The sequence below is a fragment of the Barbus barbus genome (assembly GCF_936440315.1).
Source record: "Barbus barbus genome assembly, chromosome: 7".
In the NCBI taxonomy this organism is placed as follows: Eukaryota; Metazoa; Chordata; class Actinopteri; order Cypriniformes; family Cyprinidae; genus Barbus; species Barbus barbus.
In genome coordinates, this window is record NC_136735.1 from 22,842,552 (window position 1) to 22,980,675 (window position 138,124).

Genomic DNA, 138,124 nt, shown 5'->3' on the forward strand with positions numbered 1-138,124 from the left:
AGCCCTCATGGACTACACCATTCCATAGAATTTAAAATTTGAGCATACAGAAGAAACCGTTTAATTTGTCGGCTATGAAAGGACATCTGTTTTTAGTGTTCTTGTTTCCAAAAATTTAATTCTAAGTAAATAAATGTTAACAATTGAGAGAGCACTTAAAAGATATACAAATCTGCAGAGGCATGTGCTTTTAGCCACGTGATAGATAACCTGCTTGAGGAGGTGGGGCTAATAACTCTTCAGGTGGTTTGTTCCTTGGTTAACACAGCCAGTTATTGACTGCTCACTTATCTCTTCAACGTTACAAAGACTACCATCAAATAAGGCTGTTTATGTGAGTGCTTCCATTTTTTTTAACTTGGTACTGCAAGAATTGCTTAGAATTTAGGGCATCACATGACATTCCAGATGAAACGCAAAGGAACTGATATTTCTGGTTGGGGATTTTAAGGTCTGCATTATGACTGGTATTTTTTCACCAGAATATTTCCAGCAAGCAAAGAACACTTGTTGCACAAGACAAAGAACCAAGTGAACCAAAACCGTGACAGTCAGACTATCGTGATCTCCAAGCTGTGCTACCGTTGTGAGTCATTCTAACTAGAGTCATGCCTGTGGTTAAAGTGGAGAGCGATTCTCCCTCTGAATCCACTCTTCCAGTGAATGACAGTCACAGAGAAGAGCCACAAAGAGGACGCCGGAGGAAGAGGCCCCTTCAGCGAGGCAAGCCACCATACAGCTACATCGCCCTGATCTCGATGGCCATCGCCAACTCGCCCGACCGCAAACTCACTCTGGGAGGGATTTACAAGTTCATCACAGAGAGATTTCCTTTCTATCGAGACAACTCCAAGAAATGGCAGAATTCCATCCGCCATAATTTGACGCTGAACGACTGTTTCATCAAGATCCCCCGAGAGCCCGGTAGACCCGGAAAAGGCAACTATTGGGCACTGGACCCCAATGCCGAAGACATGTTTGAGAGCGGAAGCTTTCTGCGACGGCGAAAACGGTTCAAACGCAGCGACTTCACTACGTATTCATCGTACGTTCACGAGTCTCCCGTCTTCTCGCCAGTCCAGATTGCACGCTCAGCCTACGCCAACTCGGTCTACTCCAACATGGCCGTGAGTCCTCCATATGCACAACAGCTGCCTTCTGCCTACTACCAGTCCTCCTCTCCTAACTTCAGTGCTGGTCAGTCCAGGGTCTTCAGAATGAACTCTCTCATTGGGTCACCTGGCAGAATGGGCCAAAGTGCAGAGATGATGCCTCAGCAGTCTTGCCGCAGTTTCAGTCCTGAGAGTGGCTCCTGCAATTTGGGAGGACCGGGCTTCCAGCATCAGCCCTGCAGCAGGGAGACGGTGCTGTCGTGTTGCTCAAGCTCCTCAAACAACATGGCCTTTGCCTACTCCAGCCCAGGACATGGACAGACTCAGGTATCATATCCACAAGGCAGCACCCAGGCCTATGGGCCAACAGGGAGGGTGGCTATCTCCAGTTTGTCTCCCATTGCTGGTGATGCTGTGGGGGACCCCTATGGTAGAACCTCCCCTGCACAGCTGGGCTCTTTTGTTCAGTACAATAACTCTGGTCCAGTAGGAAGCTCAGGAGACTATATCAGGCATCCGGCTTTCTCAGGTAACATGGACAGGTTTGTGACTGCCAACTAAACATGTTCATGGATGATTATTTTCCATTGCAAGAACGCAGACGCACAAGAACCTTTGGAGAGACTATTTTAGTGAATATGAAAAACAACTGTGATATTTAAACTGATGTTATTGCTTGATTGTGATTGCATCAGTTGAGTAAATGGAAATGTTAATCTCAATTTACGCATGTACAGCCTTTTCCTATTACAACATGGTAAAAACAAGTTAAAAAGAAAGATCAAACTTTTTTTCCCCTTTTTTTAATTGAGTGAAATGTGTTCATATACTTTGTATATGCTTTTCTTATAATTGTCATCTATGGTAAAAGAGTAAATGCTTCGATTTACTTTTCATTGAAAGAACGTACTGCATTTACTTAATTCAGTGATATAAAAATGTTTCTACAAGAGGCTGTGTCGCTATATCCTTTAGAGAATGAGGAGTTCTGAGAAATCATTTAATATTTTTATGTAATGGCGAATATATAAAGAAAACTAGGTTCTCAAGCAAGAATCCATTTCAGCAGAACCCTAAATTTACAGAAATGTTAACTGATTTCCCTTATTTTAATTACACTTATTTCTGAAAGAGGTCAAGCTAAATAATATTTATCTTTTCTCTTATTAAAAATACATATTACAAATTAATATGTTGTACTTTGTAAGAACAATCAGCCTTTATCTAGCACTAAAATAATGAAAGCTGACATTTATTTTAAAAATTAGTTAAGATATTGATGTATACATTCTTTTGTGGCAAGCTGTCAAATAGGTAAAACAATATTTTAGCATGCAGTTAGACGCAACTGATCAGTCATCCATGCTATTTTTAAGTTTACACTGTGCATATTTAATTGACAAAATGGTCAGAAGCGCGAAAAGGATTACAAGACAGGTAATTAATTTTGAAAACGCCCCTTATTTTTGCTGAGCTTTATTAGACTAAGTCTTCCAGTTCCGCACAATAGCGTGTTATTCGATGGCACTCTCCACCTTTTTAAAAAGGGTGATTTTAAATAGAGATTTACGCTTACTAATATAGACCAGATGTGTGGTGTGACAGGAAAAGAAAACAATAGTGATGTCAATATTGCTAAATAATTTAGTGTTGGTTATGATAAATGATTACAACTAACAGGTTATAAAGAAATATAAAGCTACTTTAAACTCACTTGGCAGTATCCAAACAAGGATCTGAAACCCACCAACAAAACTGAAGGGATGCAGAGGTATTTAATATAAGGCAATTATATTAATAATTCTCATATATATATATATATATATTTTTTTTTTTGACAGTCTTATGAAGTGGCCAGTGTTTGTGATAAAATTAAAATGAAAATTTTCAACATATTTGTCTTGCTGTATTAGTCATGAATTCAATGAATCTGCATTTATTCAACAAAAGGCAAAAAGAGACTGTTGAAAGCCCTAATATGGTGAGAAGGGAAAGTTTAGCAGTCAACTGCAGAGATGGAGGTATTGAGTATCAGTGAAGCAGAAGAACACATCAGTGAACATTGTGCTTGAATGGGTGGATTAAAACATCACATCGTTCACCAGGTTTTCACAAGCACTGGCATGATTAGAATAACTATGATTAATTACTGGACTATCTGCTCATCAATCAGCCTTATATATATATATATATATATATATATATATATATATATATATATATATATGATTCAGACTGAGTAAACAAAAAAATTCAATCAAGAGTGTGTTTAAATCCAATCTGTAATACAAGAATTTTAAACGCTGAAACACATTACTGATATTCTAATAACAATTCTAAGTCTAATACATGTACAGAACTTTAAATTAAGACAACTACTTTTTTAAACAAAGCATATCCATACACTAATTTATCACTTCTAACATCTAATCTAACAAAATGAGCTGATTGGCCTACAACTTCACCAGACAGAATGTGTGAAGATTATTCTTTAGTTTAAATGAGAACATATTTGAGAAGAAATAAAAAAAACTGTTTATTTAACAGTTATGCATTTAAAAACTAAACTGACATTTCTGAATTTTCAGTAACTCATTCAAGAAATTCTACAAGATTTTGTAATTCAGGACAGCTTTTGACAAGATCAGGAATAGAAGACAATGTCTGTGAACAGAAGAAAACAGTAAATTTGTTAATATTTCTCTAATACTTGCAGTATATTAAACAGATTTTTTTTTTTTTAATTGTTCCTCTCACCTGTCTTACTCTTTCAATCATATCATCAAGCAGATGTAGTTCTCGCTCCAGTTTACTCTGGTTCATGGCATGGACTCTTTGCTACAGAACCATATTTCATTTAATACAAAGTTAAATTAGCATCAAAATACTACACCGTGATATTAAATGTACACAAGTATTTTGTCTTTGTTTGTTTGTTTGGTTTTTTTTTTTTCACAACTGACTCTTCGCAAAGACCCGCCCTCCTTAGTTACTGTTGCTATGTCCAACAAGCCATAACACTCTCACGTCTCTCAGTTTAAGCAGCATGTGAATCGATCATCTTTTCATATTTACTACTTAAAGCACGAAATAAACATTAATGAACATCAGAAGGTATTTTATTTCAACCATGGAAAGATGTCAGTACACACCATTTTTTAAGTTTAAGTCCACCGAAGTTAATCTACTCTCCTGTCTGATTTGTTTGTCAGACAAAATGACAGATTCGGAGTAATGATTGGTCAGATCACCTGTCAATCAAGCTCCTTGCGAAGGGTCAATTGCTAAAGGAAAACTATGTCTGCACAATTATAACAATAATAATAATGCAGGCAAGACTTACATGTCGTTTTGCCCTCTCCAAGACCTTGGCACGATTTTCCTCGGTTTCCATTAAATTTGCCTTGAGCTTCTGAACCTAAGAACCGAATGCAGGGGTTAAAAAAAAAATAAAAAATATCCTAAGACTGAATTGTTTTTCTGGGGTTGGGGTAATGGGGCAGCACATGCAATGACTGTGACAACTTTAACATTTGAAAGGTACTATGGGAAAGTTTTTGCTTTCCTTATTCAAACTGATTTTTTTTCATGAACATATGGTTGACCTGAAGAATGAAAGCTATATCATACACTTGGAAAATTATGAGCTATATCACTACTTATTGACACTAGGTGTCTGACAGTACACTTAGCTCACGAGATGAGACAAAATACAGATACTTGGTTCACTAGAAAGAGACAATATTTTAATACTATTTTTAAGAAACTTTCAATGACAAAATATTTGTCTTTTAATTACAAAAAAATAATAAAATGCAGCTGTATTTAGAAATATTTTAACTAGGGCTGTAACTAACGATTTTGGTTTTTATTTTGGTCATCAAGTAATCTACTGATTATTTTGGCAATTGAGTGATCTGATATTTTTTAGTAACAGACAAATCTAAGTGAAAACCAGGCTTTAGTATGACTATTTATATATAAACTATATGATATATATTTATATATGGTTTCATGCCAGTTACAGAGAAAAAAAAAAACGGACAGACTGCCATACCTCTCTGTGCAGTTTGATTTTTTCATCTAATTCTTTGGCCCCGGCTGCTGATTGGACACCTGTTCGGCTAAGCTCTTCCCTCAAGACCTGAGCCTCCACCTGTGCCTGCTGTTCCAGCCGACGCAAATCAGCAACTTCTCGACGCAACTCCTGTTTCACACAACAGAGCAAAGGCTAGTTGGTTATTATACAACAATCTAACAATAGCATCGACAACCACAGAAATGTATCCATCAATGATCCATCAGTCTAAAAACATGTATGAAAATATAGTCAGCATTATGTCTGTGGGCAGTGATTGCACTGTGAAAGGATACTTACACTATTCTCTGCTCTGCATTTGTGTGCCGCCTCCAAATTTTCCTCCATCTCACTGCACAGTTTCCTCAAGTTTCTTTCATCCTTAAAAATGACAGACAAATGACTTGTGTAATTATATATTTAATCCTCTTATGCTCCAAATCCTTGAGAGCTAAATTAAAGAGTTTTGCCATTGGGAAACTGATCGTGAAAATTTCTTTGAAATATGGATTATAAACAGAAAGTTGAACATTTACCTGGGCTTTTTGCTGCAGGACCACAGCATCCTTCTCCACCTGAGCCTGCAGGCGGTCTACATTCTGCCTCAGCTCTAAGACCTCCAGTTTGTGTCTCTGAGACTCTTCCTGCAGCGCCTCCTGCAGGGCACATCTGAAACAGCAGGTTGTCAGAAAATATGGAATGGTTCAGGGTAAAACAAAATAGGCTGGGTGAGGCAATAGCATAATGAATTTGTGTGAATACTACACTTTGCTTCTCAGATAATGTTGTTTTGTTGTTACAAATATAAAATCATTTTCTGCAACAAAATCTGTGTGACATGACATTAACAATGATTAATTTAAAACCTAAATTAAATGTTGTATACCAGTAAAAGTGGTTTGGGTAAAAGCATACAATGAAAGTTAAAAAGGCTGCTTTTTTTTTTTGGTTAATGTTCTTCAAAATGTCTTTTGTGTTTTGGAGAAGAAAACGTCATATAAAAGTTTCAGAATGACATGAGGAGGAGTACATTTAAATTTTTGGTTCAACTATACCTTTAAGTTAAGCAAAAACCAAGAGAACAAACTACAAATAGTTCAGCTAGCTGATTGGACAATACTGAATTTTAATGTGACTTTACATCTACTGTTAAACTATTTAATGCATTTTGAATGTTATATATTTATAGACATGATCGATATTAAAACAACATTAACACATGTTTAGGCCATATACAACTGAAAACTCAGTTCAAACCCAGCTGTTCTGTTCTATTGCAAATGAGCATTACTGAGTATACCTGAGTTTGAGTAACTCACATGGTCTGCTTCAGAGTCTGCTGCTCCATGTCTTTCTGGATTCTCAATTGGTCTAAGGAGAGCTGAAGATCTGAGATGGTCTCACCAAAATCAGACAACAGCTCCAACATACGGCTCCGTCTTTCCACTGAGTACACAAGAGAGTATCTTCATAACCATCTAACTATCTATTTATATGGATTAATTATATTATTACACTCACATATAGACACAAACACAGAAATAACACGCACACATATACATATCTGAGATTGAATCTATTATAAGTACAAACATATGAATGCGTTATCATCCTGTAAGGAATGTACCTGTCACTTCTGTGTGTGTAGTTGGTGGTATTCGGGTAAAAGCACTGGTTTCACTGCCAATGCCATCTTGTTGCACCTCCCTCTCCTCTGCAAAACATTACACAATATAGAGGGCTGCACAGTTATGATGAATACATCTCTATACAATTTTCCTTTGATGTAAGTGATCATTAAAAGATTTTTGGCTTTCCCAGACGAAAGACTGATATCGTGAAACAATCGTGGTGATTTCTGTGATCATGGCTCCTAAACTCTTTCACCGCTTCCACCTTTTTTCAGCACACATTAAAAAATATAACTGCTAAACTGTGATTTATCATGCACTTTTTTTTTTTTTTTTATACCACTAGAGCATGCTAATGAGGTTTTATTCTTCTGTAGAAACATGCTTAGCATACAAGTCAATAGGTGTCATCATCGTACAGTCTACACACACATCGAAGCGAAGTTTATTAGATCCATGTCGCACAGTGTGACATGCAGTGATCTTATAGGATTGCTAAAATCGTGCAGTGTTTTGGGTTCAAGACCTTGTGGATCACCACTACATTCTCACACACAAACATGTCTGTGATTATTTACAAGTTTTGCAAGTAACCAGAAACCTTTGACACTACAGGAAAAGATCCTCAACAAATTATGCAGGATTAGAAGTGCTTTCCAGAAAACACAAGCACCAAACACTAACGCACCTGAACCCTTAGGAGACTCCGTCTCAGGTTCCTGGGTCTTCATCATGGCCACCATAATAGAATCTACAAAAGAGCTGGAGGGATGTCGATGAGACTGCAATGTGTTATCAGAGTTCTCTGACTCCTGAGAAATGCAAAACAATGTTATTAATTCAGGAAAAAAGAACCTTGAATAAATATAGCATACACAATAAAACAAAACTATAACTATTAGACTGGAGTGATGTCAATTAACAAGTAATTTGTACAACTAACAACTATTCTATATCAAGTTTTTCCACTTAACAAAACCTAGAAATAAGTAAACCCAACAAAATTTACTTGTTATACTTTAAGAGGTTGATTTAGAAAACTAAATGAACAAAAACAATTGTACTAAAAATACCTATAAGCACATTTCAGATTTTAAACTTTGTGTAATTGACCAAAGCTTCCACTGTAAGTGCAAACTGCAAACCAGTGTTTTTACTGTTGACTAAAACTATTAAAAATTATTTTATTAAAATAAGGCTAAAAAAATTAAATATTCAATTTAAACAAATTAGAAATGTTGCAATGACAGCTAATTAAAAATTATTAAAAATACATTTAAAAAATATGTATATTTAAAAAAATATTAAATATTTAAAAATAATAATATAAAAAGAACAACTAATATAAATGAGAAAAACAACAATTTTACGTTTAAATTTTAAAACAAAATTAAAATTGAAAAAAATTAAACCTTCAGTAATTCACGGCACGTAAATTATGACAAGTGTAGTAAAGCATAGGGACCTTGGAGGCTAGGGACTCCTTTAAGATGCTCGCGAGACAGCAAACTCTGTGGTTTAGAAGCATGACATCATTAGATGCCTGAGCCATCTGCTCTCCTTGTTCCAGCAGCATGCTGCGGGCTTTGTCTCGTGTACTGTCCAGCTCTTCCTGAAGGGACTCTTTCTCAAGCCTTAGAGAAGAGATTTCATCAGAAAAGACTTCCATTCATTCTGATTTGTTCTGACATTTGTTCTAAAAAGTAACAGTGAGTAGACAAGAATATTCTGTACCGCAATTGTTCTAGCGCTAGTTTGAGGTCTTCACACTCCAAGTTTCTCTCTCTCAGGCCCTGTAAGTGGCACCGCAGTAATCGCTCACTTTCCTCCATCTGTTCCCGTGCCATTTCATTTTCTGCCTGCAAGAACTGATAGAACAAAACATTTCTGTTATAATGGGAGCAACTGGTATATCTGAAGTATTGTGAATGTTAAGTAATGTTTTGGTGTAAAGTCTAATATCTCATCACCTCACTCATTTCTTTAGCACTGGAAAGTTCAGTCTTCAGTTGAGCCAGTTGACCGAGCTGGTGGCGATGAATCTCAGCTTCAGCATGGAGCTCTTTAATCAGGCTCTCTCTCTGCAACAGTGCGTCCTCATATACCTCTAGCTGCTTCCTGGAAGTCTCCAGTGCTTCCTCAAGCCTGCCGAACGCATACATATACATATATACACACACACACATAATATATATATATATATAATAAAGGAAATTTTGTACATTTATTAATACAATAAACAAAAGAAGAGATTTTAAAATGTGAAGATATACCGGTTCGCTCTCTCTGTAGCTTGCTGTGCATCACACATTGACTGCTGCAACCTAAAGTAGAAAAATAAAATAATATAGAATTGCACCCTATATGTTGCTCCAATGCTATATGATTTTTTTTTTTTTATTGTTCATACAGTAGGTCAGTGTGATCCAATGTTGTTCACTGCACTGGCAAAACAGTTAAATATTTTGCTAAATATCTTTTTATATGCCCTGCAGAGAAAAAAATAAATAAATAAATAAAATAAAAATAGTTTATAGCATTACAAGGTACGTAAATTACATTTTTGGGTGAACTATCCCTTTTAATCACTATCGATTTTAGAAGGTTTCCATGTAGTTGTCAACATTTAGAAAATTGTGTAATATCAATACAAGTTAAGGTCCTCTTTCTGTGGTTTTATAGTTTAACAAGTTCACAGGATTTTTTATTTTATATTTTCTGTCCCAACCATCATATCAACTATTTTCCATAAATAATTAGCTAATAATTAGGTCTCCATTCATTTGCCTGGTTTGAAATGTATTAAACAATTATACATCTGGTATAATAGAGACGTACAGATAAGGTCTAACACCACACGGATGCTCTGTTAAAAATAAATCATCCACCCGACACCCACCAGAACCAATGATTAATGTAGATATATAAACTAATTTTCAGTGTTAAGCGGTATGATATGGCAGGATAGCGCGGGGTGCTTTGGGGATTGGGGACTCGAGCCCCTACCCCTTTTCAAAATTCTCAAGGACCCTAAATGTCCACAACAACAAATATTGTCAGGAAGTCGTGGCCTAATGGTTAGAGAATTGGACTCGTAATCGAAAGGTACTGTACTTGGGGGGAGTGAATGTCCAGCGCTCTCTCCACCCTCAATACCACGACTGAGGTGCCCTTGAGCAAGGCACCGAACCCACAACTGCTCCCCGGGCGCCGCAGCATAAATGGCTGCCCACTGCTCCGGGTGTGTGTTCACGGTGTGTGTGTGCATTTGTTCACTACTCACTGCTGTGTGTGTGCACTTGGATGGGTTAAACGCAGAGCACCAATTTCGAGTATGGGTCACCATACTTGACAATACGTCACTACTTTAATTACTTTAACTTTATTCCAAGGCCCTATGACAGTTTTTTTTTGACTTACTGGATAAGTATTAAAAATAAGGATTTAAAAAAGTTTTGCTTACAATTTCTTCCAAATAAATTATTTTAGAATGTGGCACAGCTAGAAAAAAGTATATTCATTATAAAAAATGTCCATAGAGTTATAAGATTTTATGACTTAAATGACTCTAGAAACGAGCCCTGCAGAGTTTAGCTTCAACTCTAATTACCTGATACAGCTAATCAAGTCTTTCAGGGGCCTGTTCTTCATACTGCTCTTCACGTGCATTTTACCGTTTCATTTGAGTAAAACCGGCGTCATATCATAGCCACACACAGAAATTTAAAGGTATTCATGGCAACCCGTCAAAATAAAAATTTCTTAAAGACATTGTGGCAGAAAATATATTAATATTATTTAGTAGAATGTATGTGAGATACTATTACTATTGTTGAAAAAAATGGATAAATCTTTATTTTTAAAGAAATAATCACACAATATTTCTTCCATATTTTAATTTTAATAGAAAATCCCCTTTATTTACCAAAACAATAAAGTGTTTAAATTTCATTAATTAAAAGACAAATTAAATTTGGGTGAAACTTGTTTACTGTTTTTCATACTTTATTACTTGCGGAAAAACTTGAAACACAATTTTAAATAAGTATAAAGAATGGCATTAATTTTTGTTTGAATTTATTAATAAATATAGTGTGTTTTTTTAAATAGTTTTGCTTTGGTACCGAGAACCATGGATTATCACTTGTATCGGTACCAAATACAAAAATGTTGCTACCGTGACAACACTAATTAATTAATTATTCATTCATATATTCATATATAATTAATTAGTGTACGATATATATATACACATACACACACATTATGTACAGTTTAACTGAGCCGTGCATTAATTTGAACAGTGTACTTTTATGCATGTGACTGATGAATCCACTTCTCAAATCTCAAAATGCTTTTATGATGCACAATTCATTTAAACAGTCAGTTCCGTCTTAAGACGGATCTTATGGATTAAGAAATTTGAATTAATGCCGTCATGTATAACAAATCTGCTTCAAAATTAAATGAACTGCTAATTACAACTCTTGACATTGAAAAATGCAAAGCCTGTACAAATACTATTATGGTGAAAAATAACTGGGGATCATTAAAAATATATATATTCTCAATTACATGTCATGACATTGCTATCTTTCTGCCAGCCAATCACTGCTTCGAGTATCGATATATTTGAAAACTACATTAAATGTCTGTTGAAGCAGGCTTGGAACCCAGAAACTGAGTTTTATACCCTGCTCTAGAATCACACTTCTTTTAAAATTAGGCTCTTTCATACAATATATCCAGGTTTTTCAAGATAGTGGGAACTCTGGATCTTCAATGGATCTTGATGAGGGAATAACGATGAGAAATATCTTTGGTCAAACTTTATTTTGGAGACCTATTCTCACTGTTACCTAACTATTAAATAACTACTAACCTATTAACTATGGCTTTTTGGTTGTTAAGTTTAGGTATGGGTTAGGATTAAGGAATATAAAATATGATCAGGCAGAATAAGGCATTAATATGTGCTTTATTTTAAGTACTAATAAATAGCCAATACACCAGTAATATGCATGTTAGTAAGCAACTTTTTAATAGTGATAATTAGTCCCTAAACTGAAATGTTACCATATGTTCATTTTGAGTTGTTTTTTATTATTTTAATGCGTGTTTTGGCTTATTTTAAATCATTTACAGTTTTCTTGAGGCACTGGTACCCTGGTTGAGAACCACTGTTAGATACTCGTGCAAATAAATAGCATAGAAATGATTCTAGGTCGAAACTCTAAATTGGTGTATCCCTAAATTAATGGATGTAATTCAGTCATCCAAAAAGTAATATGAAATTAATTGATTTACAAAAAGCAAATTCCACAAGTGGATTTCTGCATACTTGCTGGTCTCAGAGGCGAGGGTCTGTTCTAGGAAAGCGTAAGAGGCCAACGTAGATGTGACAGTGGCTGAGAGCTCAGTGCTCCTCCTCTGCAGCTGAAAGCGCTCCTCTTCTGCCTGATTCAGCTGCTCCCTCAGCACTGACATCTCTGAACAAACACACAGCAGAATCAAGTAAAAGCTCTCCTTTGACTACACAGGGAATAAGTCAATTCAAAGTAAATCAGTCACACCTGAAGTCATAATGGTCTGCTGCATGTTCAAGTCTGAAATCTGTTGACTGGCATCTTGCAAGCTTGATCTCATGTGCTCTAGTTCATTTTCCATCTGAGGATTAATAGAAACAGCGATTAAAAAGGCAGACTGTATCTAAAGTAAAAGCATAAAATAAAGAGATTAAAGGAGTCACATCATAGATTTTCCTGTCTCTTTTTTTAAGTGAATATAGATACACTTCTTTCACAGCTTTAGACAGGCAACAAAAATCCAGTATTTTTGCATATCAGTTTAAATGTCTATAGTCTGAACTTTTAAAAAATATATAACAATAATAGATTCCTGCAAACCCAATCCAAGGCATTTAAATATTTGGTTTGAAAATGCCACAAATGGATAGATCACCCAAATATGAAAATTACTCCATGATGGCACCCCCAAGCCATCCTAGGTGTATATGACTTTCTTCTTTCAGATGAATACAAAGTGTTATTTTTAAAAATGTCCTGGCTCTTCCAAGCTTTATAATGGCAGTGAATGGCTGTTGATAATGACATTCAACAGTGCAACAGAAGTCCAATAAGGTGCATCCATAACAAAAAAAATAAAAAATACGAAAAGTGATGAACACGGAAGAGCAGAGAGAACAAAACAAAACACCAGTCATGAATTAGAAATACTAATTTTCATTTTTGGGTGAACTATCACTTTAAATGTAACGTCTTAAAGTGCAGTTGCAGAAACAAAATATGATTCAATACAGCAAGATTACATTTTGCTGCACCTTTCCATGCTGACATCTTATTGTCTTTTTGCCATTGTGCTGAAATCAGTACCACATAACCTGTGAACCAGATATTGATCAAACGGTCTTTACAAACAGATCTAATTCACTTCAGTGATGAAAGACATGACAGTGTGGACAGTCAACCCTACAGAAAAACAAATTGGACTTATGTGCTGTAAGGCTGCACAACAATAATCTCTTAATATTGCAAATTACCATACGCATTTGGTCAGAAATAGGACTTTAATTCACTAATCTTTTTACAGGGTTCGTACAGAAATTGCAAAATGAACTTAAGCACAATTGTTTTGGTTTTCAAGGACTAAAATCAGAGATCTCACTTATCAAACAATACTGTTATTATCTTTCAAATTATAATACATAAACTAATAAAATAATGGTACAAATAAAGTGCAGCTCAAGCAAAGCATGCAGTTACTATGGCCACTTTAACATTTAAAACTACACTATGGCAATGTACACTCCTTTTATTTTATGGATACATGATTGACCTGAAGAATAAAAGCTATATCATGAAAATATGAGCTATATGACGCTTGTAGACGCTAGGGGTGTGACAAACTTGAAGCTCATGAGACGAGACAAAATACAGATACTTGGTTCACTAGAATGAGAGAATATTTTAATACTATTTTTAAGAATTTTTTGTCTTTTAATCACAAAACAATGCGGTTGTATTTTGAAATGTTTTAACTAATCTAGGGCCATAACTAACAATTATTTTGGTAATCAAGAAATCTACTGATTATTTTGACAATTAAATAATCTGATAATTGGTTTAAATAAAGTATCAAATACAAGTAACTACATGCTTTTATTATGGTTTTGTTCAATATGAATGTAACCAACTATTATGTATTATAACAAATTCCCGCAGAGGGCGCCAATGCTTCATTTTCAAGCGTTATTCAATGAAGTTTATATCCATTTAACAAGCAAACTCAGAGGAACTTTTATTTTGAAATCGCGATGTACAACAAATCGCATGTTTAGAAATATGTTGATGTATTCTCCTGTGTTGGCATAGGTTTGTAAATGATTTACATTACAAATCTACACAGATAACACATGTTTGCCCAGATGAACGTCAAGCAACCCAAACTCCAGCATATGCAGAGGAAGAGTTTGTGGACTGAGCTGCTGAGATAAATGATAACAGTGCAACACAAAGCGTGTTAGACTTTATATGCGTTCCCAAACGAACAGCACATGCAATAAAAGACCGAGCAATATAACGCAAGCACTAGCAAAGGGTTTACCAAGAACTCAACTTTATACTGATATCGCGAGACCGCTTTTCACCTCAAGCTGAAATATCGCGAGATCTCGTGCGCTCCCAAAAGCCGGGAGAAATGGTAATTATTTAACACACGCAGCATAGTTAATTTTGCGTGAAAATGTAGTTTTTATCGAAAACAAATATGAACACTAATTTCATATATACTGCCTTTAATTTAGTAATTGTCTTTTGGTACGTGTGCACACAAATGACAATTTTCACACGCAAAAACAACAGATTTGCTCACAGATCACACACTATGCAGTCACTTTCAGTCCAAGTATCTTTGGCCGTTTCTCAATATGCGTACTTGTCTGTACTTGTGTTCTTGTGGACTTGTGAAACGTCATCAGTCGCTGCCGAAGTACTGTTCCAATTCAAAGTTCACATCTAGCCAAGTCCAGTTCAAATCCCCGGATGTGTTCTTGATCCGCCCCTTTTACCGAGGATGCATCGAGAGGTGACTTGTGCGGACTTGATACGGGCCATAACCCAGAATTCAGTTCGTCCTTCCGTCCTCGAGAGTTCGTTCTTCCGAGTCGAACTTGGCAAGTCCAAACTCGAAAGGACGGAAGTCCAGACTCTGCGAACTTGGTATTGAGAAACGACCTTTCTCTTGGCCAAACTGACGAATCAGCATGGGGTAATCTTTTGCCCTGACATGAAATTCAGCATGAATTCCTATTAAAATTTGTTTTTTTGCCAACAATGAATGTGACCGCACTTTGACATGCAATATCTGGTCGAAATGAGACTGATTTTGATCTGATTTCAAAATCAAAAATAACATCACTAGATTGGTTTCTTATATAGCTTCAGAATCCATTATCCATTATATAACTTCAGAATAATTTTTTCTTACTGTTTTTTGTGTTCCTTTAAGGTTTGACAGACATGGAACTGAGAATTAATAAATAATGAGAGAATTAAATTTCAGTGGTAAATGTCTAACCAGGTCTCTCTCTTCCACGGCTCTGTCTCTCATTTCCAGATGCTGCTTGCTGCTCTCCACAGCGGTTGTAGTCCTCTGATGGAGCTGGTGAAGCACTGGGTTTATCCTCTGAATCAGCTCTTGAGCCTTTCTCAGCTTCCCATTGATGAAAGGGGGCAAACTGTTATTTTGCTCCATAAAGACTGAGTTAGCTAAATTTAGCATGCTATTTTCACTTCAATATCTAAACACACTGCACACTGATGGTTTTAAATATGAAGTCTTACCTCCGCTAACAAGCTCATGTGATCTTCATGCTTCCTTCTCAAATGGTCATTTGCTGCACAGATGGACTCCATGTATGACTTGTTCAGTTCAACCTTGGAGAGGTCACATAACTCACTCAGAATACAAGGACATAACAAACACAGTCAAGCAAGCCTTCACTTTCAGAGTGTCTGTGGTTACCATTAAGCTAGTGGGAAAATTATATTTTCATATAAATTGAGGTATGGATGCAAGCAATATAAGCAGACCAGAGATGGGTAAGCCAGTTTGAGGGCTGACATCAGTTCCTGTTGAGACCCAACATTATGCTCTAGTTCTGCCACCTGAACAGCATGATAGTCCCTCAACTGTTGCGTTACATTGAAGGCCTGCACGCAAAAACAAATGAACAGGATAAGAGGCAAAGACTAATAGGATATTAATAAAAAAAAAAAATCTTGTGTTCTTAAGCTTCAGAAAAAACAATAAAAATGTCTTCTAACCGCTTCCTTCTCCTCTAGAGCCTTGTCCATGCAATGTCTCATATCTTTCATCTTCTGCTCCATCCTCTGGAGCGTTTCCTTGTGCCTCCCATAAAGAGACTTCATCTGACTGACCTACATAACACAGACTTTTTATGAGATGTGATTTCTTGACAAATATCTTCTATGAAGCTTATGAAATACATTGGAAATTAAGTAGTGACTTACCTGTCTAGATAAAGTTTCCTGATCAACATTAACAGTATTTCCAATCTGTTTCATCTTGAAGATGACATCCTCTGTGCTAGACTTAAAAGAATCCTATAGAAGAATAATAACATTTTAGTCCTGTAAAACTGAAAAATGCAAGTGTAACTATAAAAATGTATAGGGCGTCTCTTACCATCCCCATCCTCATTGCTTTAATGCTGTTATATAAACTGTGAAGAACCTCCTGATCATGCTCAAGACTCTGAATTCTCTCCAGGGCAGTCTCATACAAATCTTTATATGTCCCATTCTGGGAAATAAAGACAAGATAAAGAAAATCAATACCAGACATATTCTTCAAAAAAGGGTGTCTGTGAAGCTGGGTTGTCACCTGTCTGAGCTCAGTGTGGTCTGTCTGGACGAGTTTCTCTCTGAGATCTGATGGAGAAGTGTTTTTGCTCGAATTATGAGCCCGTGCAGAAGTGAGCTGCTGGGAAAGAACCTCCACCATGATGAGCGTAGAAGTCAATCTCTGCTCCAACTCTGATCTAGACAGATGCTCCATATTTCCAGGCATCAGGCTTCAAAGAGGGAATCATACAGATATAATGTAGATCACATCAACAGAGACAACAATTCATGCTTATCTTACTTACTTCCATAGCAGAGAGTCAGTTGAGGTGCTGGCATCAGAAACATCAACCTCCTTTAAAATTTCTACCACTGCTGAAGTATTAACGCTCCGCTCCATCCGCTGAACCGGGGTGTTCCAGACACAAGCGCTACGCATCACTACTGGAGAAGTGCCCACTAAAGCACTTCTGTGATTCACTGGTGTTGGAGTAGGAACAACCATCTTCCCTGACGCAACCATCAACAATTCAGCCATCTGTCTGAGCTGTTCCTGCAGAGGCCAGTTACCCAAATTTGGAGGGGCATTTAACAACTTCTGATTGTCTGCAGAAGCCGTTTTAGGTTCCACATCCTTTGTCTTGGGTGGGTCTTGAGGAACAGGTGTATAGCTAAAAGCATTAGCCAGGGATGTGGAGTTCAACAGTGGAGGCGGCATTGGGCTCTCTGGGAGCTCAGGCCACAAATGGCTCATTGGGTTCTCAGCTGTGTGGTCATGTAAAACACTCCTGCTTAGGGTGGGCGTCTTTGGAGTGCAGGAACCTGTTAGAGCAATAGCACTAGGAAGATCCTGATTAACAGAGACAGCTTCACCAGATCTATCACAGAACCGCATAACTTCGATCTCTGGGTGGATCTCCTCATCCTTTGAACCCAGTGTCTTATCTTTGAGAATGCTGGTTTCCAAGCCAACATTTTCCACAAAGGCAACTTGAGAACAAAGATTTCCCTCAAAATATGAAACTGCCTCTTTCCTTTCTGGCAGAAACTGCTGATCACAGTATCCCTCCACATCCTTTCTAGTCATGACAGAAGAGTCATCCTTGGGCACCTTGTATTTGTCATCACTGTCGCTTAATGGTACAACATCTGAACTTTCCGTATTATTTTTACCATTCAATACTGACAAATGTTGGTTTGACTCCAGTTTAGAAACTGTCTTTGATGCTTCTGTTTCACAGCATGATTCATACATTTTCTCTGTATTGTTTCCAAGAGGTGATATTAAACTACCAACTGTATTTCCAGGCTTTTCCAAAAGACTTGCTGAGGAAAGCTGTGACTTGGAACAGACCTCATTTTCAGTGGTCAATATATTTAGGACCATTAGATTTTCCTTAGCATGGCAGTAAATATGGTCAACATGCTTCCTTCGTGGTGTCAAATCAGCAAAGCTTTGGCCATCATTTTCACTGGTGTCATTTAAACAAGACGGACTTTGTTCCTTGGCAAGATTGTCCATAAGCACTGACATTTTTGACACGTTGGATTGATCATCAATTTCTATTTCAACTCCAGAACAACACAATCCTTTAAAAGTGATTTCTCCTTCTTCGCTAGATACACCATGACATCCTTCAGAGAGATCAGCTTGATCCTGATTGTTTTGGTTCACTGTATTTTTAGGGGTACACTGAATACCTACAATGTGTGCAACATTTATCTGAGAGGCATCATCTGCATCAACTGTACTGATGGTGCTACTATCTTCACACAAAGACTTCCAATTACAGTAAGAATGGCCCAAAGGTTGACTGCTTACTGATACAGCGTCTGTGCCCACTTTAGAAATGGGAGTGTTTTTACATTGTGAGTGATTTCCTGATGCTAGATCCTTTATGAGAATGGACTCATCAGAGATGGCAGAATTATCAGAAACCTGAACCTCTCCACCTAAGCACGTGAGGGATTTGAATGTGACATTTCCCAGCTCATAGGTGGAAACTTCTCCCTCCTGACACAAAATTGATGAAGCATCTAGACCAGTAGATCTGCTCCTATAATAGTATGGATGATCAACATGCTCTTCAATGGTCTGATTATCTTCTGTGCAATCAGGTTCAGTGGTTTTATTTGGGTCACTCTGAAGTGGGTCATTATCCTCCAGTGCCAGACACCTGACGAGAACAGACTCTTCTGACATTACAGATTCATCCTCAACTACGACTTCTCCTTCAAGACACACAAAGGATTTTAATATGACATCTTGATGTTTATCAGTGGCATCCACAGCTTTCCCATCACTATGGATGTCTGTTGTGATAATGAAGCTTGATGGGTTTTCACCAGGGACAACTTCATGCTGGTGGAAAACAACATATCTCAGCTGAGGTCAAAGTAACAGCAAAATTCCTTTTATTTTTCCATATGAACTTAAAATCACAGAAAGTTCAAAAGACAAAGTAATCTGAAGTGAAGGAATGTCTCCATACCTTTGTTTTAGGGTCCCTCTCACGCATCGATGCATGCTTAAGCATTACAGTTGGACTGTCCTGCAAATTCAGCAGGTCATTCTGGACATCTCTGAGAGGAACTCTATCTGATCTGGGCTGAAAAAAGGTATACACCTCTATAATTAGAGCTCAAACTGTCAGAAAGTAGGAACTTTCTTTTTTTTCCTTGTTATAATATGCATGGATGTGGAGTACTTACATTTGACAATCCATGGACAGATGACATGTTTTTAGATTAATATCTGCAATCACACAGAGTTAAAGGAAGGGATTTTAAATATGATTGATTTACTGCAATATTATGCAACTTTAACTGGTACACTTTTCAAAACCCATCAAAATTAAGTAACATTTCATTATTTTACATCACGAATAAATCAGCATCTTCCAACTGTGATGTGGTTTTCATTTTCAAAAAGATTTTGATAAATGTATACAATGGCTCTATATTAAGTAAACAACACTAACCATAATAATAAATAGATGAAGAAAAGTTCGATATTTGTTAATAAAAAGAGAAAGGAAAATGTTGCCTGCATTCAAATACATTACTTTACAGTTAAGTTAATTGTAAAATGACATATCCATTTCGCACATTATTTCTCACACATCTGCTTACAAACTGTTGAGATCATGTCCACTTCTCCATAGAAACTAAAAGTTTACATAGTTTTGCTGCTTAATATCTTCAAAAATATATAATAACAGTAAGACATAAATGGCACTGCTTGCATCCGCTCAAGAAATGTCAACTTTGTTGGCGTCTCAACGCCCAGTCAGGTGTGTGTCTTCAGGACACTTTAGACATCACAGACACATAGAAAATGTTGCTTAAATACTGTTTAGACAGGTAAGTTAGGCAACGTGATAAGTGTTTGTTTATGGAGACTAACAAAGTAAACTGGACAACGGCATCGCCAAACCCAAAAGATTATTAATGATTTAATTTATATTAAAGCGTGTTCCTTCTTTAACTCTTACCTTTGCGTCTCATAAGCGCTTTTCTGAACGTTGCTGTTTATTTTAATCCGTACTTGAGTACTGTAAAAACAAACAATATCGACTTAACCGCCACTAGCACTTTCAAAATACAACACACAATCACCTGATTGGATAAAACCACCGCGTAACATACGGAAACACGTTGCTTCTTCTTCTCTGGTTTATTGGTGATTTGCATTTCATGTACACGGCGCCACCTAGTGAACTGTTGTGAATTTAATATTTTCCCTAAACTTCTTATTTTTTTATTCTTAATTAAATTTTTATTTTTTATGGAAGCCGTACAAGATGCAGCGATCAGTATTAACCCTCGAAGACCCAAATATATATATATATATAAAAAACTTTTACATGTTGTTGTAGGAGACATAGACGTGTATGTATATATATATATATATATGGTAGGATGCCTCTAATCCAGAAATAGTGTTTTTACCATTTTGACATTTTAGTGAGTTTTTAGGGAAATGTTGTAATAGTTGTAATAATGTTGGCCAGAGGAGAACTGGCCCCCCGACTGAGCCTGGTTTCTCCTAAGGTTTTTTTCTCCATTCTGTCACCGATGGAGTTTTGGTTCCTCTGACTTGCTTAGTTGGGGACACTTCATTTCCAGCGATATCGTCAATTTGATTTAACAGATACTATTTAAACTGAACTGAGCTGGATGATGACATCACTGAATTCAACAATGAAATGCCTTTAACTGAAAATCTTTTTTTTAATCTTTTCATTTTACATTATTGACACACTATTTTCCTTTTTTGATATTGTACAGTTGCTTTGACATAATTTACATTGTTAAAAGCGCTATATAAATAAAGGTGACTTGACTTGACTTAATAATGCAACATTGGGCCATTTGGCTAACAGAATTTCAGTAATTTTATTCACTGTTTGAAGAAATGTAGAGAACATCTAAGAGTTTATTTCTAGGGTGTACTGATTGCAGTCTATATATTTACACACAAATAATCACACAGTAATAATCAGACAAGTCATATTTGAATAAAAAAAAAAAACATGTAAAAAATATTTTTAAATTTATTTTATTTATATTGTACTTAGAAAATCTGACGACCTGAATAAAAACTTTGGAATTTACTATGTTTAGCTTTATGTTTACCATGTTCAGTTATGATAGTCCCAAAGGCAGTCCTCCTCCGAGAAGCAGAGGTGGACATTGCACTTGCTGCAAAGCCTGTTGGTGTAGCCTTTACTATCCTACAGTGTCTGCAGCGACATTTAAAGGCATTTAAAACTTGTGAATAATCAAAAACAATATGTTTCTATTCATCCATGTAATGGTTCACATGCATATTCTGCCACCTCTTTCAACCAGTGTTGTAAAATTACAGCATTTACACAAGAAGCTAAAAATATAATATTGTCAGCATATTCAGTGGTACCTTAATAATATATATATATATATATATATACTTAGTTGAATATTGATTTATCCAGTCCAGTAAAACAAGAAGATGGACTTCAAGGCATGTTCGCAGATAATGTGAGTTCATGACCAGGTGAACAGGCCTTTTTACAAAACCATCCAATTAGCATTGCAAGGCTGAACAATAGGACATATTATGTAAATGTGGTCTCAGAGAGTGATAAAACAAACAAACATGTGCAGGTTTATTTTAGTAGAGCTAAAATTAATGTTTTAATATTAAAAACAGTGAATTTTAAATTTAAAAAAGTGTGACGTACTAAGATATTTTCCTTGCACCTTACAATGCACAATTTATTAATCCTTATTTAAATTGACATTACTTAAATTGTCGATATTAAAATTGCTCAACCTTTTTTTTTTAAGAAATGTGTGTGAAAAAAAAAAAATACTATATAAGATGTTTTTTTCTATATATATATATATATATATATATATATATATATATATATATATATATATAATATGGCCCGTGTTGTTTGCACAGTGAACAGTAGGTGGCGGTATGTCACTGCGGTGCTCTATTTTCCGGTAACTTAAAGAAGATATAAAGAAGAAGTGTTGTTCTGTGAAAGTAGTTGGTCGTCCAACGTGTTCCTCTCAAAAGCTAAACACGTGCTGGTACTCCTGTGGACGCAGAGCAGCTGATGGAACAAACAAACCACTTTACCATAGCATCAAATATTCTCGAAAGTATATAAGGTTTTCAGCTATCACTAAAATGTCGCCTCCAGTATGTAGCTGTGCTGAACAAGTCAGAAAACTCACACAGCAGGCGTCAGTAATGAGAAGAGAGATAAAAAACCTCAGGTAGGTTCTTAAATCATAATGATTGGGGGATGTGAGTTAAGATTGTCCTGAAAAGAAGTTTCCTCCATTCACCGATTGGTTTGTTGATCAAACACAGACAGCAGATGGATGGAGCCATACGAGCACATAAGAAGCAGTTGTCATCACTTCAGTCCATGCTGACAGACTGTAAACATGAAGGCAGATTACAATCAGTGATCAAACGCCCTAGTGAAATCAATCAATTATTAGAGCAAGGTAAAATACATTTAATAGCATATATTGACCCACTTTCACTTTTGATTCTGCAGTCTACTTTAGTAGACCATATTTAGGTTGCTATAAATGTACCTTGTCATCATTTGAGAAAACTTTGTATGTTTAAACTAAAATGGCTGTCAGTGAAGAAGAGCCCCTCTTTGAGTCCAGATGCTATCATTGCCATGTTAACTAGTCTAACTAGGACCCCTTGGTCACATCTGGGTTTTCATGCTAAATAAACTGTATGTGTCTTGTCTTTACGGTCTCAGGACGTATTCAGACGGTACCGATTGGATACATCAGCTCATGTTTCGCAGTCAAAAATGGCACTCCACGACAACCCACCATATGCAGTTCTTCTCGGGCCAGTTTAAAGATTGAGCCCTCAGTCTTCAATAACCCTGAGCATTCTTTAGTTGGCCTGGAACAATACTCTCATATCTGGTATGTAGCAAATGGATGAAGAAACTCATTTGAGTGTGCACATCTCCTTTCCTCCTTGACTGCCTGTTAGATTTGTCAACTTTCACCACATACAGAACTCAAGAAATACATGCTGACATGATAATCTGGTCTCAGGAATAAAATAATAACAGGCCTTTGTATAAAAAAAAAAGTCCTGCACTTTTTCCTCTCCCATTGAGGTTGTTTAAAAGCAAATTACAGTTACAGACACAGTCACATTTGCAGAATTTTGATCCATTGTCAATAAGTTAATGTGTAAAGCACAGTTCAAACAGAAGTCACTTTTAAATGAAGCAGCTTCCTGTTGATCACCGTAGAGAATCTACATGACCAACTTGAACCTGATTTGATAACTGCATAGGAAAATCTTTCTCCTTTTTACTAAATTCCTGACTGAAAATGTGACCGCAGAGATCCGATTTTTGAAGGTTATGTAGCCTACCTTTTTTGCTCTTGTTTTTTCCCCCAAGTGGAAGATACAGATTTTAATTTTTTTTGAAAAGGGAATCTTACACATACTATAATTTAAAAAAATGGTTTTAAGTTGCATTTATAATGTTCAGTCAAAAAACATTGCCAAAAGTCATTGTAACTTATGTACATAGTTCTAGAACTATGTTAATGTTGTATACTGTCAAACATGATATTTTCTTAGTTGCCATACCATGAAAATCTTGGAATTTTCTACATCTAGTAGAAAAGCATAATGTTCACATGTCCGGGAAAGCGTCAGACAGTTAAGACAATAGAGAGAGATTGTTTAATTGAGATAAATAGCAATTGAGCATTTTTGACTGTTTATCATGCCAAATCAAATAAGAATGGGTTTAGCCATTACAAGAAGTAAATTTAATGGACACCTGGTAATGTTTCTAGACCGGTCTGACAAGTGAGGAGGCCTAATTAATGACAATTGAAAGTTCTGTATACATTTGTGTGAAGTGAACTCTTTTGTATGTTTCTTTCACATTCTCAGGATCATTTTCCTCTTCCATAAGAATGGGCAAATGAACTACAAAGCCAAAGTAAAGCCACCCCGTCTGAATGGCCAGAGGGTGGGGGTGTACTCCACCCGTAGCCCCCACAGGCCTAATGCTTTGGGACTGACCTTGGCTAAGCTAGAAAGAATCACAGGTACCACATATTTACAAGACTGGGTGACCTCTGGGACAGCGGTTCTCAACCAGGAGGCCGGGACCCACTAGCGGGTTTCAGAAAACTTCCGAGGGGCCAAAACGAGCATTAAAAAAATTAAATAAAAGAAGCCAAAACAACTGAAAATATAGATATTATTTTAATTAATTCAACAATTGTGCTTATTTCTTTGAAGAATCAGGGTTCCCAGTATGTTGACAAACCTGAATATATGAGGCAAGGTAGCTTAATTTTATAAGTGTGATTTCTAGAACTGGAAAAGTCATATGAGTTAAATAATAGTAATAATAATCTCAACTCCATGAAATTTTTTATAATGATTACGCATTTCAGTTATGCTTAGCTCTAAATTATTTTATCATGTGGAAATAGAGTAAAAACATTTTTAAAAACTGTTAACCTTTGTCTTTATGTAGTAAATCACCAACAGCTGGAAAAGCCATGGGATCCTTGAATATTGTTGTGGACATGGGGGGGGCCTCGGAGTCAAAAAGGTTGAGAACCACTGCTCTACTAGATGATTATTATGTGTTGTTTGCGGTGTAATTTTAACAACATTTATATATTACTGCAGTATCTATTAATATTGTGAATTAGCCTTTATTTTTATAGTAATTTTGTAAGCAATTTATATTAAATATATGTATTAACTTATAGTAACTTAAGTAATTTATATAAATTTTGCCATGTACTTTCAACACATTTTTTTGTTGTTTTTGCTGATGGTTTTTAAAAACAATTATATTAAATGTCTTTAGCTTTAAAGGGATAGTTCACTCAAAAATTTAAATTCTGTCATTAATTACTCACCCTCATATCATTCCAAACCTGTAAGACTTTTGTTCATCTTCGGAACACAAATTAAGCTATTTTTGATGCATTCCAAGAGCTCTCTGACTCTCCCTTAGACAGCAAGGATCCTAACACAATCAAGGAAAAAAAAAAAAAAAAAAGATTTTATTCACCAATTCGTCTCCACCGCATCACCCTATAGCACCATTTTGGAGAGTATCACATACGTAAATAACATATGCAATGTATGTACGTGGATAAGTTGTTTACGTTCAGATCAAAGCGTAAATGGCACATCTGTGTATGTTGCTGCTGACACAAAACAGCATGCGTAGTTTACGTATGTGATACTCACCAAAATGGTGCTATAGGGTGACACAGAGGAGACGAATTGTTGAATAAAGTCGTTATTTTTGTTTTTGCGCACACAGTGTTCTCATAGCTTCGTAAAATTACGGTTGAACAACTGATGTCACATGGACTATTTTAACAATCTCCTTGCTACGTTTCTGAGCCTTGATCATGTAAGGATCATTCCTGTCTGTGAAAGGGACAGAGAGCTCTTGGAATGCATCAAAAATATATTTTATTTGAGTTACAAAGATGAACAAAGGTCTTGCAGGTTTGGAACGACCTGAGGGTGAGTAATTAAGTAATTATAGTGAGTTATTAAAGCTGCAGTCCATAAGTTTTGCCTCTGTCGCCATCTCTGTTTGAAAACCTGGAATTGCAGTTACTTGCGGAATTATCTTGCTTGGGTGTGTTGTGAGTTGGCAAGGCTCCAGCGCGGATGAATCTAATGTTTTGAGGAGTATGTGTGTCAGTCAGTCACTGCACCGGTGTGGATGTTTACTGTACTTCGCAATCACAGATTCTGGAATATATGAGCAATTCCATGTATTGGAATATATGACCCAAATAAGAATTTTCACCATATAGGCCTATTGCCATTTGAACAAGTATGTAACAAGTCTGCCACGTTTGTTCTGCCCAACTGAGGAAAAAAGCATTGCAATAAATGGCACTACCAATGGTGATTAAATATAACGATCGGTTAACTCATATTACATCAAACTGTGCAAATTATTATTGTTATACGTTATTCTCAAATTATTAATGTTAACAACATCAGCATTGCGTGACTAGGAGTATACTGTGTATTAATGTGTAGATTTCAATTTCTGTACAGTCTAATCTAATAGTCATGCCATTCGAATATTAAGAAATTCTTTTAACCCAAAAAGCTAATTATACTCCCTTTGAACTGGTTGTCTTTAAAATACAAATATTGTGTAATCCAGGCTATCTGTAATCAGAAGCACATTTAAAACTGGAATATAATTTCATTTTATTCACATGTATTTCATAAACACATAATCCTTTCTGGATTACAATCCGCCATCAAAATGCTACATTTAATCATTCTAGCTGCTGTGAGAAAAGGCTAAACGATCCACTAGCCGGGACAACTTCTTTATGTTTACAGACGTGACAAGATGCAATGCCATGCTCTAATTTCCAGCGAAAACGTACCTGTGCCACGCAAATTAGAAAACATTATTATAATGTAACCGCTGTGAATCGGACTAAAGTAAGGCGATAGTTTTGAACACTGGCTGGTTATGTACTTGCTCAAATATTGATTTTGGATAATTTTTAAAAAAAGTTACGGACTGCAGATTTAATGGCAGAATTTTTATTTTTGGGTAAACTATCCTTTTAATTTACTTGCCTCAATCTCAAACATCTTAACAGAACAACTAGTGTAACATCAAGTTTGTCATAGTCAGTATGATAATTTACCATATGAAAATTTATTCTTTACCGTCATAAGATCATAAAATAATTTTGAGGGAACCTATGATTTGGAAGACTCTTAACATGCTGGATATAGCAATGTTGTAATCCTTTATCATTTGATTTTCAAGGGGATACACTTCACTTGTCAGGCGTTGATATTATTGCTGGAACACCTGTGCTAGACATCAAGCCATATATCCCAGACTACGATTCTCCAAAAACAAGAAGAGATGATACCAACAGTGAATATAGACAAACATCACCATTCACAGACCCTCAGATGCCCCAAGTGATGGATCTAGACGAAAAACCAAATATCTCTGGGACATCATCTGAACCCTCCTCAGAACTCAGGGTTTGTCCAACTGGACCTTCAGGTTTCTCTCAGTCAGAAAGGTCTGGATCCAGTGATGTGACTGATGTGTTAGCAGAGGTTAAAAACTATGTCAAACAACAGCAGCTTTTCACTGAAAGTCCAGAAGACAAACAGACAGATTCTACTGAATGCACTTCATTGTCAGCCACCAGTTTAATTTCATCCAGTCTTAAATTTGGATGTGAGGACTACAGTACTATCGCTGCCTGGGTCAGGGCGCCTCCTGTCAGTAACCTAGACGTGCGGTTTACTGCGAATGCTGAGAAAGAGCTCAAAGAGTTTGTTCCCTGCGACAGTACAGGTATTAGATTTCTGATGCCTAAGGGTTTTTTTCTAATGAAGGCAGTTGTTGTAATATTTATAATTGATTTTTGATTTATAGACAGCACAAGACCAAAGTTCCAGTTCTTGAAAGGACCAGAAGAAGCAGTGGCAGCCATCAAAGGCATTCTGTCAGCTGACCCTAGATCAGTATATCGTCGCACACGTTGTCAGGACCGCCTGTTCTTCTTCACCCTGGATACAGCTGACATCACCTGCTGGTTTGGACATGGTTTTGCTGAGGTTGTGAGAGTCAAACCTATGCAGAGTTAAGAACTCACAAATGTTGTCTGAGATTTCTGTCAAATTCACGCATTTTCAAGAATAAATTCTAAGAGATAGTTCACCTAAAAATGTAAATTCTGTAAACATTTACTCACCCTCATATCATTCCAAAACCCATAAGACTTGATTTTTCTGTGGAACGTAAAAGTTTTTTTTGGGGAAATGTCCATAAAATATTTTTTTCTCTTTGTCCATATAATGGAAGTCAGTGGTCACCAAAATTGTTTGGTTAACATCATTCTCCAAAATGATGCGTGACGTCATTTTTAGGTGAATTATCCCTGCATTTGTGTTATTGATTAATGATTAACTAAATTTAGTCTGTTTGTGTGCACTAATAGCAACAGGAAATTACAAATATTGTCTCAAACTAGACTGATCCAGTATCCTCAACTAATTTACTGTTTTAAAGGGGTCATCAGATGCCCATTTTACACAAGTTGATATGATTCTTTAGGGTCTTACTGAAAAGTCTAACATACTTTGGTTAAGATATTTCAGTGGTAGTGTAAAAAACACCACCTTTACCCTGTCAAAATCAGCTCTGTTTTCAGCACACTGTTCTAGTCCATGTTGCTTTAAATGATAGTGAGCTCTACTGACTCCGCCCCTCTCTTCCGTGGAGTGACGAGCAGACCATAGATATGTCTAGATTCGCTATTCGACTGCTTCAGATACGCAGGCATCTCGCATTCACCATAATAATCAATGAATATTCAAAAATATACAAGCGTATAACTTGCTGTTGTAGATGCACAGTCAATGCTCTCAAAGATTCGCAGACCGTTCCAAAAATGGCGGATGGCTTACGTATCGTGGCCCATAGAAACAGTTGATAATGAGGCATCTAGGTATATATATCTATGGAGCATACTAAACTTCAGCCGCAAAACTGGCTAGCTAGCACATTATGAGGAAAGGCAATTTGCAAAGATTCATGAAAACCCTTATGCTCACTTCTGTAGATAAAGCTGGATCACGAATGAGTCGGGCGAATATAGATGCATTTATGTAGATCGGGGATTGGCACATTCCCTTCAAAGCAAAAATAACGTTAAACCTCTGCGTCTTCAGCGGCTCAGATGTTGGGAATTAATGAAGACTGCTATATTCATTATTAAATCCAACAACAAAACACCTCAATCGCTTAATCGGAGATGTCTTGTCTTCCCCTGCAACGGAGTCGACACAATGGCGGACAGCTCTCAGCTCACTGAGGGCAGGTCTAAGGTAAGACGGCCTTGTCAATCAGCTATCATGGGAGCGGTCTGTACAGAACTATGTCATTCTGACAGGGCTCTCAGAACAACCTGATTTGAGAAAGGGGATTTTAAAAAACCACTGGGTGGATTTTTATCATTATAGAATGGATGTGTACACACACTTCCAACACACATTTGTTCAAACAACTTTTAAAGTGAATTTTGCATCCGATAACCCCTTTTAAAAAAGATCATTTTATAACTCTCAATACAAAGCACATTAAAATATGTTTATGGTTCACAACATAGATCTAAATGTTAAATATCCTTTACAAGCAACTGTATTGCTAGAAATTCATAGTTCCAACCATTTTTTTTTTGTTTAATCTCATAGTTTGTGTATGATTATTTATTAAATTTTGATTTGTTAAATGTTTTCAGTGAAGTGCTGGGTTTATTAAAGGTGTTGTATGTATTTTTTTACATTAATAAAGCATAAAATTCCATGATATGATTGCAGATACTGTATTTAGGAAAAATGCTAAGCCCACATGTTCCTCCACAAAACAATGCTGCAGCCATTTATTGTACTTTGAAATGTCTGTTGTGTGTCAAAGTCTGGTTTAGCTCTATGACAAGAGACATAATAAAATGCGGTTAAATCAACTGCTGGGTAGTGACTGATTTACATGTAATCTTATTCCAAATAAGTACTGTTAATTAGAGTATATTATATTTTTAAAAACACAAGTTTGCAGTTACATTTTTATGGTTATTGCATATTATTTGCACAATAGCAGTACATTTTTCATAATTTATTGATGCAGTGATTCCCAAATGTTTTTCTAAGTCACACTCCGTAAAATAAAATAGTTTAGTTAATATCTAAATAATTTAACAATGCATTCACATGTAAAGTTCTCTGGTATTGGTTAATGGTTATAGTGTATCATTTATATTTTACATTTTTATTAATTTTTATATTTTACACCAGCGAAACACTGGTGTAATGTAACGTTTAATACATTTCATGATGTTAATATAAAAAAATTGTCTTTGCTTTTTATATCAATATGTTTGATGGTTAGTTTAAACTAAAGTTAGATTCAAAATACATTAGGCTGCCTACCTAAAATGAGTAACCTAGATTCCGTTACCAACTACAGTTTTCATCATGTAATCAGTAACAGACTACAATTTGTACCCAGCACCGCAGCGTGTAAAGGCTTGTTTCCTTCCATTGATAATTGCACTGGTTCCTGTCCTCAATCTGGCAACCCGCTTGAGCATTGAGTCTACTTTCTCCTATATTTTGAATTTGGAGTGCAGTAACCTTTAGCAAAATAAAATTTATTCCCATAGGAGTGTGATGGTTTTAGAATTAAGTGATGAAATGACTGTAGACAAATACAAAATATAAAACCAATTTATTTTAAAATAGTCAGTTGTACAAACTAAAAGATTATTCGTAATACAGGCTTAAGGTAAAGTTCCAGTTGCTTTAAAATCATAAAAGAATAAAAGTACTATACTGTAACAATTTCAGGTTTTTATTTTATTAACATGTCTTGAATGGTTTTTATTTGACAGAGTACTGATAAGTGGCATATATACATGGAGACATGACGAATTTGAATAAATATATATTTGTTCTTGTTTTGGGTTTAGAAATGAGATCAAATAATTTTTTCTGTAGGAGACACTCAGATGATTAAGTTCTCAGATAGACTCTCTGGTTGAGAAGGAGCAGATGCTGGAGGATACATTGGCATTGAGACTTGACTGTTCAGGTCAACACATGGCTGCTCGTCATCACCTAAAATCAATGGACATTACTCATTTGTTCTGACAAATAAAATGCGTAATTTTATAAATGAACCACACATTAATTAATGAAGACCCCTGTTGAAAACATTTCTGCAAATACCTGTGTCAATGAAAAGGCTTTTTTGAGGCATGTCTTGTTCCTCATCAGGCCCCAGATCCTCAATCAGAAACTCCTCCAGAGGTTTTTCACTAATTGTTTCCACAGGCACCGGCTCTGTTTGCGGCTCGGCTGGTACTAAAGGCACTGTCTCTGCTATTGTGGGTAATACAGGTTCTGTGATAGGAAGTGTGACAGGAGAAGGATCTGTTTCCTGAGCCAGACCGAGATCTTCTGGAATAACTACAGGAGGTTCTCTTCTTGGTCGACCTTTCCTTCCTGGGGTACCACTGGTCTTTTTCACTCTTTTAAAGCTTTGTGCCCTGCATTCAAAATTAAGAGACATGTTTTGAATGACTAATCCAAATTTGTGTATTTACATCATAATATCACAATGTCATATGAATTTAAAGACAAGTGCTCTAGGCCGTTTCCAGTGCTTTTATTGGCCTAATTCAACACTAGCTTTACCCATAAACCCACTGGTTGGTTGCCTTTTCCTCTGCCTCAGCCTTTCGTTTCTTCAACAGGTCTCTGTCTCTCAATCGCAGCCGAATTCCACCTACCAAACAAACAAATCACTCACTCTTTTGCTGCTTTGCCGGCTGCAGGTATTGCAGTTTATTTTGTAACATTAGCTAAGGTAAAACCAACCACAAGTATTCAGAATTCATGAGTGTATGAAAAGCCCCTCATTGCATGTTTCAGAAGAAATGTAGATATGTTGACACAGATAAGAATCACAGTTATGGTTGTTGCGAGCTAACAAAAATATATACTAAGAACATTTTGCTAATGTTGTCATTATGTTATAAAATCATTATTTATTGAGGTTCTCTGAACATTCAAAATGCAGGGTTTTTTTAAATGTTGAATTTTTTTTCTTGGCTATGCTAATGTTTAGGGAACATTCCATTTTGTTATTTTGCAAACATTAATTTGTAATGTCCTTAAGTATTAACATTTAAAAACATTAGTCGAGTGTCCAGCTAAAAGCTTTCCAGAAAGAAATATTCCATGAGTGCTGTATAAATAAGGTTTTTGTGCCAATGTTACTGAAAGAACTTTTGTGAGAACCTTGCCACAGTGATAAACAAACTTCTGACAATGTTCCCTGTTAGCTGGATTCCAACTTCAGCATTGTTGGAAGATCTTTTAAATATCTAATCATTGCTAATAAAAATGACAAAATTTACATAAATGTCATTTTATGAAATGCAGGGCAAATTAAAGAACTACTATTTTTTCTATTTTCTGTTTATCATTTAATAAAATGTTTCATCCAAAACTTTTTATAAAAAAAAACTCAACAGTCACTAATGGATAAACAACGAATAAATCATAATGAAAAAAATCAGGCAAGCATTCTCTTTTATAAATCATTCATTATAAAGTTTTAAATCAAAAGTCATACCTTCATTAGAATCTTTTTCTTCAGATGGCGGGATCTCTTTCTCTAATGTCTCTTCCATTTTGTTGTCTTGTCACATGAATATGAAGTACTGAAATGACAAGGCTGAAAAAATTGTGCCCATTTACTTTTCCTGCTGTTAAGAGAATAATTATCTGGTTAAACATTACCGTAGTGCTGGGAGAGTTCTTGCAGTTGTGCTCTTATCTTATTTGCAAAGGTGGAGAACTTGGCACAATACTCACAGAAGAAAGTAAAAAAGGAGGTCATAGCTCTGACAGCCTGTGCATTTATGTGACTGTTTGTCTGTCGTCATGAGAGATGACCACTATTCCTAACCTGGTCAAGGGCCATAGACAAACATAGAGCTAAATCATCATTAAAGAGCTAATACTAATACAGATTAACATTAGATTTAAATCTACTATAGATTAGCCAAGACAAAGAATGGTATCATGGTACAGTATAATAAAATAAATATGTTTTATTTAAAAATAAAATAAATGCAGTTACCCATTTGGTCTATTCACAAATGAATGAATCCTTGTTGGACTGTCTCTTTAATTGTTCATCTTTATAGTTTGAAGACACCACAGTTAAAAGCTTCCCAGCCACAATAAACTATCCCTTTTCAAAGTGATAAAAAAAAATGATGCTGACATTAAAGGTGTTTCTGCATTCAGTATTTCCATGTTATTTGAATACTCAAAAGGGCTGCAAAGTGCCTGCCCTCTCTGGCCACTCATACATAAGCATTTTATCTCTGCTGCTCACTTTCTGGGCGTTCACAATCGTGTCGAAACATATTGAGGTCTGCTCTCCTGTCATTAAGTAGATACTGTGCATCAGCAGCCTTGAACAGCTCTGTGGTCAATTAATTAAATATTACCATAGACATTCAAAATTTATCCGAAATTAAAATAATTTAACATTTATTTATAAATTTGATACACTTTTCACAACAGATTACCTTACCCTAGCAGGCATTTCATTCAAATGAAATACTTAGTTTTCTTCTCTCCGACTTTTATCATTTGGTTAACCTCCACCATTGTAACAAAATAACAGCAACACTGAACAGCATTTTAATATTGAGATGCCTACAGAACAGTTGAAGCATGTGTGGGATATTGCATTATTCTTCATGAAGACAAGCCTCCAGTTCTTTGTAGGATGAAGTACATGTTCAAAGATGTCAGTATAGTCAGAAAGGCCATGGAAGCTGTTAAGACTCTACCCTGTTAAAAAAAAATGTGTTGTTGTCATCCTGGAGCACATGGAATATCATGAGAGAATGGATAGTGTTTGCACCATATGCATTGTGTACAAGCAGCCTCATATTCTTTGGCCAGTATGCAACTGTCCAATCACTGGACTAAGATGACTTAAAATAAGATGAATTGAAATAAGATGGCTTCACAGTTACAAATCTCCTAGCAGGTTGACCAACAGTGCTGGTTAAAACTAGGTAAGGGGTTCTCATAGGTGCAAATTTGATGTACTTTTGTGCTATTTACCAACAAGTCTGGGAACTTTGAGTGTCGTAGGTGAGCTTTGAACTCTGTTCATCTTTGTCAGTTTGTTCATGACTAGCAAATGGAGTGAATATTTTCTAAATGGTTTCTCTTGAAATATTTAAGAAATGTGAAGTTTAACACATTTAGAGTTGCAGTTGACTCTATGTGGCCCCTTTGGTTCTTGCTGCCTCAAGATGCTTATAGCTCTTATTGCTAGTTTGTGTTTAAAGTAATGTGACTTTCCTTTGCATATACTTTTTTAACTGTTATAAGTTATTACTCCTTAGTTTCATATAATTTTTGCCTCTAATATTGCAGGATGAGAGAAACCTGACAATGCAGAAACAAGAAACAAAATGATGCCCTCTTCTGGCAAGTTCCTACACAGCACACAATGTTTATAACATTAACATAGGTTAAACAAATAGAAATAATATATAAAACAAATATATTTTACGTTTTGCTATATATACTGTATGCATAATTTAAATAGCATAAATTATAGAAACATTAAAAAAACAACAACAACAACAAAAAAACACTGTTTTGTGGCATAACAGTTTAGTTTCAAAGAGAGAAATGTTGTTCGTTGTTCATTTAGAATAATTTAATAATAGGTTTAAATCTGTATAAAGTGGTTTGCTTCCCAGACAGAGATTAAGCATTAACCTAATAAAATAAGTACATTAATGTATAAGCACTATAATAAAAGTCATAGTAGGGAAATGTCTTATTAAAATGAGACATCAAATCTAATATATATTTTAGATAATAATATAGTGGATGGGAAGAGAACGCTCAATTTGGCTATATGGAAAAAAAATCTGAAATTTCTTTTGTGAAACATTTAGAGTTTAAGGAATATCTTGCTGTCTATTTTTAAACATATTATTTGCATTAATCACATGTAGGCTGGCTAAGCTAGAATAACTTGTAACTTGATGTACCAAAAAAAAAAAAAAAAAAATGCAATGATGTTGCGGTTAACAAGTTTTATTGCAGATACACCATCAAATAATGACGAGACCATTTTAACCCAGACAGATAAATACAGGGTCCTGTGTCCCCCAGATGATGCATGCATTTTAAAAGCTATAATATACATTATTTATTGATTATGTAAACAATAAGTTACATAGAATTAAACATATATGGCACATTTCCAACAAATTTGACTTGAATTACAACATTTAGACAAACTTTTGGTGTCACATAGCCTACTGTAATGCAGCACTGTTTGATCTGGTGTTTGTGTGACTGCAGAGGCCGTCGTTGGCCAGAGATGGCGCTGTTGAGTATATATTTGTTTCAGTGCCGTTTCCCTCCATGGTTTCTGCTCTCCCAGAGTAACTTGGCGCTGGGCTCAGATCATTATACAGTCCCATATTCTCCCTCCATTAAGGCATCTTTCTACCTTTTGGGCTGAACAGAAATTCCTCCAGAACCCAAGAGGGAAGAGTCCAACTTTTGAGGGGCGATATGGACATGAAAAAGAGGATTCATTTGGAGCTGAGGAACAGGACACCATCTGATGTGAGTAATTTTGAGCCAAACCTTTAGTTTTGTTGCCCAGCCATGCTAGCTGTGCTACTTTCTACTTCCACTGACCTGTGTGTAGTTTAATGTTAAGCACATGGGTGTAATACCCCTGGTACAGAGTTAGACGAGAAAGTGCTGCGTGTATATTCACAGCATTAATGTTCATTCGTCTGTTTTGATATGAAATGATCCAGACTGAGTAGTTAGTTTGGAAAGCTCAAGGCATTAATGCTGCATTTTAAGCCCCCCATGCTGGATGTGTGTGTTCGTGATCTGGCTCGCTTTTCTGCTTAATATTCGCTTATTTTAACATCGGCGTGATAGATATGGATGGTTTATTTCGCCGTGGTGGCCATGTTTGTTGCTAACATGAGGCGCCCTTTATTACAGGCACTTAAAGTAATAAACCAGCTATATACTCTGAAGATAGCCATACACTAACACATTTTCTTAAATACGGTCACATTTTGGTCTCCATCACTATAAAACAGATCCTCGTTTGCTAGGATATTCTGGTATAACGTTAGTAGTAATAAGACCACCCGTTCAAAAAAATAAAAATAGAGTACGTTAAATATAACGTTATAATTTGACGAATATACTCTCGAATTATGAATTTTATTCTAATGGACATGGAGGCTTTCCGGTTAACGTTATATACATATACTGAGATTTAAAATAAATAAGTTTGCCAATTTGCTAAGAGATGCTCAAAAGTCATCTTAAACATAGTATTTATCAGATGTATTCGTAAATAAGATCGTGTTGAATTATTGTTACTCGCTGCTGCGAGGCGCTGATTCCCGCCATTACTCCCCACGCGACTCACCGATTAAACTAACGCTTATACTCAATAAATACTCGCTCTGATGATTTACAAACGCTTTTAAGATGTGATATGTAACACAACGTGTGCAAAGACGGAAGGAGAAACGGAGTAAATCGAAGCTAACGATACATGTGCTAGTTTGGTTGATCAATCCGGCGGAAATGTTTAAAATCAAGTAGTGCTAACGTTAAGTTAAACGTCGCGTAAAATATTATCCTGTGCCATGAATAACAGCATAGAGTCAGGTTTTCAAACGCAGCGTTGAGTTTTGGTTAATGTATAGAGCTTTTCTGTCCATGTAGTCTCTCTGAGGAGGCGCCATGTTGTCAAGAGAGAAAGAAACTCTCCATTTTCGTCTCACTAATTTCCGCTCAGTCTTCGTCTTTCTCAGCAGGAATACGCCATCGACACATCGCTCCCATCCTACACAAGCTCATAAATACCCTCCATTTGCAGTTTGTCACACAAAATGTCAGAAAAGACCGTGGTGTCTTTAGGATATGTCCATGTTGTCTGGCTGTCGGCGTGTAATCTGCTGTTTTCTCATTGGTGACTCTGCGACAGTCTGAGCCACAGGGCCATACAACAACAGCAGAACCGCTTAGCAAACATTATACACTGCTTTTCAGATTAGTTTCTTGACTAAACTCTTGTCGACCGCGTATGGCAACTTAAAAACATTTAAAGCCCCAAAACATTTTAAAAACAAGCTTATTTGCAAGGGTCGCTGCCTTGTTCCCCCCGTTTAGAAACTTTTTTTAACCAGCATAGTTTGTCGCCTCCATTGAGTAATGTCCATGTTGTCCAACTCCCCTGCCTGCAACAGTTTGAGGAGTTGTTCTTATGATTACGTATTGTTGTTGTTAAAACTCATTGTTAACACATTTCTTCTAGTATTTATATTTTCCTCTTATGTTGGTTGTTTCTAGGTACGAGAACTTGTCCTTGACAACTGCAGATCAAATGAAGGGAAAATTGAAGGCCTCACAGCAGAATTTGTTAATCTTGAGTTTCTAAGTTTGATAAATGTTGGTCTTCTTTCGGTCTCCAACCTCCCTAAACTCGGAAAACTTAAAAAGGTAATCAGTGTGTGTTCTAGTCTCTGTTAACAGTGTGCAATATTATCTAAGTTGTGTTCTGATATGCATTTGTTCATTTTCAGTTGGAACTCAGTGACAACAGAATCTCTGGTGGCCTTGATGCTTTAGCTGAAAAACTCCCCAATCTCACACATCTAAACCTAAGTGGCAACAAACTGAAAGACATCAGCACATTGGAACCCTTGGTTTGTACAGACTTCCTGTCTTATAAATTTGCATGTAGTTTTACACATTTGCAAGTTTACAGCTTAACACTATAAAGCCTACTGTAAAATATTATATATGCACATTTCTAATTATCAATGTGTATCAATTGTACACTTCGGGGCTTCAGTGTATTTTGTGCATTGAAATCTTATATATATATATATATATATATATATATATATATATTATAATTTTTTTTTTTTTAAATAAAGTAAGCAAAAGAAGAAATTATATGCTCTTATTAATATTTTAAGATGAATACTTACTGGACTGAAGCAACTTAGGTTTACTTGATTATCAATACATAATGTTTTAGGAAGATCATGTTAAATTTGGAGTGTTAAATACTATACAAACATTTATTTATACATTTTATTGCACTGAGCATAAAACATTTAAATATCATTATACGAAGACATTATTGGGAGATTTATAAAATGCATGTAAATATCAGTTTTCATTATAATTAATCTGCTAGATTGTTATAAAGATCTCATTGATTTACAGTACAAGCTTTTAGAAGTCTAACAAATCTAACTTTTGGTCATATAAATATTGGTATATATATAAAGGTGTTTTTTGGAGTATGGGTTCCATGTTCTTCTGTTAAACTAAATGAGCCATAAAAGCCTGATGTATGATCTATCATGTTTAAAAATAAATAGTTTGTTTTTAGATTCTTTGAAGGTTCAATAAACTTTCATTACAAAAAAAAAACTATTACTTTATATGTCAGGCTTTACAGGGTTAAAGCAGCAGGTCACCCATAAATGGAAATTACCCTCATGTCATTCCAAACCTGCAAGACTGACTTTCTCCTGCAATTTTAAGATGATATTTAAGATATCTTATGACATGCCCTCAGGTGTGCAATGAAATGTTTTAGCTGTGCTTAATTTTGATGACAGTAAAACACAATGTAATTGTGCAGTTATGTGATTCATCTGTTCACTTTGGCAGAAAAAACTTGACCATTTGAAGAGTCTTGACCTTTTCAATTGCGAAGTCACAAACTTGAACGACTATCGGGAAAGCGTCTTCAAGCTCCTTCCACACCTCACATATCTAGATGGCTACGATATGGATGACCGCGAGGCATCTGACTCTGACGGAGAAGTTGATGGAGATGGGGTCGATGATGATGATGATGAGGGTTGGTGTGGACAGCCTTTTATTTTAAGTTTCAGTGTTTGAACAACTGTCGAGTTTTTTGGGGGTTAGCAATGTTCATTAATATCACTTTAAATACAGAAGAGGAGGATGAAGATGGAGAGGAGTTTGACGAAGAGGAAGATGATGACGATGATGAAGATGAGGTTGAAGGCGAGGATGATGATGACGATGGCAGTGGAGAGGATGAGGTACAAGTAAAATTTTATGTTTCTTATTGAAACTAATAACACAGAACAGCTGATTTAATTACATGGGCTTGTTGGTTTCAGGAGGAAGACTTTGGTCAGGATGGAGAAGTCGAGGATGATGAAGATGATGACGATGACGACGATGATGAAGGTGGTGAGTTGTATTGGAATGACCACTTTTCTTTTTTTATAACTTGGTTTGCTTCCTTTGGTGTGTGAGTGTTTATGAAGTAATTGTTTCGTTTCGCTCAGAAGAAGAGCAAGGAAGCAAGGGTGACAAGAGAAAACGAGAAGTTGAAGATGAAGATGATGACGACGACGATGAGGAGGACGATTAAGAGCCAATGAACAACTGTTACCAACCCTACCTTCTCCTTCCTTTTCAACAACTTGGCTATCCCATCAACCTTTCTACCCCTCCACAACTCCCCCTTTACCCAAGCGCTAAGCTCCCTGTGGGGGCAAGACTGTACCGGACGGGTGGAGCTGTTCATATGGAGCCTACGAGCTGAATGAAAGCCTTCTGGATCGGTGGCTTACTCAGCATTCCACAAGTCCACTGTCAATCCCCTGCCTGTTTGTTTCAAAACCTCTGGGGACTTTGGGGACTGGTATTTAGTTTTGGGTCTGTGCTTTTAATATTTTGTTGAAAGTGTTTTTTTTTTCCTTTCTTTTTTTTGTTGACATTTCCTCCCCCTTTAGTTTTTGTTCCAAATTTCCAATAAGATTGCTATAGCAACTGTGTGACAAGCGGGCCATAATTTTAGTGTGGCAGCCTGTGGCACAAATCAAGGTTGTAGCTACATTTTTACTTTCTGTAAGACAAAAACTTTGTAAATAAAATAACATTTTGTGCTTTGCTCACTCTCCTATTTCTGTCCTTTGTCTAAACATTTTTTGAAGGCTGACAATGAGAGTTTGAGAGACTCTAACTCTGTCTTGAGATAATCATTGATTAGCTGCGGCTTTACTGTATCAGGCATTTTCAATTGATGCACAGTTTAGTATTGCTTGTTTTCATATTACCGTGCCTTTTCTATTTTCGTTTTATTATTTTCTAGAATACAATCAAAACAACCAAGTCGGAAGAGATCGTAATTCAAGTTAATTCTTATTTGCTGTTTTAAATTGATAAATCTATGACTTTTATTTCATATATATATATATATATATATAGGTCTTGAAGTGCTCCGGTCTAAATGGCTTTGACTAAGAATTTGTAATATAATTGAAATGCAGTGATAAACTTAGACTCTTTCTTTAAAAATAAATCACAAGTGTTCTCAGAAGATGCATGTTGGTAAATCTGTTAATGTTTGATCAAATCCAATCAAGAATCAGATGATAAATATAGTATGTAGTGTACAAAGGGAGGAACTGCTCAAATGAACTCCTTTAGTTCCACATATGGTCCTGTCATACTTTGCACATATTTCATGTGACTAGCATATTTGTAAAATTTAAAGGAGTTTGGGGCTAGTTGTACTCCAGTGGATATTCCCCAGCATAGGTTTGCTTTGATTCATTCCGTTTCTGCAGAAACCCAAACCTGAATGCCTTGAGTGAAAAGAGCTGTTGAATATTTTCACAGTTTTTTGCCCAGAAGAAAAAGATACGGTTCATTCAACCTTTTGTAACGGATGGGGTAATCTTTCATAATAGAAACCTACCATTAAATGGCTATTAAAGGCTTTATCAGCTAAATATAACAGTAAAACAGTAATGAAACCTTTTATGGAAGTTATGATGTTTAGTTTTTGTTTATTATTCAAAGTAGTTTTAAATACAAATTAATTCCAAATTACCTTCACTTTAGTTGTTACACATGAGGACACCACATCTTTTGGTAACTCACAGAAATGTGTAGTGTGTGCAGGGATCATGTAGAACAAGCAACATCTTAACATCCTACAAGAAATAATCTATGTAATATATACCCATCGTAAAATGTAAATTCTTTATATGGTTTGTTTAGAACTTATTACTGTTGTATTGCCGTTTTCATTGGGCTATAATAATTGTGGTAAGGAATCAGGACACACTTTGCAAGACTCTTATAAACAGGCAAGGCTACAAATTCTCAACCAAGGGCCTGGGACCCACTTTAGGGTGCCAGAGTAAACTTCAAAAGGGGCCAGAAGATGTCTCAAAATTATATGAAATAATTTTATGAAAATGTTGAAATCTGTTCAACATGCAACATGCAAACTGATTTGTGTTTTACACTGTGGATAAAAAAATCAGGACATGCACCTCTAGATTCTCACTCCCATAACCTTTTAATTTGCCCCCTCAACAGTATATATAATTCATACTCTGATTCTAGTAATACTTAAATATATATATCAGACTCTCTCCATATCAACACCTCTTTAGTTTTGTTGAATATGGCATTACAAGAAATGTGTTTGTGTCTGTGAATTTGAGTGTTACAATAAGATGAATTAGAAGTTTGAAGGTGTGAATGGAAATAACATGCATTTAAACAACATTTACTTAATTGAATAAATTGCATATATTTTCAACTCATTTTGACCAGTCTGTCAAAGCTGTGTGTGTTTGAGAGACAGGCATGAATATCACCCAAACTGCCTGCAAATGGATACCAGTCACAATTTATTTTGTGTGTGTGTGTTTTTTGAAAATCTAAAAATGCACAGTCTCCTGTGAGGGCTAAGTTTAGGTGTAGGGCAATAGAATATACGGTCTGTACAGTAGAAAAACCATTACGCCTATGGAAGACCCCACAAGGATAGCGAAACAAGTGTGTGTGTGTCTCCCTGTGCTCCACACATTTGCTCATTCATGGAAACGTTTTGTATAAAATGATGCACAATTGAAAATGACATACCCAGGCTTAAATCTGGATTCTTTCCAAAATACTTGACCAGTCTTAAAAGAAATTATGAAAATATATCTCAGTTAATAAAGTGGCCCATTTAAGATTAAACTAGAAGGCAGCAACCAAATTCTCTTTCATGAAATAAAATTGTTTTGTCAGCTCTTATAAAGATCATCAAGGTTTTATCCACGACACATTACTTTTAGATTTCCTATATTTTTTAATCATCGTATGTTTTTCTGTAACACAACAGCATTTATTATCTTCAACAATGTCTGTTAATAAAACAGTTGTTCATTTCTTCATGTTAGTACACAGCACAACTAATGTTACATCTTTTGATTTTAAAAATGTATAATTATTAAATGTTGAAATGAACCTAAAGATTAATAATAAATCAGAAGTCTTGTTCATTGTTAGTTCATATTAACTAATGATAACAAATGAAACCTACTGTCAAGTATAGTTGTGGCAATCATTTATTTGTAGAGAATGCCTTATTGAGTCTACAAGCCTCTTTATTTGGCTTTTTTAGCGGATAGCTCAAATGATCCTATTTATTTTAATTTAGGATTAAAAATTAAAAGACTGCAATCAAGGTTGTTTGGACAACATTTAGTGAATATTTTTAAATATTTAAGCAACAACACTTAAAATAGCATCTTTAACCTCTTACTCGATTATATATTCTGACATGTGCATATACAGATCCATATATAAACAGAACATTATTAAAATAATTTGTAAAAAAGTATGGCTTGTTCAAATTTGTGAAAGGCTCATAATGGACAACTATTTTTAAAACGGTCATTTTGAGTTAAACACGGTAAACCAATAAAATGTGGTGGTACTTTCATGCATTTTGAACAGTTTGGCAGTTCATAGCAAGCATGTTGCAGAATGGGATTTTGTCAGTGGATGGCCCATACGCTTGAAGGAATTACTGAACCTAAACCTGACTTTCCTTAGATATTGTGTGAACCCCAGCCAGTTCCCACAATGCTACCACTTCAGTGCATGCTGGGATTTGATAAACTCTTTTATCAGCATTTGAACACACAGAAAACTAAATATCTTATAACATAATGCACACGTGTAGAACTTACATTTGCAAATTTACCTCCCTTTGTTCTAAAAATTTTGCATTTGCATAATTATTATCACACTTTCATCCCACATCACTCATCCATTTGCACAGAAATTTAAATAGAAAATGAATCTAAATAAGAAATTTCATTGCAATTATATTCAAGCAAAATCTCAAATAACCCAATCTATATAACAAAACACACATATGCTCATTTACGCCATTTTTAAAAAATAGTAATAAACAAACAAACAAAACATCACAAGTCTGATCACAAGCTAAAAAAAAGTTTGCATAGTGCTAAAGTCTAATAAAAATTTCCATGAAGGTTGTACAGTATATATGTGCACAAAATGTGCATACAAGGAATGACTTTCCATAAAGACACATTAGAAATGTGGATGTAGCCCATGTGTTTCCTCAAGGCGTGGTCACATTAGCAAAATTTTGCAGGCAAAAAGGTCTATTGTGCATTGTCAGAAGTATAGAGATGCATGAAGCACAGAGTCACTTTCAATCCAAGCAGCTTTCTATTGGTCAATGGCTCAAATTCGTGTGACCAACTTGAACACAAACAAAATCTCTGAGGACTGAACTGTTTTGCCGTCAAACAAAACTCCCGATCGCAAGGATTCCTCTAGAAATGACTAGACATCTGTAAATGTGACCGCAACTTTACAGCATAATTCATGAGGCAGAACATTTTTATGTGAATGTTAGTAAAGCAGACACGACTTTTGACAGTGTGATGTACTACAGTTTCTTTTAAAGATCGGCTTGTGAGTTTCTCACATTTTTGATCTCCAGTTCCAACTGTTTAATCCGCACATCCTTCTGGTTAAGATGCTCTTTCAGCCTTCGGATCTCTTCCTGCTGCTTATAAAACATTTGTCGTAGCTATATGCAGAAACACATACATAAACACACATTAGAGGGAAGTATGAAAACTTTTTTATGCAAGTAGCCCCTTAGCTAAGGGGGATACCTGCTATAAGCTATATGTAGCATACCTCATTCTCTGTTTTTGGTGGCGAGCTGCGCGTGGAATCTAGTTGTCCATTGCTAACGTAGGTTGTAGAGCTGCTCTTATCATCTGTGGATGGGAGCAGAGAGGTAGGGGGGGATTCTTTGTGTGCGTTCCCTTCTTTGGCATCCAGCTGTTCCTGAATCAGCAGTGATAGTCCTGGCCGACTGCAAGAATGCTGTGTCTCCATCGATTCTGTTGGGTCTTTCCCTGAGCCCAGTTCCACATATGAGTCCAGTTTACTTCCGGGCCTCAGAGACATCATCACAGGACCTGCAGAACAAGTAATTAAGTTTTATTCTCTGAATCATATCTTTATCATAGTTTCCACAAAAATATTAGGCAGATATAAAATATTATATTAGTATATATTTCAGTTTTTACTGTATTTTTGACTAAATAAATGAAGCCTTGGTGAGTGTAAGAGACCCAAAACATACAATCAATAAATAAATATATAAATATTTAATTTTTATTAGACTCCAACCTTTGTCTAGACCACTGATCCACTCATCTGCTGTCATGGAAGGCTTGTTCCCAGCTGTCATGGGGTAAATGTCCTCTTGATAAGACTCTGACTGCAGAACAGAACACAATAACCTCTGTGAGACTGCTAAAGATCCTCATCAACAAGGATAGCATGGTCAAGTGAGAACTAGCTCTACATTTTATCTTATTTTTTGTATTTGGATGCATGTGTGAACAGAATTGTGTATATACCCTTCGTGGAACAATCATGGATAGAGGTTCTATGAGACTTTTGATTGTCACTAGCTTGTAGAATCTGAAGATTTCACAGGAACACACATCAAGACCTCTCTTTGGCATGACACCTGGAAGAGAACGCAAAGACTGATTTAAGTCACAATTTAAAATATATGAACTGTATATTAATATATTAAAAGTAATTTCAAATAACACAACAGATAAAATTACAATCAAGTATTTTGAATGAGCTTAATTATGTTAGCCAACACATAAAGTACGATTTTTAAAACAATGATTTGATATGTACTTTAAACTTTTCATTTGATGTTACTACAAATTGTTAAGTCTCTTTGAGTACACATAAGTGGCACATGCATTTTTCGGGGTTCATAAAGATGAAGTTGAACATTCTCTAAAAAAAAAGTGTGTATGTGTGTTAATATGTGTGTGTGTGTGTGTGTGTCTGCTCTAGCTGAAGGTAAAATATAGCACAGTACTTCTCTGACATCTAAAGTATTTAAACCATTTGCTTACTAAACCTGACAAGAGTTGTGAAGAAAAAAAGTGCAACAAGGATAAACCAGTTTCAAATGATTGTAGACGCTGATTTGTGCTGATGTTTTGCCTACTTGTGCAACGGAACGTTAAAATGGGTAATAGATTTATGATGTTGTTATGAGTATGTTTTTGTGTGTGTATACATGTAAACTATACATATAGTACTCACTCATTCCCTTCTGTGGTAGAAGAGACCGGTATTCAGTCAAATAGTGCACATATGGCTTCTCTGGGCTGATTTCATAGTATCTGATATTTCCATCACCCTAAAGATTAAAGGAGGATTGTGTTATTCATTAATAACCTATATCATCAATACAGCAGTAAAAAAAACTATTTGCCAAATCTGGTAGTTTTGGTTATATGTACTCACTTTTCCAACTATGTAAAGCATGTGTGTGTCAGGGTCATAAAACGGGAAGAGAACACCAGAGGAACCGTCCAAGTCCTCTGAACAAGATGGCTGAGAGAGGTCCTCCTGCAGAACACACACGCTCGTGATTTTGGCACTTAACATATCTAATACTGTTAGATTACAACTTTTATTATTATTATTTTTAAGCAAAACCTCCAAAAATACCAATGTAAAGTTATTACTACATTCGATCCATATTTAACTCTCAGGAATATAGATGAGTTGCATTGTAATGGTCAGTAAAATAACTGCTATGTCATGATTGTAACACTAGGGGGAAATCTAAAGTGATGATTAGCTCATTACTTATACTGCTTCTTAGGAATGTCTGTCTGAGGATGAACTTGTCAGAACAGAGCTTGTATATAGACGGCAGGTCCATACCAAACAGTCAGAAATTAACCAAGGCTTAGGGTAAAAATACCACCAAAAGTGACAAAAATGTCAGATATTTAGATGTGAACACAGATAACTCCCCCATAGTGAATTCCTCTGTTTGTGAAAAGTCCAAATTTGGAGTGTTTATCGCTAACACTAGTGCCAGTGCAACTACTAGTAAAAAATATGAAATAATATAATGAACTGTATTGCATATATATATATATATATATATATATATATATATATAGACACTACTTTTCAAATTTTTGGAGTCAGTAGGTCAGTAAGATTTTGATCAGTCAATATGCAAAAAATTATTCAAAAGTGTCAGTTAAAACATTGTTACAAAACGTTTTCTAAAATTTCAAATAAACGCTGTATTTTTAAACATTTTGTTAATCAATTATTCTAGACTGGAGAAAAAATCTTACTGGTGCCAAACTTCTGAAAAATAATGTATAATTCCTATTTAATTCCTGTTTTTTCCCTCACCAATTCCTTTGGTTATGCTTAAGTTTAATGCACCCAAGGGTTTCAGTTTCCAAAGAAAACTCTTCTGCCAGTTATAATTTTGTTGAAAATTTACTTTTTTGAACTTGTCTTATAGCTTTCATCAGATCTGCTTGAATTTAAAGGGGTCATCGGATGCCCGTTTTCCACAAGTTTATATGAATCTTTAGGGCTTTAATGAAAATTCTGTAACGTTATTTGGTTAAAATTTCTTAATGGTAGTGTAAAAAACACCCTTTTTACCTTGTTAAAATCAGCTCTTTTCACAGCAACCTGTTTTGTTGCATTTCCCTTTAAATGCTAATGAGCTCTGCTCACCCCGCCCCTCTCTTCTGTGGGGAGATGAGCCGTACTGTTTGCTGTAACCGCAGAACTTGCAGTTATTATTAGGAAGGGCGGTTTGCAAAGATTCATAAAATAACTTTATACTCACTTCTTCTGTGAGGCTGGATCACGAATTATTCGCACAAACATAGATGCATTTAGATAGATCAGGGGCGCATTCCCTTCACAAACAAACATAATCCACTGCGTTTTCAGTGGCTCAGACGTCGGGAGTAAATGTCGACTGCTATGTTCATTATTACATCCAACAACAGAACGCCTCAGTCACTTAGGAGCCATTCTTGTCTACACCTGCTCCGGCATCGAAACAATGGCGGATTGATGACAGCTCACTCAGGGCGGGTCTAAGGTAAGATGGCCGTGTCAATCCACAAACATGGGAGGGGCCTTGGTTTGTGTGACGTCACACAGCCAAGCATCTGAGAACGGCTTGATTTGAAAAAGGGGGTATTATTTATAGGGATTAAAAAAATACAACTGGGTGGACACGTTTTTATCATTATAGGGTGGATGTGTACACACACTGCCAACACACATTTATGTTCAAACATCATGTAAAAGTGAATTTTTCATCTGATGACCCCTTTAAGTAAGGAAAGCCAGCCTTCTAATAGCACTTGCCAATGTCCAAATGATCAAGATGTATAATCAAATCAAAGTAAATGGAGTTTACTCTTCACAGAAGCAATACCAGCACAAAATTGTTTTACAATAAAAATGTTAAACGACCAACACTAATATCCTGTGATGCAAACTACTTGATATTTTTATGTTTTGAAATATAAATTTCACACAAACAAATATGTTCTGGTATCATTTATGTGATTCATATAATTCCAAACTGAATGTTACAGTGTTTTTTAAATGTTTTGCGTTTTTGACATATTGGGTATATATACAAATAAGATGTGTTTTAGTATAGATACACACACATGCATGTATATATTTAAGAAAAATATGTTTATATATTAAATATATTTATATATAATATAAATTATATGAATATAAATATATACATGTAAATGCTTTCTAAACATATACTGTATGTGTGTGTTTATATATACATAATACATATAAACAGTACACACACATAAATTATGTACACAACAACTTTTATTTTGGATGCGATTAATCATTGCCCAGCATTAGTTCATATTTTAAAATATTATTTGCAAATGGTTCAAAATGATTACTTTCCTACTAGAATTAGGCCTAGTATTTCCTTTACCATTCTATTCTTTTATACTTTATACCATTATGGGAAAATGGGTCCCTAATGTTCAAGACATGGTTACGGTCTTGTTTTATAAGTGACAGGCTAGCCGTAGTTGCTCTGATCGAGAATTTATTTCGATTAATGAATGAAAAATTTGCCCTAAAAAGAAGACATGCTGTGTGTTTTTATACAAATAAAGAAAAATAAAGAAGCCTATTTTGAGAGTCACCTACCTGATCCCAAAGTGCAATCTGACGATGGTTCCAGCGTGAGTTGCCCGTGGAGAGGAGCATTTTCAGGTTCCCAAGAAATAGCACTTTATTGGCTTTGTGTGATTTGCAGTTCGTCTCCTGAAATCACACATTACGGTTCAGTGAGATTTAAAAACAAATGCACATTCTCTTTCCTAAAAAATCTACTTGGTGAAAAAAAATCAGTCAACCATGTCTTATAAAATGACATAAATCATGAACTGAAGACTTGTGTTCACCTGAGTCACATGAAGAGACACTACAGTGTGAATGTAAGACTCTGAGTTGATGCTGACCTCTGGGTAAAGGTTTTAAAGGTGTTAGTTTTGGATGTGTGGTGTCAGAGGGGCAGCCAAGGGGAAGTGCATTTCTGTGCAAGTACACATATGATATGCCGTGTGCGTCCCAGCTTATAATCAAAATTAAGTGTAGGACTAATTACTGGGTTAAAATTGAATGGAATAATAATAATATGAGCCTCAAAAACATATGCATGACAGATAGAGGAGAACATTAGCCTAAAGGCAACACACCTGTAAAAGGGTGCCAGTACGTGGGTCAATCACTCTGATCTTCTTGTCCTTACAAGAGGTGGCGAGCCTGCTGCCGTCTGTGTTGAAGGACATGGACAGAACCACATCTGAGTGCACACGGATGGACCGCACAGGGTTCTTGATCACCTGCTCAGGAACATCGAGCTTCCACACCATAACCTACTCATCAACACACAAACAAACACACTTAAGGTCAATTAAGTCACATTTCCTTTGAGCTTTCTATTCATCAAATAATTCTGTAACAATCTGTCACAGTTTTAACAAATTTTCACATTAAGCAGCACAACTGTTTAATACATTAATATAATTATAATAAGAAATGTTTCTTGAGGACTACATCAGCATATTAGAATGGAGGATTTCTGAAGGATCATGTGACACTGAAGACTGGAGTAGCCTAACGACTGCTGAAAATATAGCTTTGCCATTACAGAAAAAAATAGATTTTTAAAATATATTAAAATAGAAACTAGATATTTTAAATAATATTTACCATTTTACTGTATTATTGATTATAATAAATAGACTCTTTTCTTTCAAAAACATTCAAAATCTTACCAACCTCAAACTTCTGAATGGGTACCACTGCAAATCACATTTAAGCTGTATTTTTCTTTAAAGAAATTATTCCTCCACACAAAGTTTAGATGTCATTGATTAAAATCAGCTTAAGACTGGGGCAGAACATTTCATTCTTGAATCAGTTTTTATACACACTGACTCCTACAGTTACTGCAGAAAACGTGCAAGGAATGCGAGATACTGTGAGTGTGCATATGCGCTGTGAAGGCTGTTGCTCAACACCCACCTTCACTGCCTCAGGACAGCACAAAAAAAAAATCTCAAGCAGAAAAAAATGAGGAAAGGGCGGGGGACCATGAATAAGAAGATTGGGAAACTGTGATGCTTAAAACCGCTTTTGTTCTAAATCTGGCTGGCTGGAGGGGAATGAGCAACAAATGGAGGTGGGAAGTCGCAAATGCACAGAGTCAGCGTAAATTTATTTAGACAAGAAATCACGATTTAGAAACAATGAATCAGTCTGACTACGATCATCCAAGAAATGTACTGTAATATGGACTGAAAACACATCCAGACACAAAAATGCATCAGATGTTTAGATGAACTAAAATCTAATTTAACTTTAGATGAACCTAAACAGTTAGCTTATCTGTTTCTTGATCAAAAAGGAATCAATAACCCAGGGTCAACAACTATTTAATTATTCTGATTATATTATATCATTATACTATTACTACAGATCTGAAATAAAAGTAAATACTCCTAGGGCTGTAAAAAGGACAACAAATACAGTATAGGGTAATATTAGAGCTCAATGTTTAATATAAAAATAAGCATCTAGTATAGCTAAAATAAAAAAGGTGGTGTTGCCCCATTTTATTTCTCTTGACCAAACAAGTTTCAGTATAGAAAAACTGACTCAGGATGTAATGTTGAACACTGCATACTATGAGGCACATTCACTGCTGATACAGCTATATTAAATTTAGATACTGAGTTTAGGTTGTAAAGTTTGTAATTACATGTTTAATAAAATAAGCCATAAACAAAACTTAAGGATAAATGGAAGCTTACAGAAAAATACAAATGTACTTTCAATAAAAGTGTCATAATAAAATGTCTCACTGTTGCTTTAATATATATATATATATATTGTGACACCTGTCCCGGGAGCCTATCAGCGTCGCCCTGGCAACGGAGGAGAATCACCTGCACCTCGTCACGGCGGGCTGATCAGGTCCAGCTGCAGCGGCTTAAGAGAGCGCTACAAAAGCCGCTGGAGAGGAGAAGCTGGTGAGCAATGCCTCCTGCAAGACGGACCGCTAACGTGTGTTCTCTCTCTTACTTCCAGAAAGCCCTGACTACTGCTCAGCCCGCCACCAGCACCAGGACACTTTGCACGCCACGCTGAGGATTGAGGGACACGAGCACCAGAGGGGAAGAGGAAACCACGCACGAACGGCACTTACTTGCACCTTTTATTGTTTATCTGTGAATAAATACACCCTCCGGGGACTTCACCTCACGTTGCTCGGTAGTGTGATTCTTCAGCCCGCCACAATATATATATATATATATATATATATATATATCTTTGATTAATATTTAAATTTGTTTGATGATCTGAAACATTAAAGTGTGACAAACATGCAAAAAAATAAAAAATCAGGAAGGGGGCCAACACTTTTTCACACCACTATATATATATATATATGAGTGTTTTTGGAACACTGCTTGTCTAACTAATTGCTGTATCATTTATTTAAGAGATCCCTCAGCCTCTCTTCCAATATTAATAAGTCACTGCAGATTTTTGGGACTCTTTCAGGTTATAAATGAAACAGCTGCGGGAGAGTATTTTATTTGTTTCGCTCACACACCAAAACCATACAACTTTTTGGACTCTGGCCACTGGAAAGGAAGTTTAGGATCACAAAAGGGTGATGTGTGCTAAGAGCTTATTATCACTGTGAATATTTTAAATGTCTACCCGTGGGCCAATTCACAGAATCTTGTCTGTTTTCATTCCATGAGAAAGTATGTGTGTAGTTTAAGTACCTGGTAGTCATAGCCAGTACTGAAAAGGATGTTGTTGGCAGTGGGATGCCATTCAATGAGTCCGACACGTCGTGAATGACCCTGCAGCTCCTTCCGAGGCACTGTGATGTTCTTCAAAACACCATGTTCAGGGATATCCCAGATCTTTACCTGAACAACAAACATGGGCACAAATGATAAACTGTATACGAAGAGTTCAGATGCAAAACCCTCTAAATCCATCAGACTTCTTTTCTTTTAAATGAGCATTTTTTTTATCAGGCTCTTATGATCAGGTTCAGTAGTTTCATTTTAAAGGTAATGATAAGGTAATTAGTTAGTGAATAACATAACTTTTTTTATATATATCACTTTAGACAAACCATTGGTTTTTAATTGGTTACATTTTCTTTTGCGTCAAAACCAGCTAAATCCACTTGTGCTTTTTTTGGCAAAAACCTCTAAATCCACTTCTTTGGGGCAAGACAGTAAATAGTTGAAAAATCACTAAAGATGCAACTAGAAACCCTGTCTGAATACAGGCAAAAATCCCCCAAAAATATAAAAACAAAACAAAAAGAAAAGTTTCACACAGTATAACCACAATAGCACAAAATGGCAGCAAATTTATTTTAACAACAAAAAACAGACGTTACACAAACATTAAAAATGCATTAAAAATACATACATCTGATGGTATAACATCCATATGAGACAGAAGAATGGCATTAGTCGTTAGTGAAATAGAGCTGTTGTTTACTTCAAAGTAACGGCACTGCACGATAAACTGCTATGAGTGCATGCTACACTTGCGACCGAGCCATTTCCACTGTATCTACTTTCTTTTGCCTTATGACGGGCAGAGTTTCGCGGTAAATAACGTTTTCTTCTGATATTCAATGTCAGACAGACACATCCATTTAATCATACTCCATCTTTTATGTAAAAAATCTGAATCTGAATCTGAATCTAAAACGATTTTCACAGAAAAACCGGCTCCTCAGCGTGCCGTTATATTGAAACCGCTCGGAATCATATAATTCGATTCTCACCTTCTGATTGGTTCTCGGAACATAGCGGCTTTTGCAACCCATCTCAAGGGAAGTGCCATTTAGAGGCTTTTGCCAACAAACCAATATTTCTGAATGGGCTGACGCTGGGATTTAGAGGATTTGAAGCAAAAATATTCGTTGAACGTGTATTATTCGTGGCTTTTGCATCTGAACTCTTCATACATGTGAAAAAAATGTTAAAATGTATCAAGAACATCTGTCTGAATTCAGCTACTGATCTGAAGGTAGAAAGTGGGATATGAGATATTCAGATCCATTTTAGTCAGTGAAATGTGAACATGCACCAGTCTGAATTTGTGCTGTGAGTGTATGCACACTATATGTCCACACTTACTGTGGTGTCCTCTGAACAAGATGCTATGCAGAAGTCATTAAAGAGATTCCATTTGATGTCAAGTACATTGCCTCTGTGACCAGAAACCTTCGGATGATGAGGGTCAACCTTGCCAGTCTGAGAAGACACCAATATGTGTGTAAATATAGAGGGGACAATCATGGGGTCAAGGTTTGAAGTATATTAAGCATGGCCTAGTTAGTCTGTGCTGATAAAATAATCTACAGAGTAGAAAGCTGTAACCAGCGATTAACTTAAATGTTATAACAATGTATTTAAGTTAATAATATATTTGACTTGAATAAAACCAGTTAATTATTTAGGTTAATATTATTATCATTGTTCAAAAAAAGTTTGCAATAAAAACTTGATTTATAAAATGTACAGTTCTAAAAAAATAGGGGACAGTAAGATTAGTAAAAGAAGTTAATACTTGTATTCAGGAAAGAAAGACACATTAAATTGAGCAAGCGTGATGGAAAAGACATAATGTTATAATGTTACACAAGACTTCTGTTTCATATAATAGCTCTTCTTTTAATCTTTATATTTATGAAAGAATCCACAATGACATAAGCAATTCAGCAACATACATAATAAGAAAGTCTCTTAAGCACTGAATCAACATATTAGAATGACTCCTGAAGGATCATGTGACACTAAAGTATATAAAACATCCAGCTTTACCATTATATGTTTTCTTGTTTTGCCTGTTTTAAGTATAAATCTCACTAAATTTATATTAAAACAAGTGACAACGTTGGTGAGAACACTTATATTGAATTATACATTCAACATTCAGAAAAAGAAAACGAGCCAAAATGCTTCTCAATTGACTTTTTATACAGTTATTTAGATATTTTACAAAAAAATAAGATACAGATTAGACTGTTTGTAGTGTAGTACAAAAAAAACTAGATATAAGTCATTGCAAGCTTGACCAAGAATCATAGCATTGAAATGTGTTTGCAAAAGACACAAGTCTCAACAAGGAGAGCATCCTTTAGTAGTCAAAGAAAACAATTACGTAACACAAATGACTCAGTTAACAGGTGACAACTTGACTTTATCATTGTTCATATCTAAACTGGAAACTGTGGGCATTGGTTGTGGGTAAAGGCACTAAAATGCTGAAATGATGAAACACGCATTAACTTGTATTGTGTGGCCAGACCACTTTATTTTATATGTTGTTTGCTACAAAAGCACCTTAAATTGTGCACTTAAGTTAACAATAATGTAACACTAATTTTTTAGACGACATATAATGTTGGGGGAAAGGAGAAGAGACAGACAATACAGAAAGATGCCTGAAGGCTTTCATGTAACCTGTGCCATTCTTGAGACATGAGGTAATATCTGACTGAACATGAGAGTCAACAGACCAATAAAATCACACAGAGAGCTAAGTGTGTCAGAACAGGTAAGCGTGCAGGAGAGTGTGTGTGACAGAAAGAAAGAGTGCAAGAAGCTATTTTGGTATGTTAGGCTGTAAAATAATAGAAGCTCATAAATATGCAGATAAAAAGGTCTTCATTTGCCCTGAAGAACAAGTGAAGATACTGTAACTTATGTAACTCGCCAGGTTGTCCTTTAACCTTCCTATTATGTTAAAAACCTGGGTACAACTTTTGAGTCATGGGTCAAATAGACCTACATTTGTTTCCATCCAATTTACCAAACATTTACACTGTGAAAATAGAAATGACTTACCTAAAACAAGAAAACCTCTAGTGTAGCTTGTCAGAGAATGAAAAATACAAATTTGTGAGAAAAAAAAAGATTTGTGAACACAAAAGCTAACAAAAATTTTAGTGTATGTCGAAACTTTCCAAGTGGGTCAAAACATTTAAATGTCTGCTTCAAAATAAATTTTACAAAAGTGATTTTATATACATAGAAAGCACATTAAATGTAAACTTTTCAGGTTTCAAATATGTTCTGGGAGAATAAAATGTGGGTTCATGAACATTTTCATTCAGTGTCATTCAGTGTAACACTTACATTTATGTAAATAAATAGATATACACAGTATTATTATTTATTATGTATATATAAATATACACACATGCATGTATAGATTTAAGAAAAATATGTTATGTTATTATTTGTACATTAAATACATTTATATATAATATCAATTATGTAAATATAAACATATACATTTAAATACATGTAAATATTTTCAAAATATATACTGTATGAGTGTGTCTTTATATATACATAATAAATATACACAGTACACACACACATATATTATGTAAACAAAAACTTTTATTTTGGATGCGATAATCATTTGACAGCACTAAATATATATATATATATATATATATATATATATATATATATATATATATATATATATATATATATATATATATATATATAAAGAATAAGTGAGCATACTAAATTTTATTGCAATTTACATGATTTAAAAATATTGCTAACAAATGGCCAAAATGGAATAGAGGCAAAGTTAAAAAAATTTAAATTACAAGTAGTATTTGGGGAAAAACGAATTAGTCGTAAAATGTCAAAACTGATTCTTGTGGTAAATATGCTTGACAAGATTGTTACACTGAATGACATTTTAGTGGCTGTTTTCTGCAAATCATAAATCGTAAAAATCCATGATTTTTTTTTTTTTGCGCAGAAAAAAATATTTAATTGAACAGGACACGTTCTAAAGTACTGAAAAACAACAGTAACAATTCAAAGCAGTATTACACTTATTGTTTTGATGCTTGCACATTCATGACCCTAAATGAGAAATATTCAAAGAATTTCAAGAAGAAATAAATAGTTAAGCAGGCTGAAAATTGAATGTGGGTCTAAATTCAATTTTGCTTTTGTCACTTTTGCAAAAGCAAAAGCAAAAAGCAAAAACAAAAGCAAAAGTCAATTTTGCTTTTGTCACTTTTTTGTCACTGCTCTGGGTGTGTGTTCACGGTGTGTGTGTGTTCACTGCTGTGTATGTGCACGTTGGATGGGTTAAATGCAGAGCATTCCGAGTATGGGGCACCAATTCCGAGTATGGGTCACCATACTTGGCAGTATGTCACTTCACTTCATGCACAATAACGCAAACACAACAGGAGGGTATTAAAAGCGTTTGCAGTCCTTATATTATCAGTGCTAGTCACAGATATGAGCGTGTTTCACTCACGTGATTGATGGACAGTACCAGGAAGGCCCCACCCCCTGCACATTCAGTGATGACGGCGATAAAGCGAGGGTTGACGGTGCAGAGGTGATTGTCATGAACACTCCGGGTGATGGGGACACCATCATAGCAGTTCTCTTTTGTGGCCGGCTTCCCAAACACATGGCGATACTTGGAACTACGGTACTGAGGACGCCATGTCATCTAGATAGAAACAGAAGATGGATACACATTTGACATTACTGACAAAATTACACAAGTTTTGAAAAAGACATAAACAGGCCTATGGGGGGGAGAGAAAAAAACTTGCATCACAATTATTTAACCTCAAAAATATTCAGAAGTGGCTTCCATGAGGGCCTAAAGTTCTGTGTAAAAAGAGTATTTTTCTGGGTAAGTCTAATATTCAATGAAGATCATGAAATCAGCTCATGAAATACTGAAGATGTAACAGAACACAAACATAAAAGTTACTTGGCCTGCAACAATTAATCAGTAAATATTATGGACACAATATGACAATACTAATTTCTAATCCTCCTTTATTATGATTTAATTTATTCTTTTTCCAAAGGATCTTAAAAGAGTGAACTGGAAATGAATGTCCATGATGCAAATATAGCAGCCTCCAGGTCAGAGTGAAATATGCACATGTGTGTAAAAAAAACTGCAATAATATTGCAACAAAAACTGCAATAATTTTGACTAAAATTGCTCCATTTAATAAAACAGTTCTATTCAATTTATAGCATATCTATTCACATATATTTTATAGCCTTAAATGTCCACGTTAATCTAAAGAAGGACACTGGGCTAAATGTATTAATGTGTTTTTTTCAATAAATACAGGGAACACAGTATTGTGAAAGATGATGATCATTCAAAATAACAATTTTCTAGTTTAATATATTTAAGAAAGTTGTGCTGCTTAATATTTTTTATAAAGACATTAAACATTACACATTTTTATAAAGTAATTTTTTCAGAATTCTTTGATGAACAAAAAGTTCAAATTAATTGAAAAGAAACCCATCTTCAGATTAATCTAATTTCTTTAGACTTGTACATAATAATAACCTGCACAGAGAGCTACACAGATTTCCACAGAATTCTAATTCACATTCAAAAATATCTACACATATCCATCCCGATACATGTTTGATTGTTACATTTTATAGCTAATTTCTGATGATACTCTCAGCTACCCATAAAGATATCCACGTGGGCATAATTATCATCCACCTCTGCGGGAAACTATGAAGAAAAACCTTACTAGCCAGCTTCCAACAACTTGCCAAAACAAAATGCCTTTCAGAAATGTCTGCAACAACCCTGATGACAGTGTAGATAAATGCATTGTGAAAACAGTGCGACTGGTTTTGATTGAAGGATAAAGTTAACAGGTACTAGCTAGACAAGTAAGATCAAGCTGCAGAAAGTCTGGTGTTTCCACAACTGTATTTACATATCCGAGTTGTGCGCAGTTGAATTCTGAGTGTGGAGATACAATTCTGGAGAATATTGTGACTAAAACAGATAAGAGTTACAGATTTGATGGTTTCTAGCTGCCTGACTGGAACTGCAACTATATGCAACTAAAAATGTTCAGGTGATTCCACAGTATACCGACGTACACAAAAAACAAACGCACATATATTTCAACACACCTGAGATTAACATACTAATCTTCCCTTTAAAAGCAATGCATCCTGGATGGAAAAACAGTCTTACTTAGGCAATACAGGCCAAGGGTGGACAAACACGTATCCTAACACTATATTCTGTGTCTGAAAATTTAACATAAATACATACTAAAATATATTGAAATTAAGTAGAGAACATGAAACACTGCAACACTGTTAAATATATGAGCAAATCCTTCTGTGGCAGGGTTTGTATATGTTTGAATTGTGCAGCTTTCAAAGGCTGGTGTAATAATTAACGAAGTGATGGATTATCTAGTGTAGGTGTGGTGGTTGGTAACAATAGATATAAAAATCATGACAATACCAAAACCTTCTTATTAATGTTTGAAGCACAATTAATAGAATAACTGAAAAATTAAGGGTAGACGTCATCCAGACACGATATGGTACACGACATTTAAATCCATCTTTCCAGATGAAAGGTTTACAATTACAAGTGTCTTAATATCAATTACTGCATTATCATAACCAAAAATGTTTAAGCCTTGACATGTAGATACCATAACTATAATAGTATAGTATTCATTATAATATCTCTCCAAACTCCATCTGGCATGAAATGGACTAATGTAGTTTTTAAAGATCTGGATGGTTCATTTAAGTGAGAATGCAATATATCTGAATCACAAAGTAACATCACAATTAATTGTGGAAACTACTCACCCTGTCTGTGCTGAGCACACGAAGACCTGAGAGAACAGAGGTGAAGATGAAGATATAAAACTGGAGAAATCCCTATTTGCCACTTCCACAGGCAGAGTTATTCCATTTAAGATCTCTTGTAAAACATCACAGACAAAGAAAAGATGACAATAAAGGAAGAAAACCCTAAAGACAGTGAGAAAACAGATGTTAAACTTCTGCCCTGCAGCTTCTGTAAATGTGGACAGAATGCCAGAAGCACGTCCAGTGTTTGTGAGCGAAGCAGGTAAGAGATCATGTGTGCACACTCCCTAAATGGGCGGCGCCTCATAGCAGAAAGCGCAGGGGACGGGGAGGTGTGAAGGAAAGATAGGACAAATTCTCCACACTGATTTCCTGTACATTAATCACTAGGGCTAGGGTGTTAAAATGTCTTAATACTTCTATATTCAATAAATGTATTGACATTTGTATTTGCTTTAAGCTTGCGTTTAAAGAAATGTTTTTAATATGCCAAATAACAAACATCTACTCAAACAAGTCACACAAAGAATTCAGAGTAATCATGCACACTACTGAACCAGAATATGAATCGATTCAGTGAAACAGACAGTTCGGATTTATTCACAGGATTGAAACAATAATGGAATTTTTACTGCTTTAGTCTGAATCAGAGAAGATTACGGTATTTCTCTTAACACTCTCATACTTATGAGCTGCGAGGCAAGGAAAGATTTAAACTTCATATTCACAATTTTGCTTAATTCTGTGGGACTTTAAATAATTATTTATTCCATGGAGCTGTAGTATGACAACTTTTTTCTACATTTACCTTTCTATTTTTGCGCCAAGGACCTATATTTAGTTTGTCTGTTCTTTTGGAGGTGCGTGCATTTGTTCATTTTCTTTTCCAAAAGAATGTATTGCGAATATTTGACATATCACCCATTGTTTCTGTCTGCTGCAAGACAGACATTTCGACTGAGCCGAAGCCAAGGCTGTTTTTCTGTTACTGTACATCAAGGAAAGCTCAGGTCATTACCGAGTGTTATCTGAGTACAGCAGAGGCTTGATAGAAATATGTTTATGCTATGTAAATAAGCAGGGTAAAACAAATACACAGGAAATGAGGACTGGAGTCGTAAAAGTGGTAGAGTTACTGGATGCAACTCAATATGAGAAGCATAAACACACACAGGGACAAAGTCCAGTCCACAGGTCAGATTTAGTCTAAAAAGTGCAGACGGAAGTATCACTTCTGTCAGATGAGTTCAAGTTTCACCTAGAAGGTATGTTAGTAACTGAACACCTGCAAGGCATGAGAGGATAGGAATCACTGAAAAAACCTACTAACTGCATCTTTTTGGTGACTTGCTGCAGGCAAATGTCGATCACTAAAAAAAAAAAAAGAAGTTCACACTACCATTAGCGATGAGGTCAGGATCTTTTATCCAAGCAATTAGAGAGCAGTTTGACACAGAGCTTTCTGGAGGCCTTTAGAGCTGACTAATGTGCAGAGATTACAGACATTATGCTAATAACCAGCTACAACAGAGGAAAAGCTCTATGGGTTCAGATCTTTCAGTGTGGAAAGGTGTTTGATCTTGAATGAGGAGATCTGCATTTTGACAATACACCGCCTGGTTTCAGTTTCTGGGCCATTGAGGCCTCACTAAATCCTGACTGTGAGGATGGGGCACTGGAATTAGTATTGTGTTGGAGTATCCAGGTCACTGAACTTTGTTATGTTAATTGACCCCAAAAGTTTTGATATGATAAATGTCAGCTATGGGCTCTCTAGGAGGGTCTGGTTGAGTTTGTTTATCCTGTCTCAACCCTTCACTCTTGCAAAGAAGGTCTTTGGGTGAAGTTTGATCTGGAATAAGGATATGAGTGCACGTCCTGAATAAACAATGATAAAAGAGCAACTTTATTGCTTTATTGCACCAACACAAGATCATGAAACTGAGTCAGTAACAGTATCTGTTAACTGACACCCCTAAAGTCCAAAAATAAGCCAGTGATGTGATAGCAGTTTTAGATAGCAATAAAACCTCGATCACGTCTAGCTCTCAACACAAAATGTTACATTAAAATCTTGTTCTTAGCTGTATAAGTGTAAAGTGTAAAAAAAAATGCAGTTATTTATGTAAGAATATTAGAGTCCAAATAAACTAAAACCAGCTGTCACGATTCTGATCTGTTTTTGTTTAGTTATGTCTCTGTCTCCCTTCCTAGTTTATCCCCATGATTATTAGTTAATTAACTCCACACCTGTTTCTATTCTCCCTTGATTGTGACTTGCCTTTATAGCCTGTGTTCTCCCCTGTTCATTTGTCCGCTATTATATGTTACACCTGCCTTTGTTGTCGTGGGTAAAGCTTATTGTTTGTGATATACCTGCCTGCCATGTTTTGTGTACATCCTTGGAGTACAAACGTAACAGAATAGCGGATCTACAAAGTTTATCTAGCAGCGTTTTTCTTTTGTTTTTTGGTTTCCCTCTCCTGCTATGGATCTTCCCGCCGTCCAACTCCTGTGCCTGGAGCAGATGGACTGTTCGCTGGAGGACCACACTAGGGACTTTCTCGATCTGGCGTGCCTTAACCACTTCCCTGACCGCTCGCTCTGTGTTTTTTACATCACCAACCTGAGCGAGCGGTGTAAGGCACGCCTTCCAGCGAACGGTCCCTAAGAGAATTTCGCCGCTTGTGTGGAGTGGGTGCTGGAGAATAATGGACTGTTTTTCTCCGTCGGCCCTGCTGAGGACAGCTCCAGCCCCACTCCCAAACCAGAGCCCAGCCCACCCTCACCCTCTCGCTGCACGGAGTGTTCGCCAGAGCCCACCGCAGCTGCAGAGCCCGAGCCGGCCGCGATGGGCTCTGGGCTTCCAGAGCCCATGGGCTCTTCGGGACTTCCTGCGACCAGCTACCTCGGGGTTGGAGGAGCCCCAGTCTTCGCCTCCAGCCTTCGAGATCCGGACTCCACCTCGGCCCTCCGACCCATCGGCTCCACCTTGGCTCTTGGCTCCCTCGTCTCCACCGTGGCCCCTCATTCCACCAGCTCCGCCGGGCTCCCTCGTCCCTCCGGCTCCGCCTTGGTCAGTCGTCCCCCTGCCTACTCCACGGAACTTCACTTCTCCAGCTTCGCTTCATCCCTCCGTTCCTCTGGCTCCGTCGGGTTCCTCCCTCCCTCCGGCTCCACCTTCATCCTCGGTCACTCCGGCTCCACCGTGTCATTCTGGCTGGCCTCTGAACTGCCATCTGGCTCCTCAGGCTCCTCCCTGGTTCCTCCCACCCTCCACTCCCCCTTGGACTCATTTTTTTGGACTGTTTTTGTTTTTGCCTCCTTTTCCATTGCCCGGCTCCCTCCTACTCCATGCCCGCCTCCTGAACCCCCACCCTCCCTCCTCTGTTGGTCTGTTTTTCGGCACGAGGACACGCCGTTCCGGGAGGGGGCGAACTGTCACGATTCAGATCTGTTTTTGTTTAGTTATGCCTGTCTACCTTCCTAGTTTATCCCCATGATTATTAGTCAATTAACTCCACACCTGTTTCTGTTCTCCCTTGATTGTGACCTGCCTTTTATAGCCTATGTTCTCCCCTGTTCATTTGTCCGCTATTGTATGTGTTACACCTGCCTTTGTCGTCGTGAATAAAGCTTATTGTTTTTGATATACCTGCCTGCCGTGTTTTGTGTACCTCCTTGGAGTACAAACGTAACACCAGCCCAGGCTCAATGAAAAGCAAGATATTTCTGCACAATGAAATTTAATTTCTTCTTGCATGATTAAAGCAAAGAGCATTTGCTTTAATCGAGAAAAATAAACGTGAATCTGGCAACGTTATATTACATTGGTTGTTATACGTATTGTGGCCATTCTGAAGTGAAATGTTCTGTAAGTGGTGCTGAAAGGTTAATTTAAAAAATAACGTACCAACTTCACTAAACCCTGACCTAAGTAAACACGAGATTAAAAAGTAGTTTCTGAAGCAACCATAAAACAAAATTTCCAGGTTAGAACACATTTGTGTAAACATGTTTTGCATATGTCCCCCATATTCAGTTTTCATGCGGTTTGCTCAGCAAATACTCAAAAATCTTTATTTGGGACTGGTAGGAGGTGATCTACTTTTGGGTTTGGTGAAATCATTAAGGTGAGCAACAGTTTGTCAATGCATGTGTTGAGTAAGGAAAAATGTAAATTTATTACCAATGTGCTAAAGCTGAAGGACGTGACTCATTTGCACATGCTCTTTTTTTCTTCAAAAAGTGGGACTGTTCAATTTGACTTTCAAAGCTTACATTTGAATTTCCCTCTTAAGAGAGAAAATCTAGCTATACTGAGGCTCACCAATCTGTTGGTCCTGAAAGAGACATTTCTGGATATAAACATCTCCATTCCTCAGAGAAACAAAACAGTCTATGATTATGTATTCAGCTATTACACAACATGAATAGTAGTTTCTTGTTAAGTCAACATTGTGCAACATCACTTGAAGCTCACAAAGTGAATCCCAGGTTATAAGAATGTTTGTAATATGGGTGGAAAGTTCATATGTGTCACATGGCTTTACTCTGCTAGCAGACACATTAATTCATATAATATTGGTACTATGTTATTAAGGATCTATGGCTTCCTCGAAGACCCAGTGGTCAGTATTTTTACAGTTCATAAGTTAAGTGTTAACAACTGCTGATTCTTAAATATATGTTAACATTACCAAAATAAAATTGTAATTTCTCCCCCAAACAGATGATGAATGGGGAACTTATGTGATGTTTTAGTGTGTATTATAATATATGGCACTGTATATTATATAATAGACAATGGACACTAAATACATCCACATACAATTTGTTTATAGAAATCATGAATGTCTATTCATGATCTGTTCATCTGCCTAAATGAGTGAAACTATATATCCTAATATTGCAAACAATACAGCCATCTGCTCATCTAAACTCTATGGCATTCAGAAGAGTTTTATTAAACCTGAAACTAAATCAATATGTTTATTGACTAATACAAAGCAGGGATGTGCTGCACACACAAAATGTATAATGACTTGAGCATTACAGAGGGATGTGAAGTCAGGAAGATTCCATGCCATTCAATAACTTACTTAGGAAGAGAAGATGCTGGGAAAGGCTCCTTGATGGGTTTCAGAGTGCAGTACAGTAACTGTAATGAGAAGCTAAAAATAAAACAAACTGGTTTGTTTGGTAGATGATTAATGGATGGACAGCTCTCTCCACACACACACACACACACACACACACACACACACACACACACACACACACACACACACACACACACACACACACACACACAGATATATATATATATATATATATATATATACTGTATAGACATACAATAACCAACATGTTTGTTGATTGTTATTGAGGTTTCTGTGCTAATTGTTGAGGACCATGTACCATGTGTGCATGTGTCAAATTAACTGTGCATAAGAATTAAAAATGTCTAAGGCTTATTAAAATATTTGTGGCATTGCTAATTTATTATTTGCTCGACAACAATTATGTGCTTGTTCTGACATTAACTTTTTAGATAAATTAGATATTTTTATTTATTGAATGAACAAATTAAATTTGGACAAAAAAAGTAGCATTGAGGTATTACAATTATGTCAAGAGAACATTATTGATGTGCATATGATGACTTGTTTCTTTCCCCAACAGCTCAACAACTGAGTGCTGGACTGTCATTCTAAAAAAAAACATTGAATCAATATATGGGTGTGCATTTCCATCCACAAATGTCTAACTTCACCAAAAGCAAGACAAAATGAAAGACCCCGTCAGGTCAAAACTGAGCTAATGTGATCAATAAGAGTTGATTTTTTATGTACAATACAGAATCAGCATAGAATGATTACTGATTGATCAGAAAACAGTTATTTTAATTTTTTTATAATATTTCACAATAGTACTATTTTTACTGTATTTTTGATCAAACAAATTCTTGGTGAACCTTTTTCAAAATTAATAGTGTATTGTTTAACCTTTAATTGACTGTTCAACAATAACCGGCTAGTGCATTAGTTGACCACCATAACTCATCTATGACCTCATCAACTGAAGGTCAAAAGCTAGAAGGGAAAAGTAAAATAATCCAAGGTCTCTGAATATCAAGATCTTGATGGAACTTCTTATTTACGTTGAGTAGAAACTTCTACAGTATTTTTTTACAGTTAAAACCAAATACAAAATGTAAAATTAGAACAAATCATGGACAAATGATCTGTTCACACCAAGAGCAGAGTTCATTTTAAACAGGGCAAAACTGTATTTAATAAAAATATGTGAAGCAAAGAATGCTGATGGGGCCATAAACACCAAATGTGCTATGTACAACTTTGGCAGCTCTGGAGATGTGATTAAAAGCTTACATCATATTAGTTCATGTATTTGCTAATTGAACAATAATAATAATAATAAAAAAAAAAAAAAAATTTGAAACACTCACCAAGTCACGCTACTTGTGTGGTGACAGTGCTAGCAAACTAGATTGTAATTGTGTATCATCAATGCAGGTTCAACCAAATCTTTTCCAAGTAAGAAAGAGGGTTAAGCCTTCAAACTGGCATTTTTCTTTTCACCCTGTACAAATGCTTTCTTTTCACCCTGTACAAAAATATTTTGCTTCAGTAAGTATTCTCACCTGACTTGAAATCAAGCAACTAATCAAACACCTCAGCATAAGCTGAGAATTATCACTGAACTGTTGCAAATGTACAGACAAAAATACCATTAAAGAGTAAGAATGGACAGAAGAGCCAGTCATATGTGTCCAGATAAAGCCCCAGACTAAAGCAGCACTCATGGCTCATGGACGTCTGAACACGACCACACCTCTCTTTAACATGTTTCACCCTCAGGACTTTGACACCTGGCAACCCTTCTGAACTGTCTTTCTTTACCTGGCCTCCCCTGGGTGTCTGTCTGTCTCACTCAGCAATACAGCCAGGCCATTTCCTCCATTTAATATTAAAGAATGACAGTATTCAAGCCAATTCGACTAAACATTGGTGGTCTGGAAGACACGTGTTTTATGATAATTGATTATGATAATGATTATTTGTATATTTATTTTAAAAGAGTAATCATTTAATACATGTGCAGGTTGCTTGTTTGATAGAAATTATACATTTTATTTAGACTATCAAAACTGTGGTTATAATTGTCACAAATGGAAAATGGACACTAAATGGATAGTTCCTCCAAAACTGAAAATGATGACCGAATTTTCATTTTTGGGTGAACTAGGGCTATCTCTTTAATGAATGTGATACTATAGCTGTTCACATTTGAAACATTCTAGTCAATGTTAAAAAAATAAATAAATAAACTTTCATGCTTCATTGTAAAGATGTACAGTGATGTAAGTGTCAGTTCAGCACTAGAAGGGATCCTGAAAAAGTCTAAAAATAAACGCAATAAATCAGACATCACTTTACAATAAGTTTTAATTGGTTGACATTAGATAATAGCCTATTAGTTAACATGTACTAACAATAAAAATAGGCCTGTACCTCTAAAGCTTTTATTAATTTTAATGAACGAATCAGGCTCATAATGTAATAAATGTAGGCTATTGCTCATTTGTTAGTTATGTCAATGCATTAATTATGGGACCTTATTGCAAAGTGTTACAATCTGAAATATAAAAGAAAGCTTTCAACAGTAAATTGGTAGAATGATCAAATCTACATTTTTGATTTACAATTGATCAAAATCATTGATATTCTAAGGTCTCATGTAAAGTCGCTCAATCACCGTCAATAAAATAGCCTATAATAGCCTAATAATAAACACAGTCTGGAACCCTTGCGCAGAAAACTACAGCTAAGTGTGTATAATTACGGGTTCTTACCTTTGTGATGGTCATGCAGTATGAAGAGAACTGAGAATAACCCACGGGCTACTAGATCCGCGTCTTTTTAAACACTCACTCGCAGAAATGTGTCAGAGAGAGAGAGAGAGAGAGAGGGAGATTGTAGGATGATGCCGCAGTGTTTGAGGTGAGGTGTGAGCATCAGCTGGCATCTGTTAGTGTTCATTATGGGACCCAAACTGGTCCTCCTGAAGGGGCGCTTGGGCGCTCAGGAAGACAAACGCACCATTGACTTTCATTCAAATCCCACAACACTGTTCGTTTAATTCGATACATTTAAACACTACAATGTGTAATCGTTTAAATGTATTAATTCAGGGAACTGTTATCCGGGAAACAAATAGAAATATCGTAAAGCAATCTCTGTAAAATCATTAAATAAAAGTCTTATTCAGTAATCACAAAACTACTATGATTGGTCCAAGCTTGTACAGCGAGGCGAAAAGTAACCTACACCACGTGACACGCAGTGTGTGTGTTATGCTAGCATTTGCCTGGACAGCAATTTCCCACGATTAAGAATATTCCCGACACACTTTAATATTCATTTAGTTCAAAGGTATGGTTAAAATTGAAAACAAACCCTACTTTTTTGTACTAATTATACCTGTCCAATTAGAAATTACTTGCACGCACTAAGTCCCGCCCATTGTTATTCTGCGTGTTCCGTTCACCATCCGTCCCGTTTCTTCGACGTCTGGGTGTGAGGCGGTGCTGCGGTGGAGTAAAGGGTGGGGAGATGATATAACCCATAACCTGCGTCCGAGAACACTGCCCCCCTCCCCCCATCACAAAATCACAGGGCCAAATATGAACACAAAACATGCAAATAAATAAATGAAGTAATGTACGGGATACATGTTTAACCAAGAATAAATGCACGATAAATAATAAATCCGGTCCGGCTTTTTTTTTTTTTTTTTAATCTACGAAAAACATCTGCAACTAAGGCATGAATTAAGAGTTTTAATATTTTAATAGCTTATTAATTATTGCAATACTACATTTATTATTTTAAACGTATTTATTTACCCCTTTCTTTCTACAGTATGATAATGAGGGGGTAGTCAGTGTTGTTTTGAATAATTAAGATTTGGCTGGTCAGAATGGACCCGGTAGCTCCGACTGGTAAATGTCAGAACTACACCAGTTTGTTTCAATCTTTCAGCATTGGCAGCTATTCACAGATTTATATTAATATAGCTTAATATTTAAATTTCAAATAAATGCTGTTCTTTAAATGACAGAACCACCAAGGGTCTCTATAGTACAGCGTATTCATGTGGGAAAGGGGGCCACCCATAAAAATGTCACAGGCCCATCAATTTTAACAAGGAGTCTCTTATATACTTGTCTTCTTGTCTCTCTGCCCTGGTTGCTGAAAACACGGCTTTCCATCACAGGCAAATGTTTTAAAATATAAATATAAAAATATACTTTTTATTTGATAAAAATAAGAATATTTCAAAAAATAACATTTTTATAATATTTCAGTTTGGACTTTTGATTTTAATGCTACCTTGAACAGAAGAACAAATTGTAGTGTATAAATAGCAAATATTTATACTTATATAGTAGCAGTTTCATAACATGCAAAACATGTTATGAACTTTAATATTATTATATGCCTTCCTTTACAATTCCTTAATAATTGTTGTATAATTCATTATCAAACATGACTATGAATGCAATTCATGTCAAAATTATATTTGTGGGTATTAGCAGTGGAAAAGTCCTCAGTCAATCCTCAAATACAGCTGTATATTGAACAACACACCTATCAAGAACATGAACTAAAAACTTTAGTTTAAAACCAAAACATCAGAGACCAGCATTTATATAGTTTATTCTAAGGAGGCTTGTTTATCCATAAATTAACCAAAGCTTGAATCAAATTTTGCAAAATACCTCTCCAGTTTTTTAGGAACCTGAAAGTGTAGCATCCCAACATTTAATGGGACTTCAGAAGTGTTATACTGAAAAACACAATGCAATGCAAAGTGGGTTGAGTGTGTTTGATCATTTGTAGATATGAATGTATGGATGAACAATTCTGAAAACTGCTGACACGGAGGAACAAATGAAAGAAAAAAAAACAACAAAAGCCATTTGACCAGGCAGAAATCTAACTTTGAATGAGATATTAGAGTTCACTATGCACCTGAGCAGAAAAGGCATGTCTTACAGAATACATCCATCCATCATCAAGACACTCACAAGTTGCAAAACTGTACGGAAATGCAGACTGAACTTTCTCTGTGGCCTTGCACTATGTTTAACAAAGAAGCAAATCTTCTCTCCTCTCCATCATTAGTGCAAATAGCTCTCCAGATTCTTCTACAGGACATACGCACTGGGAATGTTGACCAAAAAGAAAGTATTCATCTGTATCTGAATAAATTCAAAGCTTCTTTAAAATGAAATGGGTCTGGTTCAATTAGTTGGATTGTTTTCCACTGCAAAATAAATTCTAAAAATTAAAATGCAGTTATGAAGAAAGTAAAGAAATATGCGATTCTTCTAAAAATCAGAAGATCAGCTCTACTGTCCAAGGCTTACAATCTCTTTCTCTAAGTGTGTAAGTGACAGGTTAATATTATCAGTCTTTCACTTCCACTATTAAGTCAATACTTTTTTTTATTCATCACACTCTTCTTCCTCCTCTTCATCATCATCATCATCATCATCATCAAACTGGTCCCTTGAATCCAAATCATCCTCATCTTCAATCTGTGGGGAAAAAGACAAATAGGAACCAAGAATAAGAAGAAATGCAAGAAGCCAAAAAGACATTTGATGAATACAAAGCCAGTGAAACTATGTTCTGCATTGTTGTGAGGAATGTACCGTCTCTCCCAAGTCCTTGAGTCTCTGTTTCAGGCTCAGAATCTTCTGGTCCTGATCAGCGAGTAGCATGAGAAGATCGTCCTGCTCCTTCTTGGACTCCTGCACCTCCTGCTGCAACTTGCTCTTCTCAGCCTGCATGATGGCAGCTGTGCTCGTGGCGGAAGCAAGTTCTTTCTCCATCAATTCCTTACTTTCCAGAAGAGTTTTAACTTCCCCCTGAAAGACAGGGTAGGACAGAAAAAAAGAGCAAGTGTTAAATGGGAAATGATGTAAAATGTATGTAAAATGCACAAAGTAAGCAAACGAGTGAATGATGAAAAAAGGTCTAGTCACCTTGAGCTTTTGTGTCTCTGCTGTCTGAGCAGAGAGCCTGCTCTCTAACTCGGCAATCTTCTCTGTGTAGACACGGTCTTCTCCTGGAACTGCAGCCTGAGAGAAAGACAATACTGAACTAATAAGCACAATCACAATCGTTCAAAAGTTTCAGGTCAGTTAGACTTTTTTTTATTTGAAAGAAATCATTGCTTTTATTCAGCAAGGGTGCATTAAAAGTGACAGTAAAGACTTTTACACTGTTATAAAATATATATTTAAAAAAAAAAAAAAATCTTTTTCATCAAATCTACGATAATCCTGAAAAAAATACTGTTTTTATAAAAACATTATAATGTATAATGTTTTCAACATTAATAATAAGAAATGTTTCTTGAGCACAAAAAAGCTTATTAGAATGATTTCTTAAGGATTATGTGACACTGAAGTACTTGAGTAATGACACTAAAAATTTAGATTTGCCATCACAGAAATGTTTCTTTAAACAGAAAATTGAATGCAATTTGAACATTTTTGTGTATTGTAGGATCCGGTACCTTATAAACAATTTAGTTTTTCTGGTGGACTCACTGTGAGATTGGTTTCCCCATTTTCAATCAAATTTCAACTCGGTATCGTACTTAATTGAAGTTTCAGGAGTTACTTAATGAAGTTAGGCTACTTAAAATTCCAGGTGGTTTTTGTCCTACCCCTTTCATTTCTGGATGATAGTATTCAATGTGACACTGCACTAGAGGTGGCACAGATGCTGCCTCTGAAGTGGCATTTAGATCTATTTACAAATTAGAGTATTGAAAAATCAAATAATATTTTAAATATGAAACTAAAACCATTAGTAGATGGTGGTAAGTTCTTGTCTTAATGAGTAAATGAATCATTGAATCATTCAAACAATCTGTTCAAAGCATATGATTCATTCAGAAATTATGAATGGGTCACTGAATTATTCAAATGATTAGTTAAAAACACAGACTCGTTCAATAACAAAACACTACTGGGTGTTGCTCAGAGATGCACAATGTTTCTGCTGTGGCTTTGTTAGAAACTATTTTCGTTGGCATTCTAACAGGCTAAATCATGCAGTGAAACCATGCCCTCTCAAGGCTTGTTTTTTGCAAAGTGAGTGACACATTTATGGTATGTTTGTAGATGATACATATCGCACATCCCTATGTACCCGACTGCTGCTCGTGCCCTGAGGTGTCCCCTCTCTAAACTGTCTGGGTGCTTGCACTGCTCTCACAGTTGCCAATTTTATTTTGTTAATTATTATTTAGAAAATCTATTTCCATAATTTGGGAAGCAATTTGAATTCTTAAAAATAGAATCACAGTGTTTCCTCTCCTCTCCTAGTGGACTGATGAAAAAAGCCTTCCCATGTTGACTCCATAAGACTGGATTTTACGATTTTGAGATTGAAAAACAGGTGTTCTGTGGGAATGCTATCTGAAGCTGAGACTACAGTGTAGTGGACTGTACGGTCTGTACAATTATTGGAACACTTACTGTGGTCTCAGATCCTCTGAGTAGCTCCTGTCTTTCACTCTGTAGTTGTGTGATCTCTGCGGTCTGGCTCTGCAGCTGGGCTTTCAGCAACTCCACCTCCTGCAATCAAACATTTAAAAAAGAAAAAAAATTCAACTCCGTTCAAAGTATTTTGTATATAATATTAGTGTTTTGTATGTAATATATATTGAAGGGAAAGGCTGGAATTGTACCTTTTGTAATTCTGTGACCTCTGAGGTTGACCCCTCTGCTGATGGTACTCCCTCAGTTTTCTGTTGGGCACAAACCAAATATTTCCAAATATACCACTACTGTTCAAACATTTTGGGTGAGTATAATTTTTTTTGTTTTCAAAATATTACTGTTTTACTGTATTTTTGATCAAATGAATGCAGCCTTGGTGAGCATAAGAGATTAATTGCAACAACATAATAATGATCCCGAACTTTTGAATGATATTGTAAATGCTACTGTAAAAGGCTAAGATATTAGAATACCAATAGAAAATACATTTCAATTTAGAATTTTTGAACACTCATACCAGGCTGGTTACTAGAGAGTCCTTTTCAGTCAGCTGTGTCTGCAGCAGCAGGTTTTGTCTTTGCAGTTCCTCAAGTTGTTCTCGGAGTTGGCTCAGCTCCTCTGGTTGCAGGCCGTTCATGTGTGCCGCCTCTGCCTGATTACTTGTCTGCTGGTTATCTTTACCTACAGAACGTGAAGAAAGAGTAGGCTGATTGTAAAAGTAATTTCTTCTAAAATATTGCAAATACTACTGATACATATCTGATATTTGATCAGTACCTAGTTTGAGTTTGAGGATGTTGTACTGATCCTTGTGCTGCTGGATCTGAGAGAACTGCTGTGTTATGGTGTTCTGCAACTTTTCATTCTGGGAAGTCAGCAATGTTACTTGCTCCTTCAGTTCATTTATTTGAGAATCCTGCAATTAAATGAACAGAGGAGAAATGGAAAATTAATAAATGCTCAATGTTCACCTTTTATCTGTATTTAACCTTCATACAAACAAGAAATGTGAAGTCACTGTCAAATAAACATCTTATTAATATTAATATCTTTAACTTCAAACTATAGGCTAACATACATTACCGGTCAAAAGTTTTTGAACAGTATGATTTTTTATGTTTTTTTTAAAGAATTCTCTTCTGCTCACCAAGCCTGCATTTATTTGATCCAAAATACAGCAAAAACAGTAACATTTTGAAATATTTTTGCTATTTAAAATAACTGTTTTCTGTTTTAAAATATTTTAAAATGTAATTTATTCCTGATTTCAAAGCTGAATTTTTAGCATCATTACACCAGTCACATGACAAATCATTCTAATATTCTGATATACTGCTCAAAAAACATGAATTATAATGTTGAAAACAGCCAAGTAGAATTTTTCAGGTTTCTTTGAATAGAAGAGTTCAGAGAAAACAGCATTTATCTGAAATACAAATCTTTAGTAACATTATAAATGTCTTTATCAATCACTTTTGCTCAATTTAAAGCATCCTTGCTAAATAAAAGTATTAATTTCTATAATTTATTTCCAAAAAATAAAAATAAATGAATTATACTGACTCCAAGGTCCAAGGTTTTGAATGGAATAGTGTATAAATGTAACACAAGCTTTTCATTTCAGATAAATCTTTGGGTCTTTCTATTCAAAGAATCCTGAAAAATATGTACTCAACTGTTTTAAATATTGATCATCAGCAAATCAGCATATTAGAGTGATTTCTGAAGGATCATGTGACACTGAAGACTAGTGTAATGATGCTGAAAATTTAGCTTTGATTACAGGAATAATAATAATTTTAAAATTATATTCAAACAGAAAATATAAACTGTTGCTGTTTTTGCTGTACTTTGGATCAAATAAATGCAGGCTTGGTGAACAGATGAGAATTCTTAAAAAACAAAACGTTAAAATCTTACGGTTCAAAAACTTTTGACTGGTAGTGTAGGCTGATTGTTCTTATAGATTGAAACAGATGTGCTTCAGCCAGGATAAAGAGTATGAATAGTGCTCCGAGTTGCTGCATGTTGCTTGAGACGGGCTTATTCTTGAAAATGCCATCTGATTGTCTGCCAGCAGGAGGCGCTGTGAGAGCAGCACAACTAGCGGTTTCCCCGGTAACGGCTGTAATCAAAGCAGCTCCGCTCATGAACGCGACTTTAATCAGATCAAATGAAAATGTCATCGAAACTTTTCTGAAGACAGTCGGTTCCCTTCAGAGACACATTCATATAAAACACCCGCAACGCATTTTGAAAGGTGTAGTGCTCATGTTTATTCAACAAAGTCAAACGCCACAAATAAATCAATGTATGAGAAACACTGGTAATGTATATCGGAAATGTGTTTAAAAATCATATCACCGTTATTGAAAAAAATTATATCGCGATACATATTGATATTGAATTATTGTCCAGCCCTAATGTAACTGTGTCTGCTGAAAATTTCTATCTCCTAGTAATACTTGAAGGGGTAATTCAAGTTGTGACTGTTCAAAATCTTTCCACTTAGCAGAATATTCATCGTTACACCAGCAAACCAAGTGTCTTAGCTGTGCTGCCTTATAATAACCGTCTAACGATGGTAGAATGTCTTTTTAGGTTTACTCTCCAGGAACATTGTAAGATATACTCCAGAATGGTCTGAGATGTCTCTTGCTCCTATTTCACAGTCCTTCACCCTATGTCGTTCTGAGCCAAACATAACAAAATAATCAATTCTAGAGTGAGACATATGAGCAGAGGAAAAGAAAGTATATTACAAGGCTATATCGCTCTTCCCTATCAGTAATTTCAGAAAGCAAAAGAAAATGAACTTTGTTTGAAATTAATGTTAATACTCCCCATTTACGACCATTATTGTATGAAGAAAAAAAAGCTCTAAATCCCATTTTCCCTAATTTTCCATGCTCTATGTCAGTCTCCTGCCAAAATATTATCTGTTGATTTTCTCTTTTCATTTTAGCAATGAGTTTATTCTTTTAATTGGATTTAGTAACCGATTAACATTCAAGGTAATTACCCTATATTCCTGTCTTGGCATGCAATCTAATCAAATGTTGTTGTAAGGATTGAGGTGACTGAAAGAAGATTTGCACAATTTTGAACATCATATTTGAAGTGGTCATTTCACAAAAGTTGCTCAAGCTGCACTGGCTGGATCACAACATAAATAATTTGAATTTAAGTGTATTGGCATATCAGCTTTATGTTAGGTATAGATAGTAATCAAATATTCAATAAACAACATCTTATAAAAAGGAGAGACAATTATGTGCAACATGACTCCTTTTTACAAGACTCTTTACATGTACTTGTTATAAAAATTGTTTGTATTTTTAGCTGGGAAACAATAAATTTTTTGCAGCAGAGCTCATGATTTACATATAAAATAGACCGATGAGGTGTGCAAATTATTGTTGCTTCATGAATAACCCAAAAGAATTGAATATCCTACATAGATTAAAATATCAATAGGACTACTTTGAAACCTTGCACAGACATAAATGTGAGAATGGATTATAGTTTGATGTATTTTTACCTGTTCTCTAATCAACTCTTTGTACTGGGTTACAATGCTGTCATGCTGTTCTAGTGTTTTCTTCACCTCTTCTTCTTTTTTCTCTTCCTCGCTTGACCTAAGCACCGCTTTTGTTATCATACCTATGAACAAATAAAAAACCATTATGGATGGAACCATTGTGAAAAAAAAACATTATGGATGAGGTAAAAGGGTCATATTATGAGTAATCAAATTTTCTTTAAGGCTCAGCAACAAAGTGCACTGTTTAATTTAGAGAGGATGGAAGATATTAACAAAATGAACATTTTATGAAGCACAGAATGAAGAGTGGACTTCAAAAAACACAAAATGGCAGAGGTAATACTGCCCCTGGACTCAAAGGAATAATTCACCCAAAAATGAAACTTTTCAACGGGTCTGGATCACATTTAGACTTGATTTAACACCGTGCACTTGTGATTGGATCACTGACAGATGTTAATAACGAGAGAAAAGAGATATTAGTTTGTGTTCAGGGCTCCAACACTGACCTTCCAACTCTTTAACAAGTTTGGTGAACTCATGATCAAACATCATGTGTTCTGGGGTGGAAAAGGCTGGCTGAGGTTTCTGAGCAGCACGAGAATACAGTTCGTGTTTGGTTATAAAGCCTAGCTTCTCCACAAAGTTTTCTTTTCCTATGCGCTTTTCAATCAACTGCTTCAGCTTTTCTCTGTGGAGAGGAAGAGAAAATATTTTGTGAAACAGTGAGAGATAGAAGGAGGCACAACTTATGTCATAATGGCAAATTATATAAGGAGGGCTGTCAATGGTAATACGCTAATTAATAATCACATTAATTAGACACACTTCCATTCAAAAGACTGGGGTCGGTAAGTTTAAAAAAAAAAAAGTTTTTCAAAGACGTTTCTTACACTCACCAATGCTGCAATTGTTTCAATGCTGCAAAAGCAGTAATATTGTGATAGTATTACATCTCACAATAACAATTTGAAAGTTTTGTTTATTTATTTGTTTGTTTCTGCGATGGCAAAAAAATATATTTTACAGCAGCCATTACTCCAGTTTTCAGTGTCTAATATGATGCTCAAGTAATGCGTTATTATCATGAATGTTAAAAAGTTCTGCTTCTGCTTTTTATTTTTACAAACATGTAAAACAAATCTTTACTGCCGTTTATGTTTAGCGTACATTTAAAGGGTTAGTTCTCCCAGAAATGAAAATTCTGTCAATAATTACTCACCCTCATGTTGTTCCAAAACCGTATGACCTTCGGTCATCTTCAGAACACAAATTAAGATATTTTTGATGGAATCTGAGAGCTCTCTGACCCTCTCATACACAGCAAGGATATTATCACAATCAAGGCACAGTAACGTAGCAAGGACATCGGTAAAATAGTCCATGTGACGTCAAGGGTTCAACAGTAATTTTACGACGCTACGAGAATACTTTTTGTGTGCAAAGAAAACAATAACAACAATTTATTCAGCAATTCTTCTCCGTGAGTTACCGACTTCCGCCATTTTGGAGAGTACCCCAGAACGTAATCAGTGTTGGAAGGTCAGAGAGCTCTCAGATTCCATCAAAAATATCTTAATTTGTGCTCTGATTAACGAAGGTCTTACGGGTTTGGAACAACATGAGGATGAGTAATAAATGACAGAATTTTCATTTTTGGGTGAACTAACCCTTTAACACCAATTTGTCCAATTACCTAATTTTCATGTAATGTTAATGTATTAACACCAATTAAAAGATGAATCATGATTTTAAAATCAACTCACAGCCCCAGTTATAATACAAAGAAATATGAATAAAAGAAAGTATGAGTGGAAATATAGAAAAAGTGTAAAGTAAGAACATACTTTGTGTAATTCTCTAAGCTGTTGTCATTATAGTAGATACAAATGCCCAACAACAGAGCACACAGACCCTGAACCAGTCGCTCATCCTCACCCAGGTTTTCTGAGATTTGACCTGTCAGCTGAAAACTTCAGTTAAGGATAATGCACAGAGCCTGTGACAAACAAATAACTGTACTTAATGACACGAGCCATCAAAATCAGAGACAAGTCTACACTGGTTGTAGTCTAGTTTGCAAGGAATGAAAGATGTAATGTGGTTGCTTTAAATGTAATTCAACGACTAGCTGTAACCAGAACTGATCACCTTAAAGCCCAGAGTCACACTGTGAATTATTAATTAAGATTCAAGCTTTATCCTCACTGTAAAATGAGATGTTTATATGTACATAAGCTTCATAAATCAAGTGTGTGCCTGTGAGCGTGGATAGAAGGATACAAAGGGAACATTGTCTTGATTGTGCAGGAAGTGCATGACAGCAATTGGACAGTTGCTGATCCAGGTGCAGAGCAACATGAGGAGGCCGACCTTCGTCTGCACCCTACTACCCTGAACACAGAAACAAAAACACACAATTGGGTCTTAATCACACACTCATACTGCCATACATATTTATATTGAGATGCACACATCTTTAACATCTAAGAAATGAGCAAATGAGTTAATAAAGAAACCACTGCAAGAAAGTCACATTACATTGTACAACATCTGTCATTTGTTAATAAAACTCATTTTAGACAATATTTCCAAGGTCCTCCAAATCATATTTGCTCATTTCTGTAGAAATGCAATAAACAGCAAGATTGCAGAAGGTTGGTTTTTTTGAGTTAGAAATGTGCCGAGCAGTTGGAGCCCATCTAACCCTTGTCTTTGACCTGTTTTGCAGTCGATTTTACAAAAAACTATCCAACAAACGGACTTTTTTCAATTAAATTTACAGATAATAATAAATGAGAATTACAAATTGAAAAATGTTTGCTGTTAGAGGGTCAAATTATATTCAACATCTATGAGCTTAAGACTAAACAAAAACAGTCAGAGAGAACGGAGTGTGTGTGCCATTTCGATTTTAAGTTACCAAAAACCCAATCCATGTTCTATCACAGCATATCTGCAATTAGTAACTGTGAATAACAGATGCGTTTTATTTAAAAGTCAAAGGAGAAGGTTAAAGGCTTTCCAAGATTTGACAATTTTCTATACTATCTACCAGCACACACAATTTTAGTTATTTAGCTTTTGAGGAAAAAAAAAAAAAGGTCTATGACTTCCCATTAATAAAACATAAAGGTGTAAAATATTTATATGTTATGCGGAAAAAACAGGAGAAGGAAACATCAAACACAAGCTCAAGTCCACTGAGATACTCGGGACACAAACACAAAATCTGGAGCGCCTTAAACTAAAACAGCCTCCACAGAAAAGTCAAGAGTTGCATCCCAAATGATGTATTAATACAAATGCTACCATCTAGTGAAGTGAAAGTGAAGTGACATTCAGCCAAGTATGGTGACCCATACTCGGAATTCGTGCTCTGCATTTAACCCATCCAACGTGCACACACACAGCAGTGAACACACACACACCGTGAACACACACCCGGAGCAGTGGGCAGCCATTTTATGCTGCAGCGCCCGGGGAGCAGTTGGGGGTTCCGTGCCTTGCTCAAGGTCACCTCAGTCGTGGTATGCCACCTCCACCTCAGGGTGGAGAGAGCGCTGTACATTCACTCCCCCCACCTACAATTCCTGCCGGCCGGAGACTCGAACCCGCAACCTTCGGATTACAAGTCCAACTCTCTAACCATTAGGCCCACGACTTCTACTTTATGAATTTAAGATGGGTAGTGTAACTCAATAGGAACACTCAAACAATTTTAGTGCATAGAAGCATTCAATGTTTTTCAGTTGCAGATAATTATGTGCCTAATGAATGTTTAGCCTCTGCTCTACTTAAAGAAAGCTGTGAAAAGTTTAAAAAGTATTTAAAATTTGACTTTGTATTTTTAGCCGAAGAATTACATCATCCAGATATTCGTACACACTACACCTCACTGCATATTTCAAAACGCACAGATAAACGCCAACAAACACGTTGACTGTTGGATTTAGAATTTTATGAAAAATAACGGTCATGTTCACACTGCCCCAACAGACACCAACAAACACTGACTGAACATGTTCAGCTGGGTAAAAAACAAACTCCGTCCAACTGCAACAGACGCTGACAGGGGTAACACATTGAACTAAAAAAAAAAAAAACGTTTGTTGGCGTTTGTCTGTACGGAGCGAATTGGCCTTTACATGCATTACTTACACTACCGTTCAAATGTTTGGTTTTTAAAAAAACGTTGTTTTTGAACAAAGTCTCTTATGCTCACCAAGGTTGCATTTATTTGATCACTAATACACAGTAATATTGTGAAAAAGTATTACAATTGTTTCAGTATATTTAAAATGTAACTCAAAATTTACTCCAGTCTTCAACATTACACAATACTTCAGAAATCATTATAATATGGATTTGGTGTTTAAGAAACATTTCCCATCAAGAAATGTTAAAAAGTTTTTTGCTCAATATTTTGACATACAAATCTTTTGTAACATTATAAATGTCTTTACTCCTTTTGTTGATCAACTGAATGTGTCTTTGCTGAAAGTATTTTTCTTTACAAAAGAAAAGAAAAAGAAAAAACCTGACCTGAAACTTTTGAATGGTTTGCAATAATTTCGAGTTTGAAAGGAAGCATGCACATTTGCATTCAAGCACTATGCAGTAGGTTTTATTGTTCAAAATATCCTTCAACATTTCAACTATTTTTTAAACAGCATCTGTAAGTGTGAGCTTATGTGAATTAAGGGTTAAAAAAGGCATACTTGAAATTTGAAGTGATAAGAAACTTTTTTCAATGTTAAACTGCAGTTCTAAATCATGCCATAAGAGTAACAGAGATGCCGGGATGGGAGAGAGTTAATTGCTCAAAAACTGACACAAAATAATGTTTAGAAAAAAAAATTCACAAATGGCAAAACAGGAAAGTACTGGGCAGCAGAAAAAGCAATCAGAAAAATTACTTTCGAATGAATATTTGCTGTCATAAACTCATTGGACTTGCAGCCACCTGAAAATGGGTGAATAATAGTACAGATTGAGTCCGAAACATCTGTATCTTCCAGAGCAAGCCCGAAAGACCAGAGCATGCGGTCAGCAGTTGAAAATCAAATGGTCAAAGCCAGGGCTGCCAGGGTCAGTAAGGGGACACAACAAACTGGGCAGAAACAGCAAACAGAAAGAACACAAAACACCTAATGAACCCCCAATGTGGAAAATGAGGCCAAGCCACACCATCACATTAAACTGTCCACGCTGAAATACTCACCCTCCGGTCGAGCTTATCACCCTGCAAAAACCACAGCACATTTCATTTTGAAATTTAGTGACAACCACAAGCTACCATTCCCATACGAGTTCCCAGTGTCTCCAAAATTTGGGACACCTACCCCACACCGGCTGAAAAAACAGCTTAGACCAGTATGAACTGGATGGTCCAGGCTTGTTTATGCTGGTTTGGTGCTGGTCTAGCCAGGGCCGTAACCACTATAGACATTAAGGGGGACAAGTCAATTAGAAATAGCCAAATCGTAACAAAGCATGCTCATCAGTGTTTACTGTTAACAAAAACAGAGCGCAAATTCCTGCGTGACAATTCAGTTTTTAATGGTGAAAGAGTGCGAGGTAAGATTTAAATAGCTAAATATTAGTGACCCTAGACCACAAAACCAGTCATAAGGGTCAATTTTTTTAAACTGAGATTTATACATCATCTGAAAGCTGAAAATCTGGAGTCTGAGGGTACAAAAAAAAAATAAAATAAAAAAAAAAAATGTAAATAAATAAATAAAAATACTGAGAAAAATCCCCTTTAAAGTTGTCCAAATTACATTCTTAGCAATGCATATTACTTTTTTAAAATATATATTTACGGTAGGAAATTTACAAAATATCTTCATGTTCTTTACTTATTATCCTAATGAGTTTTGGCATGAAAGAAAATTCGATAATTTTGACCCATACAATGTATTTTTGGTTATTGCTACAAATATATTTGTGCTACTTATGAATGGTTTTGGGGTCCAGGGTCACATTTATTAAACTGATTTACGAAAACACAAACTACTGAACCTTTTTGTGAAATTTAGCTTTGAATTGAAAATACACGCTGTAATTTATGTGATTAACGTAATGTTTTAAAATGAATGTGATGAGACAGGAAGACATTGTTTGTGTGTTTGCAACATTACGCATAAAATTTAGACAAATGGTGCATATTTTAAAAATATCGTGGTTCAAATTAGTGTTTTTACCAAAATGTTTTATTCTTCTTGACATTTTCAAGAAGAAACCCCCCCCCAATGTTCAAGACATAGTTAAGGCCTTGGGTTTAGCTGTGCAGCCATGCACCTAGTTGAAAAAGGTGGATTTGACTGTTAGCCTGAGAACAAACTAGCACATCAGCACCCCATGCAGTAGACCAGCAACCAAAACACAACACAGTCTAGTCTTTTCAACAGTGAGTGTCTGAAAAAAGCAGATACGGTAGAATTACTGAGGTAAAAAATTTAATCCAAAAGGTTCAATACCCTTGACCAAAGTCCACACGCTCGGAGCCTTAAACCCAAATGTCGACTAAACAGCCATGAAAACATGGTTGAGAGAGGGTTGAGAGAGGGTACCTGGGACAGGATGTTGGTGCACTGCTGGAGAAGGGAAACGGGTGGCTTGCCGAGACTGGTGGCCAATTGTACCCGTAGCAGCTGTTCTTTCTGTGTGAGGTTATTCTGCAGCGCGTGAGCCAGAGCCACAGCGGCACACCAGTTTGACAGAGAGTCCGCTGAGAACAGACCTCCACACAATAACTGCCCCGCTGAGATGGAGTTAGCTGAGGGATAGAGAGACATGACATGGGTCATAAAATGTACACAAATGACAAGGGGGAAAAAATGATTTTGAATGTAAAAGTTTGATTAGTGAAATCAAAAATTTAAACCGTGAAAAACAAAATAACTGTCTGAAAAATAACCACCAAAGTTATGCAAGTTAGTTAAATTATAGTATAATTGTCCTCCTATTGTTCCCATGTATAACACATAACCAACTGAAGTCAATTGATGCATGAATAGTCGACACCAAGGCATCCATTAATGGCAGAACTAGTCAGGGCAACCCTTACCATCTATAGTGGAGGGCAGCAGTGTGGCTACAATCTCCCCCTGTCCTTTATGGTTCTTGTACAGGAAGCATTGGAAGCAGTAAAGTACAGCACAGCGGAGAACGAATGGCTGTCTCTCGTTCACCATCGACATTAGAAGAACCACAATCGCAGGCCTGGAGGAATATGTTCATATTACCAACTTTCCCTTTTTCGGTTAGTGTTTCAATAAACAGTGCTAAGGACAAACCAGACCTTGGTGGATTGGATGGTGCGTTAACTGATGCAAAGTAGTCCTGATTCACTTCAGAGCCACGTATGACTTCTGACACAGTATTGATGGTCTGCACAAGAAAGACAAATAGAAAATACTTTAAACATTTCAGTTGGTACATCACTGGTACAGTGATATTTGATACAGTTAAAAAAGAACTGAATAAGTAAAAAGACGGCAGCTTTGTATACATGGTGCAACACTGCACTTTTTTAACTGAATGCTGCATAGTTAGGGATAATGTTTTTGACAGTTTTGCTAATATCTTGCATCATTTTCAGTATCTTGCACGTGAGCAATGCATTTTTAAGAATGCTGTTTAAGTTGAAATTAGTTGCACTGAGACACTGCGTTCTTTTTTCCTTTCCACTACTCGTGCCTCGCAATTTTAAATGCAAAAACGTGTACTGTGTGAACGACCCCTTACTTTATAAGTGCTTAATAGGGATCCATTTCTTTGAACAATGGTTTCACTATCTGATGTATGTACACTGGTTGCTATAGTAACAGGTGATGACAGCATGATGTCAAGTGACATGATAAGAGTAGACAAAACTAAATTTTGGCTCATATCATCTCATGGCAGCTCTGAACTCATGAGGTGGATGAGAGAACATAGGCGATGCAGGAAACATTACTGGAGTCTGCACACCTACATTTATACACTACTGCACACTGAATGACAAAAATGAACAGACTTGAACTTTAATCTTCTCTCAAAGGATTAGTTCACTTCCAGAATTAAAATTTCCTGCTAATTTACTCACCCCCATGTCATCCAAGATGTTCATGTCTTTCGTTCTTCAGTTGAAAAGAAATGAAATTTTTAAGGAAAACATTCCAGGATTTTTCTTCATATAGTGGACTTCAGTGGGAGCCAACGGGTCAAGCGTCAAAATTGCAGTTTCATTGCAGCTTCAAAAGGCTCTACACAAACCCAGGCGAGGAATAAGGATCTCATCTAGCAAAATATTCAGCCATTTTCTAAAAATCTGTCATTTTCTAGCTCAACCTCAAAAACTGTTTTTTTTGCCCTACCCTACCTTTTTGAACTGCAGCGTAGAGACGGAAATCTAACCATGTGTGGCCTTTCCATCATGATTATGTAATGCGTTAAGTCATGCCTGCACATCACAGAGCAAAGGCAAGATGAGCATTTGTGGTTAAAAAGTATATACATTTTTATTTCTTTTATTACTAGCCTTATTCCTTGGCTAGGATCGTGTAGAACCCTTTGAAGCTGCACTGAAACTTTGGAAAATTTGGGCCTTCAACACATTGGCTCCCATTGAAGTCCACTATATGGAGAACAAATCCTGGAATGTTTTCCTCAAAATCCTCAAAAAGTTCACCCTTTTATTATTATTTTTTTCTTTGTGTGCAAGAAAAGCTTCGTAAAATTACGGTTGAACCCCTGATGTCACATGGATAATTTTACAGATGTCCTTGCTACATTTCTGGACCTTGATTATGGTAATTACATTGCTGTCTATGGGAGGGTCAAAGAGCTTTCAGAATGCATCAAAAATATCTCAATTTGTGTTTCTGAAGATGAACGGAAGTCTTACAGGTTTGGAACGACATGAGGGTGAGTAATTAATGACAGAACTTTCATTTTTGGATGAACTATCCCTTTAATTTCTTTGTGACTAAAGAAAGAAAGACATGAACATCTTGAATGACATGGGGGTGAGTACATTATCAGGACATTTTTATTCTGAAAGTGAACGAATCCTTTAAGATTGAAACTGATTCATCTGAATGGATTTGGGCAGTTAAATCGAAAGTACTGTTCAAAACTCTCAACATGTGACTAAATATTGCGGGAGGTGACCAAATAATGTCCACTGTTAGATTTCACTTGCCAGTGATTGAGTTAGAGGCTAAAAAGTTTAGCACATATATATTTTCGCTGGCCTACACTACACTCTGAGTAGTGCTTGAGAGTTTCACGCTCTGTCTTTTCAGTGCACTATTCCTATTGACATCAACAGAAGCACAGCAGTATTCTGAAGCACTGTAAACTTCCAGGTTCTGGAAAAAAGGTTCTGACAGCAATCTGACCTCTGTGAGGATGTCTGCAGGAACACCTGTGGCCATGAGGATGGTGCAGAGCTGCTGGAGGAGACCACACTGGAACATGGCCTTCTGACAGCTGGCGGTGGCCCCTGGAGAGTTCACTGGAGAAACCATCACTCGTACCAGCTACAAAGACAAAACACAACTAGAGATTTTAACTCATCTTCACATAAGAAAACAATGCTCGCTGACTGTTGCTTCTATGCAACCTGGATTTGTTTTTTGAAAGAATCATTTGCTGGTATAAGTAAACTAGAAGAACAACGAAATGCAGTAAACAGTAAAGCTATTTTGTGTTTAAAACAAACAAACACTGCATTTATGATTATGTTAATGAATTGAAACAATATAATGACATATAACAGGTTGCAATATAAAGCAGCATAACAGACTGTTTTTATACAAGTCAAATAAATGGAAGCGAAAGACACCGGATCCACTCAAGTTACCAATAGCCATGCCTGCTCTTATATTACAAATAAGGTGGGTAATATTGTATAATATAATAAAATAAAAAAATAAAAACACTAATATATAATATTTGTTATCATTATTATTATTATAATAATAACTAGAACTATTCAAGTAACCTCCATAAAAACTAAACTCACAGTAAATGTTTTAATTCCACAATAAATCTTATTGTAGTAAGCATTGTAATACTAAGCACAACATATTAAATGGATTCTTCATATCAGACCTGTAGCATTAGATGGAGGTTGGTGACCTTCTGTGCCGACCAGCCAGAGTTGTCATCCCCCACTTCAAACCACGGCTTCATCTTTTGTATATAAGAGCCTTCTTTAAAAAAATTCTGGTTGGAGCTATTGTTCTTCAGGAGGTTGAGCAACAATAAAAGACAGTCCTCCACCACAATACCTGTGAGGTGAAGATGTAGATTACTTCACAATCTTTGAAAATTCAGGGTGGAAATTCATCTTCTATTTTAAAAATAAAAAGTGTCTGTTAACTGTATACCTCCGTCACTTGAACCCTCCTCTATGATAATTTCAAGAAGTCTCTCAAATGCATTTTCAAAAGCCACAATTTTCTGTATAGCAGTGTTGCCTTTGGTTAGCTGCTGCAGCAGCAGGAGACCCTTAATGGGGTGAGGGGGGAAGAGTACAATGGTTTAATTTAACTTTAAAAAAGCTTTTCTCTATGAACATTCATGCTAATGTGTGGACCAATAACACTTACGTCATTACGGATAACTTCTCTGGAGTCAGCAAGTAGATCCATTAACCTGGACACTCCTATCGAGTGTGAAAACACAACAACATTAGAAACCAGATATCTAGAAAAGAATCCATACAGCTTTAAATAATGATAATGTTGAAATCTGAGCAAAAGTCACCACAGATATTGACCTGTGAGAGTAAAATGAAAAAATATTTATCCTCCAAATTTCAATTGGCCAAAGCAATGGGTTGTGAATATCCCAACCGACTGAGTGGGTCTATACATATTTTATTTTAAATGTTTTTGAAAAATGTTCACCAAGGCTGCAATCATTTGATCACAAACACAGTAAATCAGCAACATTATAAAATTATATATATATCTATATATATATATATATATATATATATATATATATATATATATATATGTAATTTATTCCTGTGACGACAAAGCAGAATTTTCCATTACTCCAGTCTTCAGTGTCACACGATCCTTCAGAAATCATTCTAATATGTTGATTTGGTGCTCAAGAAACATTTTTTCAATTTTTTTTCATGATTCTTTGAAGAAGAGAAAGTTTTAAAAGAGCAGAATTTATTTAAAATAGATTATTTTGTAACTATGTACAAGTCTTTACTGATAATTTTGTACATCCTTGCCTAATAAAAGTATTTATTTTGCTGCATATTAGTCTTTAACCACTAAACCTAAAGTCACCACAAGCCACATATAAACAGCTTTTGTGGCTGCTTAGATTTTTGGGAGTGGCATTTATTCAAGGATTAACTGAACAAAAGGGTGCTGGAGTTGTCACATTGTTCACTTTAAGTATACATTTGTTGTTAAATTGCAAGCAAGCAGAGCAATACCTAACAAATCCAAAATCATTTCAAATGATGCTTTGGTTCTAAAACTTCTTAAGGTATCAGGAGATGTTTTTTTAAATGGTTAGTTCACCCAATAATTAAAGTCAGTGGAGACTAACGTTGTTCAGACATAAAGTCACTGAGTAAATAAAGACAAAATTATTATATTTGGGTGAATTATCTCTTTAAGTACTCATTTTCAGGGTGCCAATATGAACATGTGAAACTTATGTGAACAGCACCTGCACCATTGGCTTCTGAATCCTGACTTGCTACTGCATTCTTGCACCATATTATGTGGTGCCCTGCTTTTTGTTTCACATGCTTTCTATTTACAACCAAGTCCAGTTTAATTTTTAATGAGAATGTATGGGCTATCATTTTTAATTGAGGTAGTCTATTGGATCACATTGGTTTGTAGTACTTCATTTTGTAGATATCTTAGCTAATTTATAATTTCATATTCAGAGTTATAAAGTGGGCTAAATAAATGTGTAAAATTTATAATATATACACTCGAATTCAAACATATTTTTCAAAGAAGTCTCTTATGCTCATCAAGGCTGTACACTGTAAAAAAAAAAAAAATTCCGTAAAATTTACAGTAAAAAACTGGCAGCTGTGGTTGTCGGAATTATACCATAAAAATACGGTAACAACATTTTAGGTTTTACGGTTTTAACTTAAATTTAGTTAAATACCGTAATTTCTTTAACTGATATAATGTTAATATACCAACCTATTAAAGTACTGAAATCTGTTTTGTATCTTTGAAATACACTGATAACCATCAAATGCAGGTGGTGATGAGAAAGTCACATGATGAACCAAAGCCCATCACAAGCAGTTTTTAAATAATAGCATATATAGAAGGTGCACAGTGTCATTCACACAAGCACTAAACACCATCATGGTGAGACTCATTAAACTGAAATATGCTATAAACATTAATTTAACAACATTAGATGTAACATACAACCCTAATAAACATAACTGATAAGAAAAAAACTAAGAAGAAACAGTTATTTAAAAGAAAAAATGTCAAATTCAAACTTTAAATTTTAAATGCAACGCAGGGAATTCTGAGAACGTCAGTTTACAGGAAATTACCGTTAACCATTTAACAGGTTTTTACTGTAGCATTTTCACAATTTTTTACCGTTAAAATCACGATCATTTTTTACAGTGTATGTATTTTAACAATTACAGTAAAAACCATAAAACTGAAATATTATTACAGTTTAAAAGAACTGCTTTTTTACTTTTTCACACGATTCTTCAGAAACCTTCCTAATATCCTGATTTAGTGCTCAAGAAACATTTCTTACTATTATTCGTGTTGGGATTCACAATGTATTTGTGAAAACAATGTTTTTTTTTTTTTTTTACCAGGATTCAGAAATCTTTTGTAATATTATAAATGTGTTTACTGACAAAAAATAAAAAATACTGACAAACGTTGGAACGGTAATGTATTTTATACACTGTATATGAATTGTAATCAAATATTCACTGTACAAAATAAGTCATTTATTATTTGAAAATTTGTTTCAAAAAGAAATTGTGTTCTATCACAAGAAATGGGCATGCAATTATCAGTGTTTTCAAACAAAAGCAGACCACAGGTACCAGCAAATAGTTCTAAACAATCAGACACACTAATTTTGCTTTCCTAATTACAAGAGAAAATTAATTTTTTGGACTAACCCATTGGGCTGACAAGGATGATGCCTTGGACCTGAGCACACTGGCTTTTCAAAAGTGCCGTTAGGAGCTTAACACCTGGCCAGCGGACATGGAAGTCAAACTCCTACCGCAGGCAAAACAGTCAAAAAAACATCAGGAATATGTTAGAGAAATATGGAAAGCAACAAGACAACAAATGTCTAGTTAGTAGATGAAATATCAGTTCTAGCTTACCTCCAACAGTGTGAGGAGAAGTGTGATATTATCTGGTTCCCTGATGAACTTTTCAGTGAACTGAGCTCCCAAATCATCCTCCTGCTTTTGCTGGTTCTCCTCTGAAAGAGAAAATGAGAAGCAGCCGTTTTTACTTTTCTTTGATTACATTAACGCTAAAAAATGCAGGGAGGAAAACAAGAAAAGTGGAAGCAGATATCAAAATAATACTAGGAAAAAGGAGATACAGTGTGCTGCTAAATATGATCAACCAAAATTGTTTTCAGTACATATGTTATCAAGACTTCAGATGGAAGAGCAGTGGAACATGTCTGCTGACAAGAAGTGTATTAATACAATGAGAGAGAAAAAAAGCACATCGACCCACAGGTTAGTAAACTAGAGAAAATAACATAAAATAAACAAAACCACACACCAGTTAAAGCTTAACCTCTTCCACACAGAGAAAAATGTATTACACTTAATACTATTAATATTAGGACAAAGCAAGGACAAGGACATAGCTTGAGAAGTGCAGTTTTCTTTCCCGTTTCCAATAGAAATTTGATTTTGGGGGCTTTATTAAAAGTAAACAACCTAAAAAATTGCTAAATATGTGGTTCCCTATATTTAGATGAAACCATGCTAAATAGAATTATTATTAAATGATTGTGAATAATTGTTAAATTGTAATTGTTTATTAGTGGACAATGTTATTTATTTTATTCTAACAATTTAATTATCATTAACTTGGAAGTCCACAAACAACTAAACTATGTAATCAGTGCAGTAGCTCAACCTTTGATTGAGCTGAACATAAGGAACACATACCTGCTACCAAATCTTAAGTAGCTAAATTAATATATTGATTAAAAGAAATGTTAGGTTTTGGATCATTTTCTAATATCCCAACCAGCAGCAGAAACTACTATTAAAAATACAAAATCTGCATATGACCCGTTTAAAAACAACTGGAAGTGTTGTAAATTAGATTTGGGTTTCCATTCATTTACACATCTTTTCATTTAGGCATCTAAACAACATTTTAGCACTTGAGAATGATTTCAATTTAACTGAACATCTGTTAGAACCAGAAATCATTACACTGTTATATGTAAAATGCCTAAATGTTGCTGTTTTGTAGAATTGGGAAACTGAAATTCCCCCAGTATCAAATGCATAATGGAGGTATTCTGCAGGGATTTCAAAGCATGGATGGGCTAGTGGTTAGATAGCATCATGCACAAAAAAGTGCTTTACCTTCAGAATCATCTGGTGGATTAAACATGGAAAGAAAAGGAGGACGATCAGATGTACAATATTTCCCTGCTCATCAAACATAAACTGCAAGAGGGAGACTAGTAACAGACTGAAACAAGGTTTAGAATATAACATACCTGGTTCCTCCTCTTCGTCACTGCAAACAATATTGTACAAAGTGTCCAAAGCGTAACCTAGGATTTCAGTGTCTGTCCTGTTTCAAATAATCACCAAAGACAAGTCATATTATGAGGCAAATGTCTTTACAGGGAATGTTATATTTCTGACCAAAGTTTGAAACATACCGGTCAGTCTGCAGTATACGAACCAAATGGTCCATAGCCATTGTGCCAACCTCCATGCGGTATTTCTGTAATCAATACATCTACTTAACACATGTTCTTATATATATATATATATATATCCCTCAATACAGAAATTTCTTTTCCGAGACATAAGTGCTTTAGAGGTGTAGGAGGAAGAAAAAAAAAAAATCTCACATAGTCTTTAAGGCATGTTTGTGAAATATAAATCATTCTGTGAGATTTACGGAGCATGTACTGTAGTCCTTCTATTTTGATACTCAATTTACTGTAATATCACCAATGCATTATGAGCAGTGCCCAATGTATATAGACTTATAAAACAGTTAACTATGGTCTCGAGTCCCAACCTCTAATTGATTAAATACATGTTGAAAACAGATGTGCCGCCTAATATTTTGATGAAACCATGATACATTTTATCAGGGGTTTTTGATGAATACAAAGTTCAAAATGACAGGATTTATTGGACAATCCTTAATGAAATCTTGCTGTTTCAAAGTATTTAATTTACTACCTTACTAAAACTTTTCCTCAAACTTTTAAATGGCAGTGTACATGTACAGCACCCATAATACCTCACTTACTAACATCAACATGGAAAGCATTAATTGCTGGTCACCTTGGAAAGAGATTTGAGGGCACGGACAGCATCTCTTCGATCCTCCAACAGGGTGGATGAAGCCACTCGGTCACACAGTTTTTGAATCTGACAATGAACAGACAGATGCACAAGAACAGTTTGTGAATACCTTGTTATTACATGGGATAAAGTGAAGTCAAATTATCCATACATAAACTATCAACACACCAAACAGCAAACATTCAGTCTAACTGAACATATGTCATTCAAACTTACTTTACATCAAGGTAGCATAGACATAAACACATCTGATTTGGAAATGTCATTTAGAAACGTTTTGAAATCCTGATTCATAAGCTTTCGTATTTACACACACACACACACACACACACACGCACACGCACACGCGCGCACACACACGCACACACACGCACACACACACACACACACACGCTGAACTGTTTAGCCTTATGTAACGTTTGTCATTGACTCGATGAGCAGGTGCTTTCAGTTGTTTATAAACTGCATTCATTTTTATTTGTTCACACATTTATTTGTTTATGCAGTAAATGAACTCACTGTTTCTTCTCCAGTAGGCTGTTGGCCTGTTGGATGCCTTCCCACTACTTCCCAGATGTAATTCATCCTGCTATGTGTCCGCTTTGGCTACTATTGTAAACGTCGATGTTCAGACAGATTAAACGTCTGTTACAGAAAAAAGAATTTCCAGGACAGGCCGACAGTAAATGTCATTAAAAACAGCAGCTGCCTGATGTTGATCTCTCAACACAACAGCACCCAGCACGGAACTGACTAGGACGCGCATGCGCAGAGACGTGGCGATACGTGGCTGACCAAAGCGTCAATGACGGTCTTTTAAAGAGACAGTTACACATAAACACCATGGTGGGCAACTATAATGTTCATTCATTTACCAGCTTATTTTCATGTGTAGTAGCTTTCAAATAATGATAACAATAATAATATAAATAATAATAACATTTAAATTAATAAAAAAATAAAACAATTGCTTGTAGACCTTGTGGTTCTGTGGTATAAAAGTTAATATATCATGATTTATTTCCTTTAAATATTTCATGTATTGTAGCTCCCTGTGGTTTGTCTCTTTGCTTGTAAATTGATTCACTGCAAAAATTAAAATAAAATAAAAATCCATGCTGAATGTTTCTCTTTATAAATTAAACAAACTGCAAGTGTTACACTTCTGATCTTGTCTTTTGATTTAAAGCCACAACACTTGCACTGGACAGCACAGATTTCAGTTTATTGTATGTCAAGACTAACACATTGAAACTGAATAAAAATGAAACCAAAAGAATAAAAACAGTAATAAATAAACACCCAGCTGCAACATGTTCTACTCACACAAAAATGCAGTCTAAGTAAAATAACATGGTAACCACCTGCTAATACAAGAACATGTTCTTGTTCCACCAAAATGAACCCCGTCTATAAACAGAGCATTTATAAAACTCATAATAACTGCATGAAAACCAATGTTTTGCATTAGGATTAGAGGGTTAAAGGAATCTGATTAAATGATATGAGCGAATAAAACTAATTAAAATCTGATGCATATTTTGGGTTGAAAAGCACAGTTATTTGACCAAGCCCTAGGTTTATTGTCTTCTTTTTTCTCTCCTGTAATCCAAACGTTCAAAGTATTTGGCTGACTGAAGTACTTTACATCTAAAAAGAAAGGCCATTGTGGCATTTATTTACACAGTAATTAAAATGTTCCAGGTCCCAAACTCAGAACAAGTAAGAACTAGGTAGAGTTGATGGGGAAAGAAGTCTCTAGACAGGACTGTAGGCATATTTTCTTCCAAAAGTAAATGTATCTGCAACCAAAATGTCTTTTAACAGAGAACAAGCTGTCCCTAAAAAATTAACAAAAGAAATGTAATGTCCCTGATGAAGATTGTCCTAGAAATACTGCAATTAGTGCAATCTACCTGACACGGAAGACATTAAACATCAAAAATAGCGCTACATCAAACTGGACTTACAAAATCAGTGCAAATTGTAGACACAATGAAAACAGTGTCTACCCCACTGTACTTATGCTTCCTTCCATTCATGAAGAACAGCATTAACAAGTTCCTCATCACGAAAATGGAAAACGGGTGTGGATATCAATTAAACAGATACACATGAAAAAGAATAATAATGAAGAAAATAAAAAAAACTCGCAGAACATTATGCTTCCCCCAATAAGGCATAAATTCTGAAAGGACCAACAGTTCTTGGGGAGAAAAAAACTTTAATGAAGCCTTATGTGTCTGGAGGAAAATTGACAAACTCTTTTTATAATCAGTGCTATTTAAAATACCATAATTTCATTTGTAAAAATATGTAGAATGCAAAACTAGTCAGAAATGCACCAGCAAAGTTTCTCTGTACCCTGTATAAATACTGTTATGCTTTAATTTAAAAAGAACAATGATTGCTTGGATGTAAAATGAAACTCACATCACAAAAATTAGATTAGGATTATATATATATATATATATATATATATATATATATATATATATATACATATAAAAATGTAATAAAGTGACTCTGCCTTAGAAAAAACATTCAGCATAAATCCAAAATGCCTTTACACAAAAATCATGGTCCCTTTCTACTTTACAAATGCTTCCATTAATGCTCCATTCACTTATTCAGGCAGACCCAGAACAAAAGAAAAATGTTGTCAAATCTGTACATTAAGAAATAAAAAACAAAAATAGTACATAAACAGAACTGGAGAGGACATGTCTTGTCTCCACTCTCACAGTCATGTACTTTACCTTTCCTTTTATTTTCCTTTCCCCCCGTATAAGTCATTACCATTAAATGAAATATTGTTAGCTCACAGTTATGACTACAGGTAGCCTTTAGCTTATTAATAGGCTGATTAGTGAAATTACCCAAATAATATGTATTGAAAGGCTAGCCTGAAAAAACACAAAAAACTAAAAAATATTTAAAATAAAAAAAAAAGCCACCTTTCAATCTGCACATTTTACACCAACAGCAACTGGAAGGTAATCTAATAGGAAACGCCAAAGAAACATTGCAGAGCAGAAATTCTATCAGCACTAAATATACCTAACTGATTTGTTTCCCTACAAAGTTTGTAATTGTTACCACTTGATAAATGACAAACCAGAGGGCTTGCAGCACAATTCCAATTTAAAGTGAACTGTGTGTTTTGAGTCATTACATTGTTCAAGTTGTTGATCTGTTTCACAAGAAACAGCTGACATTCCAAAGGCAAAAATGCAAGTGTACACAAGGAGTAAAACTGGGATAAAGAGAAACCACCAAAAAAAAACCTGATGTATGTTTTTACATAGACTTCTCAATATCATCATAAATGAACATTTTACTACTTCCAAACTACAAGGGGAGCTCCTCTCAACGCCTCTGAGGAGTAAAACGACCCTCACTAGAACCTGCGCCCCTCCCAGAGGCCATGCCTGGTTTAGGTACGGTGGAAACGCGTGAAGGCGGGCCTCTGCCATCACGGTCTCGCATCATGCTGCTTCCGGGAATGCCACGCGGCCCGCCTGGACCACGGTCACTACGCCTTGAATCCCGCCGATCTTCTCCACCTCCAGTACGAGTTTCCCGCTCACGCATCGCCCTCGTCTTTTTCTCCTCCACGTTCAGACGTACCTCACCACGGAACATGATCGGCTAATCACAAATGAAATGGAGATGGGTCAAAAAAATATTCTCTCAATACCATATCTTTATACATGATATGTATCTTTATACATGATCTTTATACAACAGGTAGTTGCTAAAAGTACCATTTAGCAATACCAAAGTTAGAGTTTTTCTCATTTATTAAAATTATGAAATGTTTTTTTTTTTTGGGGTTACACACACATATACATACATATATATATATATAGTTGTAGTTTTAGTTAATAATAATAACCATGAAACTGATTACAGTTATTAAGATTTCATTGGTTCTCCCTTTTGAATACAACAGCCATTCTTCTGGGCATTGCTCGATCGGCAATAGGCAGATCCTCCATACTCGTCTTGCAGTGAGAGAGGGAATTGCATGCCTCATCAAAGAAAGACTTTATATATTGCACAGTACCTGTCTCACAGTGCTTTGCAATAATTCTGCAGTTATCAATGGGTTTTTTTAGTCATTTATGTAGAGAAAACAATAGAATTGAAATGCCATTTCTAGGTCAAACATGAAAGCCCAAACATGAAAATGATTATTAGCTTATTGGGTCGGCCAGAATTGAAAAAATTATTGTAAAATAGTGCATTCCTAAAAATTGTTTTAAAACCACATGCATCAAAATAAAAATAGCTTTACTTACTTTAACTCCTAAAATTCTTTGCACCGGCTCAGAATCATCAAAGACAACAAAGCCAAAGTTGGGAATCTTTCCTCCAGTGCTTTTAGTGTTGATTCGCAGCTCAACAACATTTCCAAATGCTTGATGGGAGAGACAAGAAGCAAATGTGAAGACGATTGATTAGCAGATATGAAAACATGGATCAATGCAATGGTTACCACAGAAAAAAAAAAGACCTTACTCATGAAGAAGTCTTTGAGTTCACTCTCATCAATGTCATGAGGGAGATTTCCAACAAACAGCTGATGACTGTCTGGATACCTGACAACCCTTCTGCTGTCCATTTCACTTGACTCATCACCCCTTCCTAAGCAACATACAAGATTTCATCTGCTATGACTATGCAGGGACCAACAACATCAACCTTTCTATATCCATTAACAGCATTATTGCCCAAACAAAAGCTATATCCTATTAACAATGGAAATACATATTTACCTTTATTGACAAAGCTGAAATGTGGCTTTCCAGTTGAGTCAGAAGATAAGACACCATCTAATGATATAAGAAAAAGGATCCAAAGAAAAAGTTCAAAAGTTGTTTTGAAAAAGGTCTAAAACTCAATAACAACAAATGAAAGTTATCTGTAATAAAATCATTTGTACAGAAAGTGTGAAAGTATTTGGAAAGCTGTAAGTATTCTAGATTCATACCAGATCTAGGCCCTCTCGAGGTTACTGAAGGTCTGTCACGGATACGCTGGTCACGTGGACGGATTGTAGCTGACGATACCTCCTGCTTGGTCTCAACTCTGGGCTGTCAACATTAAAAATCAAGAAAGCATGCACATGGAGCATGGTTCTAGTAACTTTGGGTCAACAGCATTATTTTAAAATGAGAAAGAAAGATATTAAGGTATTCATAAGTAATTACCTGTGAGTTTGGTGCTTTAACAACATGTGGTTGAGCTCCAGAGGATGGAACAGTGCCAGCAAGAGGCAAATTTTTGCTGGTCACAGAAGCCCAAGATGAAGTCTGCCAGAAATATGATCATTAAAAATATATTAAGACATACATAATTAAAACAATAATAATAAAAAAAAAAAAAAAAAAAAAAAAAAAAAAAAAAAAAATCACAGTAATCTAGAAAAAAAAACTTAACTTTTTTTGAATACTTACCAGTTAACAAATTATATTGGAATTAAAAATAAATGATCAAACTATCAGTACCAATCAAGCTCTTTTATCATTCGTTCAACTTAGGGATCTAAAATAGTCTGAGTTTTTAACTAATTAAATCCAATTTTTTTTTTACATGGGTTAACAACAACTTCTCTGTGATTAGATGAAAGGTAGTTCATGCATAAATGGCATTAAAGACCTTGGCAGGTCTACCAGCCAGTTCTATCAAACCTTTACAATCAATACAGAATGCAAGATTAGTCTTTAAAGAGCCAAAAAGAACACACGTCACACCTCTATTCATCAATTTGCACTGGCTACCAATAGCTGTTCACATAAAATTCAAGGCATTGATGTTTGCCTACAAAACCATCACTGGCTCTGCACCCCTTTACCTAAATTCACTATTCAGACTTATGTGCCCTCTAGAAGCATGTGTTCAGCAAGTGAACAGTGCATTGCAGTGTCATCCTAAAGAGGCACAAAATCACTTTCACTGACTTTTAAATTAAATGTTCCCTCCTGGTGGAATGACCTGCCCAACTCAATCCGAGCAGCTGAATCCTTAGCCATCATCAAGAATAAGCTAAAAACACATCTCTTCAATCTTTATTTGACCCTCTAACTCTAGCACTCTTTGTTCTAATTTTATTTGATCTATTTGTTTTCTTTTTTTATTAAAATAAAAACACTTTACCCTTTAAAGACTTGCACTTGTTTTCTAACTGCTTGTTTTCAGTCGTGGCCTAGTGGATAGACAGTTGGACTTGTAACCTGAAGGTCGTGGGTTTGAGTCTCAGGTCCGGCAGGGATTGTAGGTGGGGGGAGTGAATAACCAACACTCTCTCCACCCTCAATACCACGACTGAGGTGAGACCCTTGAGCAAGGCACCAAACCCCCCACTGCTCCGGGTGTATGTTCACTACTGTGTACACTTGGATGGGTTAAACGCAGAGCACAAATTCCGAGTATGGGTCACCATACTTGGCCACACACCACTTCCCTTTCCCTTTCCTTTAAAAAAAGCCTCTAACACCAGTTTTCTCTATTCTATCTATTTTCCTTGTTTTCTTTTAATTTATTATATAATTAACAACAACAACAACAAAAAACTTGCTACATGTACTGTGTTAGGCTAACTGTGACTTGTCATAGCACTTGCATATTATTGCTCTTTTGTGGATTTTGATGGCTTCCATTGTCCTCATTTGTTAGTTGCTTTGGATAAAAGCGTCTGCTAAATGACTAAATGTAATGTAACGATCAAAATTTACTTTAGGTGGTTCTTGTATGTTAGGTGGCAATTCCATAGGAACAGGAGACGGTGCCTTCTCCTCAAACTCCTCTACGACCTTCTCCTCTGCCTTGAGCTTGGGCTCTTCAATCTTGGGTTCTGGGGCAACCTCAGGCTCTAGTTCCATAACTGCTTCCTCGTGAGCTTCTTCCACACCATTGTTACAGCTGAAGGTGAAAAAGAAAAGGATAAAGGTATATTTATAAAATGGGAAGTAGGAATTCAACAGTACCATACCAGAACGAGAAACCCCTACAATTCTAGAACATTACAGTAAGCTTTCTTTTTAAGTGTGGGCTACCTCACAGGATGGGGTTCATAGCAGTTTGCATTACTGGGGCTGTCCTGGAGGGGTTCGGGCGATGGTTGCCTGTCTTCTGGCTCATCGGTTTCTTCTTCAGACTCTGTCCCAACATAACACAAAGTTTAAAAAAATCATTTGAAAAAAATCTGAGTGATAAAGTATCATCCTGTTGCTTTAAAAAATTCCTGCAGCTCTAAAGAAATCAATTCATAAAACTTTGCTGCAAGCGATTAGAAAATACTGATGAATAAAACATATTTGAATCTTTTATACCTGACCAAATCTAGTATTTTGCATGGTTGACTTTCGTCTATAATAAGGTAGCACTGACTGTTTATATCCTTAGATACTTAGTTATATGAATCCCAAACTATATATATATATATATATATATATATATATATATTCATTTACAATCAATAATACGTCCATCAATTTATGAGGAGTGCCCTTGTTAAAGTAGCTTTGTATAGATGTAGTCCAACCCGCATCAGTCTGAAAATGCTGCATCAATTTGACTGGTGCAATGAATGGAAAAAAAACCAAGACATTTTGGGATCTCATATCTAACAAAAGAATTTTAAATTTGAAAATTCATAAAAGCCACATTCCAGATAGAGAAAAGAAAAATCTCAGATTCATTGGGTGGCCGGTTTCTTTAGAAGATTATTTGTAATGGTTTGATTGAAAATGTCAAAGAAAACATTTTCAAGGTTGGACTTGTGAGTACTTGGAAGTAAGATTTTAGTTCAAACGGTGTAGCAGAGCTGATGTTTGGAATATTGCAAATTTAACTGCTAGTTGCTAGGCAACCATATCACATCCATCTCAAAACGAAACAAAATATAATTAATCACAGACCATTTATGCACTTAAAGTACAATGAATTTTCACTAAATGCATAAAAAGTTCAAAACGTGAAGAACAATAAATGAAGCAACAAATGGAAATCCCTGGGGTCCAAGTACACTGTACAAGTAAAGAAAAAGACTCGAAGCATAACAGAGCTAGAGCAATACCAATGCCAAGACATGCACTGCTAATACTTTTGAAGTCTTTTGATAGATGCTGAATGTATGAACCGTATGTGTGTAACAATCTTTAACTATCAACTAACCTTCATCAAGCTCCGCCTCAGAGTCACCAAAGACCTCATCCTCATATCGGAAGATATCGTTGTGAACATAAAACTTATTGGCCACAGAACCCTAGACAACAATGAAACAAAAAGGGCTGTATATTTATAGGGCAAATCATGATCAGCATGCAGATTACCAGATTTGCAAATCCACTCTACACAGGTGAAATAAATGTCCTTCTGTACATACTAGCCCACAGCAGGACAAGTTTCTTCTTAGCATTGTGGGGTAAAATGAACATCAGACAACCTGAGCATCAGTGAAAGTTTCTTATTGCTTTTGGGCTTTTTGGTTATTTTCACACCTTTATATTGGGCATGTGATTTTTTTCCATTTACGTTAACTATGAAAATAAATATAGTGTTTGAAGCTTATGTCTGTAACTCATTTACGACTGTGAAATCAAACCTCCCACTTACTGACAAATTCAGGGTCTTTCATATTTAACAACGTATAAATGTGGTGGTATCAGGAGACAAGAGAAAATGAAGACTATTATGTTCACTTTTACATCCAACTACAAAACTTTGCTTAAGAAAAATTGTTGTCGCTACAGCTGCTTGAGCGTGGAGAAAACGGCGGACAGCGTACAACTGGCTGAGGGCACAAATATGCTACTGTCCACACACTGCTAAGACACATTTATTTGCAAACACCATGTAAAAGTGAATTTTGCATCCGATGTCCCCTTTAAGACCAAGTTAAGAACATTTAAGGATTAAACTAAAGGGAACTCGATATGCATCTAAGTTTTCTAAATGTAAATGCCTAGAGAGCAAACGAATTACGAAGATTTCAGAGTTTAAAACATATTTATACAACATATTTCCATTACTTTTTAATTCATTTTACAAAGCAATAGATAAAGACCTGAATAGTTCTGTTTCCAACCACTAGAAAATGGAAATAACTATAACTTTCACTGTACCTGCAGAAAAAGATTAGTATTTTTGTCTTGGTTTTCAGTATGAATGCCTAAAGATTCTTAACTCAAGATACATATAGATGAGAAGCAAAATGACATAAGAAGTTGTTTTCTGAGAAACTGATAAAAATGTAGTAAGTTTATGATTAAACGAGAACAAAATCTGTCAGTGGGCTCAGAAACATGAAAACAAGTTGATATTTGTTCTTGTTTAAGCATAAACTCACATAATTTTGTTCAGGTAAGAGACTTTATATCCTCATTTTACATCTTATATAAATGTATCGCGAGTTAAGGATGTTTAGATATTTGTACTGAAAACAAGACAAACACTGAGGAAGATATTAATTTTTGCAGTGCATGCGACATTTAGTAACTTTACAAATTTAAGAATTTCTGTTCCAATTTAACACCATTTAAAGGCCTTGATTTGTGCAAGGACCTTTGTAAAACCTGCAGAAACCCCATACTAAACACCAACTGTGGAGGTGAATACCGATGCAGATGATTATTTGGTGTTTAATAAACTGACAAATTTGTAGAAATTCATTTTCAATAAGCAATGCTAAAAAATACTAAATATGTGCTTTGGGGTTTTATGCTGCCAAACAAAACTTCTAAGGAGGTTTATGCTTTTTATAAGGAATGTACAGGGGATTCACATGACACGTTATTATTATACACACCTCTGGAGCCAGTACAAATGTCTGTAAGAACTTCCTCATGGGCTGCCCATTATTGGAAAGTTCTCCCATCACCTGGACAACCACACCATCACTCAGAGTGGCATGGGCATCCACATGCTGGATTTTTGTGTGGCACTCACTGAATTGCAGGGACATTACCTTCTTATGTATCTCCTAGAGATGAGGAGAACAGATGCTGGTGAATATATATACACATTTCTGATGTTTTGACAGGTTATACATGAGCCCTCAACAAACATCAAGACTTACAGCTTGCCCATAGACTGCCTCTGAAAGCTTTCCATTCGAATCCAGTCCACCATGGACATAGGATGAGTTTCGTCCATAGAATCTGAATTGTGAGAATTATAAGAAATTATAAGTGAATTATAAGTTTTTGTCTTTATAAGAATTATAAGTGAATTATAAGTTTTTGTCTTTTTCCAGATGAAAATTCCATGAAAGATGAAATGATGATTTTACAAAGCATATACCTGTGCAGAAAGTCTGGTGCTTTATTGAGAAGTGTGTAATACTGTCTCACAAACTCCCGCCCTACCAGCAGGGGACTGGGCTTCTCCATCACCATTTCCTTGCTAAAAAGTCAGAAACTGAAGGGGTTTGAAAAAAAATCTATATATATATATGTCCTTCTCAAAAAATTAGCATATTGTGATAAAGTTAATTATTTTCTGTAATGTACTGATAAACATTAGACTTTCATATATTTTAGATTCATTACAACACAACTGAAGTAGTTCAAGCCTTTTATTGTTTTAATATTGATGATTTTGGCATACAGCTCATGAAAACCCAAAATTCCTATCTCAAAAAATTAGCATATCATGAAAAGGTTCTCTAAACGAGCTATTAACCTAATCATCTGAATCAACTAATTAACTCTAAACACCTGCAAAAGATTCCTGAGGCTTTTAAAAACTCCCAGCCTGGTTCATTACTCAAAACCGCAATCATGGGTAAGACTGCTGACCTGACTGCTGTCCAGAAGGCCATCATTGACACCCTCAAGCAAGCGGGTAAGACGCAGAAAGAAATTTCTGAACGAATAGGCTGTTCCCAGAGTGCTGTATCAAGGCACCTCAGTGGGAAGTCTGTGGGAAGGAAAAAGTGTGGCAGAAAACGCAGCACAACGAGAAGAGGTGACCGGACCCTGAGGAAGATTGTGGAGAAGGACCGATTCCAGACCTTGGGGGACCTGCGGAAGCAGTGGACTGAGTCTGGAGTAGAAACATCCAGAGCCACCGTGTACAGGCGTGTGCAGGAAATGGGCTACAGGTGCCGCATTCCCCAGGTCAAGCCACTTTTGAACCAGAAACAGCGGCAGAAGCGCCTGACCTGGGCTACAGAGAAGCAGCACTGGACTGTTGCTCAGTGGTCCAAAGTACTTTTTTCGGATGAAAGCAAATTTTGCATGTCATTCGGAAATCAAGGTGCCAGAGTCTGGAGGAAGACTGGGGAGAGGGAAATGCCAAAATGCCTGAAGTCCAGTGTCAAGTACCCACAGTCAGTGATGGTCTGGGGTGCCATGTCAGCTGCTGGTGTTGGTCCACTGTGTTTTATCAAGGGCAGGGTCAATGCAGCTAGCTATCAGGAGATTTTGGAGCACTTCATGCTTCCATCTGCTGAAAAGCTTTATGGAGATGAAGATTTCATTTTTCAGCACGACCTGGCACCTGCTCACAGTGCCAAAACCACTGGTAAATGGTTTACTGACCATGGTATTACTGTGCTCAATTGGCCTGCCAACTCGCCTGACCTGAGCCCGCCCCATAGAGAATCTGTGGGATATTGTGAAGAGAAAGTTGAGAGACGCAAGACCCAACACTCTGGATGAGCTTAAGGCCGCTATCGAAGCATCCTGGGCCTCCATAACACCTCAGCAGTGCCACAGGCTGATTGCCTCCATGCCACGCCGCATTGAAGCAGTCATTTCTGCAAAAGGATTCCCGACCAAGTATTGAGTGCATAACTGAACATGATGGCCATTCTTTTATTGGTCGGATGAAATATGCTAATTTTTTGAGATAGGAATTTTGGGTTTTCATGAGCTGTATGCCAAAATCATCAATATTAAAACATTAAAAGGCTTGAACTACTTCAGTTGTGTTGTAATGAATCTAAAATATATGAAAGTCTAATGTTTATCAGTACATTACAGAAAATAATTAACTTTATCACAATATGCTAATTTTTTGAGAAGGACCTGTATTATACTACTAACGTTACTGCTACTAACAACAACATCAAAACAAATACTGAAATAATTTCCACTTCTCATTAGTAAATTGATTCTTTTTCTAAGTATTTGTATGATCATTTACATGCCAAGAATGCTTTAAAAGTATCTCATGTAATTTATTATAATGATGCTTACACGAGGACTGTATGCAATGCATTTAAGATAATGACAAAGAAACTGGTTATTTCAACTTTACTCTCTGATAACTGTCAATAACGTCATAATCAACATTTATGCACAATAATGATAAAAACATGACATCTAAATAAATCCTGTTACACTATAGAGAAATGAAGCATCGCGAAATGAACTGAAATGGTTTGGGATTTATAGATCCACTTACCTTTTTCTGGGATCTATTTGATTTAAGTGATTAAATAAAAAGTAGAATTATTCAAGTCGTCTCATGAAATTGTACGTGTGTCAGCGACAGCTGCTCAAAACCACAGAGAGATCAACTCCATCTATGCTGTGTTATTAATGGAAATGCTGCTGTTTGGATCCTTATTGTCTAACCCCTGCGATCTGGGACAAGAACCCCCGTCACACTGGAACAGCCAATCAGCTTCTTACACTCGACAGCCCTGTCAACAACACCATAACCCACGTGATTCGCCACTTAATTCACACAATAAATACATTGGATGGTTGTATAAGAATATGGTTATTGATCGTTCATTATAAGACCTCACTTACCATTTTATCGAGGATATTACAATTTTACGCACTACGTAGCATTTCCTTGTGTTACATCTATTAGTGTCCGACTCATTTGATTTTTAAATTCACTGATACTCTCTCATTTTGTATGCTTGTTAATAAATGTATATCTAATATATATAGTGACATTTGTAAATAATTTGAAACGTATTATTGGAGGTGTTGTGACTGAATATGACAGCTAAAACGCATCGCTTATGTCGGTATGATTTAAAAGAAACACAAAGAGTCATCATCAGAGAGAAATAAGAGTCTAGTCGGCAAATATCACTTCGCAAGGGTATCATCCTGAAGGGGGCACCTAAAGGCTCAAAAAACAGGATCCTACAGTGAGACACATTCAAAACTCAGGGTGTTTTTTTTCTTATTAGACACATTTGTACAGAAAATCAATAATAGTTTGACTCAGTTTACTTCAAGGAATAGTGTGTAACCCTCTTAGACATTTCCGTCACGTAATTTTCTTTTTAATAATTTATAATTAGTAATCAAAAACGACTGTGATTGAGCCATTCTGATCAGCGGTGAGAAAAGTAACAAGGATCACGTGACAAAAACAGATTCTGTTTCAGCAGTTATGTGATGATAATACAATCATTTAAACGTGACATTGATAAACGTGTATTGTCTTTGCATTGAAAACACACAGAAAATATATTAATTAGAAGGTAAAAGCGAAAAACCCGCAAGCCCCGCCCATTTGGAGTCATCCCTGTTTCATCAAAGGCGTCTCTGTTTAGTCTGTTTCTGTTTCTGTAAGGTTAGGTTGTCGGACCATAGCATCAAAATGCTCACTGCTAACATCGTTAATTAGCGCTAAGAGTAATATTGTGATTTACTACTGTTTATAAAAACGACCTTAATCTCGAGTCAAACGGTTGCAGTTGCTTAGTTATCCTAAAACTAGAGGTTGTGCGGGACATAAATGCTGGTTATCTCGTGTTATTCTTATATGCAACACATTAAACTCCACAGGAAGAGGGCTGATTCGTTGTCTTATGTAAAAGCATACAATAACCGCTAAACAATGTCTGGAACAGTAAGTTTCGAGCTAGACCCCATCTTTCTGAAGGGACTGGGGTACCTTCACTCCAAGAGCAAAGACTCAGCAGAGAAACTCAAGGCCCTGCTGGATGAGTCTTTAGCCAGGGGCAGTGACTCCATCTATAGGACACCACTGAAGGTGATCATATTAAAAAAGGTATTTTTATGTTTGTAACTTAATTGTTTGATGTATTAATGTGCAACTCATTTTCCATGCATTAGGAAGCAGAAGTGAGCAAGGTTTCATTACCAAAAATGACCAAACAAGACTCCAAATCCTCCTCTAGTTCATCATCATCATCATCCATCACCAGCAGCAGCAGTAAATCAAGCAGCTCAGACAAGACCAAGAAAGAGAGCGAGAAAAGATCTTTGGAAAAGGTCCTTTTCAATGTCATTTTGCACTATTATTTATTGTTGTAAATATGATATAACTGGAAAAGCTCAATCAAAAACACTAATAAAAGATCATGTAATATGTAGATTAGGGTTGATCCTGGGGAAGGAGTGGAGCCACCAAAAAAACCTCGTGTGGATAAGCAGGACAGTCATTCCTTGCCGATTGCTTTTCAAACCAAGGACATTCCCATCCCGGATTTCACAGATATTGATGAAACCAATGCTGACGACTTTGCCATGGAAATGGGTCTTGCTTGTGTGGTTTGTCGGTGAGTGATGTAGTAGCATAATATTGGCAGAAAGGCCTGGTAACCAAAATGTTGCTGGTTTGGATTCCACAAGGATTTATCACGTCATTATGTATCATTTAAACTCTTAAACTCTGGTTTCATTTGAACTCTTTAAACATTTGAAGTCAGCTGTTTAAATACCATTTACCTATTTTCTTACCCTAAATAAGTTATAAAGTACAAAATATTAACTAAAACCAAAACTGAAATGGATTAAATCTACATAGAAATATAATTTTACAAAATTGCTAAAACTTAAACTAAAATTCAAAAGAAAACTGAAACTATAAAAATAAAAGCTAATTCAAAATATCAGTGAATAATATGATTTATAAACATTGGAACAGTATTTGTCTTGTCATTGACGTCCATTGAATCCTTCATTAATTTCAGGCCATGTATGTGTAAAATTTAACCAGCTTTTTCTCTTCTCAGACAAATGACTGTCACTTCTGGCAATCAACTAGTGGAGTGTCAAGAATGTCATAATCTGTATCATCAGGAGTGTCACAAACCTCAGGTTACTGACAAGGATGTCAATGACCCACGGCTAGTGTGGTACTGTGCTCGATGTACCAGGCAAATGAAAAGAATGGTAAGAATTTTATGACAATAAGTTAGATGCGTATCACTTAAGAACTTTCATATAATAATAGCAACACTCAGTGTGATGTTTATTAATGTCTCAGGCCCAAAAGACCCAGAAACCTCCACAGAAACCAGCTCCTGCTTTGGCAACAGCAGCACCTATGTTGAAAGATCCATTAGTGAAGAAAGCAGAACTAAAGCCCAAACCGGAAACAACAGGTTCATTCCAGGCCTTTAAGAGAACGGAGGTGAAGGTGAGTGTATTCTCACACCAGCACAGGTTATGGACCAGGGGTCTCAAATTCAAAGTACCTGAGTGGGTTGAAAAATTACAACAAATTTAAGGGGCCCTATCATACACCTGACACAATGTGGCGCCAGGTGCGACGCAAGTGTTTTTGCTAGTTTTAGCTCAAAGCAGTTATCATTTTTATGTACGGCGCACTTTATTTAAATACCAAATGCACTTGCACCCATCTATTCACCCATGGGCGGACTGGTCTGAAAACAAGGTGTTCAGGTGCATTGTGTTGGCACATTGCTATTTTGAGGCAATGGGAAACAATTGCACCAATGACCAACTAAAACCTGGTCTAAAGTCAATGGCCCATTGTTTTTTATTTATTTATTGTGTACGCTTTAACCTGGTGCACAAGCAGATCTGTTTCCTTTCTGGAGAAGGGTTTAGTCTTTGCTCTTGCAAATTCCTCCATGTAAATAGCGAATCTGCCATGGTGCAAGCGCAACTGGTTTTTAAAGGGAATGGGAGATGAGACTCTGATTGGTTTATTGCACATTACGCACAAAACACACCCATGACTCATTAGGAGAATAGGTACAACCCTTTTGGGCCATGCGCCTAGTGCGGCAATGTTTTTTTCAAGCATTAAATTAGCAAAAGTGTATTCGTACATGCCCCAAGTGCACCTGTGTCATGCGCTTAGATCGTTGAAAAAGGGCCCTAAGTGTTTTACAGCCATGAATTAAAATTATACAGTTACTGATGCATGATAGACTGATTACCAACTAGAGATCAAAAACATAAGCTGACTTCAATGTAAAGGTCAGAAATTACTTAAAAATAAAAGGGCAGAAGAGTCTAATTAAAGAAGCAGAATGCTTTTTTTTTTTTTGATTAAGTGCATCATTGGGAAATGTAAAAGGCTCGTTTTCTCTTGGGAAGTTTCAGTGTGAATATACTACTTACTCTATTTATACTACATAATGCCAGTGAATAGTGCAAAGTACACAAATTGGGATGCACTTTAGCAATGTAAGTCCAGCTTTGAAGTTATCTGTTTTCCCCTGCAACCATCTAGTCATGTGTTTGTGTTTTATCATTTATTTATTTAGTTTAGTATTCATTTTGTATTTATTTATTTAGGGGGTTAATACTTTTATTCATCAAGGAAGTATTAAATTGATCAAAAGTGACAGTAAGGACATTTTATTATGTTACAAAAGATTTGTATTTTAAATAAATGCTGCTCATTTGAACTTGCTATTAAAAAAAGTATCAGTCCAGTTCTGGGTCCAAGAGCTCTGTCAAATGGCAAAAGCAAACAACAAACGTATACAACCACAGTGTACTGTAATACTACAGAAAAATCATGATCCTGACCTTTATCTCCATACTGAAATCTCAGAAGGCCAGGCAGGGTTTTGTTTTTTGTTTTTTATAAATTATTAAAATATTGGTGAACAGGATGGCAGGCTAATGAAAATTTAGCTTTGCCATCAAAGAAATGAATTCCATTTAAAGTATATTCAAATAGAAAATATATTTTTGTAATGTTTCACAATATTACTGTTTTTACTATACATCTAATCAAATAAGTGACTTTTTTGTGTTCAGGCATCTGTGGCATCAGGAAACTCTTCCAGCAGTAGCTCGTCTTTGCCCCCAGGCCTTACAGGATGGGCTGCTTTTACCAAGACTTCAAATGTAGGACCTTCCAGTACCAAGTTGAGCACCAGTCAGCCAGGTAGCAGTAAATCAACCCCACCTCCCTCGGCCTCCAAACCTGTGGGACTCTCTGCGCTGGCCAATGTTAAGCCCAGTCTGGCTACTAAACCTTCAGGAAGCAGCAGTGGTGGAAGTGGTAATGGAAACAACGGCTCTAGCACGGTACCCATGAAACCACCCCCTCCACTCACACTCGGCAAGCAGGTGTTGAGCCGTTCAACGAGTGGAGATAGCTTGGGGAAAATGACTGTGACTGGATCACAGTCACCTGGGGCAGCACCCTCTAGCAGCCTGGGAGGCAACGGTGGGTCAGGAGGCAATGGAGGGGGCAACGGGGCCAATAGTGGTGGAAATAGCAGCAGCAACAACAACAGCAATGGAGCAAAAGCCTCAGCTGATTGCAAGACGCCCACTTCCCAGGAGTCTCAACTCAATGCTATGAAACGGCTGCAGATGGTGAAGAAGAAAGCAGCACAGAAGAAACTGAAGAAATGAGGAAGAGAAAGCCAGACTATTATGTTAAAGAACAAGTCAAATCCTGTTTTTCAAATATACTTGAATTTGAATGTTACTGGTCTTTCAGAAATGGTTTGGTTTGAAGATAATAAATAACACCTTTTTTAGATTTTTTTTTTTATGTTTATGCTAATACTTTGAAAAGTGTAGGAGATGAATGAACAACAGCCCACAAACAACTAGACATGGCAATTTGCATGATCGTAAATATTTTATTAAATCACAATATTTTATATATTAATATTACTATATAAAATTACTTGAAATACATTTTTTTGATTAACAAGCTCTCTATAACAATTTGTATATAATTCAAGCAAACACTGTTGGTAGCATCACGTGCAAAAATATTTGTGCGGGGTAGCCTTCATTAAGAAGTTAATTTAAAAGCTATATTCATATTTTTCTTCTTTTAAATAAAATAACTATTAGAGTCTTTTTTTTTTTTTTTTTAATTAAGCATATGACATCTTTCCAAGGTAATTTGCTGGAACGTAGCCTTTTTGCCCATTAGATTCAGCGAGCCACCAGTCTTTGTTACCAACGAGGTCAGAAAACTGAAGGATACGAACATGCTGGTACTCCTGAAGTGTGAGCTCTTGTTCACAGCGTGCCTGGAATGCATAAACTGCATAGAACTGTGAAAAAGAAAAGTAAAATTAGTATCTTTAATAATTCAGCTTGACCGCAGTACAACCTCAAAGCAAGAAAATTTAACTTTAAAGAAAAGATATTAATTAGAAACTACAAAATGCACCATATTGCCACATAACAGAATAGTATCTGAATAGTATCTTTTTGTCTCATTTGAAATGTCTTTGTTTGTCCTCCTGAGCTCCTTTCCAGGACATATTACCAGTAGATGGTGCTGTCTATCAGTTGTTTAATACAACAGAAATAGGACATTTGAAATAGGACTTAGTTTTACTCCACTTGTGTGTGTTTGTGGCGTTCCATACAGGCTGTCAGTTCTGCAAGTCATCATTTCACCAGTAGGAGGTGACAAGTACAGTAAGTGGCTTTTTGTATCTTATGAGACATTCATTCATTTGCTTAACCGGTTAGTTCAAAAACATGGATTCATTTAGGAATGAAACTCTGAGACATGCAAAGGTCGATCCTGTTTGACTTTGCCGGGAACCATTTCCATTGGGGGAGCTCAAAAAAAATTAGCTGCATTATTGTGCCTAATATGTATGTTTCTGAATATTATATTCTTTTTTTATTGAGCTGTTGTATACAAGCAATGTCACACTCACAACTGTGCTGCTGTTGTTCTGAACTTGGGCTTCGGCCATGATTACCTGCCGAGTCACATCCACGCAAAATATTTTTTTACCAAACACAGAAACCCAAATCCTATTTCCTGTTATAGCTCATCCAGGTAGTGTGAATGAATGAAAATGTATCATAGAAGAAGCACTAATTAAATATCACTGTTCCTGTCAATGATTCTGGCCATCCAAAAAGTTGCTAAAATTTTGAAACAACAGCACTTTTGCTTGTATCAGAATCCTTCCATTTAAGCTTATTGTGCTACACATACACACTCTTCATGTGTCTTACATGTTGGTCCTCAGAGGGGTCCGGCTCGTCCTGTGGTCCAGACTGAGGGGACATACTGTCTGAAGTGCTGTATGCACTGAAGCTCCGCATGCTACTGCTCCTGCTGTTCGACACAAACAGACTCAGATTGTCAAAGTCATCTGGCCTCTCAGTCACCTCCCGCTGGGGGTTGTAGGCTTTCAGGAATGAGGAGTACACGTAACCCTTCGTACCTAAACACACACACAAAGAGAAATGTCATAATCAGCAGCAGGAGCCTGGTTAACCTAATAGGAGCAAAAAAAAAATTGCTTTGTGAGACCATAAAAATGAACGAAAGACAGATCAGTTTCAGGCCTCAAACTAATTGAATGAGTTATCTGAAGGATTATGGATTCCACTTGTCACATTCCTCTTAAGTAATACAATTAAAATTAATACAGCTTTCCTGTAGCTCAAATAGTAGAGCATGGCGCTAGCAATGCCAAGGTCATGGGTTCGATTCCCAGGGAAAGCAAGAGCTGATAAAAATGTAAAAACTTGAATACAATGTAAGTGGCTTTGGATAAAAGCGTCTGCTAAATGCATAAATGTAAAATATCACTTTCATGACCAAATTACAAAGAACACTCTTTTTCCATATTGTGATCTTTAAATATTTCATGTAAAAAGTCATTTCAAGGGCTTTAGTGGCTAAATTCTTTTCTTTTTCTATTTCCAAACGCTGTTGTTTTATCCCCACTGACTTGATACAGACAATAAGTCACCTGACATAACTACTAGGGGCCTGTTTCATAAAACAAGTTTACCAAATTAGACAAGCTTATTTCAGTTAGTCTGACTTATTTTGAACTAAATCAACTGACAACAAGTTATTTGGTAAACTTGTTTTATGAAACAGGCCCCAGAACGCTGGTCCTGTTGTGAAGCAACAGTCTCTGGAGTTTATGAGAGGCTAGTTTATAGACATGTGATGAAAGAATATCCTGAGGGGACTTCATTACTTTCTCCCATAAAGTTATGGAGTGCTACCACAGACAGTATTCATCCAACATTTCCACCAGCCTTATTAATGCTTTAGTTAATGTTGTCTCTTGGTTTTAACTCACATTTGAATTCATAGCATAAACATGGATAAAAACAACAACAACAACAAAACACTTGTATGGTTTAATTTGTTAACATTAGTAACAAATGGAATGATATTTTTTACAGCATTCATTAAACTAGGTTTAAGATAATTTATAAATATGATATTGTTTATTGTTAATTCATATTTATGCATGATACACAAACTACTGTTTATACAACTTGCAGTGTTCAAATGTATGTAGAAATTAACATTAACCAAGACTAATGAATACAGTAAAACTTAAGTTTAACCAAGAAGTTTTAGTTTTACTTGCTACAACCACTCATTTATAAATAAATAACTGAACATATGCTACTGCTCAAAGGTTAGGAGTCAGTAAAAAATGTATTAATACTTAATGAATACTAAATTAATACTTTTATTTAGCAAGGATATTTTTAAAAATTATGCTAATTTTATTTAGCAAGAATACATTAAATTGATCAAAAGTAAGTACAGTTATTTATACTGTTACAAAATATTTATGTAAAATTAATGCTGTTATTGTGAACTTTCTCTTTTTCAAAGAATCCTGAAGAAAAATCGGGATTTCACAAAAATATTAAGCAGCAAAACAATTTTCAACTGTGATACTAAGAATAAATGTTTCTTGAGTCCTAAATCAGCATATTAATAATATTTCTGATTAATCATGTGACACTGAAGACTGGAGTAATAACTACTGAAAATTCAGTTTTGCCCTCACAAGGAATAAATTAAAATTAAATATATTAAAATATGAAACAGTTATTTTAAACTGTAATAATATTTCACAATATTTTTAAAAATCAAATAAATGCAGCCTTGGAGAGTATAAAGAAAACTTAGTCTTACTGACCCCAAACTTTTGAATGGCGGTGTGTGTCCTGTTATTTATTTGTGAATGAGTGATTACAGCCTGTAGAACTAAACACTTTACAACAAGGTTCTATATTTTAACATTAGTTAATGACTATCAATATTTCATAAAACTTCCATCTTTTGTACATTATTATATCTTTTTCTTCTAAAAAACAAATGTAAGGGCATTTGAACAGACATAAACAGACTTACTCCCAGTATGTACCAGCCAGCGGCTGCTGCTTCCCATAGGGTCTTTGTCTTCCAGCAGGGCCACCAGCTCCCCCTCCAGCAGGCTGATGTCATTTTCCTGACAGGCATTGCAGTTACGCTTGAGCTGATAGAGCCGATCCACTGCAAACTCTTCCAGGAGCCAGGCCCTGTGCTCCTCTGTCTGTCTGGGGATCTCTGGGACCTGAAGAGAATTTTTAAGTCAGCTGGGACCTTATTGGGACCTTATGGATTTACAAATTGTTTTCATTTGTAATCCTACCATTTTCTTGTCCCGTTTTTCAAAGCTCACTTTGCGCTCCATCAGCTTTTGGGAATTATCTTTGACGAATCCAAGGTTGCTCAGCTCCTCCATGATTGAATTTTGGACTTCACTAAAGTTTGACAAGGGAACCTAGATGACCAATGGTTAAAATGTCATCTTAAACATCCATGACGGAATTCTTAAAATTATTTCAAATGAGTTACATCAACATAATCTTGAATCTTGAAAATTACAATTCTAAAATACTTAAAATAATGGTGTACAAAATTAAAGCGACTGTATGTAGTTTTGTGTATTATTGAGACTTTGAAGCAGTTAAGTGAGTGTAATTCACTGTTGTACAGTGAATTACAGTGGATTTCTGTACACATGCATTTGTTGCTGCTGTAAATCAATCAACCCTTTCTTTCAAACCCTTTCACCAAAATGACATATTTTCAGAACAGACATTTGGGAGGGTACATGTGGAAGGAACAGAGGTCGTTCGCCAAATTAGAAGTGTACCATCAGAGTGATCTTAAAAATTATATCAGGGTAAAAAAAAAATTATATACAGTTGTTTTTAACTTACGTAATATTTTGAGTTAATTGATTTGTATTAAAGCAGAAGTCATAGAGGTTCATATCAGCCTGATATGTAGGCCTTCGAATATTGGCTTGTACAAAGCAGTCAAAAAGGTTGCGAACCCCTGCTATGGATGGAACAACCACTGTAATATATACCCATATTGTGACCCATAATAAGTGTAAGTGTAGTATGTAACCCATATTACACTTTTGAATTTTGGTATTTATCTGCATTATTGCTGTTGTACTTATGGCCTGAAGTAACTGTAACTAAGTTTTATCTTGTAGCCTATGTGACTTTTTTCCATTTGTGACCCTGGTCTTAAGTTGCTGGGGTATATTTGTAGCAATAGCCAAAAATACATTGTGTGGGTCAAAATGATCTATGTTCCTTTTATGCCAAAAAACATTATCATGTTTATATTATGATATAAAGATCATGTTCCATGAAGATATTTTGTAAATTTCCTATCGTAAATATATTAAAACTTCATTTTTTATTAGTAATATGCATTTCTAAGTACTTCATTTGGACTACTATAAAGGCAATTTTCTCATTATTTTGATTTTTTTTGCACCCTCAGATTCCAGATATTCAAATAGTTGTATCTCGGCCAAATATTGCCTATCCTAACAACCCATAGATCAATGGAAAGCTTATTTATTCGGCTTTCAGATGCTGTATAAATCTCAGTTTCGAAAAGAATTGACCCTTATGACTGGTTTTGTGGTCCAGGGTCACATTTCAGATTCTGTGGGAAGCTACAGTATATTATGTGCCTGTAGATCCTTTATGCTTAGAATATAATAGGCTAGTGGTTTTGGATAACACAAAGGTTGTAGGTGTTAATCCAAGTGTGGACCACAGCAGTAACCTGATAAATTCCAAAAAAAAAAAAATATCACCATTTTTCCCTTGAGCAAGATACGTAAACCTGAGTTTTCTTGGGTGAAAAGGGCTCTGTCAATTTCTCTACATTTCATCTTGATTTTGTAATTTTTTAAAACTACATCAGTATTTTGGCATAATTTTCTACCTTCTTTAACTTACTGGTATCTGGTGGATAGGCGGCTGAGCTGCTTCCATCAGCTTTCTAATTAATTTTACTATACAAATCAAGCAGTTGGTGAGGATTGTCCTGACAGCTCGGTTGAAGCATTGCAGCTCCTCAAGCAACTGGGCATTGAGGGCCAGGTAATCTTTTTTGGCCAGGCCCTGTTCTTCGTTGGAGGATCGGGAATCCAACTGGCTGCAGTAGTCCAACAGTTTATCATAGCGCTTCTGTATCAGCTTCTGTGGTGATGCAAACATTCCCAGCAGGCTCGAGAGTGGAGCAAGAACAAGATGCTCCATATGATCTTTCTGAGGAACGCAAACCATGCAAATTTTTAAACAGGATGAAGGCTGATATTCACTGATGCAGACATTTATTTAACAAAATAGAGATTTATACCTTACAAACTAAATGATTTGATAGAAAGAAAGCACAGGGATGTGTGTGTATGAAATGTGAAATAAACCTTAAAGGAATAGTCGAATGAGTCTCACAAAATATTAATTTCAGAGTTCAGCATTCTGGTCATATATTTTGCTGTTATTTCATCCCACTCTACTTGCTATTGCTTAAATGTAATTTTAAAGAGGAACTTTAAAAAGGATCGTCATTGACTGAGATGTTATGGCTCACACTGCAGGGTTTTTTTTTTATTTTTGAAAGAAGAACTGAGGAGAACTGAGGAGGATTTAAATTTGACTTGATAAATTATGCAAGTACATGTTTGTGTGAGGGAAAACACTTACAAACTGTTTGTATGGGTCATTGCCATTCTTTTTTTGCTGAAAGCCATTTGTGTCTATTTTGTCTGGATCCTTCATTATAGCTTCTAGGTCCTGTGCATTTTGAACAGCAATGGATATCATCTCCTACAATATAAAGAGAAAAATAATGATATACTTCAGGTCCTAAATAGTCTTAAAAAATACCCAGTGGAAACATTATTTAAAAGTTTGCTTTGAAATGCTTTCAATTAATAGAAATGCAATCAAATTTACAGTGTTGCACAATGGGGCTCTACCTTTTCCCCCAAAACACTAAATAAACCCTCAATAGCTAAAATAATCTCAGTACTTTCCTATGTATGCACTGGAGATATTGCTAAAATTGATCCATGCAGTCATTTTGAGGTTGATTTTGAGGTCTGTCATCGGTCATTTTTATGATTTTGCTTATTAAATAGAATGAATTTATTATTCATTTATGAGACATTATCTCCTAGATCAGAAATCATTACATATATGTGACCCTGGACCACAAAACCAGTCTTAAGTCTCTTGGGTATATTTGAAGCAATAGCCAAAAATACATTGTATCAAAATTATTGATTTTTCTTTTATGCCAAAAATCATTAGGATATTAAGTAAAGATCATGTTCCATTAAGATATTTTGTAAATTTCCTACTGTAAATATATCAAAACTTAATTTTTGATTAGTAATATGCATTGCTAAGAACTTAATTTGGACAACTTTAAAGGCAATTTTCTCAATATTTAGATTTTTTTGCATCCTCAGATTCCAGATTTTCAAATAGTTGTATCTCGGTCAAATATTATTTATTCAGCTTTCAGATGATGTATAAATCTCAAAAAAAAAAAAAGACCCTTATGACTGGTTTTGAGGTCCAGGGTCACATATTTTGAAATCACCATGTACATTCGTGTCAAGGTGATTAAATTAAAGGTTTTTAGAAACCACTGATTAAATGCAAGGAGGACGGTATTTGGGGTGCAAAAAACATCCACCATAAAAACCTACTGTCGTCAAAATACACCACCCAAAACACTGTTTGAAATTTATCTGTACAAATATTGAGGTTCCAAGAGGTGCATCCTCCTTTTCTAAAAGCAAAATAAGTGTTCTTATGTTAGAAAATACTTTTAAGGCAAGACACCACAGATGAACAGGATAAAAAAATTAACTAGATATCACCATACATCCCCAGTTGATTGATATATGTTTTCTGAAATGTTATGTTTAAATATGCGAATGAGGAATTGTCTAAATAAATATGTACAAATTTGCATAAATGTCCAAAACAGAACACTGGATAAAACCATGTTTAAAATTGGTTGACATATTAAAGTTACATTTTTTTTTTATTAATTTAGTTTTTACACAAACACTTAAAACTATATTTTGGATGTTTCAATTGTTTCATTTGTCTAGACTTAATTGTATTTATTTTTGCATGCTTAAAAATATTTCACGTTTAATAATGCATCTTCATACCTGAGTATAGAGCAAGTAACAGGTGATGTTTTTCACTAGCTGTCTCACAACTTTCTCAAGGCTACGGAAAAGTTTTTCCTCTTTGTCAAACTCTTCATCTCTCACCTGTGAAGACAGAAGCCATAACAATACACTCACACTGCCTTTACAGAGGTAAAACATGGTTATTTTAGCCTTGTTTCATTAAAGTACCTGTGGCTCAACACCAGTGAGAATCTTGAAATAGCTTGTCAGCCGGTCTGATTTCTTCCTGATAGAATGAATGTTGAACTTGTTGAGTTTACCGATCAGTGAGGTCTCATCGTCACTCCTCTTATACTTCAGCACTAAAACAACACAAGTGTCCTTTATTTGCATACTTGAAAACTCCCAAATCAAATAGAAAGAAAGAATTTGTTAATCTAAGCTGATTTGACAAAAGATTTCTTTTTTACAGTGTACTTGACATAGTTAGTGAAATATCATGTGCATGTCTCACCTATGTCTTTCCTCCTCTTGAACTCATTAATGTTGATGTTAATAATCTTTACAGTGGTCAGAGCTTCCTGTAAGGGTCTGTTGTCAGGGTGGTTCGTGGGTGTGGCATTCCACAATTCAGCCAATAGCAGCGGGTATTTCATGATACGCTGCACTGGTTTAATGAGTAGAGAGTCCATGTCAAGCAAATTGGGCTTCCCTCTAAAAATGATATTGAATGAAGAAAACATTAAAAAAGGAACATGGTACACTATATACAAACTGTATAGATGACTTTTATGATGTTTCTGTAGCACAGCTGGTACAGCATGGTGTTAGCAACAACAAAATTGCAGGTTTGATTACAGAGTTATCAGGCAATGCCTTGCTTGAGTACACTCTAGGTTGTGTTGAGAACTAACATAGATCTATAAACTAACATTCATGTTTATGATTATGAAATATCTGAATGAATATTATTTATGACAATGTTTAAATTAGAAAATGCATACTTACTCTTGGTCATATATTTTCCTGTAAGAGAAGAGACAACAAATCATTAATGTGAACTTCAGAGCCAAAGGCCTAAACATTACACACACACTCTAAAAAAAAAAATCTGTATAAATACTGTATAAATATACTGAATTATTTACCGGTGTTTTACTAGTATTTTGAATTTTACACTTCATTGCATTGTGTTTTAGAGTTAACAGAAATGTCTGTAAAATTAATGGATAATGTTGTGTGTAATGAGCTGCCAGTACTTTTTTACAGCTTTATTTTTTACAGTGCGTATATCTAAGACATAAATGCAGTCAACATTGTTACTTGAGTGTGGATATGCATCTTCTAAAATGCTGCTGGATGTCTTCCTGTGCTTCATAAGACTTGAGTAAAGTATTAGCCTCGTCATGATGATAGCAGTAAATTTTGTAGACCTCCTCCATGACAGCTTTGGCTTGGATAAACACTTCTCCTAAAAAAGGTCAGACTGCATTTTTAGGCATAATTCTATGAAGTTTAAAGAGGTCACTTTTTAAAAATAAAATTTTAAATACATTTTCAAATATTTTAATCTGAAAATCTTCATATTTGTATCATTTGATTTTTTTTTTAATTGAAATTAAAATTAGATCTTAAAATGATTTTATAGGATTTATTAATTTTATGAATATTTAGCTTAATAATAAACATGAATAAAGTAATATTGGCTGTTGCTTTACAGAAATGTTGAATATCATTAGTCATTATCACTCTAAAACATTTTTGTCTTTTAATGCAATGCTTGTTAGTCAAATATGCCTGTTTGAATTTTATTTCAAAATTACCTATGAGTTGTGTTTCAGGGTCAGGGTCAGCTATGGCATCTCTTAGTCTTTGGAGCAGTTCAGCAGAGACAACACACACAGACTCAATGTTTGTGAACAGTCGATCTACATCCACCACCTATGAAAAAACCCATCAGACCCCATTTAAATCAAACAAGTTTTTTTTTTATTGAAGTGGCAACACTATATACTGATAGATTTTATTTATTTTTTTACATATTTGAGAGAATACATCTCTTCAGAAATATGGTTGTGGGACTGTGAACATGCCTGGGATGCTCTTAAAGGAAGCAGAACCTCGCTAATGCAGAGCTCCAAGTCCTTCTGATAGTCCCCCTCTGTCCTAACCAGCTCCTCAATGACCTTTGACCTTTTTATCATCCTCCTGTGGCGGATCTCTTCTGGATCCATGGCTGGGGACGTGGGTGAGGAGAGATCATGGGGGGACATTTTCTCTGATGTGAGAAAGGAAAAAAAGAGACAAATTATGCTGTTTTGATTTACACACAAAGTTAAATCCTGTTAAATTTACAGTAAAAAACAAACAAACAAACAAACAAAAAAATGGGCAGCTGTGGTTGTCAGAAATTTACCATAAAAAATATGGTGACAGCATTTTAGGTATTATGAAATATATTGCCTGTATATTTTATACAACCTTGTATTTCATCAAGTGATATAATGTTTATATTAGGTGACCTTAACTACTATGTACATTTAAATGAATCATTTGATACAATGCACTTATTGTGTACATACATGTTTTTACATTGTTCTTCTATTTTTTAAAATACCTATATGTAGTTACATCTGCAATGAATTTCTGTAATTACATTTATAATTACACTGTTGACCCATCCCTTATACCTTAACCCAGGGGTCTCCAACCTTTTTTACTCCACGGACTGGTTACAGTTTTGAAAAAAATCTTGCGGACCGAGGGTTTGCGACGTAAGCGCAAACCCTCATACATATGTATCTTAAATCCAGGGAAGCATGAAAGAGGAATAACTCGGTATGCCGCGCTGTCTGAAACACGTCTCTATGCTTGTGCGCGCTTCGGGTGTATGCGAGTACAGCGCGCAAGTAACGAATTGAGTTCTGTTTCGTTTCTTCTTCTTGTGGTTTGAAATAGCTTGAACGTGTAAATTGGCAAATTAATCTGCGAATCACACGCCGAATGGTGGGGTCTGGACTTGATCACGGATCAACTGCGATCCGTTTAAAGCCCTAGCCATGACAGATCAGAGCAGTATTTTATTTACTAATTTAACATGAAACCATCAAATTGCTACGCCATATCAATCGCATACAACGAAAATACAGAATAATTAGAGCAATCATTTACGCACAATGACAGAGCGTCAAATCTATACACATTCCTCCAGAATGACCCGATATAAATTCTTCCACGGCCGCGACCCGGTAGAAATTCTTCCACGGCCCGGTAGTGGGTCGCGACCCGATAGAAATTCTTCCACGGCCCGGTAGTGGGTCGCGACCCGATAGAAATTCTTCCACGGCCCGGTAGTGGGTCGCGACCCGATAGAAATTCTTCCACGGCCCGGTAGTGGGTCGCGACCCGATAGAAATTCTTCCACGGCCCGGTAGTGGGTCGCGACCCAGTAGAAATTCTTCCACGGCCCGGTAGTGGGTCGCGACCCAGTAGAAATTCTTCCACGGCCCGGTAGTGGGTCGCGACCCGGTAGAAATTCTTCCACGGCCTGGTAGTGGGTCGCGACCTGGTGGTTGGGGACCCCACCCTTACCTACCCATACCAACAAACCTGTCCCTAACCCATATCCCACCTCAACAGCAGCATAAGTGTTTTACAATACAATATGAACAGGACAAGTAAGTTACTTATTTTTTGATGTAAGTACATAGTAGGGCTGTATATGTATTGCGATATAATTTTTTTCAATAACGTTGATATGATTTTTAAACACATTTCCGATATACATTACCAGTGTTTCTCATACATCGATTTATTTGTGGCGTTTGACTTTGTTGAATAAACATGAGCACTACACCTTTCAAAATGCGTTGCGGGTGTTTTATATGAATGTGTCTCTGAAGGGAACCGACTGTCTTCAGAAAAGTTTCGATGACATTTTCATTTGATCTGATTAAAGTCGCGTTCATGAGCGGAGCTGCTTTGATTACAGCCGTTACCGGGGAAACCGCTAGTTCTGCTGCTCTCACAGCGCCTCCTGCTGGCAGACAATCAGATTGCATTTTCAAGAATAAGCCCGTCTCAAGCAACATGCAGCAACTCGGAGCACTATTCATACTCTTTATCCTGGCTGAAGCACATCTGTTTCAATCTATAAGAACAATCAGCCTACACTACCAGTCAAAAGTTTTTGAACAGTAAGATTTTAACGTTTTTTTTTTTTTTTTAAGAATTCAAGCCTGCATTTATTTGATCCAAAGTACAGCAAAAATAGCAAAATTTTGAAATATTTTTACTATTTAAAATAACTGTTTTCTGTTTGAATATATTTTAAAATGTAATTTATTCCTGTAATCATTACACTAGTCTTCAGTGTCACATGATCCTTCAGAAATCACTCTAATATGCTGATTTGCTGATGATCAATATTTAAAACAGTTGAGTACATATTTTTCAGGATTCTTTGAATAGAAAGACCCAAAGATCAGCATTTATCTGAAACAAAAAGCTTTTGTTACATTTATACACTATTCCATTCAAAACCTTGGAGTCAGTATAATTTTTTGGAAAGAAATTATAAAATTAATACTTTTATTTAGCAAGGATGCTTCAAATTGAGCAAAAGTGATTGATAAAGACATTTATAATGTTACAAAAGATTTGTATTTCAGATAAATGCTGTTTTAAAAAGAAACCTTGGCAAAGAAAACTTGGCTGTTTTCAACATTATAATTCATGTTTTTTGAGCAGTATATCAGAATATTCAAATGATTTCTCAATGATGCTAAAAATTCAGCTTTGAAATCACAGGAATAAATTACATTTTAAAATATTTTAAAATAGAAAACAGTTATTTTAAATAGCAAAAATATTTCAAAATGTTACTGTTTTTGCTGTATTTTGGATCAAATAAATGCAGGCTTGGTGAGCAGAAGAGAATTCTTTAATAAAACATTAAAAATCTTACGGTTCAAAAACTTTTGACCGGTAATGTATGTTAGCCTATAGTTTGAGTTAAAGATATTAATATTAATAAGATGTTTATTTGACAGTGACTTCACATTTCTTGTTTGTATGAAGGCTAAATACAAATAAAAGGTGAACATTATTTATTTGTGCATTTAAAAAAAAATATATATGTAGTTTTATAGGAGGAAATTTAGTAGACTTGGCAAATTTATTTTTCATAAGTTTGTAGGTACAGACATCTGTTGCGGCTATTCTTGGCAGTTTTTATGAGGCTTTTTTAAAATAGAGTTCATTTCGATATCGGAATTATATCGTATCAACCGAAATTAAGAAATATATTGTGATATAAATTTTGGCCATATCGTCCAGCCCTAGTACATAATAGTTAAGGCCACCTAACATAAAGTGTGACCATGTTAATAATGATATAATGTTACATGAACTGCCAAAATCTGTTTTGTACCTTAAAATGTACTGATAACTATCATAATAATACAGGTTGTAAAACAGAAAGCAACATGATGAATCAAAATGCTATCAAGGTAACACAAAAATAATGCAATAAACATTAACTATATTACAGAAAATGCAACATAAAACAACATAAAACCCTAATGTATGTTACTGATAACAAAAATAATTCACTGTAAATAATGCCTAGTTTTTATTTCCAAAAACCATTCATTTTATTTTTTTAACAGTAAAATTACATTAATTATAATGCAATATTATTTACAGTTTTACATTACATATGGAATAGTATCTTACTGTTTTTTTTTTTTTTTTGTAAAAATTACAAACAGTTTTTTAGTGTAAACTGGATTGTTGTGAAATGCAAACAATCCAGGATTTAAAATACAGGTATTTCTCTGGGGGTGGGGGGGAATGCAAAATGCACTTGGACTAACCGGAAAAGCTGACCTAGAGTGGTACTGACCACTATTATGGGTGCACAAAAGTAAATTACAGTATTTTCATTAGTAGAACAGAATATGCTCAAATTGCATTCAAATCTAAGTAAAAAAATAAATTAAAAAATGATGTCTTGCTGCTGGCAATAAGTTGAACAAAGCAGGTATGTACTTTGGGAAGTGAGATGATTTTTTGTTTCCTGATCACCTCAATATGACACTTCCTCTTACAGAGAGAAACACAGAGAGGCTACTGGCAAAGGTGGGGCCAGGTGTCATATTACTTTTTGTGATGTAATTGCTGTCTAGGCCTTATATATTTTAGTACTTGAACATCCCAAAGATACAGTAGATTTAGTGTTTAAACAGACTAATCATTAGACCGAATTTCAATAATTTCGGATGTAAATAAGGATATGATTGCAAGAATGCGAGGATTTTCCCTTGCATTACATGGTAATGACACTTCTAAAAAGATCCAATCCTACATTTTCCACAAAGTTTAAAATTCAGTAACTTTAATTACCCTGGAAACAAAAATGTAACTTATTCTGTGTGAAAAAATGTAGTGCACAGGCATAATTTGAGGAGCAAGTCTTAGACAAAGAGTTTGGCTATGACAATGGAGGAGTTGTATTTCACTCATCCCATTCACACAGAATCATAGAACAAATCTCTGCCCTACAAAATCACCATAACTTGTTCATTATTCAGAAAAGAGTGACACATGACACCAGACTCAAGCTAATACAGTAGATTTCCTCAGCAAATGCTTCATCAGAAATAAATTATTCTCTAGTGAAGCTGCATTTTAACTGCCTGAGCAATTTAGACTGGCAGAAAGAAACATACAAAGCCTTTCACAAGACTTTTCACTGAAGTCCGACTAATGGAAACTTGTGCCGCACAGAACAGATCACATTTCTGCAGGAAAACGTGACCTGACTGAACTCAAGCTCGGAGATGTGCTGCAAGTTCTGTGTGTGTTGATTTACCTCCATCGATAACGATTTGCCTATTTTATTTTAATTATTTTCAATCATTTGACAGCCTCAAGCAAGATTCTCATCCTATTCTCTCTGCTTGGTTTGACTCAATAACACAAAAGAAAACATACAGGATGCAAACATATCTCTTATACACACACACACACACACACACGTGGAACCTGCCCTGCAAGTGCCCATTAAGAGCTTGTGTCTCATGTGATCAAGTGTTTGCTTTAGACATTTATTTTTATTTTGGGAAAGACATGAAAATATCATATTTCAAACAAAGTCATACTAACTTGCTAACACAATATTCTTTTTCAATGAACCTATTGTTTAATTTGATGTATGAATGATCTAGCACACTTTTTTTTAGCACTTCCTGTTCATGGATCAACATTTCCTCAATGATGTCATCATATTTGACTTGAAATGTGTCATATGACATACAGCTGGCTGCCAAAGACATACTAAGAAATTTAAATATAAATATAATTGATATAAAATGGCTTACAACACTGTGCTGGAATCATTTGCAGATATATTAATAACGAGGAGTATTTCATTTGAATAGCTAACATATCTAGAATTTAAAAGTTATGAAAATTATTTTAAAGTCTGATTGGTAATGATTGTATAGAAAAAGGAACTAAAACTGCTAACATATTCCTTGTTGCCAGCGTTTCAGGTATTCAGTACGTAAAATGGTTTGTTTGCTTTTCAAAGATATAGCTGTGAAGTCTCAGAATTCTCCTTCACATGATTTGAATGAATGACAACTCATTTTATATAAAAGCTATTGTCTGCAAACTAAGCTTGAATGACAAGACTGTCCACATATTTTGTAAGATGTCCTCAATGGCATGACATTCCCCGTTCACTGGTTAAACTAGTTTTTGAAGTGGTGTCATTTTGAAGTTAAGATTATGATGACTCTTACATATCAGCGCGACCAGACTGTGACATGATGTTCTCAAGAAAATTAATAAATGAACAACTATATATTTCTCACATTATTTCTTTTTCATTGAGTTTAAGGCTCTAATAAAGCAAAAAGAGTGCAATTTGGAATAAACTAACTTAGTAGATGCCTAGAAACTTCCTGATAAAGTAAACAACATAGGCACTGTGGCTGAGCTTGTTTACGACTGTTCCACAGCTATGTTCTGCACTGTGGCCGAGGTTCATTTTGCATATGTGACATCAGTCCAGTGGGAATAGATCTTGCTCTGTAACGTAACAACGCAACAGGTGCTAAGCATCAGCACACATACATGCCCTCTTTTTACTTCGCTGCATACAAAGATCTAATGGAATTTGAGATGGGAGGCTTTACAAGAGTATAATTGGTATAAAACCAACTCTGTGCTAACCTGCTGCTCTGCAGGATGACAGAAAAAATGACTAAAAACGTGTTGTAGTTTGCATAACAACTGTGTTTATAAGGTTAGCAAGGGTTTGCTACAAAAATATTCTGTTTAACCACTTTAAGAGAGCACTGCTTTATACAAATTAGCTTAATACAGCACATTCAATTTAGTTTGTGACAGAATAATTACCTTTAAGTTTAGCACTATACTCTGTCTTGTCAGAATGGCATCTTCTCACCAAGGTTGCGATGCTGATGTCACCTTTGGAAGCGTCATCATCCACAATAGTATCTGTCTTCCTCCTTTCCAGGTATCTTGTAAAAAGTCTGTTTCTCCTTTTAATGCCTTTATCCTTCTCTTTTCTCTCCCCCTTTTCATTCTGTCTGTCATTCCCACTGGCCTGGTTGGGATCCATGTTGACCCCTTTCTGCTCCCTCTTGTTTGGCTGTCTGGTGTAAAGGTGAAAAAGAGAGACAGAGAGGGGGAGAGTCTGGGAAGAGGAACAGGTGCAGTGTTGTTGCTGCTGCTGCTGTGTACACTAACTCCATGCAGGTAAACCCTCCCCCTCTGTTTCCGCTATACCTGCCTCAGAAGAGCTGTAGCCACACCTCCTTCACCTCTCTCTTTACAAAAAACACACATATGAAGCTAGAGATGGAGTTTGGTCTCCCTTTAGGTGAAGATAGATGCTATGAAACAGGATTCACACAGCATACTACTTAGCAGAGTGACTTGAATTTGCAAGGTAGCATTTGCATACCTGTTGGACATGTGGAATACAGAGTATTCTATCTATATCTGAAACCCATATCTGAAACAAACTTCAATTTTGGTTGATAAGCATACCTTCAAATTTTGGTTGTCATAAGTGTGTGAGAAATGGGATTATGTGTGCAGACAGAGTTAATATTAAACAAGAAGGAGGGTCTGATGACTTAACTTTGAAGGGCATGACAAAGGTCGACATAAACAGGCCTGCAAAGTTTTCGATTTGTGTCAACATTTACAAAGCATTGCGACAACGCTGGTGTATATAGCAACATTAAGACCAAATGTGTAAATGCTGTCAAATATGCCATATGACTGTGGCCTCTCAAAGAAGTTTTGCTCTATTCTGGTTATTGTTTTAATAGATCAGATTTCATATCAAAACTCAAACTGACTTTAATGAGAAATGATTGAGTCATTTTAACTCCGACTATCATTCATGAATACATTCATGGTGTCAGCTGTCTACGTAAAAATGTAGTCAAAAATGTCCCATATACAGGGATGTGAATGGATAACGTACCTTTCATATGTGGAATCTGGTAAATCTGGAATTATGAGCTGCATAACAATGTGTGTCTGATGTAGATAAAGAATGAGTGAATGGATGCATTCATCCTCCCATTACAGAGAGAAACAGCCTCAGAATGTGTTAATTCTGCCTACAACAGTTGTTAGGTAGACTGTTTTTCAATTTTCATTTTCAATTTTTTTCAAATGAACTGGAACGAACTAGCGGATCCTTTTAGAATACTGAGGAAAATGGGGGGGGGGGGGGGGGTCGTAATCAGCAGTTTTGCCAAATCAGGAAAAAAATACGGCATGTTAACAGCTAGTGATGGCAGGGACTGTTCCATATACATAATGAGAAAACTGTTTACCTTTTTTTCATTTGGGGATAGGTAGATAACAGTATTTGCAGACTGAACCGGACTCAATTGTTTTAAATTTGAATGTAGTCAGTCCTTGATTAAGAGTCATGAGGGTGGAAGTGTGTCATAATCATGTGATACTTAGTCCACAACCTGCAGCTACGGCTCTGTTTAGAAAAGCAAACAAAAGGCAAGGAAATTAACTAGGTGAGAGAAAAAAAGAAAAAACCTTCAGGGATAGAACAGCTTCACTAAGTCACTTTCTTTAAAGGGACAACTTTGTACCTTAATCCCCTGAAGCTTCATTGAAGTACCCAGTTGGTGATATGACTTTGCATTTGCAAACGTAACTCTTCTGCAGATGACAATCTGATTCAACACCAAAACCAAGTAAAACGCTGTGGCATAAATGACTCACTCAGGCTGTCACATACTGGATGGAGAGGCATACAAGGATGAGTAAGGTAAGAGATTCTTTATTAAACTGAAGGCAAACTCAACAGGTAAGTGCAATAACTCAGATTTCAATGAAGCTCAATAAACTAAGGAATCAATCATCTTCATCTTTCCCTTACAAACATAAAAACAAACAAACATTTTAGCTCAATACTTGTATAATAAAAACATAAAATTTGTATGTTTGTAGTATTAGTATGTAAGTAATAGTATTGCTCTTTTTGTGAGCAGACAATTAAACTATTTTTGGATTTATTTGTTGTTGAGTCTATGAGTTTAGAGTCAATTAACCCCTAGTGCTATGTTTTGAAGGTGAATCATAAGTTAATTTTTTCAAAATGTATTTATTTACTGCTGATGAAACAATAAATAAACAAGGAACTCTGTTTTTTCCTGACCTGTGTGGTACCTGTACTCTTCTGCTACTGGTAATATGATTTGCTTGATAAAGGTTCTTGTATTAGTAAAGCTTTTATGCATTGTTTATGCATTGAAGTCTTTTGCCTGAGAAAAGGGAACTGTTGATATTGTACCTGCATTTCATTAAAAATGAACAGTTTTCCTTCTTTATTAGGCCCAGTTTGACTAAAACAGATTACAGAAGTCAAAGGTCTTCTCAACATTTGTGATATCACAGTTGATCTAAAAACAGATAAAGGAACACTTTTATATAGGCCTACATATAGGCCCAATGAATACTTGGTAATGCACCATCTGTTGTATGAATTAGATGAACAAATTTGTTTCGATTTAGTACATTAGTTGAAATAATAAGCAGTTTACACTAATAAACACACCACATTTCTGTATTAAGGTGAACACACTGGAGTCTTTAGGATTCTCCTTTAACTCAAACATGTTGTGGGATACATTATCTTCCTACTTTAGTGCACCACTGGAGCTTATTACTGCTAATGATCACATCTACCTGGATCTAGTTTTATAGGGGCTTGAATTGACATAGGCTATATATTTGCACAGTATTGATTGGTTGGTTGCCTTTAATCTTTGTACAATAACAAGTCTTTATTGTCTCATTTCCTACCTGGAATGCATTTATGTGAGGTTAAAATACATGTTATGTCAACGTGCAGAGTTTTATAGTTAACCTCTGTGCAGCTGGTGAGATCAGTCCTGGTTTGTACAATGTAAATATTTCCAGATACTGACACCTTTTGAGCTGTTGGCCAGGTTGTTTTCTTCTGCATTTGAGGATGCATTCAAAACTTCCTGCAACGGTTGTGGTTGTGTAGCTGGGAAACTGGCTAACATTTTGGTATCTAAAAACGTAGGATTTAATTGTTCTCTAAACATCTCTCAAATATGACTTGCACAATTTGAAATGGTTAAGATACATATGAGCAAATGAGATTTTAGAGGAAAAGATTATCAGTGAATAATAAGTTTCATTTCAGTTTTCTCCTCACACAAAGCTATTGGATCTCAGAATACTTGAAGTACAGTGTGTGATTGGTTTGGACCACTTTAATACGTTTATAGGGAGTTTTGACAGCCTGTGGTCAGCTTCCACTTTTAAATGTATGGAAAGAGTAAACATTTAATTAATTTGCATCTGCTAAGAATGTTTAAGGTTATAGCCTATATTCTTGTATGTAACAACAAAACAAAATGGTGAATCTGTGGCAATGCAGTTACCTACATAATTTCTACATAATTTAAAAATCTGAGTTTTTAATCTTTAATTTTTTTTAGCAGCTATAGAAAGACGAAGAACGCCCCCTACCGAACACACATCAGCTGCCTTACATTTGCCTAATATTTTGTATTTGTATAACTACATGAATGGTTCTTTTTTAATTAAAATAGCCCTAACCCTAAATAACAACAAAAAAAATTGCATATTTGCTTGGATACTTTGGCTTAACCTTTTATGTGAGTTACGGTCATCTGGCTATAGGTGGCAGTATGGAATATCTAAAAGAGATTTTGTGACGCGTAATGTATGAGACGTTCAAACGCAAGCAGGGATATACATCGATGTAAACAATGCGTTCAGTTATTCATACTGCCACGAGGTTTTCTGCTGCCTTCTTCTCTTCACAGTCCTCTCGGAAAAGCACGTCTTTATTTTCAGCTGCTTCCATTCAATTGAGAACAATGGCGCATTACGTTACAGAACCGAGAGGACGACCAAACTCTACTGACCACAGGGTTTACTTGAGTAAGTTTGCCCTTCTCATCTTTTAATGCCATTCATAAAAACGCATTATAAACGGCTCACACCTCTCAAATAAAATGATTATTGGTGACAGAACGTTACGTCGCTGTTTGTGAACGTCATAAACAAGAGACAGAACATGCATGCATTTAAATCCTAACGATTAAACTATATAGCTAATTTGCCCATTTCGCGTTGTATTTTGTACACTTTACGCTTACTACATATGGTCTAGCAACACACAAGGTCTCATGGTCGTTTAAACACAGAATAGAGGATACTTCATTGATACCTTGAGATGAATGATACAGATTGTAATATTTGCTTTGCAGAAACTTCAGATGGAAAGTATTTATCCCCTTTCCATGACATTCCTCTGTATGTTGCTGATGAACAGGTTGGTATAATGTACTTCAAGTCAGTGATGTTATGTAGTAATAAATACATTAGGAATTGATTGAATAACCTAATTGACATCAAGATAACAGACACAATTCTTACCCAGTCTATTTTCAAATTTTGTTGGCGTTATGTTTCTCAGGAATGTGGTGTTCCACCAAAGAAGTTTAAAACGAACGAGGTAACCATTCATCATCCACACATTTTGGGACCTTATTGTCGCAAAATAGAAGTGAATAATGTTGTGCTGTCTTTAGCAGATATTGTTTAATATGGTTGTAGAAGTACCTCGTTGGTCAAATGCCAAGATGGAGGTAAGTATATTTTTACAGAGTTGTAGCAGTTTTTCTAGTGTCTGACTGTGGCTTAGAGATGACCAGCAATTCTCTATTTCTTAATTTGATTGATCATTTGGCAGATTTGGCCAATAAATAAGAAAACTAATTTAACATTGAATATAAGACTTGCATGATAAGAATAATAGAAACGATATACAGGGTTGCCGCGGGGTCTTAAAAAGTCTTAAATTTAGTAGCATCAAATTTAAGGCCTTAAAAAGTCTTGAATTCTACAAGAAAGTCTTAATTATGATTTCAAGAGGTCTTAAGTTTGGAGACGGAAAGACCATAATTGCGATATGGCTGAATATGGCGATTAAACTTAAAAAGGCTATGATTTCATTAAATAAACATGATTTGTGTAAATTACTGTCTTTATCGGGAAAACCGTAATATTTCTGCCAAATGCGACACCTGCTGGCAGAGAGTGAATCAGTTAGCAGTAGGGCTGGGTATCGTTCAAAAATGTTGAAACCGATACCGATACTTTTTTCGATACCAATTTTATGAAAACCATTTTAACAAGATTACATTATCTCAAAAAACTTTGGTTTTATTTTTTTCAACTTGTTGACATGTATACAGACTCAAAGACTCATCTCCTGAGCCACAGCACAAAGGAACAAAATATAGCCAACACAATAAATCAGTAAAAATAATTTTAATAAAAGCTCAAATAGTTTTCAGTTTACACTAGTGCGTGCTCATTTTAAAACGCATATCTCAGACAGAATCATAATTTCTATTCATTTATTCTAGGTTGTTAAAGACTTCAAGAAATTTTAAATCTTTATCCACTTTCATAAGTGGATTTTATTTGACTTACTTTACTTTTGTCATTTAGCAGATGCTTTTGTCCAAAGCGACTTACAAATAAGAAAAAGTAACTAAAACTAAAAGTTACAACTCTATAAATACTATATACCTACATATTTAAGAAAATAAAGAAATTAAATAAAATTGACACATGCATATAACAACATTCTTCTATCCATTGCCGGTGTCCCTGCCCGGCAAGTCACGGTAGAGTTGATGGTCTTTACACTCTTCGGTCTTCACACTAAGAGGACGACTGCCACGACCGCTGCCGCGGTATAATAACCTTTTTTATACCAATCCAACAAATCACCATTTCAATTCAGCTGGACCCACTTTCCTGTTTATCAACTAAAAATGGCCAAGCAAGTGCACACACTGACAAGATACGCGATACAGTACGAGACCAAACGCGATTTCAGCATCTCTCACAATTTTCAATTTTCTTTCACAATATGTTTTATTGTTATTAAATTCTATGTTGTACTATGTCTAATTATTTGAATGCATAAAACTACTTAGTTAATTCAAATTTATTCTTAAAACAGCCTTATGAAATGTTTTCTTTTTCATCAGAAATTCTGTGTTCTGTATCTGGTTTTCAAATGAAGGCATAAAACATTAATTTCATTTTTCTTTTAAATTATTGAAAATAAAACATTTATTTTGGCAAACAAAATCTTACTATTAAAATTAAAACATGGAAGAAATGTTGTGTGATCATTAATTAAAAAATAAGAGTTTTAATAATTTTAATAGTAACCTAGTAGTAGCAGTATGTACACTCTGCTGAACAATATTAATTTATTTCTGCCGCAGTGTCTTCCAAGTTAATCTGAACTTTTATTTTGACGGGTTTCCGGGAATACCTTTACAGTTCTGTGTGTATATGATATGACGCAAGTTTTACTCAAATCAAACGGTAAAATGCTCATGAAGTGACTCTCAGAGCAGTTCTAGAGCTGTTGTTCATGTGTTTATGTCCTCATTTAGTGAGACGGCAGACGCTGAAATGTCACGCGAGCTTCAGTCTGTGTCAAGTAAGCGAAACTGCGCGAAATGGAGAGCAGACTGCTCCGTACGCTTTCCTGATTGATCAGTGTTTGACATTTCTCTCGCGGATGTCAAACACTGATCAATCAGCACCGCGTCACTTCTAGTCAAACACACCTAGTGCTGCAGGCTTATTGGCTCACTGACGTTAATGAGATTAACCCATTAGGTATCGAAATTTGGTACCGAACGACAAGACGTGTTTCGATACTCGGTGGTATCGAGGCAATTCGGTCGGTGCCTAAAAAGTATCGAACTCGATACCCAGCCCTAGTTAGCTGAGGTTAAACTAGTGCGAGTAGAGTTTCACTGCACGATTCGGTCTATTAAAATACATTTAGAATGATCACATAATTTAAGATATGGGGGCAGAAAATGTATAACCTATATTTATATCATTTCATATAGTTAATATCACATGAAGAGTGCCTTTTTCTCTCTCTAAAAATCGACATGATTACAAATGTACGGAAGTTCTAAGCGGCCATGCATTATTATAATTTTTCTGTCTTGTTTTCTCGTTATCACGACTTAATTTTCTCGTGATCTCGACATAACGAAAGTTGTTTTCTCGTTATCACGACTTAATTTTCTCGTGATCTCGACATAACGAAAGTTTTGTCGTTATCACGACTTAATTTTCTCGTGATCTCGACATAGCGAAAGTTGTTTTGTCGTTGGCTTAAAGCTAATAAAACTCATAAAACTTGTTGGAAAAGACTCATTTCTATCACTGCTGTGAACTGACCACACAAAAAATCAGGAGTCAGCTGTCCACGGTAATCTTTAAGATATCAGCACAATAACACACTTTGCAAATTATCGTTATCGATAAAATCCCAGAAAATATCAAGATACATTGTTTGCCAATTTCGCATGCCCCTAATTCATGTTATTTAATTTATATAATAATTTAATGGTAATAATTGTTAAAATCAATATTATTAATACTTTTGACTTATCCATTTTCTTAAAAATGGTTTAAAGGCTGAAATGTAAAGTTTATCATTTTACAAAACTTTGTTTTTGTGAAAACTGAATTGTAAATGATGCTTTTTACAGTCATTTTACAGTTTAATATGGCACTATAGACATTGCCCTACCCCGCTCATATGGTATTAATTTTATTTGTGCAGGTCTTAAAAAGTCTTAAATTAATAAAGTAATAATAGAATAAAAAAATATATTAAAAAAAAGTCAGTTTTTTTTTTTATATATCAGTAGGTTGCCAAAAGGAAGATTTATCTGTCAATAATAATTATAAATAATACCACATAGCTAACCATGTAAATATAGCCTAAGTTTGTATCTGGGCTGTGTAGCTTTTATACAGTAAGTACCAAATCAATCATAAAAATTACATTTTGATATTAAATTTAAAATGTTAATCCTTTAAATACTGTATGTTATGATATTGTACATAATGCAATAGTATGTTATTAGTATGTTGTTTTATTAGTATGGTTTTATTTTTTTTGTCCACAGATAGCAACAAAGGAACCACTAAACCCGATCAAGCAAGATGTGAAGAAAGGCAAGCTGCGATATGTTGCTAACATTTTTCCACACAAAGGTTACATTTGGAACTATGGTGCTCTTCCACAGGTGATGTCATGGTTTTGATTATGGCTATGATTTTCAAAACCGTTTGCAATTTGATTTGAACATCTTAATTTTACAGTATTCTTGCGTTGTGTGTGTAATTTTTTTATATTAATTCTGTCACACTATATAATTTCTAAAAATATTGTTTAAAGACATGGGAAGATCCCAGCCACACTGACAAGGAAACCATGTGCTGTGGAGACAATGACCCCATAGACGTGTGTGAGATTGGCTCCAAGGTGGGAACCACTGGTTGATAAAAATATTTTACAAAACTATTTAAACCATTTAGCTTTTTTTTTCACACACACACACAAAAAAAATCCTATATCTAATTTCAAAACACTGAAACCTTAAAATCAATATTTCTCAGTCTTTTTTAAAATGATTTTTTAATGACTTTTCAGTCAATCCTCATATTATTTAGTATAGCTCATTGACGGTTTAACCTTTTCCCTTCTAACACTGTGTAGGTGGCATTTTTGGTCCTTTCCATCAGTTTATTATCATTTTGCATAATACATTCTTCTTTCTTTCCTAACACAAATTGGTTATGGGTCTGATTACTACTACTCTAAAGCCACTGTATATTTCTGTGTCACAGGTGTGTGTAACAGGGCAGGTGATTCAGGTTAAAGTTCTTGGAATTCTGGCTTTGATAGATGAAGGAGAGACTGACTGGAAGGTAATAGCCATCAATATAGAAGACCCTGATGCGTCAAGCCTTAACAGTGAGTAGTTTTTAAAAATGTTTGTTGTTATTGTATTATCAGCATTTATGACTGTGTAATCTCAACTAGTGTATCTTTAACAGGTATTGAGGATGTGAGAAAGATTAATCCTGGTCACCTTAAGGCTACTGTGGATTGGTTTAAAAAATATAAAGTGCCAGATGGGAAGCCTGAGAACCAGTTTGCATTTAATGGACAGTTTAAGGATAAGGTAGTGTATCATGGAAGATTGATTATGAGAGAGAAGTGGTAATCCATTTAATGATCAATTATCTAATGTCAACGTTGTTAATATGTTAGGAGTTTGCTATAGAAGTCATAAAATCAACACATAGCCACTGGAAAGCATTAGTGTCGAGAAAAAAGATGAAAGGTGATGAGATTGTTTGGTGAGTGTAAGATTTGATTTTTATTTCAGATTTATTAAATGACAGCAGTTTCTCTTTGTAATACAGTTTAGTTTTTCTACATTTTCAATTGCTTGATATTGTCTAGTCATTTTGAGGACCATTTTGATTTTTGTGACTATTTACTTTGATCCATCTCTTTCTTAGTCAAAACACTTCCTTATGTGAGAGTCCATTCAAATGCAGTGATGCAGAGGCCAGTACCCTAGTTGAAGCTGTGAGTATTTATGTCCTTTCGTACTAGTTAATTTTTGCCATTTGACAGAAGACAAATACTCTTTTGCTGTTGTAGGCTGCAGAATATGGGGAACCCCTCCCAGTACCATCTGAAGGTAAAATTGTATTAAAATGTTTTTCAACACTTTTACAAGTTACATGACTTTAACTTTGTTTCTATTTTGCAGTGGACAAATGGCACTTCTTCACAAAGTAAAAGATCATTCTTCACTCTCTGCAGTGTCATCTCAGAAGAAGGTAGAAAAGGCCAATGGATGCCTTTACATGGGTTCAGTAATGTCCCTGGTGCAAAGATTTTTGTTTTATTTTTTAAAACATTGCTTTATTTATTAGAACAAGATACACACACATACACAAACAGACATCTCTCATTCATTTGGTGAAATGACCAAGTTATTTTTGCAGTAACATTGGTGAATATGTTTGTTCATATGCACGTGTTTCAGTTCCAAAGCTCATGTTCATACCTTAAAGCAGGGTTCCTCAAATCTTTCCCTGGAGGGCCAATCTGCCACAGAGTTTAGCTCCAACCCTGATCAAACTCACCTAACTGTGCTTTTCTAATTATCTTGAATAATCTGATTAGGGTTAGAGCTAAAATCTGCAGGAGTGGGCCAGATTTCAGGATGCCTGCCTTAAAGGAACACTCCACTTTTTTGAAAATAGGCTAATTTTCCAACTCCTCAAGAGTTAAACAGTTAAGTTTTACAGTTTTCGAATCCATTCAGCCGATCTCTGGGTCTGGTAGTAGCACTTTTAGTTTAGCTTAGCATAGATAATGGAATCGGATTAGACCGTTAGCATCTCGCTCAAAAATGACCAAAGAGTTTAGATATTTTTCCTATTTAAAGCTCGACACTTCTGTAGTTACATCGGGCAGTAAGACCGACGAAAAATGAAAAGTTGCGATTTTCTAGGCCGATATGGCTAGGAACTATACTCTCATTCCGGCTAAATAATCAAAGAACTTTGCTGCTGTACCAACCAGCAGGCCCAATGATATTGCGTAACGCCTGAAAGTAGTCACCAGTTATATCATAACTAGTTACCTAGCTGGGGACTACTTTCAGGCGCTGCGTCATATCATTGCGCCTGCTGCACCTATGGTACGGCAGCAAAGCTCCTTGATTATTACGCCGGAATGAGAGCATAGTTCCTAGTCATATCAGCCTAGAAAATCACAACTTTTCATTTTCCGTCAGTCTTAGTACACGATGTAACTACACAAGGGTCAAGTTTTAAATAGGAAAAATATCAAAAACTCTTTGGTCATTTCCGATTCAATGATCTATGCTAAGCTATGCTAAAATTGCTATCGCCAGACCCAGAGATCGGCTGAATGGATTCGAAAACGGTAAAACTCAACTGTTTAACTCTTGGGGAATTGGAAAATGAGCCTATTTTCAAAAGTGGAGTGTTTCTTTAAAGGTTGAATAGTTAATCACTACAACTTTGAGGTTTTACTTTTTCTTTTTTTTCTTCTTCTTCAAAGTGCCTTTTCATGTGTATTTTTTATTTCTATTTCTATACCTATTCTGACAAGTCATGTAGGAACAAGTGAACAAGCTTAAGCTTAGGTACAAATTTAAGAAAACCTTTGGTTTGTAATTACTGACATTAGGAACCAATGTAAATTGGGTATTAGGAAAAGAAGCGTTTGTCTTGGCAAGGTGACCAAGAAATCAAACTCTGTAGCAAGAATGTGAAGTTCCATGCCCGATTTAAAAAAAATAAATAATACTCCTTTCCCTGGAATGTGTACCATCAGAGTCAAGTACAAGTATACAGGAAATAAACTCGATCAATCTTTTTTGTTTTCCATGATAATATATTTACAAAATAAAAAGTGTGTAAATTGTAACTTTAATAAAAAAAAAAAAACTTAATTACTTTATTAATATATTAAATGTATTCTAATTTAAATCTTATCAGTTATTGTAAACACTTTTCACACCCTTTGTTAGTAATCTAAAATAATGAAATGCAAAAAATAATTATAAATCAAAGTGTTGTAAAGAAATAATGCATCAACGCTTCCAAGGGTCAAATACTTTTGTAAGCACTGCTTGTTATTGTACCGTTTGCAAATTATAAATAAAACCATATTATATGTTTGGTTTATTTAATCATTAAAGGAGTCAAAATTATCAATATAAAGTTGCACATTTTACAGTAAATTCTTGAAATAAATATAATTTTTATTAAAAAAACCCACATTTCAGCAATATTAGGAATGATAACAAATCATAACAAACAGCTTTCAAATAAACTGCATTCAGTTCTTCAGTACATTACAATACTTACAGTATTCAAAGCCATTCTTAATTCAATGTTTTAAGCATTACAAATTTGAAGGGAAAAGGGGAAGCAATACAAAAAAGCAGAAAATAGCACATTTAAACCTTTAGTGTCTAATGGCAAAATACCAACAGGTGTACATAAACAGCTAGCTTAATGTAAAAGTTGTGCACCCCAGTTCGTTAGTTGAAGTCAGAAAGTCATTCAAGTAAAGTTGACTCCACTCAGAAACTCTCCGAAGCATCTTCAAGTATGGCTATTCTTGTCACTCACTAAATTTGAACCACAACTTTCTTTTGCTTCATACACAACCTGCTACTCAAGCTGGGTTCTGTACACGGAAATTAAAACTACAAAATTGGAAGCTTCTTTCATAACTAATCAGTACATCAGTGATTTCTAATAAAAAACAAAACTTTGCTGTTGTATTCAAAAATTCAGCATTCAAGAAAAAAAAATTAAGTGACCTGAATACCAACAAGACAAAGATTTTAGGGGCAAAATCTAAGATTATTATATGTGGAGTGATGGTACTTTTAACATGTTAAATTAAACTTTATACATAACATGGATTTAGACTTCGGCAATGCAAGCATGTGGTATATACAATGTAGCATAATCTATTTAATTTACAATAATCTACCTATTTTTAATTGTTTTTTTTTTTTTTTACATTTTTTGTCATTTCTGAAAAAACAAATGAAGTGCTTTAATTTTTTTATGTCGGAGTGGAATGAGTTTGTATATAATTAATTACCAATTATTCATCACTTTTCTAATTTGATTCAGTGGACAGGGTTGTGTAAGAGGCATTACCATGTTTAGTGGTTGTAAATACATTTAGCCTCAAACTGTACATATGCAACTAATGTGCACACAATAGTTTAACTGATTGGTCTTACCTTTCAGTAAAGAGCAAATGCATTGCTTTATATATATATATATATATATTGTGACACTTTCCCTTTAATTAAATCAGTGCATGTTAAAATGTTCAAATTACTTCTTGAAAAGTTTATCTGAATTCTGCTTCAACAGTACACAAATTCAGATTCTTTTAGTTTTATAACAAAGTTAGATATGTGTGTAGTATATACAAGAAATTTTGATTGATTTAAAATGTAAAGTCTCAAACCTGATTTAGAGAAGAAAACATGAACACAAGTGATGGTTATGCACAGAAATGAGCTAAGATCCCTGATTTTGCAATTCCGTTGAAACTTGAAGTTCAAGTAATACTTTCTAATAGATCAAGTGTGAAGAAAGTAAGAAATGAACTTCGCATCAATGATGGCCTTAAGGTCTGTGTTATTTGCTACAAAGTGTTTGGAAATAAAAGAACAGAAACACCTTTGTATTATAATCCTATTGCCAAACTAGTTCTGAGGTATATGATAAGTAGGTTTTTCAACGCCATTCATAAGCCTTCTCAACGCCCTTAGAAATTCTCACATTATATGTATAGCAGGTCAAGTAGCACCATTTGAAATAAGATCAGTTCAAACCCAAAGTAATAGTACTCGTCTTTACTAAACTATTATCTAAGCATACATTCGGAAAAAATAATAATCATAGTAATAATTTACTGTACAAATCTCAACTTTTTTTATACAGCTAAAGTTGCATTATGTAATAACCACCACAGCAAGCCAAGCCAGCTGCCTTTGAAACTAAAGTAACCCTGTTGTGTGTTCCTTGATACATGCTTTAATGACCTAATATTGACCATTGTCTTTCTCGACTCCAAGTATCAGTATTCAGTGTTCTGAAATGTCACAGTTTTAGTGAATCAGAACAGTACTCTTACAAAATTGACCCTCGATGACTCACTATACAGTAAGTATAAAGGATTTCTGAAATTGTATAAGCACCAGAGAAATTCTTTAAAAGGCTGATACATGATGTTTGACTATCCACCATGGAGTTCATCTTTCTTGTTTTCCACATTGTGAAACTAAAATGGTGGCAGTGTAATGAATTGTCTTTCAAATTGGAGGGCATAAAGTAATACCCTCACTATTATTAAAAAGTGCTTCCAAAACACTAATCAAGCAAACTATTTTCTTAATTGCTCAATCAAAATAACCATATTACTTCAAAATATTATACAAGGTGTTTTGTTGTGTGTTGTTAAAGAAAGGCATCTGAAAACACATTTGCAT

General features: G+C 35.6%; 11 protein-coding genes across 38 annotated transcripts; 5 read left to right on the forward strand and 6 right to left on the reverse strand.

Moving 5' to 3' along the window:
- The first annotated feature begins 270 nt into the window (after positions 1 to 270).
- foxe1 (forkhead box E1) lies at positions 271 to 2,060 on the forward strand. Its single transcript, XM_079422578.1, has 2 exons — positions 271 to 334; positions 483 to 2,060. Exon 2 carries the CDS (start codon positions 609 to 611, stop codon positions 1,671 to 1,673), a length of 1,065 nt encoding a protein of 354 aa, XP_079278704.1. The 5' UTR covers positions 271 to 334; positions 483 to 608; the 3' UTR covers positions 1,674 to 2,060.
- A 1,316-nt stretch (positions 2,061 to 3,376) lies between these two features.
- On the reverse strand, positions 3,377 to 20,372 carry spag5 (sperm associated antigen 5). The gene is made up of 26 exons (XM_079420463.1): positions 20,200 to 20,372; positions 19,418 to 19,460; positions 19,198 to 19,314; positions 17,011 to 19,067; positions 16,746 to 16,935; positions 16,548 to 16,664; positions 16,373 to 16,465; positions 16,166 to 16,279; positions 15,932 to 16,051; positions 15,683 to 15,775; positions 15,417 to 15,551; positions 12,395 to 12,488; positions 12,163 to 12,310; positions 9,095 to 9,145; positions 8,792 to 8,966; positions 8,556 to 8,689; positions 8,287 to 8,455; positions 7,510 to 7,633; positions 6,818 to 6,904; positions 6,510 to 6,636; positions 5,727 to 5,859; positions 5,491 to 5,571; positions 5,170 to 5,319; positions 4,456 to 4,530; positions 3,870 to 3,950; positions 3,377 to 3,776 (listed from the first exon to the last, which is right to left on the reverse strand). Exons 2-26 carry the CDS (start codon positions 19,442 to 19,444, stop codon positions 3,705 to 3,707), a joined length of 4,764 nt encoding a protein of 1,587 aa, XP_079276589.1. The 5' UTR covers positions 19,445 to 19,460; positions 20,200 to 20,372; the 3' UTR covers positions 3,377 to 3,704.
- Positions 20,373 to 22,223: 1,851 nt separating this feature from the next.
- Positions 22,224 to 29,780, forward strand: trmo (tRNA methyltransferase O). The gene is made up of 6 exons (XM_079420663.1): positions 22,224 to 22,480; positions 22,578 to 22,717; positions 22,990 to 23,164; positions 24,162 to 24,319; positions 27,061 to 27,609; positions 27,691 to 29,780. Exons 1-6 carry the CDS (start codon positions 22,392 to 22,394, stop codon positions 27,900 to 27,902), a joined length of 1,323 nt encoding a protein of 440 aa, XP_079276789.1. The 5' UTR covers positions 22,224 to 22,391; the 3' UTR covers positions 27,903 to 29,780.
- A 746-nt stretch (positions 29,781 to 30,526) lies between these two features.
- On the reverse strand, positions 30,527 to 33,187 carry hemgn (hemogen). 10 transcript variants are annotated; one of them, XM_079420668.1, is made up of 6 exons: positions 32,965 to 33,187; positions 32,697 to 32,790; positions 32,455 to 32,556; positions 31,512 to 31,602; positions 31,044 to 31,363; positions 30,527 to 30,932 (listed from the first exon to the last, which is right to left on the reverse strand). In XM_079420668.1, exons 3-6 carry the CDS (start codon positions 32,510 to 32,512, stop codon positions 30,820 to 30,822), a joined length of 582 nt encoding a protein of 193 aa, XP_079276794.1. In that variant the 5' UTR covers positions 32,513 to 32,556; positions 32,697 to 32,790; positions 32,965 to 33,187; the 3' UTR covers positions 30,527 to 30,819. The 10 variants fall into 10 exon arrangements, with proteins under 10 accessions (XP_079276794.1, XP_079276799.1, XP_079276796.1 ...); XM_079420673.1 differs by having other exon boundaries at positions 31,524 to 31,602; positions 32,965 to 33,158; XM_079420670.1 differs by having other exon boundaries at positions 31,524 to 31,602; positions 32,455 to 32,587; positions 32,965 to 33,158.
- A 610-nt stretch (positions 33,188 to 33,797) lies between these two features.
- On the forward strand, positions 33,798 to 39,884 carry LOC306873133 (acidic leucine-rich nuclear phosphoprotein 32 family member D-like). 7 transcript variants are annotated; one of them, XM_079422199.1, is made up of 9 exons: positions 33,798 to 33,919; positions 34,287 to 34,340; positions 35,399 to 35,501; positions 37,266 to 37,415; positions 37,499 to 37,621; positions 38,604 to 38,796; positions 38,895 to 39,004; positions 39,086 to 39,158; positions 39,257 to 39,875. In XM_079422199.1, the coding sequence occupies exons 3-9, from the start codon at positions 35,448 to 35,450 to the stop codon at positions 39,340 to 39,342; spliced, it is 789 nt and encodes a 262-aa protein (XP_079278325.1). In that variant the 5' UTR covers positions 33,798 to 33,919; positions 34,287 to 34,340; positions 35,399 to 35,447; the 3' UTR covers positions 39,343 to 39,875. The 7 variants fall into 7 exon arrangements, with proteins under 7 accessions (XP_079278325.1, XP_079278328.1, XP_079278324.1 ...); XM_079422202.1 differs by having other exon boundaries at positions 39,260 to 39,875; XM_079422198.1 differs by having other exon boundaries at positions 33,802 to 33,998.
- An 854-nt stretch (positions 39,885 to 40,738) lies between these two features.
- Positions 40,739 to 67,017, reverse strand: LOC306872057 (coronin-2B-like). 3 transcript variants are annotated; one of them, XM_079420400.1, is made up of 13 exons: positions 66,279 to 67,017; positions 63,502 to 63,560; positions 56,031 to 56,231; positions 52,865 to 52,981; positions 51,479 to 51,628; positions 48,875 to 49,054; positions 48,324 to 48,440; positions 45,597 to 45,701; positions 45,393 to 45,489; positions 44,678 to 44,790; positions 44,445 to 44,535; positions 43,944 to 44,230; positions 40,739 to 43,830 (listed from the first exon to the last, which is right to left on the reverse strand). In XM_079420400.1, the coding sequence occupies exons 3-13, from the start codon at positions 56,229 to 56,231 to the stop codon at positions 43,699 to 43,701; spliced, it is 1,590 nt and encodes a 529-aa protein (XP_079276526.1). In that variant the 5' UTR covers positions 63,502 to 63,560; positions 66,279 to 67,017; the 3' UTR covers positions 40,739 to 43,698. The 3 variants fall into 3 exon arrangements, with proteins under 3 accessions (XP_079276526.1, XP_079276524.1, XP_079276525.1); XM_079420398.1 differs by lacking the exon at positions 63,502 to 63,560 and having other exon boundaries at positions 66,279 to 66,372; XM_079420399.1 differs by lacking the exons at positions 63,502 to 63,560; positions 66,279 to 67,017 and adding an exon at positions 58,397 to 58,681.
- A 1,111-nt stretch (positions 67,018 to 68,128) lies between these two features.
- On the reverse strand, positions 68,129 to 90,904 carry LOC306872499 (general vesicular transport factor p115-like). 4 transcript variants are annotated; one of them, XM_079421084.1, is made up of 26 exons: positions 90,656 to 90,904; positions 90,116 to 90,202; positions 89,476 to 89,540; positions 89,308 to 89,384; positions 89,171 to 89,182; positions 87,932 to 88,032; positions 87,719 to 87,821; positions 85,161 to 85,216; positions 84,939 to 85,059; positions 84,661 to 84,839; positions 83,946 to 84,086; positions 81,863 to 81,951; positions 81,629 to 81,783; positions 81,132 to 81,337; positions 79,778 to 79,798; positions 76,837 to 76,947; positions 76,401 to 76,519; positions 75,063 to 75,244; positions 74,551 to 74,672; positions 71,787 to 71,925; positions 71,527 to 71,690; positions 71,198 to 71,257; positions 70,986 to 71,084; positions 69,480 to 69,575; positions 69,147 to 69,362; positions 68,129 to 69,029 (listed from the first exon to the last, which is right to left on the reverse strand). In XM_079421084.1, exons 1-26 carry the CDS (start codon positions 90,719 to 90,721, stop codon positions 68,937 to 68,939), a joined length of 2,880 nt encoding a protein of 959 aa, XP_079277210.1. In that variant the 5' UTR covers positions 90,722 to 90,904; the 3' UTR covers positions 68,129 to 68,936. The 4 variants fall into 4 exon arrangements, with proteins under 4 accessions (XP_079277210.1, XP_079277211.1, XP_079277212.1 ...); XM_079421085.1 differs by lacking the exon at positions 89,171 to 89,182; XM_079421086.1 differs by lacking the exon at positions 79,778 to 79,798.
- Positions 90,905 to 93,264: 2,360 nt separating this feature from the next.
- Positions 93,265 to 102,964, reverse strand: LOC306872098 (ras GTPase-activating protein-binding protein 2-like). 3 transcript variants are annotated; one of them, XM_079420485.1, is made up of 14 exons: positions 102,907 to 102,964; positions 102,554 to 102,794; positions 100,445 to 100,561; positions 100,221 to 100,302; positions 99,951 to 100,124; positions 98,318 to 98,408; positions 97,198 to 97,300; positions 96,877 to 97,063; positions 95,353 to 95,454; positions 95,133 to 95,235; positions 94,918 to 94,974; positions 94,661 to 94,786; positions 94,441 to 94,559; positions 93,265 to 93,787 (listed from the first exon to the last, which is right to left on the reverse strand). In XM_079420485.1, the coding sequence occupies exons 3-14, from the start codon at positions 100,537 to 100,539 to the stop codon at positions 93,506 to 93,508; spliced, it is 1,521 nt and encodes a 506-aa protein (XP_079276611.1). In that variant the 5' UTR covers positions 100,540 to 100,561; positions 102,554 to 102,794; positions 102,907 to 102,964; the 3' UTR covers positions 93,265 to 93,505. The 3 variants fall into 3 exon arrangements, with proteins under 3 accessions (XP_079276611.1, XP_079276610.1, XP_079276612.1); XM_079420484.1 differs by lacking the exon at positions 102,907 to 102,964 and having other exon boundaries at positions 100,445 to 100,546; positions 102,554 to 102,737; XM_079420486.1 differs by lacking the exons at positions 102,554 to 102,794; positions 102,907 to 102,964 and having other exon boundaries at positions 93,376 to 93,787; positions 100,445 to 100,581.
- On the forward strand, positions 102,837 to 108,169 carry LOC306872099 (integrator complex subunit 12). 2 transcript variants are annotated; one of them, XM_079420487.1, is made up of 6 exons: positions 102,837 to 104,113; positions 104,197 to 104,355; positions 104,458 to 104,642; positions 105,099 to 105,258; positions 105,353 to 105,505; positions 107,107 to 108,169. In XM_079420487.1, exons 1-6 carry the CDS (start codon positions 103,958 to 103,960, stop codon positions 107,710 to 107,712), a joined length of 1,419 nt encoding a protein of 472 aa, XP_079276613.1. In that variant the 5' UTR covers positions 102,837 to 103,957; the 3' UTR covers positions 107,713 to 108,169. The 2 variants fall into 2 exon arrangements, with proteins under 2 accessions (XP_079276613.1, XP_079276614.1); XM_079420488.1 differs by having other exon boundaries at positions 104,026 to 104,113; positions 104,204 to 104,355.
- LOC306872097 (rho guanine nucleotide exchange factor 38-like) lies at positions 107,916 to 124,357 on the reverse strand. Its single transcript, XM_079420483.1, has 14 exons — positions 123,993 to 124,357; positions 117,659 to 117,843; positions 117,389 to 117,506; positions 116,889 to 117,036; positions 116,574 to 116,591; positions 116,080 to 116,279; positions 115,794 to 115,927; positions 115,602 to 115,706; positions 114,115 to 114,237; positions 113,365 to 113,676; positions 111,744 to 111,875; positions 111,464 to 111,665; positions 109,300 to 109,511; positions 107,916 to 108,371 (listed from the first exon to the last, which is right to left on the reverse strand). Exons 1-14 carry the CDS (start codon positions 124,216 to 124,218, stop codon positions 108,189 to 108,191), a joined length of 2,298 nt encoding a protein of 765 aa, XP_079276609.1. The 5' UTR covers positions 124,219 to 124,357; the 3' UTR covers positions 107,916 to 108,188.
- A 3,483-nt stretch (positions 124,358 to 127,840) lies between these two features.
- LOC306873168 (inorganic pyrophosphatase-like) lies at positions 127,841 to 135,529 on the forward strand. 5 transcript variants are annotated; one of them, XM_079422260.1, is made up of 12 exons: positions 127,841 to 128,081; positions 128,411 to 128,475; positions 128,620 to 128,658; positions 128,738 to 128,791; positions 132,170 to 132,289; positions 132,442 to 132,528; positions 132,894 to 133,020; positions 133,104 to 133,231; positions 133,321 to 133,409; positions 133,575 to 133,644; positions 133,720 to 133,759; positions 133,832 to 135,529. In XM_079422260.1, exons 1-12 carry the CDS (start codon positions 127,907 to 127,909, stop codon positions 133,858 to 133,860), a joined length of 1,023 nt encoding a protein of 340 aa, XP_079278386.1. In that variant the 5' UTR covers positions 127,841 to 127,906; the 3' UTR covers positions 133,861 to 135,529. The 5 variants fall into 5 exon arrangements, with proteins under 5 accessions (XP_079278386.1, XP_079278384.1, XP_079278382.1 ...); XM_079422258.1 differs by having other exon boundaries at positions 128,735 to 128,791; positions 133,832 to 133,965; XM_079422256.1 differs by having other exon boundaries at positions 128,735 to 128,791; positions 133,720 to 133,856.
- The last annotated feature ends 2,595 nt before the right edge of the window (positions 135,530 to 138,124 follow it).

Excerpts from the sequence above, each read along its gene's own strand:
- LOC306873133 (XM_079422199.1), top strand. The coding sequence starts at position 35,448 with ATGGACATGAAAAAGAGGATTCATTTGGAGCTGAGGAACAGGACACCA. Across the intron at positions 37,416-37,498 it reads AACTCGGAAAACTTAAAAAG|TTGGAACTCAGTGACAACAG; the intron begins GTAATCAGTGTG and ends GTTCATTTTCAG. Across the intron at positions 39,159-39,256 it reads TGACGACGATGATGAAGGTG|AAGAAGAGCAAGGAAGCAAG; the intron begins GTGAGTTGTATT and ends CGTTTCGCTCAG.
- foxe1 (XM_079422578.1), top strand. The coding sequence starts at position 609 with ATGCCTGTGGTTAAAGTGGAGAGCGATTCTCCCTCTGAATCCACTCTT.
- LOC306872098 (XM_079420485.1), bottom strand. The coding sequence starts at position 100,539 with ATGGTGATGGAGAAGCCCAGTCCCCTGCTGGTAGGGCGGGAGTTTGTG. Across the intron at positions 100,303-100,444 it reads GCACCAGACTTTCTGCACAG|ATTCTATGGACGAAACTCAT; the intron begins GTATATGCTTTG and ends CTCACAATTCAG. Across the intron at positions 94,560-94,660 it reads ACTCAAAGACTTCTTCATGA|CATTTGGAAATGTTGTTGAG; the intron begins GTAAGGTCTTTT and ends TCTCCCATCAAG.
- trmo (XM_079420663.1), top strand. The coding sequence starts at position 22,392 with ATGTCGCCTCCAGTATGTAGCTGTGCTGAACAAGTCAGAAAACTCACA. Across the intron at positions 22,718-22,989 it reads CAATCAATTATTAGAGCAAG|GACGTATTCAGACGGTACCG; the intron begins GTAAAATACATT and ends TTACGGTCTCAG. Across the intron at positions 23,165-24,161 it reads GAACAATACTCTCATATCTG|GATCATTTTCCTCTTCCATA; the intron begins GTATGTAGCAAA and ends TCACATTCTCAG.
- LOC306872499 (XM_079421084.1), bottom strand. The coding sequence starts at position 90,721 with ATGAATTACATCTGGGAAGTAGTGGGAAGGCATCCAACAGGCCAACAG. Across the intron at positions 81,952-83,945 it reads CTGCAGACATCCTCACAGAG|ACCATCAATACTGTGTCAGA; the intron begins GTCAGATTGCTG and ends TTTCTTGTGCAG. Across the intron at positions 76,948-79,777 it reads GTGATAAGCTCGACCGGAGG|GGTAGTAGGGTGCAGACGAA; the intron begins GTGAGTATTTCA and ends TTCTGTGTTCAG.
- hemgn (XM_079420668.1), bottom strand. The coding sequence starts at position 32,512 with ATGGAAGAGACATTAGAGAAAGAGATCCCGCCATCTGAAGAAAAAGAT. Across the intron at positions 31,603-32,454 it reads AGAAAAAGATTCTAATGAAG|GTGGAATTCGGCTGCGATTG; the intron begins GTATGACTTTTG and ends TTTGTTTGGTAG. Across the intron at positions 31,364-31,511 it reads ACCAACCAGTGGGTTTATGG|GGCACAAAGCTTTAAAAGAG; the intron begins GTAAAGCTAGTG and ends TTTTGAATGCAG.
- LOC306873168 (XM_079422256.1), top strand. The coding sequence starts at position 127,907 with ATGCGTTCAGTTATTCATACTGCCACGAGGTTTTCTGCTGCCTTCTTC. Across the intron at positions 128,792-132,169 it reads GGTCAAATGCCAAGATGGAG|ATAGCAACAAAGGAACCACT; the intron begins GTAAGTATATTT and ends TTTTGTCCACAG. Across the intron at positions 133,232-133,320 it reads ATGGACAGTTTAAGGATAAG|GAGTTTGCTATAGAAGTCAT; the intron begins GTAGTGTATCAT and ends TTAATATGTTAG.
- spag5 (XM_079420463.1), bottom strand. The coding sequence starts at position 19,444 with ATGTCATCTGTCCATGGATTGTCAAAT. Across the intron at positions 15,776-15,931 it reads AACTGGCTTACCCATCTCTG|GTTGAACTGAACAAGTCATA; the intron begins GTCTGCTTATAT and ends GACCTCTCCAAG. Across the intron at positions 12,311-12,394 it reads GCAGACCATTATGACTTCAG|AGATGTCAGTGCTGAGGGAG; the intron begins GTGTGACTGATT and ends GTGTTTGTTCAG.
- LOC306872057 (XM_079420398.1), bottom strand. Across the intron at positions 48,441-48,874 it reads GTACTGGCACCCTTTTACAG|GAGACGAACTGCAAATCACA; the intron begins GTGTGTTGCCTT and ends GTGTGATTTCAG. Across the intron at positions 44,231-44,444 it reads GATCAGTGGTCTAGACAAAG|GTCCTGTGATGATGTCTCTG; the intron begins GTTGGAGTCTAA and ends CTTGTTCTGCAG.
- LOC306872099 (XM_079420487.1), top strand. The coding sequence starts at position 103,958 with ATGTCTGGAACAGTAAGTTTCGAGCTAGACCCCATCTTTCTGAAGGGA. Across the intron at positions 104,643-105,098 it reads CTTGCTTGTGTGGTTTGTCG|ACAAATGACTGTCACTTCTG; the intron begins GTGAGTGATGTA and ends TTCTCTTCTCAG. Across the intron at positions 105,506-107,106 it reads TTAAGAGAACGGAGGTGAAG|GCATCTGTGGCATCAGGAAA; the intron begins GTGAGTGTATTC and ends TTTTGTGTTCAG.
- LOC306872097 (XM_079420483.1), bottom strand. The coding sequence starts at position 124,218 with ATGGATCCCAACCAGGCCAGTGGGAATGACAGACAGAATGAAAAGGGG. Across the intron at positions 109,512-111,463 it reads CTGGCTGGTACATACTGGGA|GTACGAAGGGTTACGTGTAC; the intron begins GTAAGTCTGTTT and ends GTGTGTGTTTAG. Across the intron at positions 108,372-109,299 it reads ACCCCTCTGAGGACCAACAT|TTCTATGCAGTTTATGCATT; the intron begins GTAAGACACATG and ends TCTTTTTCACAG.